Here is a 142,796-nt window from a genome sequence, read left to right on the forward strand (position 1 = left end):
TGAGAAAATGGGAGGTATTGTTTGACTGGCCAGTCCATTATATATTTTTGTGATACTCGATGCTTATCTTTAAATAAATGCAAAACCTCGAGTTCACTATGGTAAGGGTGGCATAACTATAAAATGTTTTGGCATGAGTCCACTGAGTATGTTTAAAATACTCAGCCTTGCATGTGTTTTCCCTATGTGCAGGTTGAGCGGCGATGGGCGGTCGGTGGTGTTGAGACAGTGAATCGAATAAAATGGATGTTTGGAACTATAAGTGTAGTCGTGTCTTCATACATGGCTCCGCTTTCTCTTGATATGCTTCCGCTGAATATTTTTGGAAAACTTATTATTTTTGGTTATGGTGAACTTAATTCTTTGTTTTGGAATGAGGGGAATTATTGCGTTTTGTTGGAATTATGCTAAACCTTTGACTTTTGAGCCTAATCTATTAAGTCTTGATTCTCGTGAGTTAGCCGTTGACTTTTTGCCTTGATACTTCATTAATTGCTAGGGTAAATCTCTTTAATTGAAACCCTAGTCTTTGTTCTTGTTGTTTTTAAGTTCGCCTAAGTAGCAGTCGCCGCATTTATTATACCCTAGAAATCGAGACATCAAAAGGTCCGCAAATATCTGTATGTATAATTTTAAGGAGCTCATTGCTTCTTGTGGCATTTTTAGTATTGTGTTTGGTTTGTTTACATTTAATACAATCCACACAAACGGTAATGCTTGTAAAGTCTAAATTCGAATGAATATTATCCTTTATAAGCCTCTTAATTCTTTCACTAGAAATATGATCCAGTTCCTTTATGCCATAAGAATGATAAATTCGAATGAATATTATCCTTTAGACGCTCCTTCGGTTGCAATGTGAGCATGAGATGCACCCATTCCATACTTCTTCATCTTATGCTCCTCCTAGACCAATACGTTTCCCAATTCTTTAAGAGTCCACTAATCTTTTATAGTGAATCAATTTGGAATGGTCCATATTGAGGAGGTAAGGAAATTAGGGTCAATTGTACAAGGAAATCCTCATTCACCTATAATCCTAATTTCAGCTTAGAAGAGATGTTATTTATGTCCATCACATGCTCGTACATAGTCCGAGAACCATTATATTGCATGCTCATGAGATCCTTCATAAGTTTTCCTGCAATAAACTTTATATGCAGTTGTGAAGCGATCCTCAACATTCTGCAAACATTCTTTTGCAATGTCAGTCGTTGAGAGACTTTATCTGCAACGAACATTCTAATGAACTGTAAACTTAGTCCTGTTAGATTTTTCCCAAGCATTATGGGCAATCAACCAACTACTTTGATCATAAGATAATTGGCTTATCATTCAACAATGTTAGGTCCAAGTCCATTACTTCAAGAGTGAACTTAAGTTTCTCTTTCCATTCAGAGAAGTTAGTTCCATTAAGTTGGGGAACGTTTGAGGTAAACATACTAGTAGCAAAAAATATATGTTTTTACATTATAGGAGCAATTAAGAAATGAATGCTCACATATAAAAGCTTTGAATAATAACACGAACATTAATTTGAAAACCCATATCATGAGGCAATCATGAAAACTCCTTTGGATAGTCTTCATACAATAATAAAAATCATGCTTTTAATATCCATATCTTAGTTTAATAATTGAGTAATAATAAATTGGCGTTACCTTTGGGTAATCGACACCAATTTAAATTATTAACTCCATTAGTGTTTATTATGTCGCAAAGACTATTTCCTTTGGGAATCTAGACCTTTTATGACAAACAAACTCTTTAGATAATGAATAGTCACAACAAACATGATGATTAATTGCATACATAGATTTTCATATTAACTTGATTATAAACTCTTCTCATTTTACCTCACTTTGGTGATCGCAAAATAAACATAATATAATCAAGAATGTATTGATTAATTGCTTAAGCAGATTTTCACTTAATTTGATTATAAACTATTATTTTACCTCACTTTGGTGATTGTAAAATAAACATAATATAATCAAGAACATATAGAGATTAATTGCTTAAACAAATTTTAATATGAGTTTGATTATAGACTCTCCTTATTTTGCCTCACTTTGGTGATTGCAAAATAAACATAATATAATCAAAATACATGTTAAAACAAGAATTGAATTATGTAATCATTCATTCCACCGTCTCGGTAGATTCATAATCATAAAACATTTAATTGAAATCTCAATTCATCAATGCATATATTCAAACTCAATTTACATAAAATATATACACAATCAAAATACTCAAATCAATTCCATATATATAAATAGAATCAATTTGGAAACAACATATTTCAGTATAATTACTTAAAATAAACAAAAATTAAAGCAATTAAACCAATACAATTCACAATCAAATAATGCGGACTAAATTAAACATCCCACTGTATCGATAGTCACGCAGAAACAATTTTCATAAAGATTAGGCAATCCAATACACAGTTACGGGATACACTAATTGAATTCAATAAATTTGAATTCACAAGGCGTTGACCATATTAAACAAACAACAGATTCAATTAATTTATCAATAATATGGTTTCAATTATACGAAAATACATAAGTTCTCAACCATGCTCTGATACAACATGTTGGATATTATTTATCATCATATATTCAAGATTACATAATTGAATATAAATAAAGCAAGATCTTCGAATAACATGTATTTCACGTAAACCATAAACATAATAGGATCGAGACATACCTTGGCGATCCATAGCGGAAGCAATTGGGGAAGACAGAGAGAAGTTCCTCGGACTTTCTTTGGCGTAGTGGCGCAACTCCAACTCCAAGGATTTGTTTCTCTCTCTTTCCCTTGTTTATGTGTTCTCTATAATGTGTGTGATTTGATGGGATCCCACACTTGTATTTATAGGCAGAGAGAGGACAAACCCTAATTATCAAACCTTAAAGCTCTTTCCATCAAAGTGGCTAATAAAATAATTAATATGGACATTTCTTATTGATCAAGTCAATTTTAATCACATCATAAAATATATATATGCACGTTTATTTACTTAGTAATCAATGAATAAAATATCCCTTTTACTATAATGATTACCACAATTTTGCCAATTAATGGCACTCAAATCTGCACATATATATACCAATATATTATCCTTTTCCATATTAAGATAGGAACATGATATTAGTCAAACTTAATGACTAATTATGATTTAGGGAATATATATTATGGCTAATTGGTTAAACATCCATTTTTCATTCTAATTAATACAATAATTAATTAATTAATTAATTAATTAGGGAAAAATGTGTCTTATACCAAATACATGTATTATATGAAAAATTCAATTATATTTAAGATTCTATTGCATGTCACATATATGAGACATAAAACTTACATCCCTTTTCCCCTTCAGTTCTTCTAAATATCATTATTTAAATTCTATTTGTTCTGGTTGGGTTCATGTTGAATTAGTTTCAAACAAAAGGGCCAAAGATAATATATTGGGAGCAATTACAGATTATTCAAGGAATTATTCAACAAGTTTCAAGGATGAACTAAATTCTCGTGAAGGAACTACCGTGAATGATATGCCGTGGAATTAAGGAAAAGAAAATACCTTTGCTGCAAGGAGGGAACTTAAAATTTGTAGGAAAACAACTTGATGAAACTCTCGGCTCTCCCTCACTCCATCTATTTCTTTTCAACTTGTGGAAGGGTAGAAAATTGCAGTAGATTGCTGGCTTCTCTCTCAGATTTTTAGATGTGGTAGAATCGCGAATTCGTGGGATATGTGTAGGCAAAACTGATAGATATTGTTGGCGGATAGATATAACAAACTTTATAAAGATTGTTTTGTTTGTTGGAGAGATTTTAGGGGGTGGAGATGTTGATGAAACCGTGAGGAGAAAAAAAAATGGTTCCAAATAAAATTGGGTTGCAAAGAAATAAAGACTTGGTTCTGGGCCTCAAAATGCGTTCAAACTAATTTAATGAATTGGGCTAGCAAAAGGATTTCTTTTCTAAGTCTATATGTAAATTCCTTTTCCATCGTCGAAAACACATGTCTCGTTCTTTGGTTTTTTCCATTCGCATCTTTCTCATTGGTCGTAAGTCGAGTCCTTCAAACGTTTATAGAATTTGGGTTTTAATAAAAAAATTTGGTTGTACAAAAGACGTCTTTGAGAACAAATAAACAGGTAGAAAAAGTCGGAGTGTTACATGTCTTCTATCTCTGGAAACCAAATGGCTATAGGGGAAAATAGTAGATTCGTAGTATTTAATTTTATTTTTAATGAGAGCTATATATAGTGAGTAAAATGATGGCTATGAATAAGATTATTCTTAATAAAATTAATACTACTGCTCAAGTCATATTTTGTATAAATAGGATTGTTTTAAATAAATTTAAGCAAGACTAAGCACTTTCAGCAAATATATGGAATGGGCCAACCAAAATAAGAACCCAATAATTGCACAACGTTTTGTATTAGCCTTATTTCGGTCCATTTGTCACTTTGTTTTTTTCTTGGTATTGTCTGTATGATAGTTTAGTGTGTTTTTTTTGGCCCATTTCTGATTTTCATCTTCGCATTTTTTTGGAATTGCATATCGTATAATATAAATATAAATATTATGTAAGCAACATTTTCGTTTAGTTCACGTATCATTATTTGTTTAATCTGTAAGCAACTATATTGATTTCCAAGATATTGCAGTTCTTGGAATCTAAGTATTGGATATTAATGGGGGCTATAATTGTTATGGGTTTGTTTTATTAGACTTTTTAAATTTTTATATTATAGCGATAAATTAGTAAATATATAGTACTATATTTATAAAATTATTAATTCTCTTAACTAAAAACTGAAATAAAAGACAAAAAATCCCTAGAGGCCCTACGATGAGGAATAATTTGATTGACTAAATATTTGTTCATCAAATTTTTGCTTCCTCAACTAGCTAAACTTTTTTCCTTTATTGATATCTCAAAGTTGACCCTTCACAACGTTTGAGCAACACCTGATTCAATAGCTGGCATATACAACCTTAATTAATTGACATTAATTAGTTTAATTAATTAGCTGATCCATTTTTATTTATGTCGTAACAACATTGAACAAAAAAACTAAAACGTGTTTCACTGGATGTAGCATAAATATTGTGCCAGAACATTCCTGAAAATTTTAAAAAATGATTTCAAATGTATAGTACTCCCTATATATATAAAGAAGCTGGCTTCATTCACAGGTAACTTGCAAGGAATGGCCAGCTCGTCGACCTTTCCACAATCCAGTTCACCAGTTGACGCTCCTCCTCCGCCTTCCGTCGCCATGGCTTATCAAGGTAACAACGCGCCCAACCTCTGCTATATATTTAAAAAATTTAATTAATCATAGTTGATATTGATGATGAACAGGAACAGAGTGGCACAAGGATATGGCCTTTTACAGAGCTGCATTAACAGGAGAATGGGATGCGGCTAGAAAATTTCTTGATCGAGACAGCGACCGTGGCGTGCATGCGAGGCTCGGCTACTATTCAGAAACACCCCTCCACGTGGCCGTGGCTGCAGGGAATTCGGAAAACTTTGTGTATAACCTGCTGGATTTGATCCCGGATGACTTATCTTTAGCCTTAACAGATTCGTCAGGAAATAATCCGCTGCACGTTGCTGCAGCAGCCGGGAACTACAACGCTGCAGAGATACTTGTCACAAGATGTCCTAACTTGCTCCATCTTTCAAACCATGACAACAAATTCCCTCATCACTTTGCAGCTGAATACGGTCATAGGAAAATTCTTCAGTTGCTGATTTCCAATACGAACGATAAACATCACACCAATCCCTTTGCTGGGGAGGGAGGCGTATGGCTCCTTCTTTCGATGATTGAGTCTGATTTTTTCGGTGAGTAGTTCATCAAGATATATGTATATATAAAAAAATCAGTTGTTGATTATATACTATAATGTTTATATGATCATCAGATATGGCGTTGGATTTGGTTGGCAAGTATCCCGATCTGGAATGGATGAAGCCGAAGTCTGTTGGTAGAGTTTTGAATAAGATAGCGGTCAAGGCCACAACATTCGATGGCGACAATCATCTCAATTTTTGGAAACGTTTCATATACTGGTGTGAGTACTTAATTAACTCTGTATTTTGGCGGTTCTGTTTCTGAGTATTGCATGAAATTGAAGGTGTTTTGAAGATGGATGGGAAGTCGCAGTCGTTCGACGTTGAGAATCAAACTAGTTTAGGTAAGTGAGCCATGTTCACATCCAAAAATAACTTGACACTTCTGTTTCTTACAATATAGTTTTGATGTAGAGCCTTCAAGGTGGCGCGAGCTTGTCCTAATACTGCACTCAACTCTTTGTCAAGTTATCAAATACTTAGGTAATAAATACTAACTATGTACGTAAGCTATAATCTCTATACACGAAATGTTTTTGATCGTTTCTATTTCAGTGCCGGGGATTAACAGATTTCACGAAAAGAAATTGATGCACGAGCAAATAGTAGAGCTTGTGAAATGTTTGTGCAAACATATGGAATCGTTAGACTACAATGATGCAGCAGCTATCTGCTCGGAAACCATGCTTACAGCAGCCGAATCAGGAAGCCGTGATGTTGTCCTAGAAATTGTAGAGACATTTCCGCTTGCAGTTCATTTTCGGAATTCTTTAGATCAGAACTTTCTCCACTTGGCCATCAAGAACCGTTGCGAGAACGTATTCAATCTCTTGTATATGACCAATATGTGTAGATACCAGTACGCAAATGCAATCGACAATGATGGAAACTCCATCCTTCACTCGGCGGCGCATTTGGCACCTTTTCACAAGCTCAATTTAGTCTCAGGTGCAGCTCTCCAAATGCAACGTGAACTACAATGGTTTCAGGTAATATTCATAGTTATAACGCGTATGATATAAACATGGAAACTAACTTCAATCATAAAAATTTTGTTTTATTGTGACTAACAGGAGACTAGTAAGTTTGTTAGTTCCTATACGAGGGGCCTACAAAACTATAGTGGCAAAACGTCTGAAATGATATTTACAGAAGAACATAGAGAACTGAAAATAGATGGAGAGACATGGATGAAAGATACGGCTAACTCATGTAGTATTGCTGCAGCATTGATTGTTACTGTTGTGTTTGCTGCGGCTATCACAGTTCCGGGCGGCAACCAATCGGATTCTGGTTATCCGATGCTCTATGAATCAAGTGCATTCACAATATTTGCAGTTTCTGATGCAGTTTCACTCTTCACATCATCTACTTCCCTCTTGATGTTCTTGTCCATCCTCACTTCGCGCTATGCTGAGCATGACTTTCTGTATGCACTGCCCAAGCGACTATCCATTGGTCTATTCACGTTGTTTCTTTCAATCTTGTTTATGATGATAGCCTTTAGTTCAACGTTGTATCTAGTGTTTGGGAGGAAGAAGGCGTGGGTTCTGTTGCCGGTGGGTGCACTAACTTGTTTGCCTATTTCTTCATTCGTGCTACTACAGTTCCCACTTCTTTGGGATGTCATTTCGTCCACTTATGGTCGTGGTGTCTTCGGGAAGCAGAGTAATCGTACTCGTACATTTCCCTAACCTAGCATACATTTCAAACTTCGTTAACTAGAAACCAATTTAGTATAGAACACAATCAAGTTGCTTGTATAAATGCATGGATCTCTCATTTTGTTTATAACGTTGTAGTATTTAGTGTTTGTCCCCATTTCGCATTGTAGTCTTCTTGACCACTTATGGCCGTGTTATTTTGTGGCAAGCACTTGTTATTATTGTCGCTAGTCATTTAATATGTTACATGATCAGACTTTTTATCCATCTAAAATGTAGATTGCAATTTGCAAGTGTATGATGCAATTACAATACCTAAGTTGAGCAAGAGTACCATATTCGGATATCGATATTAAATAGATTGAGAGACTTATTTTTCTAAACAAATGATTTGGAATTTTAATTAAATATTTAAAACCCTCATAACCCAACCCACCACCCTATTAGCCGCCTTGGCCCATAGCCGTGTGATGTGATCCGCGTCCCTTAATATTTTGGGAGTGGTCACCAGGGCATCCTCTTAACCGACTACTCCCTCTCTCACTCTTTCAGTTCATTCGTTCTATTTCTTATTAAAAATAGTACTTCCTTCGTCTGATAATAAGAGTCATATTTTGTTTTTTCAGTCCGTCCCACAATAAGAGTCACATTTCACTTTTACTATAAATGGTAAGTAGATCCTCATTCTACTAGCTCACTTTCACTCACATTCTATTATAGAATCGATATAAAAAAGTGGACATCATATTCCGCTAACTTTTTCAGCTCACTATTCTTAACATTTATTAAAACACGTGTTCACACCAAATGTGACTCATATTGTGAGACTGATGGCGTACTATTTAATTTTATGAAATGATTTGAAATTGAATTAAAATCTCATAATTTCAAAACGTCACAGTCCAGGCGTCACACCATTAACCCGACCGCCCTGACCCATACTTGTGTGAGCCCTTTTAAGTTTTAACAGACAAATGCCTCGTTCTTTCACTCGGTTCATTTCGCTTTCATCTTAGGAGTAGTACTCCCCCCGTCCCACTTAAGATGACACGTTTTCCTTTTTAGTTTGTCCCAACTAAGATGACACATTTTCTGTTCTGGAAACTTTCTCTCTCCAATTAGTACAGTCAACCACTTTTTCTCACCCCTATTAAAATATTTATCTTTCTTTCTCTCTCGATTTTAATATTTTCACCCATCTTTTCTCTTTAATTAACCATATTAAACATATTAATCAAATGTGTCTTCTTAGCCGGGATGGAGGGAGTAGTATTTTTTATGATTTCATTATGTAGTGTGAATGCCTCAACTATTTCGTTATGTGACGGAGGGAGTGTCCAGTAGTGGATTCAATTTGAATTAATTACAGATGGACGAGGAAAATTTACTTTCAATTTGAAGTGAATGGACGAATATGACCATTCTTATTGTAATTTCATAGAATAATTTAAAATTAAATATAATATAAAAAACACAAAGGACAAATTTGAAAGGATGTTTATGCTCGTCACTTGATGGAATCTGTTTGTTGTTCTTGGATTATATTGAAATTAATTAACTACTGATTTGTTCATGTTGAAGACGATAAATGTTTTAGTTAATTATTTTTTTTAAAATCGAAGAGACGCCTATTGACGTTTTTGGAAATATTATGTATCCGAATAATCTATCTCAATTCAATTCTATGGATTAAAATGAACAAGACAAGACTAAACCAAAATTCTAGATCTCCTAATTCTATTGGCTCGAAAATCGAGACAAAAAGGAGAGAGAGAGAGAGGCCGAGTTACCGGCGGCTAGGGTTACGGTTTTGAGTTGTAAATTGTGTCAATTGTGTGACAGGGTCTCCACATCTCACCACTATTTATAAAAGACTTATTGGATTAGAATGGGGATCCATGGAATGAAATAGATGTTGGACTCACCCATTAGATAAATATCTAATTAAATCAAATGACCCATAAATTAATATATTATCAATGGAATATTATTTTGTTCCACTATAGAATAATATCTAAATCACCAAATTACAAATAACTTGGGTCCATTTTATTTTACAATATTTCCCGCGTTTAAGATTATCTTAATCCATCAATTTAATTCTTTTGCCTGCTACGTCACTTGAATTAAACTAATTCTTCAAAGAGTTTGTCTAGTTTGAAACTTTATTTATTATTCGTGGAATAAAATTCCAACTGCGCAGATTTCTGAATACTCCCTCCGTCCCATAAAATTTGAGACAAAACATTTGGGAATGGAGGTTAAGAATTTATATTAAATAAATAGGAGAGATGAAAAAAGTAGGAGAGATAAGAGAGAGTAAAGTAAATGATAGAATAAAAAAAGAGTGATTAGATGTTTTGTCTTTTGTTAGAAAAGGAAATGACTCAACTTTGTTGGGACGGAAGGAGTAATAAATTTCTTTCTCAAACACCTCTTGGGGATCATCGCTTAGGGATTTAATCATACCACACTGGGCACGCGAATTCTATGAAATAATATTCCAATACCTTCATGTTATTCAATTACTACCACCCAAGATATCATGTTTGAGTTACGTACAAACTCTCTCATATTGATAAGTCAAAGTGACGTCTGATTGAATAAACAATATTGATATTAATATCATAGACTAGAAAATACTAAACTTTCTGAAATATATTCTTACAGTAGATAGCAATAAAGAATACATTTCGTATTATATCCTTTCAATGCTTTACCACACCAGTGTTACTAATCTCTTTTTAGGTAAGAGAAAATTATCAAAAACACCGCAACCATATCAATCGGTAGTCAAAGCTTATTTAGATTGTGAATATGTTTTTCTTCTTGCTAGATTTGGTCAAGTCTCCTACTGGAAAACTCATGAGGAGATTCATCGAATTTCCCTACTTGACCTTCTTGGTAAGAAACCTTAGACTTGTTTATTATATTTCAATAATAAACCATTATATTATAGTATTTATTCTCATAATTATGTAAACAAGTGGATGTGGCGTTTCTTGTATACATGCATGAGCTCACTGTACAAAGGCATGTACGCTCGAAGCATCTTTTAGTATACAAACTCCAACAGTATATACATAACATCAGTAATTTAATTTGCTTAAGAAATTTATTGAATGAACAATTTAATTGATTCGTAACAAATATTTAAGGGAACAAACTTATAAGCGGTATTTCTCAACATTTGAACTAATCTATTATATGTTAACAACATATACTTAAATGTCTTGTTTTCTATTCTAGGATATTCTTATTTTATATATTTATATTTTGTATGTATAAAAATCTAAAGTAATTTTATTATAAAATTTAAATATTTCTATTATAAATATTTAGATATTGTTACTACATCATTCTAGGTAACTCTACAATGCAGAAAAATAAAATGGGGGAACTCTCTTCTCTTCATGTGTTGGACTCCTTTATATAGGGAGGCGTAGGGATCTGATCCCTAGGTTACTACCTCCCCGATATGACAACACTGCCCTTCACACTCTTAGGTGGGGTCTCTCGCTTTCTTTTCAATGCAAAATCCTAGCTGGCTCGGGTAAAATGTTAACTTGAACAGCTTATTGCCGCCTCTTTCTCCTTCTTTCCTTGACTCATGCCTTCGCCTTTTCTGATTTGTGCGATCTCTGGTTTCTGGTGAATTTCACACACACCTTGCTCAAAAAGGGTTGGCTCAAAAAGGGTTGTTAGTTCACAGATTTAGATGCAGTTTTACTATGGAACACATGCATGAAACGAGCCTCATCAACAGTGAACGCAACTAATTTGGCGAACATCGGGTATCCCGATGCTTGGTCGCCTCCTGGGAAAGTAATTGTTGCTGCAAAGACAATTGCGGCCACGAGTTTGATGTATCCTTCATAAATTTTTCGGCATTTTCTTTCAACTTTCTGTGCTCCCTTGAAAAAATCATATTTGTCATTTCTCCATTCTTGTTGTTTTGCGCCTTGAGAGTAAGATTAGTAACCAAACGCCCGGCTTCCTAAACCATGTGAAAAATAAATTGGTTTAAGTTTTCTCTTCGTTTTGTTTATGTAAGTGTACAAATATACATTACTTACCTCAAACCATTGCAGCTCGTGTTGCATTTGCAACGCTACACCGGTGTGTAGGTTCAGTTTGTGTGGTGGCCTTAGCCGTGCAGCCATATGGTATATAGTCTCAAACGAGTTATCACATGCATTAGTGTCGTACTGGAAGTTTCCGGGATTATATGGCGCAGCCTTTGGGAGTCATGTTTATCAGCCTCGATATATATTTAAATTTCCCGGTTCTGGCAGCTATATGTATCATGGTTTCAGCCCGGAACCCCACTTTTGATGTGATAAGACCAGAGAATTGATTCATCAACTGTACAGTTTTATCCCAGTCACCTTTCAAGGCCGTATTGTACATGCCCATCTCTCGTTGTCATTCAGTTCCTACATCCACTCAACAAAGAAATAATCTTATTAAAAGTATTTGTTTAGTACCTTCATAACTCAGTAAGTAAACCACGGCCCCAAATGCTATCACTAAGAATAGAATTGATACAAAAAGTGATAGAAGACACAACCACAACCCTTTAGATAGTGCGAAACAAAGTCAAGTTCAAATTAACGTGAGTTAAGCATAGAGAGGAATACCAGCAGGTGATGCAGTTTGAATGTAGAAATCAGGCTAAAACCTTCGGTGTCAGAATGACTTGAAATTCGCACGGTGCATGCAAATCATCAGCAGAGATCGACATCACAAGTGATAGAATGTCTAAATAGACAAAAATACCGAAAGCAGCTGATTTGGCGAACATCAGGTATCCTGATGCTTGGTCGCCACCTGGATATGTGATTGTTGCTGCAAAGATTATGGAGGAAGTGTTGCTATGATAGAACACGAATTTGAAGCGTCCTTCAAAAACTTCTCAACCTCTTCCTTCATCCTTTTGTGATCCCTTGTAAATATCATATATGGTCTTTCTCCATTCTTGTTCTTTTGTCCCCGGATAGTAGAATTAGTAACAAATTTGTCTCCTTCCTGAACCAAATAAACACAAGATTATAGTATAAGTTATGTATTTGTTTGTTTCCATTATGTACAAATAATACATTACGTACCTCAAACCACTGCACCTCGTGTTGCATTTGCAACTCTACGGCTACGCTATAGATCAAGTTCCTTTTGTGCGGGGCCCAAGCGTGTAGCCATGTATAAGATAGTATCTCCTGAATCATCACTTGCGGCTACATTATATCGGAAGCCATCGGGGTTATGCAGCAAATCAAAAATTTGCTCGTTTCAATGTATAACCCCCAAATGAATAAAACTTTGGCCCCTTTCATTCTTGAAATATACTGTGAGCGGAAAAATTTCCACTATCTTCATTACCAAGATGTAATGGCCTGATTTAGCTGCTTTAAGAAACACCTTTTTGCAATAGTTAATAACTGCATTTTACTAAAAAAAGTAGTTATAATATAGATGATAATGTGATTACTCAGCATAATAGTCGTATTTACTCATTGTAGATAGAAGTAAGCAGTCATTGTCACCTCCAAAGGAATTAGCGAGGACCACCGATTTCCAATTACTCTAACCTAAGTATTTTAGGGTCCGACCCAAACCGGGGGTTTTCAAGGCCCAACCCAAATCGGGGTCTTTCAAGGCCTCAAACTAATTGTAATGGACAACAGTTGTATATTGCTTACCACTTTCTTCATTCTCCGATGTGAGATAAGTTTGCAACTCAACATTACAGACTATAATTAACGTCTTCGTTTGATTTTTAAGAACAAATAGTGAGTATAGACAAAAGATATCTCTCTATTTTTGCAACAATTAGTGTTTATAGACAACATCTCTAACATCAAAATCCAGTCATTATCTTCAAACATTCAAAATCAGAATCTACATACAATGTGTTAATGTCTTATAATGACTATATCAAATAAATGAGCGACTACTATAACGCATGAAAATGCCCCGACCATAGGTGGAGCCGAAGTCGTCTCATATAAGCCGGAAATGGAGTAGGACAAAAGAAGACATCAGCATAAGCTAGTACACATATAGCGAGGAGAACCCATGCCCTATTATCCCCATATTCCAAGTAAACTAAAACCTGAATATTAACAATAATGATAACATTGATAGAAAAGTAATTAAATAACAACTATCTAGATAGTGCGTACATGAAGTCACATTCAGAGTAAAGTGACGTCATTATTGGAAAGGAATACCAATAGCGGCGCCATTGAAGTGAATAGCGACACAACTCCGAAAAATCAGAAATGCACCGAAAGTTGCTTATTTGACAAACATCATGAATCCCAGTTCTTGCTCATCGTCTGGATGAGTAATTGTTGCCGAAAAACAATTCCATTTATCAATGCCGCAAATATGGAGCACAAGTTTGAAGTGTCTTTCATAAACTTTTCGGCCCCTTTTTCAACTCTTGCCTAGGCGTGCAACCAAATGGAAGATGGTTTCTAATGAATCATCACAACATTTGCATTGTAACTGAAGTTGTCGGGTTCATATGGTAAATTAAAATTTTGATCATTGTGATGTATAACTGATACGCTCGGATTTTGAACGGTTTTAAGGCCATTATTTGGTCCGTTTTTAATGTCAAAGTTGCATTACATGTCCATTATTTGCATATTTTATACAGTTTGGTATTTTGACATGTTTTGTGAGAATTGTGCATATTTGAGCCTAAAAAGGGATTTAAAACACGAAGTAGCATATCTGGAGTTTCAGGTAGCGCCCAGCTACCGCCGCAACACTTTCGGCGACCGCCGGTGCTCAGCAGCCACCATTTCTGCAGCGGTCCATTTCGGAAAATCTGTGCATGGAATGAAGACACATCCGGCAACCGTCGGGCAACGCGTGGCGACCGCCACTTAGTAGACACTACAATTAGCTTCCTTTAAAACGACACTGTTAATTGAGAGTGCGGACTTTTCAAGGGTCTTAGGAGCTTTTAAGAGTTACAGGTCTAGGATTGACGCCCCTAGTGTTAGTAATCTACGCTTGTGCCACATGGGCAAAACTTATGTGACTCGTTCTATCGAAGTAAAGACTGTGCTAGGGTGTTGTAGTTGGAATTTGTATAAACATAACTGTGAACGCACATCCCTGGAATTCTCTCATACTTTATCTTTGTTGATTTAATTGCAATTAGTTGTTTACTTGCTTTATTTATTTGTTTTAATTACTTAAACCCAAAACTCTTGTTTCTCTAGATAGTATATGACGCTGCTTAGTACATGATTGTCAGTTGCAATTATATTCACCGTGTTCGATATCCCAGTACTGACCTTTAGCTATACTAGATATACCTTGTATACTTGCAGGAATTTTTAGTGCTAATAAATAATGCATCAATAACCTCACATTGAATTACATTTTGTCATTTTTCATTCGTCAAATACACTAAGAGAGGTTTACTGGCAAAGGAGTTTCCTTTCTTTTTAATTGGAAATTATAATTAAAAAAAATATAGATTATCAAATAAGACTAAAAATATGTACAAAGTATATACATAATATCAGCAATATAGGTTACTTAAGAAATTTACTGAATGACCAATTTAGTTGATTTGTAACAAATATTTAAGAGAACAAATTTATTAACGTTATTTCTCAACACGTGAACTTATTTACCAAATGTTAACAACATATATTTAAAGGTCTTGTTTTCTGTTCTGGAATATTTTAATTTTATTATATCTTGGTACTTTTGTTATGAAATTTAATTATTTCTATTATAAATATTTAGATATTTTTACTACAGTAGGTAACTCTACTATAATATCTAGATAAATTTGATGTTTTCTATTCTGGAAAACAGCCATTGTTCCTCAAATTCCGTCCAATTGTTGAAGGTATACCCGACCCTCCTTCATGGTAACTTTTTTTCGTTTTAATTAAGAATTGTATGCCTGAGTAATGAACACCACTAACTTTGATCAAACGTAGTGCCCGGAGAACTGTTGTAGTAGCGTTTTGTTCTTCGAAGGGGAACCTCGATTTAGCGTTGATGAAGTTTTCGCAAGGTGGAGAGAATCGAATGAAATTGACCAAAAGCTAATTTGAGGGAAACGAAAAATGCTAGGGGTACAACAGTCTTTCCACATCCAATTCTGGGTCGCTGAGAAATAAAAACCATCTCGGCGTCAAGATTTGTTTTTCGCCGATTCATGAATGAACAACACGGGTCTGGGTTAATAGTATACACCACATACATCCCCACACACAACTCAAAATATATTAAAAATAATACATATAAATAAATAAAAGAAATAGATAATTAAAAGTCAATGTCAATTTTTTTATGATTTTCGAATTACAAAAAAAATATTTCAAAATGAATTAAAAATATTATTAATTCAATTTCATAAAATTGCAATAACAATACAGTTCAAATTATATTACACCAAACGCACCCTTGACGAAATTAAATCATGCGTTCTTTTAGTTCATCTAAATAGGCTCTACATTTTAAATCTATGGGCCGAAATAAATAAAACAAATGCATTGGCTTATTTATATATGTAGGAGAAAAAGAGTTTAAATTAAACTGAGATGGAGGCCCAATAGCAAATACTGACATAATTAGAAATTAAAATAGTATTAATAGTATTATAAATCTTCAACTACAGTAAAAGAACGATGAAGAGTTAGAAGTGATCAAATATATAACTTAAATCTTAATGCATAACTAGAGTATAGCTCTCAGTTTTTAGATAAAAAAATTGAAAGGATGAAATTGGATGGATTTTTAAAATACGGAATTCACTATAAGAGTGTTTTATTTCACTCTTTGTTTTATAATCCATGTTATGAACTAAACGTCTTAATAGTGAACTACAATGCTATTATAAGTGAACTGAACTATAAACCTTTTACTATAATGGCATTTTGGTTCACTCCGTGTTCAAAATCCATGTTATGAATTAAAACGCTTTTGTAGTGAACTAAAACGTTCTTTACTCTATAGTAAACTCTTTGCTTTGGTCTCTAGTTATGCTTTAAGTAGTGGTTGCCTACTGTATTAGCTTCCTTGGGTACATTTCTTGATGATGCACTATTTATTAGCACTAAAAATACCTGCAAGCATACAGGGTAGATCTAGTATAGCTAAAGATCAGTACCGAGATATCGAACACAGGGAATAAGATTGCAACTGACTACCATATACTAAGCATCACATACTATCTAGAGACACAGAGTTTTTGGTTTTGGATTTATTAAACTAGACATAAAATAAATAACCAGATAAAAGAAAGCATAAAAACATACTCCCTCCGTCCCAAGATAAGTGACTTGTTTCCTTTTTGGGGTGTCCCACTATAAGTGACCTATTTCCATTTTTAGCAAAAAGTCATCCCTCTTACTTTATTTTCCACCCACTTTTTCTCTCTTCTCTCCTCTACTTTTCCCTCTCTCATACTTTACTCTCTCCACTTTAACTTATTTAAATATCATTCCTTAAATCCCGTGCCCAAAAGAAGTAGGTCACTTATCTTGAGACGGGGGGAGTATGATACAAAACAGGCGTAAGAAAGTAGAATTTTAGGATTCAAAACACAATTGGCTATGTTGAATTACGGTCTCTAGAGTTATTAAGCCGGTCACTTAACTAGATTAAACCCCCTCCCGAGGTGAGAAATCCGTAGATTAGGTGTAATAATTGAAGTCCCCTTCTAATTCTTAGACCTAACTCCTAAAAGATTGTAAGGCCAATGACCTCACATGAAACCTCAACTCTCCCGAGTTCTATTGAATTAAAGTGTGAATTATCCCTCGTCCAAGTCAATTATTTCGTCTCCCGAGTACTCTAATCAACTCTAGCATGTATTCAAAAGGTAGCTAATCAATTGAACATAGAAAGCACAAGGATAAATCAAATAACTGCAAGAGCTAACGAGGAAAATCAATTGAATATCTTCACCAAAAAATCCACAAAAGATGTTCTACTCATAGACAAGTAAATACACCAATTAAAGTACAAGACATGAAAGAAATTGATAAAACCCAAGGTTGAATCTTCAATCTTCAGCCTTCTCTTGCCTGAATCTGCAGAGCTCCGCTCCAATGGAAGATGGATGATTATGTGTGGATTATGGAATGGAAGAATGTGTGGAGGGGAGAAGGATTGGAGGCTCTGAGATCCAGAATGATGAGTTAGGTTAAGAGGTATTTATAGGTGGGAAAAAAAGGCTTAGACATGGTAAAAATTCTCCTCCAAGTAATAGAAAATATAATAATTTCGATTCCCCAATTAATTGGAGATATTTGGGCAATAATTTCTTCATTCCTTGATTTTCCGCCTAATTTCCGCCAGCTTTGACTGCACTGTGCAATGTTCGTAGAATGGTCATAACATTCTCCACAAAACTCGGATTGAGACGTGCGAGATATCCACGCGAAGCTCTTTCGAAGACGAAGACAATGGTATGAATTAAGCACTGATTGGACCTCAAAATCTCTGGAAGAATGGGCTCAAACAGAGGCTGCTGCACCTTGGCCTTTTTGCACCTTTTTTTCTATCTTTTTCTATCATTTATCAACAAACACATCAAAAATACCAAATGTATAATATATGCAATTTAAGAACATAATTTGCATGATTGACATTTAAAACGAGTCAAATCTAGCCCTTAAAAACATGCAAATCCGTGTTTGTCACTTGATTGATAGTTTAAGTTCATATCAAGGAGATTTTTTATTTCTTATTGATAGTGTAGGTTTGTATTATGGAGTTTTTTCAAACAGTTTATACTTGTGTCGTGAAGCTAAATTAGTTTGTTTTGAGTCTTGCTAGGGAAACTACTTCAAGCAATTTTGACGCGTTTCAAAAAGTAAAGTTATATTTTCACGTTTTAAATTGATTTTTGATGATCGATTTGATTCAGACTTAGTTCGTCAAATCGATAATTAAATAGCTACATAAGTTTGAAATTTATAACTACACATTGACAACTCCAATTGAAGTTTGATTTATTAAATTTTGTACTATTACAAATTAATTGCACTGATTTCGACTTCTTAGAATCCTCCCTTTTCTTTCAATTTGTGTAAATTTGATGTTGATTGGTGATTTTAAATCATGTGGCGTACGTAACTTTGGATTATAAGATTAAAAATAAATAAAATTAACTAATCATATTAATTTTTTCCACAACTTTATCGTATGCATGGTAAAATAAATTGAAATGGAAAGATGAAAAAATTACGGTGAAAAATTAAAACACAAATGATACTATATAAGTTCAAACATGGTAGTAAAATATTTCGCATTTGTTTTATTATCTGACTAATTCTTGAGCAGATGCGGCTGCGGTCCGACGCGGGAATTAAATTTCGCATTAATTATTCTAAAGATTTATCTATTTATTTATTAGATTCAAACAATGGAAGGGGGAATATATTATTTAGTGATAAAATCAGCTTATATATTTTTTTGAATTAAAGAGATCCAAAATACGACAATTAGTCTAACTATATCCAAAATCCACTTCTTGTTTCTTTCTCTTTCTCTCTCTACAAAAGAAATATACTACTACAAAAAATAGTTTTCCTTTTCCATTTAAATTTATCCATCAAAATTAGTCTTATTATTATTTTTAAAAAAAATTCTCACTAATTTTTCTATCAACTTTATTAATTATAGAGTATTAAAATTAATGTATTTCATAAATGAAATTAGTACTATAGTTTATATGTAATCACTTTTTAAAAAATTGCACTTAAAAGAAAATGGCACAGTCAATTTATCCCCCAAATATTATCCATATTTAATTCGGTAGAGATTTAAGAATTGTGAAAATAAGTTTTGAAAAAATTACTGAGATTTAAATTTCACTTTTATATATTAATTTTATAATAAAATATGAGCGTAACGACTTAAGAAAAAGTTATAATCCACTTAGAGCATCTCCAAGGGAAAAGGTAAATGGAGATGTAAATGTACATAACTACCATATTTACCTTTTCTATATAAAAATTTATTATCCAAGGGAAAGGGGTATTTGAGGGGGTATTATACAGTATTCCCTCCGTTTCACTTTAAGAGTTCCGGTTTACCATTTTGGGATGTCCCACTTTAGGAGTCCTTGTTGAAATATTCCAGAAATGGTACTAGGCCTCACGTTCCACTAACCTTTTTCCAATCACATTTTATTATAAAACTAATATAAAAAAGTAGGTCCCACATTCCTGATAAACTCATGTTTTAGTCGCTTTAATTGGTCTGTTGAGGTGCCTAATGTTGAGTTTTGATGCTTGAATTCTCTATTTCCAGCCAATTATCCTATCTTTTGGAGTTTCATGTATTTGTTGAGTGTTATAGGACAAATAGATGAAAAAGAGGCAAAAATCCGGCCGTTTGTGCAAAGGAGGCAGCGGACCCTTCAGATAATACACCCGGCCGGGTACAAGGAAAACAGCGTGATGAGTCCAGAAAGTGGTCTAAAATGGCCACCCGACCGGGTAGATTTCCAGCACAAATATTCTACCCGGCCGGGTACGTCAGTTTGACGCGTCTGAAAGCTGAAAACGCGATTTTTGAAGTGAAAAAAGGGGAAGAAAAGGCTAGGGTTGCATTCGGCGAGATTCATTCAACACCTACCGCCTCCAACACTCACATACACCCCCAAGAACACTTTGAGAGAGAGAATTGAAGATTGAAGACTCCAGATCGGAAGATTGAAGACTTCATTCCATAGATTCGTTCCACATGAGTTCTTAGTATCTATCTTTCATGTTTTTGTTCAGATTCTTTGTGCTAAACTTAGTTTTCTCCATGAACATGAGTAGCTAAACACCTTTTTGTGGTGAAGATGCACTAATTTCATATTTTTATCCGATTAATTTTGTTCTTGCCTTAGTCTTGTAGTTATTTGATTATTCTTGGGTTTATTCCTTTCAATTGCTTGATCACCATTTGATTGTGTAGGATTAATTAGATTAATCGGGAGATGAAATAATTAATCTGGAAATAAGAATAATTCACACCTTAATACAATAAAACTCGGGAGAGTTGAGGTTTTGAGTGAGGTCTTTGACCTAATCGAGCTTTTGGGAGTTAGGGGTTTTAGGATTAGAAGGGGACTTCAATCCTAGCACCTAATCTACAGGTTTCTCACCTCGGGAGGGGGTTTAATCTATAATTGTGGTCGACTTAGTAATTCTAGAGACATCAAAAGGTAAGGCAATTTGATTGGATAAGAGCTTGGAATTGTGCATCGGATCCTTGAGTTCTACAATTTTCTCCATATATCTTTTCACTCCGTGTTTACTTGCTTTTATTTATTTACTTGTTCATTATATGCTTTTCGTAGTGTTAGAACAAACCAAACTTTTTCCGATTGTCTAGATAGTAGTTGACATTTGTTCGTGGTAGTTAAGTTGATACAAATTTGTCTCTGTGAGATACGATTCTCTTGCTTGCTAATTGCTACACCAGCCCCGTACACTTGTGGGTATCACTTGTGTTAAAATAAGTCGAGTCATTGTCAAGGGTACATGTTGTACTGCCCGCCCATCTGCCCCCATCCAGACCCCACGGGTAACATGGGAGTCTGAGACCCGCTCGTCGCCGAAGTAGACTGGTTGTTGTTGTCCATCTCTCGATGTTGCTCTTGTACAGAAATTTAGATAGAGAAAAAACTCGTTAAAACAAGTGGTGCAAATGAAAATGACATGAAAATCGCAAATATATAGTGTTTCAAAAATTTTAAAAAAAATAAAATAAAATATTGCACGGCCGATCGCTGGCCGATCATCAGCCTGCAATGGCGGCCAGCGCATCGGCCAGCGCCTTCAAATCTGCGTGCGCTCGCCTAATGCGCTAGCTGCTATTGGAGATGCTCTAAAGAGGGACGAAAGGAGTATTTCATTTTGAGAATATAACTTTACCTCTTCTTGATAGAAAAGGTAAATTATTTTTATTTGTCTTTTCAATTTACCTTATTTCCTTGGAATCCATTACTTTTTAAGAAGATATAACAACTTTTTTGAGAAGGTAAATGAGAAATATACATTCTCAATTTACCTTTTCCCCTTATAAATGCTTTTACTAAAAAAAACAAAAAGTGGAACATATTCAACTATTTTCACGTGTCCATTATGTCAATAAATCCGTCGATAATAAATCGACGTCTAATTGTGCAAGCATTTATTATTACTATGATGTAGTCCCCATATGAATTGATCGCCACTAATTATAAATTATAATGATAAGAAAATTTCTTTAGTTAATTAATCATCTTTTATAGTACTAGTACAATTATTTATTTAAATAATTAAATGATTTTTTCTATACTTTCTAATCAACGTTATAACTTATATTTTACTTTTTTTTCTTGTCTAAAAATTGTATGGATGAACTTTATTTTATTATTCTAATGCCTTGTACACTTAAAATGTTTGAATATACTACAAATATGTACACATTTATTAATTTCAACGTGCTTTAGCCTGTGTAAAGACGCCACTAAGCTTGGAATATTTTTATTTAGAATGGCGTTTTTATGGACTTTCGAAGTACTCCTGTAATTTAATAATTTGGAGAGCGTATACTATGTTGCGTATAATATAAGAATAAAAGATATGATATGATGTCAATCGTGAAATGAAGAATATCACCTGCGTAATTAAGTCCTATGAAATTGATGACTACTAAGTACTAATATTATTTTTAACTCCCTCCGTTCCCTCATAGTTGAGGCAAAACTTTTCGTCACGGAGTTTAAGAAAGGAATGTTGAGTATGTTAAATAAATAGATAAAAAAGTAAGAAAGAGAAAAAGGTAGAGAGAATAAAGTAAAAAGTAAATAAAGTAGAGAGAATAAAGTAACTGAGAGTAAAGTAAGAAAGAGAAAAAATTTACTATATATGAAAATGACAAAACTATGAGAGAACTTTCAAAATGACTCAACTATGAGGGAACGGAGGGAGTATCTACATTTTTCAAAGTAAGGACATAGAATTTGTTGGTCTTGTGACTTTGTCTGATTGTCTCTATTGGTAGTACCATTTTATTCCTCCTTATTGCACAACTCAATTGACCCGTCAAATGAAATAACACATCATTAGGAAATTTAAGTGCTTATTCAAATTTTTGATTAGATTTTTATCTAATCTAAATTCATCCGAAAAGCCGATTTAAAGAAGGTTTTAGTAGGAGTGTTTAAAATATCTAAACTAACTAAATCTGAACCGAAAAGAACTTTCTAAAAAATTCTGAAAAAAATATTAATATCCTAAAATCCAAAATATTTGCTATTATGAGTATTAAATATAATTCATATTATTATTATTTTTAATTAAAAAACAGTGAACCGAATTTAACCGAGAAATCAAATTTTATAAAATGAATAAATATGATTTAATCCAAAGTTAAAAAAATCCAAGTCGAATTGAATATTTTGATTTGATTAAGCTAAATTATGAAATAAAATGTTTAGCGCACAAGTGACAAGAGTTTTGCTTCTTATAATAGTGTCGGCTTGTTGTTGGAACTAATCAGGATACAATTCTAACAATGATAATAATTATAATTATTACTGCCACTCCCTCCGTCCTAGATTAAAAGTCACTTTTTGCCATAAAAGTTCGTCCTAATTTAAGAGTCACATTTAGAATTTTCGATATTTGGTCATACAATTTTACTCCATTGTTCATCAAAATTACATCAAAATGTCATTATCTACATTAGAATAAACCAAAACAAAAATAAAAATCTAAAAAGTCAAAAGTGACTCACCTTCAACCAACTCACTTCATTTATTACACACTCCACCATCTCACTTTATCTATTACACACTTCAACTATTTCTTAAAATCCGAGCCATAACAATAAGTGACTCCTAATCTGGGACGGAGGGAATATATTCTTATTTTTTATTATTTATATTATTATAACTAAAAGGGATTAAAATACGGCTACTTATAAGGCTTTTGTCCTGTCTTTCCTTTCAATTTTGTTGTCCTAATTTTTAACTTTGTCCGGTTTGGAAAATATATTCAATATACTCCCTCTGTCCTACTAGAATTGAAACGTTTTCCTTTTTGGATTGTCCCATTAAAAATGAAACGTTTCTTAAAATATAAATAACTTTATCTCTACTTTTCTCTCTCTTCTTTAACTCACAAAACAACACTACATAAAATCTTGTGCCGAAAAACAAACGTTTCATATTTATTGAGACGGAGGGAGTACATGTTTTGGTTACTTCAAAAGCTAAGAGACTCAAATTAAAATAATACCACTCATATTTAAACTAAAAAGAGTTCAAATACGGCATTATATAAGGGTGTTGCCTAGCTACTTGTCTTGTCTTTCCTTTCAATTATGTAATTTATAATTTTAGATTTTCGCCGTTTTGCAAAATATTAATTATAATATACACTTAAATATATTTCATGAACTGAACTTTTTCCCAACATATGGACCAATTTGCCTCTAGCAAATGTGCGTTACCCCTAAACTCACTTTCATCTAGAAGACTTTTTGCCATTTGCAGTGACCAACATTTGTGATTAATTTTATTCAAATTTCAAAAACAGAAAAGAAAAGGATGTCCACTAGCATGGGTTGCATTCTGATCATCATCCCCTGCCATTCTTTTTGGTAAAGGAAAGCTTCACCACTTTCACTTTAGTCAATTACAATATCAACAAAAAACAACAAAACTAATAGAGAGACTTGACACATGTGTGTGTATATATATAATATATTGTCCTTCCATTTTTATGTTGATCATAATGAAGTTTCTAGTATCCAATTATTAATGTTATTCACTGATCTTGTTCGAGTTACTAAAGTACAAAGGTTTATAATGAGCCAGACATTTCACGATAAGACTTAGAAAATATTTGACTGCTACTTATTTAGTCGGTAAAATTTCTTTTTAAATTGAAATATAAATCAAAACTAATTTATAAAAAAAATAATAAATCTTTTAAGTATATACTTTCACATGTGCAAGAGCATTTATATATATCAACTGGGAAACAATTATATGAATTTAGAATATTGTAACAATATTAAAGTATATGGACTTATATGCACTGATGGTGCCATATATTTCGTGTTAGGCTTTCAAGAAAACGTTTTACTAACTTATGTGGTAAGGTTTATTTTGAATAAAACATAAATGAAATTCAACTTTATAAATTTGACAAATCTGTAAAAAAAGAGTTATACTTTCTTGATAGGATAATTATCTTAAAAGAAATAGGAATTCGAAAAAATAACTTATACGGTCACGAAATAATTTTTAAATTTAACTTATTAATTAAAATTATTGGAGGACTGTGGCCCCCACACACTTGCATGTTGCTTCAAACCTCAAACATTGATATTTCTGTTCAACTTGGCTTTATCATCAATTCAATTCAAGGATCAACATAAAAATTCACAAATAGTCTTCATGGCTTAATTCAACTGTCTCCTTATATTCATAAAGGAGCATATTTTAATGTACTGTAATTTTCACAAGTAATCCATGTTGACAAGAAAAATCATTGACTTGCTAATAGATTTTGGTAAAATGAAAAGGCACAAATAACAGAACTATAATTAATTACCAGTACTCCCTATTATACTGTGCTAAAGTCAAAGCCAATTATGTCACACCACACATTTTGTAAGGCACTTGCCATAGCTTTGAATTTATAGGATCACTATTTTGATTTTACGATAGATTCATTCCTTCGGAATTATTTTTAATTTCTTAATTTCTCATTCCTAGAATAAACTTTTTCACCTGATTTTCTTGCTTTCATTATCATTTTCAATTTTACCACCTCCGATAATAAAAACAACTACTTGGTCACTCCTATATATAAGGCTATAAAGATTCTATATAAAAAATGAATATTTTTATGTGCATAGATATGTACTTTGTTAATTTCACTATTGTTCACCATTTAGGTAATTAATTGAGAGAGAGAGAGAACAATAAACACATTGGGCCTAATTGTAAATTCAAAATAACTGTTAAACTCACATAATTAAGACGCTAATTTTGTATTTTCACATCATTCAACATTCCCAAATTCAAAACGAGTCAAACTCAATCGCATAAATTCTTAAATTAAAAAAATGTGTAAATTGAGCGAATATTCAACTTCGAACCAAGAAACTGGAATAAAGTCAAAGCCCATTACCATACACCACAAATTATCCATAGCTTTGAATTGATATGAATATACGAAAGCTATTTTATTTTTTTATGATAGATTCATAGGGGGGAAAATTTTAATTTCTAACAACATTAATGTTCGTTGTAGGAAGACTTCCAATTCCATTTCTCATTCGTAGAATAAAAACATTTTCACCTAATTTTATTGCTTCCGTTAACATTGTTCTCGTTTCTATAAAGATATTCTCTCTTTCCCACAAGAGTATGCACTTTCTGACAATAATTTAATTACATTTTTTTCTACTTCTGTCTTACTGTATTCACATTAAAACTCTTGCTCAACTAAAAGTGTATACTCTTGTGAGGCGCATGAAGTATAAAATAAATTCAGTTATTTTCTGTGTTTTAATTGTATAAACAACTAGTTTTAAATGCCATTGGTTTGCGAAAACAAATGCAATTAACTAAGACACTAATATCATTTTTGACATCATTTAAAAATCCAAAATTGAAATGAATCAGACTCAAATTTTCAATTCGGCATCTATAATTCTTGTAGTATGCCCTAATTCTATCACAGTATTAATATTCTAACTAAACAAATTTAATAAAAAAGTAGTTATGGGGCTCAAAAACGGCATTCCATGTACCCATCCCAAAAAACAAGACAAAACACGCACCTAGACTAGACTAAGGGTTACGACAACTGAATTTATTTTATAAAATTAAATAAGAGTGTAATAAATTGGTAGAATATGAGATCTGATTTATGTTAAAAGAGAAAGTGAAATTCCTTTTACACTCCCTTAGGTAGATTTCAATAATCATCAAATCTTGTTCAAAATCAAGTGAGTCACATACAGTCTGGAAATATTACTGTTGCAAGATGATTTAATAAAATTCCATAATAGTAATATTATGTCAAGATTATAAAAAGTTTGAAATTGTACTAGTGCTTGTGCCCACAGAGTAATGATGTCAATCATCCATTTGTTGTAGACCACTGTCTATATATAAATAAATAACCTCAATTCAAGCGAATGTCGATTTATTCTATGTTCCTTTGTCTTCAATCAAGTCTTCACCCCCAAACCTCACTCCTTCTAGAAGCTTTGTTCTTCACCTCTCAATCCAATCCTCACAATAATATCTACACACTAAAAAAAGCTCCTGTCAATTCAACCCAAAAAGAGGAATAAAGGGTATTTTTCACTTTGCAAAACTGTATATAAAGAGCCAATCTTGATTTCCTCTTTCACACACACTTATCATTATAGTTTCCCTTTTGATGGATTCGGATCTTATTCCGGGTCTCCCTTCGGATTTGGGTCTTGACTGTTTAATTCGAGTTCCCCACACCGAATTCTCCTCCGTCGCATCGGTTTGCCGGAGATGGAAGCGGGAGATTCAGCTGCCGGAGTTCTGGCGCCGCCGCAAGGCCTCCGGGCTGACCCGGAGAGTCGTGGTAATGTCGCAGGCCCGGGTCGACCCGACCCGGGATCTCTCGGCCCGCAAATTCGCTGCGGTCCCGTCTTACCGCCTGACGCTTTGCGAGCCGGAGACGGGTCTGTGGGCGGAGCTCCCGCCGATCCCGGGTTGCCCCGACGGGCTGCCGATGTACTGCCAGCTCGTCGCGGTCGGGTTGAGCCTCGTGGTGATGGGCGGGTGGGACCCGGACACGTGGCGGGCCTCGCCCGCCGTCCACGTGTACGACTTCGTCCGCGCCGCGTGGCGCCGCGGCGCGGACATGCCCGGCGGCGAGCGCCTGTTCTTCGCGTGCGCGTCGGACGGCGCGGGGACGGTGCTCGTGGCGGGCGGGCACGACGGGGAGAAGTGCGCGCTGCGGTCCGCGCTGGCGTACGACGTGGCGCGGGACGCGTGGCGGGCGGCGCCCGACATGGCGGCCGAGCGGGACGAGGCGAAGGGCGTGTGGCGGGGCGGCGCGTTCCACGTCGTCGGGGGATACCCGACGAACGCGCAGGGGAGGTTCGAGGCCAGCGCGGAGTCGTTCGACGTCGCCAAGTGGCGGTGGGGCCCGGTCCTGGAGGACTTTTTGGAGCCGGGCGCGTGCCCGAGGGACTGCGTGGACGGAGGGGACGGGAGGATGGTGACGTGTCGGGGTGCTGAGCTGGTGGCGTGGGAGGGGTCCGCGTGGCGGGTGGTGGCTGAGCTGCCGTGCCACGTCAGGAGCACGGCCTACGTGGCGGCGTGGCCCGGGAAGGTGGTGGTGGTTGGGTCGGAGAGATTTGGGGAGCCTTACAATGTGTTTGTGTTTGACATGAAGAGATGTAAGTGGGAAAGAGTTGAGGCAGAGGATGGATTCAAAGGGCATGTTCAATCAGGATGTTGCATTGAACTATAGGATTTAGTGTAATCATTTCTCAATTTTGTGTCTCATTTCACAGATTCAACTGAAAATGCTACGAATGGAGTTTTGTTTTTTTATCAGTTGTTCTATTAAGATTGAAATGGGAGATTGTAACAATTATAACTCAGGAATTTGATACAACTCGAATGAAAAAGAAATATGATAGAAGAAAGAAACAATACAAAAATAGAGAGGCCCAAACGTTTGAAATAGAAATTTAGATATCGAGTTTCCGATCATTCGGAGTTCGGACACTCTCATTTTCTAATTCATTTTGGTATTTCGAACTAAATGAAGAAATTCATGACATCAAGATCTAATGAATAACTCAACTTTCCAACTCAATCAGATTCAACAGTTTTCTTAAGGAAAAGAGAACCCAAAATGTAATGACTATACTAATCAAATGTTGCAAAATCACTCTGAATTATTTTTTTGATCATCATCGAATTATCTTGGCTTAAGCGGAAGCATGCTCAAACCGTTTTTACACGCTACCACATGTTTGAGCCACAGTTCCTCAACTGGGTAGGTCATATACATGATGGATTAATCGACTTCAAGCGACGATTCAAATCAATTTAAATAGAAATATAATTTTGATAGAAATGGTGAAATTCGTAGTGAAATGATATTATATTTATCATAAAATATTTGTATATAGTGCTCAAATGCATGAATTGAACAAGTATCAATTTCTCAATGTGCAATTTTAATTAGGATTTTTTTTCTCAATGAGGTCATCACTCGTCGTTTAAGAATGTGGTAACACTTTGTTTGTACACACGGCTTACTATAGTATCCTTTGATTGATACAGACGGTGTAGCATTTGAAAACTCAATTTTGAACTGATTTACTCCGTCCGTTCCACTTTAGGAGTTCCAGTTTACTATTTTTGGATGTCTCACTTTAAGAGTTTCGGTTGGAATATTCCATTAATGATATTAGACTCCATATTTATTATAGAACTAATATAAAAAGTAGAACTCACATTTCACTATCATTTTTCATTAATTTTTCTTTACATTTTTTAAAACTCGTGTCAAACTGAACTGGATTCCTAAAATGGGACGAAAAGAGCATTAAATGCAAATTTTGAACTGAATTATTAAATGCACACATATCGACTACATTACATTCTCTCTTTCGTAAAAGATTATACTCCAATATTTTACTATGTTTAAACACGTGTTACAATTTCTTAAACAAGTGTAGCTAAGAGTCTATTCTTTGCGTACTTTCATGGATTATTTTGTTCGAAATTTTTTATATTTTTTTCTTGTATGAATTATAAAAAATATGAAAAAGTTAAAAAATAAATATACTCCATATCATATTTTTATATACTTCATTTATTTATAAAAATTCATCTTATTTATTTATATTTTAATATATCTAACAAAATTGGATTCATATTGAAAATTATCTCACCCCATTTTTCTAAGAGCATAAATTAAATTCAAATAATATTATTAATTGTGCTATGTTAATGTGACGTAAAATAAAATGAAAATCTAAATTAAGGTTCCTCGCAACCTTAAACCCCAAAACCCTCCACCGCCGCCGCCGTCACTGGTAAATAACCCTCTGTTTCCGCCTCCTTCTCCTTCTTCCTCTTCACACCTCACACCTTAGCTACATCCATAAACCCTCACCAAAATGTCTCATCACAGTAATTCTCCGATTCAAATGGTACAATTGGAAAACAGAGGAAGAGCATTGGTCTCCTCCAAGCCGCTCAAGGCCGGAGAAATCCTCCTCAAAGAATCCCCAATTCTCCTCTACTCCGCCCTCCCCTCAACCGCCGCCGCCAATTACTGCTCCCACTGTTACAGAACAATCGCATCCCAATCCACAACAACCCTCTCTTGCCCTAATTGTTCCGCCGCCTCCCAATTCTGCTCTTCCCAATGCCAATCCGCCGCTCTCTCCACCTCCCACACCCCTTTCGTTTGCTCCGCCTTACGCCGCCTCAGCGCCGCCGACTCTCCGCTCCTCCTCCACCATCACCACGACCGCCTCATCCAAGCTCGGTTCCTCATCGCCGCGTACAATCTGGCAATCGCGTCGCCGCCCAAATTCCAAACCCTAATCTCACTCCAAGGCGACGCCTTGGCCGACGACTCCTCCGTTTTCCTACATTCCGTGATTTCGACGATTTGCCAGCTGCCGAATTCCGGAGAGCTAGGGTTTTCAGTCGAATTGACGGCAGCGCTGCTAGCGAAGGATAAACTCAATGCCTTTGGGCTGATGGAGCCTTTCGATCAGGGGAAACAGAGGTCTGTTAGGGCGTATGGCCTTTACCCAACGGCGTCGTTTTTCAACCACGATTGCCTCCCCAATGCGTGTAGGTTCGATTATGATTCTGCCTCCGAATTCAGCAACACCGATATTACAATCAGGGTGATCCATGATCTCCCTGCAGGCAGGGAGATCTGCCTGAGCTACTTCCCTGTCAATTTTAAGTATGTGGAGAGGCAGCAGAGGTTGAAGGAGGATTACGGTTTCGTGTGTGATTGTGATCGCTGCAAAGTCGAGGCTAATTGGTCTGATGATGAGGAAGAAGGGGAGGGGGAAATGGACCATAATGATGGTGATGATGATATGGATGAGGATGACGAGGAGGGTGACTTGGAGACGACGGACTGTGGCATGGATAAAGAAGGTGAAGATGATAGCTTCCCTCACGCGTATTTCTTTGTGAGATACATGTGCAGTGTAGACAACTGTGGGGGTACATTGGCCCCTCTGCCTCCTGTTGATAATCGCCCGTCTACTGTCATGGAGTGCAATGTTTGCGGTAGCTTCAGCAAATGTGAGGACTGAAGCATCACTTGAAAATAAACAATTTCAGTGAGTTTCTTCCCTTTTCCTTTTGTTTTATTGTTTATTCATAGTTTCTCTGATTTTGTGTTGATAATTTTGCTTTTTGAGTAGAAGTACGACATTCATGGAAGAGGAGAGTCTTTTAGAATTACATTAACTAAAAAAATTATGTGTATATTCAAGTCGTATTCAAGCTGGATTTCTTTCTTGTTAGAGTCTGTATCGTTGAACTACGTGGTATGAGGATAAAAATGGTATCAAGTTATGAAGTGGGGAGCTGGTAATTACAGTGGCTCTTGATGGTTAAAAATGGTTAAGAACAACCCCAGAGCTTCATCTCTGTGAATGTGTCTATTTATGAATGATGTTCTTGTTAGTCACTGATTCTTGGTGGCTAAAAATGGTCAAAGCTTCAGCTTTGCTGATGTTTATATTTATCAATGTTGTTTTTGTTTAAGAGCACTGGTTCTTGATGGTTAAGAACAACCACAAAACTTCACCTTTTGTTGAATGTTTCTATTTATGAATGATGTTCTTGTTTTATTGCTCTGATTCTTGATCTTGATGGTTAAAAATGGTTAAGGACAACCACAAAGCTTCAGCTTTGTTGAATGTTTCGATTTAAGAATGCTGTTCTTGTTTTAGTGCACATCAGCTGTTGTATCTACCTTGAATTGTAATTATTGATGTGGATAAAGTTTCCAGAATAAGATTTCTGCACTGTCCCTGGCCTTGTTTTCTGGTAGGTTTGTATGCCATGAGTAGCAATGCCTAGATTCCTACTACCTTCACAAAAGCAAGTGAAAATTGCAACTTCATGTGAGAATTAAGATGCATGAAAACTAACTAGTGATGAAAATTGCAACTTCACGTGAAAATTAAGGTGCTTCTCAATGACTGTTTCTTTTCTACCATGTTTTCTGCAGTGAACTATAAAGTATTTATCGAGCACGGGATGCCTGCTGCAAAGGCTAGCTCATCGTTGATGGAGAGAGGCACTATCATCTTTCTTCCTCACGCCAAGTCTTAACCACTGCTTGGATTATTGTTGAGAGAGAAAAATCAACTTGTTTACTTGGTTGAACATATATGCTTTGATCGAACGAAATACTCTGTTGTATGCTCCATGATCCACCACTTTATTTGACTAGAACCAAGTACAGTAGGCGAAAGGTATTGTTATGAGACCATATTTGAGACTGTGTATTAGATTTTACTAATCATTATGTGAGATTATGGTAAATCAAAGATTAAATTGGGTGTTTTAGTACTTATGAGGATGTTTCAGTCATATGTTATTCACTGGTGAAATATGTAACAGAATGTTTGACAGTTTCATTTATTTATCAAGTTACTGAAATATGTGTGTTTGTAGGCCTTGTATTTATTTAGGATGCATTTATTTCGAAAACAAAGCAACTCCTTTAATTTGTTTTAGCAGCCAGGAGATAATTTTACTTAGAGTAAAAGTCAATTTTAGTCCTAAACATATGACCGAAATACCAATTTGGTCTAAAACATTTACTTTTTGAAAAACAGGTCCATAACAAATAAAAATGTTGCCAAAGTAGTCCTTTTTTAACGGCTTCATTAAAAAATTAACGGTCAACACTAATTAACCACATTTTGACCTAATTAGAATATTAATCTATAATTAAGTAAAAAAATAAAATTTAAAATTTAAAAAAAATTAAAAAACTATTCACCTTCTTCGTCAAAAAACCTGTCTCGACTGGCAAATCGCCGGCATAACTAGGGTACGCCCCTTTCGGAAACGGATTTCCAGTGCCCGCCGCTGTCTTCGCCGGTATGGTGCTTAAGCCTCTCACTTTTCGACCCCGTCTCTAAAAATGAGAGACAAACTCCAAATTCACGACTCCCATCTCTCTCTCCTTCTCCTTCGTTAAAATTCTCTCTCCCCGCCGGCGAAATTCAGCCCCTCCGCCGCTACCGTTGCGGCGCCGCCGGTTCTCTTTCTCACTCTTATCCTCTCTATCTCCTCAATCCCAATCAATTTATTCTCTAATCAGAGAAAATGATTGTTAACTCAACAATCGAGACTCGTGGGAGTAAGAAAATGGTTTGAAGGGTGGTTTTGCCGGGCGATTTCTTCATAGGGTTTTTAATAGTGAATTGGAAGAGAATTATGGGAGTTGAGGTAGTATGTTCTTGCAGAGAAAATTAGGGTTCCTGAGATGAACGAGAAGGAGAAAGAGAAATGGTTTGTACATTAAAATCCACTAATACAGTCAAAATATCACTAATCAGAAGTTGACCGTCAGTTTTTTACGGAATCATAAGAAAAGGTGACAAGAATTTTATTTTTTATGGACCTGTTTTTCAAAAAGTGAATGTTTTGGACCAAATTGGTATTTTAGCCATATGTTTAGGACCAAAATTGACCTTTACTCTTTTACTTATTTATTCAAAAGGCTTTTGTTCGTCAGTTTATAGATATCGACAAAATAATTTCATGGACTTTCTTATCAATCCAACAACATAAAAGAAACAATATGGAGAAATTTGATTTTTCTAAACTTGGTTTAGCTTATATTCATATGATTTTGGATACATAAATTGTGTACTACACGAATTAGTCCAGAGGTTTTGGATGCCTGGTTACATATGTTGGTCTAGTCTTCATCGCTTCCATACTGTTGGAATAAGGATTGGAGTACGTTGCTGGTAGCAGCAGCGGGTTCAGCATCTTGCTGTCCTTTCTCCGGGCCTATAGTTGAGGATTGTGGTATGGATTTCTTGATTATCGAGAATTTGATGGAAGAAGTCTTCGAAACAGGTTTACCACCATCAGAAGCCCCATCAACACCAGCTTTACCTATCAACAACATACATGCAGCTGTAACTATGTAGTACTACATAACAGTTTGCTGAAACACAAAATCTCAAGCTAAAAACAGTTTAGATTGCAAACCTTGAATGTTGGAACCCTCACTGCCACTCTTCTCTGTCAAAATATCTGTTGGTTTGGAAGGATCTTCATCAGACACCTTCGTCCTCTGCATCAAAACACAAGATATCTAAGTAAAACCACAATAAAAGTGGACCCTTATCTACGGGCACAGAGTCAAATAAGTTTTTATGAAGATAGATCAGCACAAAAGACTTTGACGGCTGATGCTGAATGCTGCATATATACAATATGGTTTCAATTTCTGTCGAATACAGGCTAGATACATGTTGCTGAATAGCAGATCCTTCCTGCTGCAGCATAGTGAGTCTCAAATATCACGGGGAGCAAACACTCACCACTAAACTAACTGAGCACGCTACTTTATTAAGGTGAACCCATAATCTGGTACAAACATAAATGGAAACTAAGCTTGAGAATTGGACGCTGGTGCTTAAATGTTTTTCTATTGTTATCAGTGACTCAGGTCAGCTCTACAGTTTACTACGGTGGCGTTCGGTTGTCATGACTATTAGTCATGAGACTATCCATCTAGGTTTAAGTTGTGGGATTATTTTAGTTGGAGGAGGAGGCTATAACTAATTATCATGAGACTATCCATCTTAGATTAAGTTGAGGGGGTCAATCTTATGAACCAAACATGATACATATTTAATCATGAGATTTAGTCTTGCCAACCGAACACCCCCTACTTATATACTATATAAGTGAACACAGGTCAGTCCTACTGATATAGTATAATTTTTTTATCAATCTACTTACAATAGAAAGTGAAACCCCCATCAACGTGTTACTCAGTGTTAGCTCATTTAATGGCAAGAGAACAACTACAGACCTCAACCTCAATCCAGTTAGTGTTGCTTCTATGGCAAATTCAATAGCACAAGTAGCTAAAAGTTTTGAATTGTTAAAAGCACAAGGATGAATATTATGGACTGCAGCTGATACATCCTCAGCCCTATAGAAAAGCATACTCGGAAGACGGTTTATGAAAATAAGGATACCTTTGATGGACGAGATGAAGATCCCACACCGTCGAAAGAGAAAAACTCCAAATCTTCGTCGCTGTCATCATCTATATCTTCATCATCGATCCTTCGAACAAAAGGAGCCTTTTTCTGACCCTGAATTAGAGAAGGAACATAATGAGAACTTCAGTGGAAAATAAAGCTCAAAACAAGCTGTGTATTTTACCCTTACCTGAAACACTGCTTTTATGTAAGCTTCTTCTTCTTCTAATAGCTTTCTTTCCTAATAAATATAAAGCACGGTTCAGTTATAAGCGTGAAGTAGATATGATTTCACACGCATTTGCCATAACTATCTAAGATGTCAATGCTGAGAAAATTCAGGTTATTCAAAAGAATAGCATTATGATAATACCTTCTGCTCATTTGAGCGCTGCAGAGCTTCCAGCATTGAATCTACGCTCACAGTTGCGTGCCGTGACTGAATACAACAGGAAAGAGGAACATCACATTAGCATCAGTATAATTGATATATAAATTATACTAGTATTCATAGCTGGTAAATGATCTGAATTCAACTATTACCTTCATCGATTTCATTTCATCCAAAGCAGCAAGGATATCCATCTCTCTCTTCGAGTCTAATGTTCGATTCTCCAAAGACTTCATTGCATCTCCCATCTCTTCAGCATTCCTCTTCTTTTTCTCTTCCTCTGTCTCTTCATCCTCTGCACGCCAAGGCTCGAAGTTCCTCGAAGCACCGGATTCAACTATGTAATCCGAGTTCTGAGGATCTGTCTTGAAGGTCATCTCAGCCGAGCATTTAGTGCACTTGAAATAAAACCTAAAAATTTGAATCCCTAGGTAGGTCTGCAGATAAACAATATATGTCAAATTCATAAGAGAATCAATAATTGAAAAGACAAAAAAAGAGGCAAAATTAGAAGGAATTGAAACCCTACCTCTCCGACTACGTCTTCTTTGCGAGAATTGAATTTGGTTCCCTTATAAATGTAATTCCCGCAGGTGCCGCAACGGATGCTCATCGGAAGCATCATTCGTATCTTCATCTGCTGGTTCTTCGGCTGGCGCCGCCGCGGAATCTTCGCCGGATCGAAGTCCGGCGGGTAGTACTTGTTCAAAACCTTCCGTTCCCCCATTCCTGCTTGCTAGTCGATTTGAGAGAGTATCGAGCTTGGGCGTGGGATTTGGAGAGAGAGAAGTGGCCAGGAGAGGTGAGGGGGAGGGCTGCCGTCGACGGCGGTGACTGGTTTGTTTTAATGAGTTGGATAAATGAACTGAAAACCTTTAATGGGCCGTATTTATTCATAACTGCAACTAATTGGACTAGGCCATTTTTACTGGGCTAAAAGATTTTTTGTACTTGTTTCCATTATTAACTATTTTATGGAGTAGTAGTTACTCCCTCCGTTTATTCATAGTTGAGGTGAAATTTTTTGGCACGGAGTTTTAGACACCTTTACCATTTTTGGTAGTGGACCTCATATTCCACTAACTCATTTCTACTCACATTTTATTATAAAACTAATACTTTAAAAGTAGGACCCACATTCCATCAACTTTTTCAATTCATTTTCCATTATATTTCTTAAAACTCGTGTCAGGTCAAAGTGTTCCAAATTATATGAGACGGAGAAAGTATAATTCTTTAATCGTCTATAAATTATTGATTTACTCCATCATTTTAAAAATTAAAAATATTTTATTTTGACCCCTCCCTTAAAATAATGCAATTCTAATTTTAAAAACTTTGAATAACACACCACTACACTATATTTACAATTTATATTACTCCCTCCGTCCAATAAAAGATATCACACTTTTCTTTTTAGTTTGTCCCACAAAATATGTTACATTTCCCTTTTTGGACAAAGTTTTCTCTTACATGAATATAAAAATTATATTTTCTCTATCCATTTAACACACAATAAAACATCATAAAATTTCGTGTCATCCCACAAGTGTGATATTTTTTGTGGGACGGAGGGAGTATTAGAATTAATAATTTAATAATTTATAAACCTTAGTCTCCACCACCACTATTTCATTTATCTTTCCTTATTTTCTTTCTTACTTTACCAATTGAGCATTAAAAGCATCTCCGGTGGCGGACTTCCCACTAGAACTTCCCACAAAAACTTCCTGCCACGTCATCACTAGGACTTCCCCTGTACTAGGACTTCCCACTATGACTTCCCGCAATAAAATTAAATTCACAATTATTCAATTTACTTACAGAATTAAAATTTCGACACGAATACGAACGGGGAAATGCGAATATTTCATTAAAAAAAAAACATACATTATTCGGAAAAAAAAATTACATAGTTAATAAAAAAAAATTAACCACATCAACGTCCATCCCTCCGCGTTCAAACCTCTTTGATGATATCCTCCTGAAGTCGAATATGGGCATCTCTTTGCCGCTTGTCGGCAAATGCGCGCAACCGTTCAACCTCTCCATGAGGTACCCCCATGTTCACATTCGCGCTGGCCACACCTTGGCTTGGACCGACACCCGTATCATCTTCGTTGGTCCACTGAGTCATTTCGTCACCTTCACTTTCGACAATCATGTTGTGCAAAATGATACATGCGTACATGATGTCGCCGATGTTGGGAATATACCACATCCGTGTAGGACCCTTCACCATCGCCCATCGACTCTGGAGCACACCAAATGCCCGCTCAACATCCTTGCGCGCTGCCTCCTGACGGCTCGCAAAGTAGGACTTCTTTTGTCCGATCGGATGCTTGATCGTCTTCACAAAGACGGGCCAGTTTGGGTATATCCCATCCGCCAAATAGTATCCCATATTGTGCTTGGTTGCCGTTGGCGACGAAACTGATGGCGGGACCAATGCCATTGCACTAATCGTTGAACAGGGGCGACGACTGGAGGACGTTGATGTCGTTGTTCAACCCGGCGAATCCAAAATAAGCATGTCATATCCACAGCCGGTAGTCAGCTACAGCTTCAAGGATCATCGTGGGATGCTTGGCTTTGAAGCCGGATGTGTGCATCCCCTTCCAGCGGCGGGGCAGCTTCTTCCACTCCCAATGCATACAATCTATGCTGCCCAACATCCCAGGGAACCCGTCCACCGATCCGTGCATATTTATCAGCTGCTGGCAGTCTTCGGGGCTCGGACTCCGAAGATAGCGATCCCCGAATATCTCTCTAACGCCCGCGCAAAAATTCTGCAGACACTCGACGGCTGACGACTCGCCAATGTAGATGTACACGTCGAACATGTCGGCCGGGCCTCCGTATGCCAATTGCCTGATTGCGGCAAAGTGCACTTCAGTAAGGGCGTGTGTCCGGAGTTTTTCAGTCGCATCCTCTCTCCGATCCTGAAATACTCGTATCTTCTCTTTAAAGCACCCACGATATGCATAAACATCGGATGATGCATCCTAAAACGTCGTCGAAATAAGGCATCCCGAATATGTGCAGCAATGTGGTCCCGGGGTACATGATGTCGCTGATGGATCGGCCGAGGTACCGCCGCCTGCTGCCACCGCTGCTGCCTCTGCCGTAGCAATCGATCAATCACCCCTTCCACAGCGACATCCAATTCATTCTCACTATCACTATCACTAGCGCCCCTCCCACTACCACCCGCACGACTACTAGCCATTTTTACTTGAAAATAGAGTTTAGAGAGAGAAACTTGTCAACACAAGTGGTGCGAATGAAATGAATTTCAACGAGCCGTATTTATAGAGTTTTTTTTTTAAAAAATAAATAAATAAAATTTTAAGTCGGACGTTCGACCGTGACGTCCGACCCACGCCACAATGGCGGACGTCCGCCCGCCCGTCGCGCGGATATCCGAGGATATCCGACGTCCTCACGGGACGTCTGTATCCGAGGCGATGTGTTCCAATGGGACGTCCCGGTCGCCCGTCGCGGAAGTCCGACCGGACGTCCGCCGTTGGAGATGCTCTATACCTATATAATTTTAAACTTGTATGCGCTTATGTGCTACAAAAGGGCGTTGGTCGACATTGTGTATATTTTTAAGAATATAAGAAGAGTGAAAGAAGTTATACTAAAAAAAATACTCTTAACCATGAAGCCCAATTTAATTTGTGAAGTTTTCTCCTACCAATAGGGTCAAAATTTAAAGTCATCATATAGACACAGAACATAACTTAATTGACAAGAACAATGAGATCCTTTTAACATGAGCAAGCATTTCTTAACATGGATCGTTTGAAGCTCTCAATCTCAATAGCAAAAAAGAAATAAAGGATCTAATAAGAATTTTTGTTTCACTCTCATAAAAAAATATGCTTAGTTTGATAAGCTCGATAACAGAAACAACAATCTTCTTCAGTTAAATATCTCATAGCAAAATAAGGCAAGTTTACATCATCATAAAAAGTTCAAAGAATCCAATACCATGATAGCAGAACTCAAGTGTATATATTAACATAGACGAACATCATGTTCATAGGTGAAGAATAAAACTTTCGAGTTCAACTCAAGCCGAAATACCAGAAAATGCAAGACGAACACCGGGTTCATATGTGAAGAATAAAACTTCTAGAGTTCAACTCAAGCTGAAATACCAGAAACTGCAAGACGGCGAACCCTTTGATCAGACAGATAATAACATCGACGTTAAATAACAGGTGAAACTTAGTTCGATAAATCAAGCAGCAGCTGCAAAACAATATTTTGCTATTCAATTTTCTTTTTCTTTTTTTGAAAACTCCATAACAAACTTCTTGCATGGTTCAGGTAATGACTAATGCACAATAACCTGCATCAAATTATTAAAGTCATTTATTTCTCTACATTGCATTAAAAGACCAAGATTTCATCTTCCCATATCTGTGTTCTCACTTACATCATAAAAGAACAAGGAACTGCCACCCGTCAAGCTGCAGTGTTCTTCCTCAAATTAAGGCAGCATGATCAGGCGTTTTCAAGTACCTTGCACAAAAATAGACGAGTTATCAAACTGTCACGGTTAAATTAGATAGTAGATTAAATTAGTCAATACCTAAAATATCAGAAAATGCAGTAGCCCAAAGTACTCCAGATCAACGACTGGAGAACACAATGGGCCTCGGAAGAAGGCCTGCATCAAAAGCACACCCAACAACTCTTCTACACCCAACAGATGGAAGGACTCTAAAGATTTTTGTTTATATGCTTATTCCAAGGCAACCAACCCATCCAGTTACTTCACTGGTCAAATTTCATCTCCGTATATCTGCATTTTAATGCATATCAGGTTAGAAGCGAGAACATTAATTGAAAAACTACTGACAGCATTAACATAATAGACCACACTTGCCTGCGAGGATTCTTTTGCCTCTGCCCAAAATCATCGTTTGCAAGCTCTATACAGGGAACAAATAATTAGGTCAGTGAAGGGAAACGCATGGAAATGTACACAGTGTAAGGAACCAAAACTTTGATGAGACTTACCAGGCCTTTGTGAAGGTTTCCAATCGCTACCTACTTTTGTTGCACTGTTATTCTCTTTGCTGCAACCAAAATACAAAGTTTATATGTAGGCTGTGACATACCATGGATTTTTATTTTTTAATTTCATAAAAGCAGAACTGTTTTTAAAAAGCATGCAAATAAGAGAATGTGTGAGGCTGGTGCTTCCGAGAAGGTAATTCATGTAAAAACAAAGTACTAGGATTTTACAGCAATCTTCTCTACCTTGAAGCAGCTGCTGTAGAAGCTGTCTGTCCAGATGGCCGGGCATTATATGAACCATCAACCGTTATATATGGCGGACAATATGTTGCACCTAAGGCTCCAGCAGCACCCAGTGCTCCAGCAGCACCGGCTAAAACAGGAAGCCTGAATTGTATTATAGCTAAGTTAGGGATGAACACCATACAAGCAAAAAATACAACATCTGGTTTCTTAGCCAAGAGGATGTATCCATATAGTCAAAGATATACAAGATATCCCTCTATGTCAACCAAAAATCCAGTTGAGAGTTAGCAGAGAAAATCTACACAGTATTTAGAGGTATTACCAAGTCATTTCAGAACTCCCTAGACCACCAAGTTGTGGTTGACCAACATATCCAGGAAAGGCCATGCCAACGGCAGGAACCCCAATCCCACCCGGGTGCTGACCTCCAAATTGCATGACTGCAAAATTCCACCAAACAGCAGTTATTAAATGAAATTAAAAATAATGTTAATTGGGAAATAATATAGATGGCAATAGTATGGTTACATAGAACAAATCAATGAAGTTTTAGAGAAGTTGGATCACAAACCCATTCCAAACTTAACAAAGAAAACAGAAACCTTGCACGAAATGAATATATTTCATTTCCTGTCTTTTTAAAGACAGGCGTAATACCTGGTAAGAAAGCTGGGAAATTTTGATCACCTGGGCCACTGCCCATACCGCCAGAGGATCCCATAACCTGAGCTCCACCATATAGGAATGAGCCCTTTGCGCTGCCTGGAGCATTCCCTTTTCCTTTAGCGACCAATGCTGACTTAGGCTGATTTAATTCTGAAGCAGATTCCACTTTCCCTGATTCAGAATTATTTACAGCACCAGAAGCTTTAGGTGGAGATAAAGCTTGTGAATTACTGGGCACACGTTGTGTATACTGCTGGGAAGAACCATGCTGAGAAGACGGAGCACGAATTTGACCAGGATTCCTCTGAACATTTTGTGGCTGGTTTGGTGGATGAACCCTGTTGAGTTGGTTATTAGAGACAACCGGTTGGTAAGCCATCTGCGCGAAGGAAGACGACCCTCTTCCTTGGCCCCTCAACTGAGGTTGACCAGGATTGAAAGATGAAGATCCAGGTGTTGGCATTTGCATAGTATTTGAAGACTTCCCAGCCACTGAAGAAGATGAATCACCCATGGAGAGATTGTCCAGACCGATGGAATCCACTATATTTTTTCCTCGCACTGTAACAGTAGATTGTGACATAGTAAAATTTTCACCCACCACAGATTGCTGGCCGTTTCGATTAATTGTGCCAGCTAGGACATCCGTATTAGGGGGTGCAGTGTTGTCTTTTGTGGAAGAACCAGTGGGATAAAATGGAGGAGAAGCAATGTTCAAATTTGAGGCTACTTGTTTTCTGGGAACTACATCAGGTTTTGCATTAGATGCAGGTTCACTATTTCTTCGAGAACTGACATGGAAATGCTTTTCAACTGATTTCCCAGGGCTATAAATAAAAATAAAGTGACAATGAGAACTATAAACAACATCAAAAGAAAAAAAGGGAAGAGGGAAAAAGAGGATTATACTCACTATTTGTTCTGTGTAGCTGGAGCATCATTGTTGTTCTTAAAGGACGGTTGATACCTTCGAGATCCTCGTCCCCTAACACCCTTGGGAGCACTGCCCTGATTATTATTAATCTGTGTGCTGTTATTGGTGTATTCTTTAGGTCTGTTTACTGGTGCAAATCCAGGGTCTGTGGCTCTATTTCTGTTGCGGCCTCTATAGCGTCCCCTAGAACCCCTTCTACCCTGCAATTTAATTCATATAAGGAATGTGCTGCAAAATTTTCATCAGAGGCACAAATAAAACTAGCATATGTTGACGTATTTACCCCTTCATGATGCCTTTCGTGCATAGTCAGCTCCTCAAACTTATCATGCCCCCATTTCCTATCATCTTTAGACTCCCACAATTTTCTTCCTCCAAGGGTTCTCCTACTAACAACCAAAGCCACATTAATAAATTATTACAGTTACGCTGCTATCACTGGCTCGCTGCAAATGTATACTTCACAAGCTTGAAATAAGGTTCAAAAATATAAACGTATACCAGACAAAGCATAGGCACATGAAGAAACGAACTGTAGTAAGCTTATAAAAACATGATTAGGCTTCAACTTCAAGTAATAAAAAGTAACTAAAGAAATGCCAGAACTCTGTTAAAGATCTAATAGATATGAGTTCTTCGATAAGAAATTTGAACTACAAAATATCTCCACTTTCTTACTAGAAGTTTAGAACCATTGTATAATTAAAGTCTTTCAAATTGCGAGTGAAGAGGTAATATTGCAATTAGCAACAATTGTTTGGGAACTTGATGGCACCAATCCTTTTCTTAAATGAGCTCCTATTGGAGGAGCACGTCTTAATCCTAAATAACCTTATAACACCTGTTCAAGAGCAGGTTCAGAAAAGCTAAAAATGAACATACAGAAACAAAAACGAGTGTGTTTCAGGACAAGATTTATAACCACAAGAGTCCAAGACAGCCAACTAAGCAACCTTTCAAGAACATACTAATCCTACCATTATACTTTCTTCTGTACTTTCTACTCATTATAAGAAACTACTCAGACAGTAGAGCAGGAAAAGAACTGTCAGAAAATATTCTTATAAATCCTCTCATGAAAGTGAAAGCATTATTAAAACAAAGTAACAGTTCACAAGTTAGTTATGGAAACACCCAACTACCACTCTACACCAAAACATTTCCTACGAAAAATTACCAAAATGCAAGCAAAAATATCATAGAAAAAGCTCACATTTTAGCATGTCAACATCCTAACACAGTGATATACAACATCAATGAAAAATTCGGTAAAAAATTGCAATACCTATGTCTCCCTCCAGAACTGTCTCGAAATCTGTCATCGTGCATGTAAAATGCTCCCGCAGTTGGCACAGAGAAAGGCTCAATTACCTTCCTCTCTTCCCCATCAGCAGCATTCTTATCTTCATCATCATTTCCTAAATCGTCAATCCCCCCCTGCTTCTCCTCCTCCGTTACCTTCCCCTCAAAGGTTCCTTCTTTCTCACTCTCCCCCCTCTCCACCGCCACCACATCCACACCAATTCTTCTACCACCGCCATCTTCGTACTGAACAACTACCTCCTCCTCCGCATACTCCTCATCCAAATCATAATCTCCCTCTTCCTCGTCCAATTCCTCCTCATACTCCGCCGCCGCACCTTCAGACTCCCCGTCCGACTCCGACTCAATCCTCCGCGGCGGTTTCCCCCCTTGCTCCGCCTCTTCTTCGTCGTCGCTCGCCTCCCTCCGCCGCATCTTCAACGACAACTTCGCCTCCTCCGGATCGCTCTCGTACTCAATCTCCTCCGCCGCCATCGCCAGTAACAGAGAGTTCAACTTTCTTCGATACAGAAAAATGAAACGGCAGTTACTGCAAAACTTAGGGTTTGAAAGTGTTCGGAATTGTGAAAAACCCTGGATTAAACAATCAATTCGGCTATAATTTATAGGGATTTTGAGTTTGAAACGTTGAGGGAGAGTCAAATTGCATCAATCAATGATTGATTTCGAGAGAGAAAAAGAAGCATTGACGGATGAAGTTGAGTTCCTCACTTCAATTTGCAAGCCACCAAATCGAAAGCCTAACCCACATGGAATTATCTTTGGTTCCAGGGTGTTTTTAGTAATTTGCTATTACGGGATCCAGATCCGAACTCAGATACTATAAAATCAAACCATCTTGATTTACTTATCCATTGGGCCTCAAATTTATCATGCCCATACTAAATTTCGAAATTTATATTTTTAATAATATGTATTGTTTTAATTCATCACATCCATCTCAATATTTTCAGTTTATACCAATTTAACAAATATTTCCAGAAACAAAAATAACAACACAATTTATTTTGTAATATAAATAATAGCTAGGTTATCTTACGACATATCACGTCAAGATTCTATAGTCGGAGTAACATTCTGATAATAAAATAATGCGATAAATTTCAAAATTCGATACAAATTTACCAAAACAACACGACTACATCTTATTAGCTAAAGCTTTATCTCCACAAGTTACACAAACAACAAAGTAACATGATACACATTCAAATCCACAGTTGTTATACACTATTTTGCGACAAATGTCACAACGTTTCTTGAGGGTGATGTAATTGTATGCGAGGGGGTGAGGGTGAACAGAATCCAACTCAAATCGACGCCCGAATTTGACATTCCGGTGAAAACCAGATTCAGCCTTAAGACAACGAATGTGGTAAGACTGATCGCATGGTCGGCAGTGATACATGGGTTTCTTGGGATGCAATTCTTCTTCACAAAACTCGCAATAGAAATCAGAGGGATGGTCTGCTGAGGCATCACTTGTGAAGAGCAATGAGTGGTGATCCCACTCCGGCTTTCTTACAACCAGCGGTAGCTGAGCACATTTCAAGTCCAATGCAAATTCACAACCATCTTTGGTGCAAATATATCCAAGTGTTCTTCCAATGGTATTTGCACAACAATAACACTCTTCATATTCTGGTAATGTAGACATGATGAGGTTAGGGTGAGTACGAGAATGAGATGCATGTTTGATAGTCGTTGGTAGAGACGCGCACTTCACATCTATCATCATCCTACACTCTCCACACCTATACATCATTCCATTTGTAGGATTACCACAAAGGTCGCACCAAGGCACTTCCGGATCCTTATCATTTTCTTCAGAACTTACATACAATGCGAACTTATGATTTGTATCATCTGAATCCGAGCACTCAACATATTGAGAGATGGAAGAAGACGAAGACGATAATGTCTTGGGCAACAAGTAGCAAATCATGTGGATAAAATAATGGCATGCATTGCATTGGTAAAACGGAAGAGAAGATATAGGTGTTATGCACACATTGCATATCTTCAACTCTTCATCTTCATCCTCGTCATCCTCTAATGACTTGCACTTGCCCTCATCATTATCTTCTGAAACCAAACTTAAAGGATGTTTGTGATAATTGAATAAATATGAATAACTTGATGTGGTTTGTGGCATCTTTATGGTTGTTGGCATCTCATTCACATTAAGGATATTAATGCCTCTCTCTCTCATTACTAAAGGTGTGATTAACATTCTGTAAATGTCAGCTAATGGGAATTGGATCACATCACTTTCATCTATACTCCTGAAATCAACAAGTGAAATATAAGCAATCAATGGGTAGTAAATTAATTACTAGGAATTACTCCCCCCGTCCCACAAAGATAGTCCCACTTTGACCCGGCACAGGTTTTAAGAAATGTAATGAAAAGTGAGTTGAAAAAGTTGGTGGGATGTGGGTCCTATTTTTAAAGTATTAGTTTTATAATAAAATGTGAGTAGGAATGAGTTAGTGGAATATGAGGTCCACTACCAAAAATGGTAAAAGTGAAATGGGACAATCTTTGTGGGACGGACGAAAATAAAAAAATGGGACAATCTTTGTGGGAAGGAGAGAGTAGTATAGAGCAAGTTGTCTTACAAAATGTCTTGTTTTGTTGTGGATCCAACACATTTGAGATGGACAAAGTATCTGCAATCACCACAGAAATAGAGCCAACATTTCATGTCAAAATCTTTATCACAATAAACACACTTGTATTGGTATCTGCGATGCTTCATTGGGAAACAAAAGGCTAGAGAAAGCGGGTGGTGGTGTTGGTGGCGATCTTGCAAGAGAAGGATAGGCAACAAAGCACAAGTTGCGTGCACCCAATATTCGCACGTGCTGCAGATATATGCCATATCCACATCATTTGTACCGCAACCATCACACATAAACGGAAGTTCATGATTCCTCATCAGAATCAAGGGATGGATGTGACTCGGGTGTTGCAACTCTACTCTCTCCTTCAACAACCCCGAATTTCTACATTCTACATGGATGTCGAAATCACAACTAGGACACCTGTATCCTAACTTTATACCTATTTCGACACCACAAATATTACATTCATGTCTTATAGGCAAATGCCGATAATCAAATAGGTGAAGAGGATGCTCAGGATGAGAGGGATCCGAAAGTAATCGACGAGGTAACTCTCCACATCTTTTATGGAGGATAACGCGAACACTACTTCTACGACTACTATTACATAGAGATTGCTCGCAAGCATACACCGGCTCAGAATTAGTTACAACTTTACCACACACATCACAATCTAAAGCCTCCCCATCATATTGATTATTGAGGAATAAAGGATGTTCATGACAGAAATAATTAATAGCCTTCTCCATAATAAAATTCCTACATAAAATAGATCACAAAAACTAGAGCAGACATGCATATGTGCAAGCCAAATATTGGTAAATTGTGACTTGTGAATTTGTGTGCATCAATGGACCAAGAAATCACAAAAGTTAATAAAGAAAGACAAAATTAACAATAATGTATAGTGGAGAGCTATAGATACATGTTGGGTGGGATAAGAACCACAATATATAGACATGCATGCTCAAAAAGTATATACTAAAACTACAGTAATGGTAGATTGACATGAAAGAAAAGAACTCTAAACATATATATTCTTCGAATAAGATTTTGTGGGTCCTAAATTAACCTTTATTTAGTTTCCCCTTCTTTTAACTTGAATGCGATACCTTTGAAATATGGAAAATTAAATAAACCTCCAATACTTTTCAGTATTTTTAATACTATAAAACTGGTGATTGTTTAATAATTAATAATGTAATCAAACTACTAAATGATGAATATATAGTAGATCTTAGCTCATATATATATATATATAGTATATATATAAAAGAATAATAATTGCATATAATTATAGCATGATGTTTAAATTGTTTAAAAAATGTTTAAATTGTTGCATCAAATCAACATTTAATAATTTTTGAAATTAGACAGATGGAAGATGCACGTATGTGTGCGTAATTCAAATTAATTTGTAACAATCACAAGTTAAAACCACTACATACACATGCATGCGTCTACATTACAAAAGAATTGTCCTTAGATTTATAACAAAGCAACTAATATTATCTTTTTTAAAGTATAAATTAAGTAGATATTTATTCTCACTAAAGTTAGTAGTGGGCCTTCTATAAGTTAACCTTATGAAACACGACGGAAGCCAAGTGTCTTTGATTGAAAAACACTAGTACTTAATTAACACTAATGCATGAGTTTGTTACAATTATGATATTTAATATGATAGATATCAGCGCTGATTAATTCTTCGTATGACCATTTAATATATTAATTCATGATATCTGAGAATGAACGATGAAATAGCAATATCCATCAAAAAGTAAAAGATTTACTCAAAATTGAGAAAAAGCCTCTTCAATTTATGAAACTACACATGTAATTATTCATGCTTCCTATTTTTTGAGAACCAAAATATGATAATATATATCTCTGATAAAATTATATTTCGAAATCATGATCAAAATGTTGTTATTTTTTCAAAATTAAATATAATCGTACTAGCCTCCAAATAACATTCTAAATCATAATTGGTGGAAGTTGGAAGAATGGAAGAACACTAGTTGACTGGAAGGAAGCAGGCAGCTGTTAGAGTCTATATATTAACCTTTATTTTTTTCACCCTTCTTTTAACTTTAACTAGTATCATCACCCGTGCTATGCATGGGACATAAAATTTTCAAATAATGAAGATAAATTCTAAGGTAAGTAGATTTAAAAAAGAGGATTAAAAAAAGAGGATAAAGAGAATATTAATGATGTTCATAATTAAGGATATGTGTTAATTACAATAAGTATTCATAACACTATAAACAATTAAAATTATTATAAATAATAACAAAAGAGAAATGTATTTCTCTCAACCCACTTTAAATGAAACATTTCATATTTGGCCAACGTTTTTATACAATTTTAATTTCTGGTATGAGTTGAGTAAAATAAAATAAAACAAATGACAAAGAGGAGATGTGCAGTGCGACTATGGATCAAAGAGTATGGATTAGTAAGAATAAGATATAAGATATACAAATAAAAGAAAATGTGCGACTTGTGACTCTTGATACATCAATATACAATTTATGTGAACTGAAGACTGACTTTTTAAAAAATAATCCATTATGAGAGACACATTGACCTTAACTTTTGTTAATCGTCATTGCATACGACATGACCAAAAGGAAATTGTCGTCGTTGGAATTTGAATGACAATCTTGGATCAAATGGTATTAACAATTATAAAATAAAAATAAAATACAAAAGAAAAAAGAAAAAATAAAATAACATTTCGAGCCAATCCAGTGATGATCATAGTTATCCAAATATACATGTAGTGATTTTTATATCACAAAAATTTGTGACACTTGTATGGTAAAAAGAAATTATATATTTGCACACTTGCACACCCAATTACATAAAAAAAATGATTAAATATTTAGTTAAACTTATATGCCAATGCATAAAAAACGATTAAGGCAAGTCTTTCATTAAAAAATGACATTTGAATATGCATTTACAAATTTAATGATATTCAAAACAAAGAGTGAAAAAAAAATTACCGTCGTCTCAATTTAAAGTTGACGAAACGAAATTACTCCCATTGACTCATTCACAATATTATGAATTTTGTTCACCATGAACAACGTCACTTATAAGTTATAAGAATACGACTTTCAACGGATTTATCCACTTCTATTAAAAAAATACTTATATGCATTTTAAATTACATAAACAGAAAGATTATATGATTAAAAATTTAGTTAACAAACTTATATTTCAACGTAGTATAAAAATGTGTTGAAAATAAAAGTCTTTCATGAAAAAGTTGAAAAAGTTCCATTCCTAATGCATTTACATATATACTGGAGTACAAAGGATAACAATTCACACTTTTTAACATATTACTATAACAATAATAAAAAACAAAAGATAATAAAACGTAACATAGCCATGTAGGTTTGTGACAGGGGAGTTTCTTGAGTCTTCAACAATTACAAAAGGCATGATTACTACAAACATCAAAATTCAAGGTACACTTCTAGCTCAAATAAATTCAAATGTGTGATGTGTTGACACACAAAATTAATATGTTGCAAAAAGCAAAATTCTTTCATTCTTGATTGCTTAACACAATCAGTATACACAAAAGCATAGCTGAATTAGTCTAACATTTAAAATAGTGAAAAAACATAAAATTAGCCATATACTACCTTGGTTGCTGAAAAAATTTGTTGAAACTTAACACATTAATGTCTTGTCCATACTCTTTCAATTTGTACTGCTGACTTAAGTTGGACCACTATAGGTGTAAAACACCAAAAAAATGACCATTATGCCAAGTTTTATTTGAAATAGAAATTGCTCTTCATTTAAGTATTCAAATTAGAAAATGACCTAACACATGGTGTAACAATTACCAATTATATAGATAGTGGTGGATCATAAAGGATAATAGTGCATCATTAACTTCTATAGCAGTGTAGAGAACTTCAAATTAGATTATTGCTGCGCCAATACAAAAACATAATAAAGTTGCTCACCACAACAGCTTGATTACTATTAATTGATGTCAAAATCCAAGACAGAAAACAAAAATGGCTTCCAACAAAGATTGAGATGAACAATCAGATAATTTAAAAAAGGGTTGCAAATTAACATATAAAAACACATAAACCACTAATCTGTCACTTCGGTTGAAATAACCAATTTCTTCTTATTTAGAGCATTCACCTCACCGTAGAAATAACAATTTTCTCATGGTTCATATCACAATCACCAATTTCTTCTTCTTGTTAATCTCATCATCACAAACTGAGAACTCATCATTCATTTTTCCTTTTAACTGAGCAACACATATAGCATCAACCTGATTTTGTTAAAGTGGAAAAATTAAGTGTGAACTTGGAGTAACCAATTTGAATTAAAGAAACAAATATTGTGTAAACAATAAAGATGGCGGAAAAGTAAGGAAAATAAATGGTTCAAATCTTCTTCAGGTATAAGAAAATTGAAGTACCTAAACTTCGGTTGCTATGTGATGAGTGGAGAAAAAACTATACCATCTAATTTTTTTCAGAAAATATATTATTCAATGTTGCAGGTTTGAGATGAAAAAAGAACCCATGCAACGGGAAGAGAGAAGACTCGTTGAAGGGGAAAGAAGAAAAGAAGTTTCAAGAGCAAGAATCTATGAGGTTGTATAAAAAGACTGAAGCACCTAAACTTTCCATTCTCTTCTTTCATAAGTTCTGTTGCTAAATTCAATTTCTCCATTCCCCTTTAATGAATTTAGCAACTGAAAGTCTAGTAAACAAATTTACTAATTCAATGTTGCAGGTTTGAGATGAGAAAAGAAGAACACATGCAACGGAGAGGACTCATTGAAGGAGAATAGAGAGAAGAAATTTGGAAATAGAATCGATGAGGTATAAAACTGAACTACCTAAACTTTAAGTTGCTAGAACAGCTGACGAGTGATTTTGGAAGTGAATAATAGGGTATTTATAGGAGAAGAGCCTAAATGGGTATTTATAGGAAAAAAAAAGAGGTAAGCCTGCTCTTTAGTGCATGTTCCCCAAAAAAACACAATAATGCAAAAGACCTTCCGTATAACAAATTAAAGATTTATCAGATAATAATTCCTAAGTGCGTGATCGTTTTATTCCTTTTCCTTAATTCAAGAGAAGTCCTTGAGCACTAAATAAATCTTGCGATTTAGTTTGGTGTGGAGGTCTACCAATTATTCGTTTAACGAAAGAGCGTTACCTCCTATATATTTTGTTCAAGCACTAAAATAGACTCGAGGTCTATTCATCGTTTAGCGCATAAAATTCTGAAACAAAAAGTATTTATTCGTGCACTTAAATTAAGGTCCGGAAATTTAACTTAGCTTCGTGGAAATATTTAGCGGACCAATAATTAATTAATCAACGACATAGGAGAGCCCATGATTTAATTAAATTCTTAGCCTATGCTTTTATTTTAGTTGGTGGCCCAACTCCATAATTAACTTCTAAAAACAAGGCAGCCCATTTCTAACATTTCCTAAGTCCATATTTATTTTTAATAGAGAGGCCCAACAAGTTTAGAAGAGGCAGGCCCAACAAGTTTCTCATATCCATCGGTCTTCTTCTTCTATATTCATTTCTCAAAAACAAAATTCCCCCAAATCAAAATCCTTAACTTCGGAAGAGAAATAGCGGCGCCTCTCCCTCACGCCTCTCTTTTCTCCGGCGAAATCGCCGTTTCTCTGCATCGCCGGAGCATCACCGATCCCGTCCTCTCTCTCCGTTTCACACAACTTTTCCAATTTTCCCTAATTTCACATTCTTAAATCCCTAATTTAGAAAACACAGCAACGGCTTCTTCCCTCTTCTTTTCTCGGCGATTCGCCGGCTTCGTCTCCTCCATCTCAACTCTCGGTCACCGCACTGATATCTTCTCTTTCGTGGTGGAGTCACGGCGGAGCGAATTCACCGGTGGGGCTGAGGCGTCGCCTCGAAGCTCGCGGTCTAGCGGCCTCGTCCCGCTGCGTCGATCGGTCAGCTGGTCCTCAAGGCGGAGCCGCCGTGCAGGGGTGCACGTGGCTGTCACGCCGCTTCGTTCTTTCCGTCGAGTTCTCCGGTGAGCAGCGACTCTGGCCCACTCTCGACGTCCCTTCGACGGCGTCAACGCCATCGCCATTTCACGCTGCTGCTCCGGCAGCGCCTCCTCCGTAGTCGACTTTCCGGAGCTCCGTCGTTGCCGAACAGCCCTTCGGCCTAAGCTAAGTTCTAATTCTTTTATTCCAATCTATTTCTCCTCATTTACTCGTTCGATTCCGAGCTTATTTGGTGATGTTTTGATGGCTGGAAAGGGAAAATCTTATTTGTGTTCGTTGCTGGGGTATTTGCATTTGATAAACATATGTTCTTGTCCTAGATTTCTTTCATCTTTTAGCATATTATTAGTGAAAAGGCTTAGGCAGCAGCTTGTGAGATTTTAAGTTCTTGAAATTGTTTGTCCCGGTGGAGTCCCGCATAATAGCTACTGATTTTGGCCTTATGAGGCAGACTATGGTTTTCCTTACACTACTTGTTATGATTCTGGATTTAGTGTAGTTAACACTTGTGCTACTAAGTTCTTGAACTATGTTGTGATTGTTCTAAACATGATGCAAGATAAGGTGTTGGGGTGTTGAGGTGTTTACCTTGGTTTGGTGATTTCCTTTTTGCTTGTTGGCTGCCCTCCTTGCTGTTGTTGGAAGGAGATTCCTAAACCTTAAGCTCACAATAGCCTTTCTTGCTCCTTCTCACTCTCAACTTACCACTCTAATGCTAGAGAATTTTGAAATATGAGGAAAGAGTAGTGTTGTGGTATGTGGTGTGGCTTATATAGGCAGAGATGTGTACTCGTGTAGCCTTAATTGGGGCTGTTGTAATTCTTTGTTATTTTCCTGCATCAAATCTCCCTTTTCTTTGATTCTTGCAGTAGCTTTAACAGAATTTGGTGGTATACTAAGGAGGTAAGGACTATGCATTTATGTTATTTGTAGTACTAGGTACTTGGCTGATTACTTCATCTTGTTCTCATATGGCCACCTAGTGACCGGTACATAAACATTTCAGGTGTTGCCATATGGTGTGAAGGATTAAAGAATTTGACTTGCCCTCTTTGGTGAATTTTTGGTCTCCTATTATCAAAGTAGGGTTGTTTCTTTTCTCCTAATAGTAGCTCCTTAGTTTCCCTTGTTTCTTTGCAATTAACACTTGTTTTTATCTTGTAGGAGGAAGAAACAATTTTGGCTGCCACTTAGTTGCCTCGGAGAGTGGGCTCGCTGCCCTGGGCCCGGTGGCCGATCAGATACGGGCCGCGACTTTCGGCCCGGAAGAAGAGGCCCGATGCCATTTGTTCCATGCACATTTTATCTTTTTAGTTGTTCATTTTATTGCCTATGTAACGCTATTCGAAAATTCATGATATTCTACAATGTAAATTTCCAATTTCTTAGTTCAATTGATTACTTAGCTTTTACTTGTAACTAAAAGTTTTAAAAAAAATTCACAACAAAAGCTCGAGTTTCATTAATTCTTCATGAACGGGGAACTTCACATCCTTAGTTCGATATTAAAATGGCGAGGGAAAAGAAAAGTAAGGGTGCGGGTATTACAATAATATTAAAAAAATTAAACTATAAAAAATAATTAAGTAAATATTTCAGTAAAAACCTTAATTAGAATAATCGAAATTTTTAAAAAATAGGAGTAGAAATCTATATCTAATTTTATACAAAAATCTATATCAATTTAAAATTTTAAAAAATTGTTGGGTAAATGTTTAAAAAAAAAAAAGTTTCATATATAAACCTAAATTAGAGTAATATAAATTTGTGAACATTAATTTCAATGAAACAGAGTAAATCTGTAAAAGGTGAGAATATGAAATCTGGAAAATGGCGTAGAAAGCCTGGAAATTTGGGAGGTTGGGGTCTATAAAATCATTACAAAAGGATCACGGACTATAACAACACATGGTAGTCTCTGTAAGTCTATACTTAGCATGGAGTAGGAATACACATAGCAAGGAGTAAGAAGTATAGGAAGAAAGAAGAAAAAAAGATATAAATCGTAGTATTATATTAAAAGTATTGTTTTAAAATTGGTTCACTCAAAATTCAAAGAATGTTTTAGACCCGTTCAAGTTAAGTTTAAATTTTAATTATAGTTATTTTAGACATAATGTAGATTAGGTAGGTCTCTGAATCATTTTATTCAAGTCAAATTTAAATTAGAGTTACTACTCTTTCACGTCAAATTTAATTATTTTTCAGATCCCAAATTCAATCTAATTTAAATTAGTGCTACTAATCTTCCCTTTGTAATTTGCAAGGAATGTTATTTCTAATTAATAGGGCATTCAAGTCAGTTTTAATTAGAGTTACTAATCTCTTTTCTTTCACGTAGAACATAATCCTTTGTTAGAGAATCCATTCAATTTTAATGTCATGCTTTGTATAAAGCTAACTTTTTTCAGAAAATTTTTTTATGTTTTAAATTTATGTATAAAAGTTTAGATATAATAGATTTTATTTTCAGGTTTATGTAAGAATTGATTTTTTGTACTAATATAATAGTACTATTTGTTATGATATTTTAAACGTATAATCTACTCCTATTTTTTTTGTCAGGTTAAGATCTTTTGGAGAGAGTAGAGAATGGATCATTGCCAGCTTGTAAAATGGAAGAATTGATTCTTTTTTTGTAGTAATAGAATACTCCGTATTCAATGCTTCCACTTTCAAAAACCGTAGTAATATTTTTCTTAACAAAAATAGCCATGCATCTTAAACATAAAATGTAGGTCTACAGTTTAACATATATAGGCCTGTACACAATTTTCAATAAGTGGTACAGATTTTAATACAACCAAGAGCAGTTATAGTGAATAGTTTCCCGCCAAAAAGGGCAAAATTGGTATTTAAATTTTTTTTTCAAAAACTCTCACTTTATATATTAATAGATTATGTCAATACCTTTGAAATATGGAAAATAAACCTTTAATACGATTTTAGATTTCAATATTATAATACAAAACTTGAGATTGTTTAATAATGGTACAATAAACCAATAATTGATGAATATAGTTCTTTGTTCACATATATCACGATATATCATGATATTTAAATTGTTGCACCCAAGTCAGCTATTAACAATTTTTGAAACCAGCAAATGGAAGATGCATGTGTTTGTAAGTAGTGCAAATTAATTTGTAATTATAATGAGACTTGTGTTTGCTTAGTTGAATAAATATGGTATGTAAGTGTCACAAGTTAATACTCCATTCTAGTATCTTTTTTTAAAGTATAAAGTAGATGTATATGTATACTCACCAAAGTTAATAGTGGGCCTTCTATAAGTTAACCTTATTGATTTAGCGCTAATTAAATATTTGTAAATTGTAATACATTATTTCACATCTTAAAATCAAAGATTGAATAATATCCTTCTTAACAAGTTTTCATCCGTCCCTTATTTGATGTCCCATTTTGACTCAACATGTGAATAATAACTCTTTTTATTTTTTTTTTCTTCAAACGTTTATGTGAATAATAAATAGACAGTTGAACTTAAATTAAGATATCAAAAGCCCAACTGACAAAATGAAATTTTAATTAAGAAAAAAAGTTTTAATTTAAGTGCTCCTTTTGTCATTGAACATTATCAAAATGACTTCAAATAAAATTGTGTACTATTAAAACTATATCGTCATTTGGTTTCTCAACATGCAGGGTACTAAATATATGCAAGTAAAATAAACATATATTAAGCCCATTACGACAACAAAATACATGATCATAATATACACACACAAATGAATGAACTAGCCAAATTGAGAAATTACATCTTTTTCTGTAACATTGAATCTCCACAACGTAGGCAAACAACAAAGTATGTCATAAACTTCTCTGTGACAAATATCACACCGTTTCTTGAGGGTGATGTAATTGTGAAACCAAACTCAAAGGATGTTTGTGATAATTGAATGCAGTTGTGGTTGTTGGCATGTCATTCACATTAAAGTTATCATCACTGCCTTTCTCTCTAATCACAAAAGGTGTGATTAACATACTGCAAATATCATGATCTGCTAATGGGAATTGGATCACATCACTTTGATCATCTATACTCCTGAAATTAACAAGTCATGAAATTCAATGCAATCACGAAACTCACTTGTGGCTAATAAATTATGTATATCAAGATGATCGATAAGAATGTCTTAGAGCATCCACAGTGGGATGACCTAAGCGACACCATATGCACCGTCACGTCAGCATTTTATCCTCCGCCCATTCCACCTGCAGTGGGGCAGACTATAGCCCGCCCTAAGCATTTTATCTATTATTTGAGTATTTAAATACTTCAAAATTTGGAAAAAAAACTTCATTTCATTAAAATTAAAACATTACAATACGAAATAAAAAAACTACAAATTCCCTCGAGGGCCCGGGCCCCGGACCCCCGCCCGTCGACGAAAAAAGGGGACGATTTGGGACTTTGGGATATCGGCCGCCGGGCCCACAAATGGCAGAGATCCGGGCGGTGGTCGCGCGGTTCCGGGGATCATCGTGGGTGGCCCCCACCCCCCCCCAAATTTGGCCTCCCACGCCGGGGGGCGTTCTTCCACCCCGTTGCATACGCCGTCCCACACCCCGGGAAGCCGTCCCCGCCGTGCATCCACATAAAACCGGCAATCGGGAGGCGCCGAAATTTGTCGAAAAAGTCCACAATTTTTAAAAAAGTCAGAATTGCGGTATTTGCCCCACGTGAAGGTTCGAACATATCCGTTGTTTCCCGTAAAGGGGGATCGAAACCACTTCCCCGGCGAAGCCCGCCCCGACCCCGCTTTGAACGGGAATCTCATCCGCCTTTCCCCGTGTGTTTGGGAAAAAGTCCGGCCATTCAAAAACGTCGGGGGAAAACATTCGGGCCCCACCTTGGTTTCCCCGGAAAATAATAGCGGAGTTCGGGGCCTACGTCGTGTCCGGGGGACTCGTCCGCGCGTATCCGAGGGAGGGCCCACCGCCGCCGCTCCCGCGATTTGTTGGGCATTCCGCCCGTTCTTTAAAGGGCATCAAAAAGGCTCGAGCAAGGCCCGCCCCCACCCGATGTACTCAAATGTAGTCGTCGATTATTTTGAGCGATGGAGAGAAAAATTGAAGAAAATTGAAAAAGGGAAAATTTGGGGTGGTGAAATGGTGAAAATTTGTAGTGTTTAAATAAAAAAAAAAATTAAAAAAAAAACAAAACGCGTGAGCATGTGCTGCCCACGTGGGGGACGAGGGGTTTTCCTCCGCGCAGGGGGGACGATGATGGGTGGGCGATTTTAAACCCCAGCCCGGATCTCAGGGCGGATGATGCATCGCCGCCCTGGATGCCCTTACAAAACGTCTTGTTTTGTTGTTGATCCAACACAATTGAGATGTGCAAAGTATCGCTTTGTTCAACTTGCATATAAGATGTGGGGAGCCTTGTTCAAAATCAGGGGGCTGCTTCATGTAGATATCTTCAACAAGATCGCCATGTAAGAATGCATTGTTCACATCCAGGTGGGTAATGGACCAACCACAAGAAACAACAATTGCAAGGATAAGCCTAATCGTGTTCGGCTTGACAACCGGACTGAAAGTCTCGTTGAAGTTGAATCCAGGTTCCTGTGAAAAACCTTGAGCAACCAGCCGTGCTTTGTGCCTTGCAATGGCTCCATCAGCGTCCTTTTTTAACTTGAAAACCCATGTGCAACCCACCAAATTCTTACCGGGCGGAAGAAGCACCAATGTCCAAGTTTTGTTTCTCAATAGAGCAAGAAATTCTTCTAACATGGCCTCTTTCCACACTTTAATCAAGAGAGCAACAATATATGACCTTGGAGTGACGAGGTCAGAGGGTTTTATGGTGATGGAAAAAGTTTTGGGCTTGAATATACCGACACGAGAATGAGTGATCATGGAGTGTTGAGGAGGCTTGGATTTAGTAGCAGAGATTGGATGAGAAGAAGAAATAGGACATGCATGAGATGACTGTGAGCAACTGGAAGACATGGGGGTAGGAGGATCAGGGATTTGAGTGGGAGAACCAGTGTGTGAGGAGGACTCGGATGGAGGAAGAGAGTTCAATTCAGGAGTGGGAGGAAATACTTGAGCTGAAGGGATAGAATCTTGTAGTTGGGGTGATATTGGGAGAGGAAGAAGACTAATATAAGGATCAACTTGAGGTTGTGGAGGTGAGACAGGAGGAGAAGATTTATGTGGAAAAACTCCTTTATCAAAAGAGATATCTCTAGTAATGATAACTTTGCCAGATGAGAGAAGAGCTTTGTACCCTTTGTGTGTGGAGCTGTAGCCTAGGAAGGTAGCGGGGCTGGATCTGTAGTTCAATTTGTGCTTATTATATGACTTAATAAAAGGATAACATAGGCAACCAAACACTTTCAAGAGATTAAAATTAGGCTTGGAGTGGAACAACTTCTCGTATGGATTAGAGAAATTTAGGACTTTGGTAGGCAGTCTATTGATTATAAAAACTGAAGTGGTGAAGGCATCATCCCAAAAAGAAGTAGTTAAACCACTCTGAGTAAGGAGAGAAAGTCCCATTTCAACTATATGCCTATGTTTTCTCTCTATCAAACCATTTTGTTGTGGAGTGTACGGACATGAGAGCCTATGGTGAATGCCCGAGGCTTAAAGAAAAGTTTTGAGGCTTCTATATTCCCCTCCCCAATCACTTTGAAGAGTCTTTATGCGGGTGTTAAACTGATTTTCAACCAAGGATTTAAAGTGTTTGAAGACCGATTTTACCTCCCCTTTACTTTTCAAAAGATACAACCATGTGAACCTTGAAAAATGATCAACAAAAGTAACATAATATCTATACCCATTTCTGGAATTATAGGAGAGGGCCCCCACAAGTCACTATGAACTAACTGCAGAGGAGATGTGTATTGTGTGGATGATGCAATATATGGAAGTCTATGAGATTTGGCAAGACAACATGGTTGACATAAGGAAATAAAATTCATTGATTGAAAAGAAACATTACAACTAGTGAGAGCCTTTTTAACAATATCAGGGGCACAATGACCCAATCGTTTGTGCCAAAGCTCTAAACTAGAAACATGAGTGCTAGAGAAACAAGCAACAGGAGAAGGACGACTCGAGAGAGACACTGCAGAAGCCGCAGGTTGTCTTGGAGTTTTCTTGGAAATGGGAGAATGAGCAGGGGACTTGATGGGAGGGCACTTGTGAAGGTGAAATTTGTATAGCCCATGGCTAAGAGTTCCCTTGAGAAGAATTTTTTTTGGTGACCTGGTCCTTAACAAAACAAGCAGACGGATGAAATTCAAAAAATACAGAATTGTCTTGAGCGAATTGAGACACACTTAGAAGATTCTTGGTTATTTGAGGAACATGTAAAAGATGATTAAGCAGAAGGGATCTAGAGGTAGGAGAGGGAGTAGAATGGAACAAGGACTGACCAATATGGGCAATTTTAATTTCATTATCATTACCAAGTTGAAGCTTCATACCTCCATGATACTCAGAGCTGACATTCAGATTTGCCAGATCATTTGAGATGTGATTCGTGGCTCCGAAATCCGGATACCATACTGAGGAAGCATTGTCAAAGTTGAACTTCGAGTGGGAGTGATGAGACTGACCATTGTTGTGCCGAGCCTGCGCTATGTTAGTAGCAGGATGCTGGCCCAAAAGAGACTGTTGTTGCTGGCCAAAGACGAGCTGTTGTGGTGGTCATTGTGGGGAGGATTGTGGAACAAAGTTTTGTTCGAATCTGTGCCAGCATCTTTCCGCCGTATGACCTGGCTTCTGACACAGTTGGCACACCAGACGGTTGCTAGAAAATCTTCCTCGGCCCCCTCTCCCTCCACAGTAACCAGTTCCTCTACCACCTTCATTTCTTCCATATCCTACAAAAACGCCACGGTGGTTACGCGATGGTCCTTCTCGCTTCTGACCAGTGGCTTGAGCAAGATTAGCCGTCGGCTGGGATCCATCAAGATTGATGGGGGAGACATCTGTTGATTCCAACCTTGACTCAAAAGAAAGAAGCAAGTTAGTTGCATCCTGCACGCTCCACGAATTTGCCTTTGAGGTGATGGTTACGACCACTGGATCGTATTCCTTGCCAAGACCTGCCAGAATATGGAGGATATGGTCTTCATCCATGACCTTGCAACCTGCTGCTCCGAGCAGATCACAACACGTTTTGATCTTGTTGAGATATTCACGCAAAGGGAGTGCATCATTTTTCAGAGTTTGAAGTTGCAGCTTGTAGTGCAACAATTTTGCCTTTGACTAGCTCCCAAAATTTGCTTCAATAGTTTTCCAGATTTCATGGCTGGATGTTAGACCCACGATCCGAATCATGATACTTTCTGTTAAAGAAGATTGGATCCAAGCTGATAACAGCTGGTCCTGGCGATTCCAGAGGAGAAACTCGGGATTGATGACTCTTTTTGTTGAACCCGTGACTGAGATAAGTTGTTAAGGAATTTGTTGATCCCCTTCAAGAAATGATTCAAGGCCATATCCGCGTACAGTGGCCATGATCTGTTGTTTCCAAATGAGGTAGTTTGATTCAGAGAGTTTGAAAGAAATGGGGTGATTGTGAGGATGAATGAGAATAATAGAGTTTTGAGAAGGTGTAGAGCTCTGTGTAGCAGCATCAGATGTCTCGCTTTCTGACATTAGAGTAAGATGCAGGAGGAAGAATGGAAGATAGATAAAAGAAGGTAGAGAAGGAAAATGTTACTTCAAGGCTGTGATACCATGAAGAAAACCAGATTAAAATATACCTGAGAAGACAAGTATGCTTCTAATTATAAAAATGATTGAGAGAATTAATATCTTAGTCAAGGAAGACAAGATATATAGAGTTACAGTACGTCTAATCCAATTCCTAGAATGCATAAAGCTTTTATAACAGTTGGTTTACAATTATGGATAATAATGGTGCAACTATAGATATTGCTTCAGCTCTTCATTCTCTTTCAATTATTGACAGCATACTCTTGATCTTTCATATCCTCATGGTTTTGAATTTCATCAACACTTGTGATCTTTTGATCCATTGATCTTGTAACGCTAACAGAAACAAAAGGCCAGAGAAAGCCGGTGGTGATGCTGGTGGCGATCAAGTGGGAGAAGGATAGGCAACGATGCACAACTCACGTGCACCCAATATTCGCACGTGATGCATATGTACGCAATGTCCACATCGTTGGTGCTGCAACCATCACAGCTGAATGAAAAAACGTGTTTTCTCATCAGTGTCAACGGATGGATGTGGCTCGGGTGTTGCTGCTCTTTTCTCTCCTTCAACAACCCTAAATTGATGCATTCTATATGAGTGTCAAAATCACAAATAGGACACCTATATCCTAACTTGCTACCTATTGTGTCACCACAAAGACTACAGTAGTAACCTGCAGTCATGTGTCTATAATCACAAAGGTGAATAGGATGCTCAGGGTGCAAGGGATGCGAATGTATTTGGCGGGGTAACTCTCCACTCATTTTATGGATCATTATTCGGCTACTACTATTATAATGAGGTTCTTTGCAAGTATATACTAACTCAAAATTAGTTACAACATCACCACATACGTAACAATTTGAAGTCTCCTCATCATGTTGTTTACTTAGAAACAAAGGATGTTCATGGCAAAAATGATAAATAACCTTCTCCATATATAATCTAGTGTATAAATTCAGTATAAGATCAAAAAACTAGAGCAAATATATGTATGTGTGATTTGTGTGCATGCGTCAATGGATCATGAAATCACAAAAGTAGTTAAGAAAGACAACAAAATAACAGTAATAATGAAAGCTATATATGGTGTAGGAATTTTGTAAAACAGTTGTATCAAGCACCACAATATATAGACATGCATGCTCATACATAAATGGTAGATTGACATGAAAGCAAAGAACTCTTATTACACCTATATGTATTCTTCAGATAACATTTTGTGGGTCATCTATTAGCTTTTATTTTCTTTACCCATTCAACTTTATTAAATAAGATAAGATACCTTTAAAATTAAAATATAAAACCTTCGATTGTGTGTGTATGTGTACTGCAAAATTAATTTGAGATTATTATAAAATTCAATCAGACAAATCCAAGATATATGTGACTATGAGTAATACAAATTAATTTGTAATTATGATACATTTGTTAGATTAGTTGAATGAATATGGTATGTATGCAACTTTCACAATTTAGAACTATTGTATACACATGTAATCGTCTATATTACAAAAAAAATGTGCTTGGATTGATAGCAAAGCTAATAATATTATCCTTTTTTAAAGTGTAAAGTAGATATTTATACCCACCAAAGTTAATATATAGTGGGCCATGTGTAAGCTAACCTTATATACACAATGAAAGTAAAGAATCTTTGATTGAGAAATATACAACACTGCTCAGTTTAATACTACTATGTTTGTTATGTTACTAATGCATGTTTTTTTTTAAAGATGATCAATAAAGCTTCACCATTTACCCTTGTGATAATTCAAATTTTCGACTTATTAGTTGAGGGAGAAACGTCTTACCAACTGAATTGTACTTTATTGTCTGTGTAATATATAAGCATTAGTTGTTACAATTATGATCAGTATCAGAGGCAGATGTAAAATAAATAATATTTAATAATTATAGTAATAATAAAAAGAGGAATCTATATGACCTACACGTATCTGCCAGTGATATCAGTGTCGGAGCCATGAATTTTGTAGTGGGGCGTCCAAGAATTTTAGCGCTCACTGTTAATAAATGTGGGTATCTCTCGATGATATTGCCATCGAAATTAGTAGTAGGAAGACCCTTTTATGTTTTGCCTTTTTTTCATCATTTAAAATCAGAAGATCTTAAAAATAATGGAATGTTTTCAGATATTTAGTACACAAAAAATAAATGCATATCAAGAAATTTAATCTAATAAAAAATAATTGATATAAGAACTTTGTGATGACCTTAAAAGAATTTTACCTACTAATAAAATTAAGTTTTTCATAAGTAAAAGCAATTGTTTAAATGGACATATTAAAATTTTTTGGTAAAACTATTAATTATATTACAATACTAATAAAAAAATAGTTTAAAAATGTATGTAACAATATTCACAAGTTATTAACAAATGATATCCTTTCAACCTATACCCTTTAAAAGTCATGAATTAATCACGTCTCTGAAAAATGAATTGCAGTAAAAGTTATTGGATAAATATATATTGTAATTTATTTGACAAGAAATGGCTTACTAAGGTTGGGGTAGTTATTGGATAAATATATATTGTAATTTATTTGACAAGAAATGGCATACTAAAGTTGGGCAAATATTTAAAAAAAGAAGGCATAGCTGAAAATCAAACTCAGCACCTCGCCCACAACAAGAAATGTAACCGGTTTCACCGGCCAACTACACTACTGAATCACATTATTTCCACCTCTGAATATATATATTATACTAAAGTCTCCAATGGCTGGGGGCCCAAGGGCCCCTCATGCCTCATTGTAGCTCCGCTTCTAATAATGACTAATGAGTTAGTGGAAATTAACTCCATTTATCAAAAATGGAAAAAACGCAAAGTGGACAACATTTCCCAAATAGCAAAAGTGGACAACATTTCACGAACAGAGAGAGAGTATTTGCCAGTAAAATAAAGATATTATGCATTTATGCTCATAATCTCATTACAAGAACAAGGTATGATCGTACATACATACGTACAAATGGGATATGAGGGAGAAAATAAGAAATTACTACATTATTTTAGCTATTTCTTACACTAATTTCACAAACAACAAAGTGATATACATTCAAATCCACGGTAGGTATAAACTATATCGTCACAATTGTGATTGATTAATGGAGTAATTAATAAAGTAATCAAACCACTATATATGATGAAAATATATAGATCTTAGTTCAGTTTAGGGAAGTGATCAATTCCGGGCGGAGCCGGGAATTCTATCTAGGAGGGGCAAAATTATAGTACATGGGGAAAATTAGAGTTATTTAGAGGGGCATTTATAAAGAAATATGAATAAAGTTGCAAATTTACCAAAGAAAATATAGTATATATAAAACTTTGAGAGGGCAAATGCCCCACCTGGAGACCATGTGGCTCCGCCCCGGGATCAATTGCTAACTAATTAACAATCCAAAATTAAGACCAATTTTTAACCATTAGATTATGGGATCTAGTGGTTGATATAATATTATATTTTAAATTTAAATAATTATTAAATAAAATTAAAGGGTATTAATGTCAGTCTCCTCTTATTAAAATTATCCTAAAACTTTAAATTTACGTAACTCTCTCAATTTAAATTAATTTTTTTGTAAAAATATATCAAAAAAAATAATTTTATAAGGATTCTAACGAGATCTCAATTGCATATGTTCCGACGATGTTTGGATGATGAAATTTTATGATTTTTATTTCAGTTTCGTATATGTTGATGATTTGACGAAATCTCAATATAATGCATATAAAATCTCATTATTATGCATGTAAAATCTCAATATAATGCATGTGAAATCTCAATAAAACTGGGTTGATATTTTCGTGTACTTGTGTTGAAATACTAATGTCATTGTGTTGATATTTGTAATACACTATGTTAATATAAAAAAAAAGCACGAAAATTATGATAGGATGATGAAATTTGATGATTTTTATTTCAGTTTTCGTGTATGTTGATGATTTGACGAAATCTCAATATAATGCATATAAAATCTCAATATTATGCATGTAAAATCTCAATATAATGCATGTGAAATCTCAATAAAACTGGATTGATATTTTCGTGTACTTGTGTTGAAATACTCATGTCATGTTAATATAAAAAAGAAACACGAAAATTATGATATGATAACAAAATGATGATCTTACCCTTTTGTTGATATTTTGTCTACTATTTATTGAGATTCGTAAGATTTAATCTCATCCACTCATTTTAAAGTTTAAGGGTAGAGATTTGGTTTTGATTTTGGATTATGATGTTATAAGCAATTGAAGATGAACCTTTTAGTTTATATGAAAGAATAATTATTGTAAATAATTATATCACGGTATTTAATAATTTTTGAAATTAGACAGATGGAAGATGGCGTAGTTCAAATTAATTTGTAATTATCAGACCTTTGTAGTTGTGTTAACTTGTGTTAATTATGGCATCACAAGTTAAATTGTTAAAACCACTATATACACATGCAGCATGCATGCGTCTATATTTCAAAAGAAATGTCCTTATATTTATAGCAAAACAAAAAATATTACTTTTTTAAAAGTATAAATTAAGTAGATATTTATTCTTTAGTCGTGGGCCTTCTATAATTTAGTAGTAGATATTTATGAAACACAACGGAAGCTAAGTATCTTTGATTGAAAAACACTACTTAATTTAACACTATTGCATGAGTTTGTTACAATTATGATATTTATAAATATGATAGATATCAGCGCTGATTATGAATTTATTACAATTATGATATTCAAAATCATGATCAAAATTTTGTTATTAGTTTAAAATTAAATATAATTTTACTAGCCTCCAAATGACACTAGTTGATGGAAGAACACTAGTTGACTAATTATTTTTCCCCCTTCTTTTAACTTTAATTATCATGATACCTTTGAAATATGGAATATAAACCTTCAATGCGATTTTAGATTTCAATATTTAAATACAAAACTTGTGATTGTTTAATAATGATACAATAAACCAATAATTGATGAATATAGTTCTTTGTTCACATATATCACGATATTTAAATTATTGCACCTAAATCAGCAATTAACAATTTTTGAAACCAGACAAATGGAAGATGCATGTGTTTGTAAGTGTAGTGCAAATTAATTTGTAAATATGAGACTTGTGTTTGCTTAGTTGAATAAATATGGTATGTAAGTGTCACAAGTTAATAATATACTAGTATCTTTTTTTAAAGTATAAAGTAGATATATATGTATACTCACCAAAGTTAATAGTGGGCCTTCTATAAGTTAACCTTATTGATTTAGCGCTAATTAAATATTTGTAAATTGTAATACATTATTTCACATCTTAAAATCAAAGATTGAATAATATCCTTCTTAACAAGTTTTCATCCGTCCCTTATTTGATGTCCCATTTTGACTCAACATGTGAATAATAACTCTTTTTACTTTTTTTTTTCTTCAAACGTTTATGTGAATAATAAATAGACAGTTGAACTTAAATTAAGATATCAAAAGCCCAACTGACAAAATGAAATTTTAATTAAGAAAAAAAGTTTTAATTTAAGTGCTCCTTTTGTCATTGTACATTATCAAAATGACTTCAAATAAAATTGTGTACTATTAAAACTATATCGTCATTTGGTTTCTCAACATGCAGGGTAAATATATGCAAGTAAAATAAAGATATATTAAGCCCATTACGACAACAAAATACATGATCATAATATACACACACAAATGAACGAACTAACCAAATTGAGAAATTACATCTTTTTCTCTAACACTTGATCTCTACAATGTAGGCAAACAACAAAGTAATATGATACACATTCAAATCCGAGGTGGGCATACGCTATATTGTGACAAATGTCACACCGTTTCTTGAGGGTGATGTAATTGTAAGTGAGAGGGTGGTGAGGGTGTATTGAATCCATCTCAAATTTCCCCCCGAATTTGACATTTCGGTAATCACCAGATCCAGTGGCAAGGCAATCAAAGTGGTAAGACTGATCGCATGGGCGGCAGTGATACATTGGTTTCTTTGGATGCATTTCTACTTCGCAAAACTCGCAAAAGAAATCAGAGGGATGGTCTGAAGTGGCATCAAACGTCAACAACAATGGGTGGTGATCCCACTCCGGCTTTCTTACACTCAGTGGTAGCTGAGCACATGTCAAGTCCAATGCAAATTCACAACCATCTTTGCTGCAAATATATCCAAACGAGCTTCCAAGGAAGTATGCACAACAATAACACTTGATCCACTTGTTTTTCTCTATTTTGGGTTTTAATGTAGACATGATGAGGTTTGTGTGAGAATGAGATGCATGGTTGATAGCAGTTGGAAGAGATGCGCACGTCACATCTATAATCATTCTACACTCTTCACACTTATACACCATTCCATTTGTGGGATGTTTACAAAGGTAGCACCAATGCAAGGACAAATCCCCATCGCTTGCATACAATGTCAACTTATGATTTTTATCATCTGAAACTGGGAAATCATCATATTGAGAGGTGGGAGATAATGTGTTGGGCAACATACAACAAATCAAGTGGATAAAATATTTGCAAGAAGCGCATTGGTAATATGGAGGAGAAGATATAGGTGTTACGCACACATTACATATCTTCCTCTCTTCATCTTCAGCATCGTCTTCTTCGTGATTGCCCTCATCATCATCTTTTGAAACCAAACTCAAAGGATGTTTGTGATAATATGAATAACTTGCGGTTGTGTCTTCCATCTTTATGATTCTTGGCATGTCATTCACATTAGGGATGATGCCTTTCTCTCTCATCACAAAAGGTGTGATTAACATACTTGAAATGGAAATGTCAGCTAATGGGAATTGGATCACATCACTTTGATCATCTATACTCCTGAAATCAACAAGTCATTTAATTCAGTAAATCATGCTTTGGTTAAGGTTATCTATATGGAGGGAGGGAGTATATAACAATAATGAAAGTCGTCTTACAAAACGTCTTGTGTTGTTGTGTCGGTCGTGGATGTAGCACACTTGAGATGTGCAAAGTATCTGCAGTCACCACAGAAATAGAACCAACATGTCGCGTCAAAATCTTTATCACAAACATCACACTTGTATCTGTATCTACGATGTTTCATTGGGAAACAAAAGGCTAGAGAAAGCGGGTGGTGGTGGCATTGGTGGCGATCTTGCGGGAGAAGGCTAGGCAACAAAGCACAAGTCGCGTGCACCCAGTATTCGCAGGTGTTGCACACATACGCCATGTCCTTGTCTTGATCAGTGCCACAACCATCACACATAAATTGAAAAGCTTGCTTCCTCATCAGTGTCAATGGATGGATGTGACTCGGGTGTTGCAGCTCTACTCTCTCCTTCGACAACCCTGATTTTGTGCATTTTACGTGAATGTCAAAATCACAACTATCACACCTATACCCTACCTTTCTAGTCATTGTGTTTATACAAAGATCACACGTGTAATATGCTGGAAGTTGCCGATAATCAAGTAGGGTAAGAGGATGCATAAGGTGAGAGGGATCCGAAAGTATTCGAGGTAACTCTCCACATCTTTTATGGAGGATAACTCGAGCACTATCACTACGATTACATTGATGTTGCTTGCAAGCATATGCTAACTCCCAATTACTTACAACATTACCACACACGTAACATTCTAAACTCTCCCTATCATAATGTTTGGTGAGAAGCAAAGGATGTTGATGAAAAAAAAAATTAAAGACTTCTCCATATTAAAATCCCTATATAAAATAAATCACAAAACTAGAGAAAACATGCTTAGATACAAGCCAAAATATATGTGACGTGTGACTTGTGTGCATCAATGGATCAAGAAATCACAAAAGTAATTTAAGAAAGACGAAATAAGTAGTAACATTAATAGTCGAGAGCTATATATGTGGGGTGAAAATTGTGTAAATGTTTGAATGGATACCTCTGCCATGATCACCACAATATATATATGTGGGGTGAAAATTGTGTAAATTTATTGAATTACGGTACCTTTCAAATATAAGAAAAAGCCTTTGGTACGATTTTAGATTTAGATTAATTTTACACAAAACATGTGATTGCTCAAAAGAAATATGCTTAGATTTATAGTAAAGCAAATAATATTATCTTTTTTAAAGTATAAAATAGATGTGTATCTTTTTTCACTAAAGTTAATAGTGGGCCTTACTTATAAATTAATCTCCCAACGAAAGTTGAGTATCTCGAGATTGATACAGATTTGAAAAGTTTACAAGAGACTTCCAAGTATATATTTTATTCGATACAATCTCATTTGAGAACAATGGTATACACATGCAATCGTCTATATTACAAAAGAAGTATGCTTAGATTTATAGCAAAGCAAATAGGAGTACTATCTTTTTTTTTAAGTATAGAGTAGATGGGGCCGGCCTTCTATATATAAATTAATCCTCCCAGTGAAAGTGTATTGTCATGTTCCTTTTCTTTCAATCAAAAACATCAAAATCAAATATCAAGACATCAAAAGAATGAATGATTCTATCCCAAATGAGGAATTTACAAACATCTTCAAACCATTCCTCAACTTGTCAGGATCTAAACATCCCCTTCTCCTTCGACAAAACCCCTCTTATTCGTTCCTCTTCATCTTCTTTGCATCTTCTTCATCTTAAAGCCAAAAATGCCCGATTAATTTATCCCTCCAAAGAGTTGATTCAGAATCATACAAGCTCGACTTGAGTTCCCAAAACCTCTTCATCCATTTAAAAAGTACTCCCTCCGTCCCCGATTAAGAGTCACACTTTGAATCGGGCACGAATTTTAAGAAATGTAAAGAAAAGTTGGTTGAAAAAATTAGTGGAAGTAGGACCCATTTTTTTATATTAGTTTTATACTCCCTCCGTCCCAGTTTAAGAGTCACATTTTGTCATAAAAGTTCGTCCCAGTTTAGGAGTCACATTTAGAATTTTCCATATTTTGACATAAAATTTTACCCCATTATTCATCAAAATTACACCCAAATGTCATTATCTACATAAAAATAAACTAAAAAAGAAAAATCCAGAAGTCAAACCATCTCACTTTCCACCAACTCACTTCATTTATTACACACACCACCATCTCACTTCATTTATTACACACTCCACCAATTTTTGAAACCTGTGCCATAACTAATTGGCACTCCTAAATTGGGACGGAGGGATTAATGGCACTCTTAAACTGGGACGGAGGGAGTAATAAAATGTGAGTGAATTGAGTTAGTGGAATATGAGACCTACTTACTATTTATGATAAAAATGAAGTGTGACTCTTAACTGGGGACGGACTAAAATGGAGAAATGTGACTCTTAATCGGGGACGGAGGGAGTAATAGTACTACTTTGCTTTGTGAATTGTGCGTAGCTTAAATTTTGGGTATGCATACTATTAAACTAATTACAAGAAAAAGGTACATGATCACATATGTATATAAGTACAAATGGCCAAATGGTCAAAACTAAGAAATATACATCCTTTTCGCTAACACTTTATCTCCACAAGTTACACAAACAACAAAGTAACATGATACACATTGAAATCCAAGACTGGCATAAACTTGTGTGTGACAAATGTCACACCATTTCTTGAGGGTGATGAAGTTATATCTGAGAGGGTGTGGGTGTAGAGAGTCCAACTCAAACCGACGCCCGAATTTGACGTTTCGATACCAACCAGATCCAGTCTCAAGACAACGAAAGTGGTAAGACTGATCGCATTGGCGGCAGTGATACATGGGTTTCTTGGGATACAATCTCCCTTCGCAAAACTCGCAATAGAAATCAGAGGGATGGTCTGTAGCGGCATTAAACGTCAACAGCAACGGGTGGTGATCCCACTTGGGCTTTCTTACACTCAGCGGTAGCTGAGTGCATTTCAAGTGCAATGCAAACTCGCAACCATCTTCGCTGCATCTATATCCAATATAGTCTGTGATGGTGGTATACTTTGAACAATGATAACACTTGTTGAACTGCGGCTTTGTGTATATCCTATTCTGCCCATGAGGAGTTTATGTTGAGGATGAGTTGCATATGTGATAGCACTTGGTAGAGATGCACACTTGACATCCATAATCATGCCACACTCTTCACAAATATACACCATACCATTTGTAGGATGTCTACAAAGGTCGCAGCAAATATAGGAGCAAGTCTCATCCATTTCTTTAGAGCTTGTATACATTGCGAATTTATGATTTTTACCATCTGTTTTTGGGCACTCACCATATTGACAGGTGGATGATGATATTTTCTTGGGCAACAAGTAGCAAATCGAGTGGATAAAATATTCGCAATCACTGCATTGGTAATATGGAGGAGAAGATATAGGTGTTACGCACACATCGCATATCTTTACCTCTTCATCTTCATCCTCGTCTTCCTCTAATGCTTTGCCCTTGCCCTCATCATCATCATCTGAAACCAAACTCAAAGGATGTTTGTGATAATTGAATAAATATGAATAACTTGCTGTTGTTTCTGCCATCTTTATGGTTGTTGGCATGTCATTCACATTAAGGATAGCAATGCCTTTCTCCCTCATCACAAAAGGTGTGATTAACATTCTGCTGAAACTATCATTTGCTAATGGGAATTGGATCACATCACTGTGATATATACTCCTGAAACCAACAAATTAAATATAATCAATCAATGGCTAGTAAATAAACACATTGTGTAACAAATATAATAAGTAGGAGTTAGTTAGTGTAAGGCTTACAAAATGTCTTGTTTTGTGGTGGATCCAACACATTTGAGATGGACAAAGTATCTGCAATCATTACAGAAATAGAGCCAACATGCGATGTTAAAATCTTTATCACAAACATCACACTTGTATTGGTATTCGCGATGTTTCATTGGGAAACAAAAGGCTAGAGAAAGCCGGTGGTGGTGGTGTTGGTGGCGATCTTGTGGGAGAGTGATCGGCAAAGAAGCACAAGTCGCGTGCACCCAGTATTCGCACGTGTTGCACACATACGCGTGGTCCACATCTTGATCAGTGCCACAACCATCACACATAAATTGGAAAGGTTGCTTCCTCATCAGTGTCAACGGATGGCTGTGACTCGGGTGTTGCAGCTCTACTCTCTCCTTAAACAACCCTGGATTTATGCATTCTACATTAATGTTGAAATAACAACTATCACACCTGTACCCTACATTGCTACTCATTCGGAAATTACAAAGATTACAACTTTCGTTTCGCATACCGCGATAATTAGTGAGCTTAAGAGGATGCATAGGGTGGGAGGGATGTGAAAGTGTTACAGGTAACTCTGCACATCGTTTATGAAGGATAACTCGACTATAACTAGGAAGATTTATACACTGATGTTGCTTGCATGCATATGCTAACTCCGAGTTACTTACAATTTTTTTACACACGTAACAGTATATAGTCTCCCTATCATAATGTTGGGTGAGAAATAAAGGATGTTTATGCAAGAAATAATTAATAGACATCTCCATGATTAAATTCCAATGTAAAATAACAAGAGCAAACTGCAAACATGCATATGTACAAGCCAAATAGTCGTGACTTGTGAATTTGTGTGCATCAATTAATATTGGATAAAATAATTTAAAAAAATGACAAAAATAACATCGAGAGCGATATATGTGGTAGTAATTGAATAAACATATGGGTGAATAATATAGGGCATGAGCACTACAATATATACAATGAAAAAGTATATATACGGTAGATTGACATGAAGGCAAAGAATAAATCTTACACTTCAACTACTAACATTTTGTGGGTCCTCTAATGACTTTTATGTATTCCCCCATCCCTCTTTGAACTTTTTTGAACACAATACCTTCAAACCAATAATAATTGAAGAATAGAATTTTTAGTTTATATATAAAAAAGAAGGATAATTACAACGATTTTAAAATTACTGCACCAAAATGCATTTTAACAATTTTTGAAATTATATAAATGAAAGATGTGTGTGTGTGTGTAAATTAATTTAGAATTATGAGACTCGTGTTGGGTTACTTAAAGAATGAATATGGTATGCCAATTTGTCACGAGTTAGAACTAGCTAGTATATATCCATGCTGCATGCGTCTATATTACAAAAAAAATGTGCTTGGATTGATAGCAAAGCAAATAATATTACCTTTTTTTGTTAAAGAAAGTAGAAATATATTCTATCAAGTAACCTTATACACATATCGTGGTAATCTTAACGTTGATTAAGAATAAAACACAGCTCAATTTCAAAACTATTCTTTTTAATAAGTAATGCTTTGGGTTTGTTACACATGAAAACGCAAATGCATGCCCACTTTAATCTTTGTAATTTAATGCATGGGTTTATTTTGTTTACACGTGATAATATAATTTTACAACGGAAATAGGGCAACGATAATAATGACCTAACCCTAATCTTGCGGCTACTATGTACTCCCTCCATCCGCGAATTGGAGTCCCGTTTTTTCATTTTAGTCCGATCGCGAATAGGAGCCACGGTTCACTTTTACCATAAATGGTAACAGGTTCACATCTTCCACTAACACATTTCACTCACATTTCATTTAAAACTAATATATACAAGTGGGACCCCTATTCCACTAACTTTTTTGCACCCACTTTTCCACACAAAGAGTGAGACTCCTAATGACAGACGGACGGAGTATCAAATTCTATTAGGATTGGAAATTGTAGATTGTGAAGTAGCGGGGCTCGATTAGATTATAAGTATATCGCAATCAAGTGTGTATTAATCCCTTTAAATTATACTTCTTCCATCCCACTTTAGGAGTCCTAGTCACTTTTCTGCACTCATTTTGTAAAAATGATAATAAATAGTTAAAATGGAGAAATTGTAAAGTAAGAGATAGTATGAATGTATGATGTAGAGAAGAGTCTTATCTATATTATTCTCTCTTTTACTTTACCATTTCTCTACTTTAACTATTTATCACTCCCTTCGTCCCATAATAAATATCACACTTTCATTTTTAGTTTATCCCATAAAAGATGTCACATTTCCTTTTTAAGAAAAAACTCTCTCTCACATTAATATAAATATTACTATTTTCTCTCTCCACCTAACACACAAAACAACATCTCCTAAAATCTTGTGTCATTTTCCATGTGTACCGCCTATTACGGACGGAGGGAGTATCATTTTTATAAAATGAGTGCAGAAAAGTGACTGAGACTCCTAAAGTGGAACAGAGGAAATACATGTTTTATGCAATTCATTGGTAGATTGTATATGATCTGAATATGTGTTACTATAAGATATGGGTGTTTTACGTATTTGACATGTGGTTTCTTTGCTTTAGTTTCGTTGTTTTTTTACTCTCTCACTCTTATAAAAATAGAGAATTTATGATCAACACGAATTTTAATACTCTTAAAAATTTGGTAAAATATTTAAAATAGAAAAAAAAAAGTGATTGGAGTATTGTTAGAGGAGAATAGTGTTCGCCTTATTATATATAAAGAAAAACCTAACAAAGTTTAATGGAAGTCGGCTAATTAAAATGACAAAAGTGGGCTACAAATGGAGTATAAAACTACTCCCTCCGTCCAACTAAGAGTCCTATTTTTCTATTTCCGTCCGTCTCATACTAAGAGTCTTATTTCACTTTTAGCATAAATGGTAAGTAGACTTCACGTTCTACTAATTTATTTCCCTCACATTTTATTATAAAACTAATATATATAAGTGGGGGGTCCTATTCTAATGCTTATAGCACCCTAATCCAAAATCAAGACTAAATCTCCACCCTTGGATTTTAAAATGAGTGGATGAGATCAAAGCTCACAAATCTCAATAAATAGTAGACAAAATATCAACAAAAGGGTAATATCGTTATTATGTTATCATATGATAATTTTCGTGAGTGTTTGTTTATATCAATATTGTGTATTACAAATATCAACAATATGACATTAGAATATCAACACAATGACAAGAAAATATCAACACATAATATCGTTATTATGTTATCATATGATAATTTTCGTGAGTGTTTGTTTATATCAATATTGTGTATTACAAATATCAACAATATGACATTAGAATATCAACACAATGACAAGAAAATATCAACACATTTTTATTGAGATTGGACATGCATAATATTGAGATTTTGCCTACAATATATTGAGATTTTTTGTTGCATTTGTTGATAAAAGCTGCTTATCAACATGTACGAAAATTGAAATATAATTTATCAAATTTCATCACCCGAACATCGTCGGAATATATGCAATTGAGATCTCGTTGGAATCCTTATTAAATTATCTTTAATTTGATATATTTTTTGCGAAAAAATAATTTAAATTGAGAGAGTTACGTAAATTTAAAGATTTGAGATGATTTTGAGGAGAGAGAAAGTAGTTAGTTATAATTACTACATATAGGATTTGACATTAATACCCTTTTAATTTATTAATAATTATTTAAATTTAAAATATATTACCTTGACATTATATCAACCACAAGATCTTCTAATCTAATAGTTAAAAATTGGTCTCAATTTTGAATTGATAATTAGTTAGCAATTAATCACATCCCTATAAGTGGGATCCACATTTGACTAATTTATTCAACTCACTTTCTTTTACAATTCTTAAAACTCGTATTTAATCAAATAAGACTCTCATTGTGAGACGGGATGATTACATATGACATAAGAATGAGACGGGGTGATTACATATGACATAAGATTGAGGTGTGACAAAATACAAAACATAACAATACCAACAATCCATCCGGCCCTTTAAACGAGGTAAGGATCTTTTCAAATCGTGACTGCAAAATCGGTTGTATAGCGCATCCTTTCAAATTTGTTGAGCACAGTTCATTCTGTCCTCCCAAAATGCCATTGTTTCATAAACCAAAAACTATACAATTAACCTGAAAATTCCAAAGAATCTGCAGCAAGAAAGGAATCGGATCAAGATAAAATCCATACGAAAAACATCACATTCCTTTTCTTCTACACACCACCTCAATCAAAACCTCAAAATCAAATATCAAGACATCAAAAAAAAATGAAGAATTCTGTCCCAGATGAGGAAACAAACATCTTCCCACCATTCCTCAACTTGTCAGGATCTAAACATCCCATTCTCCTTCAACAAAACCCTCTTATTCTTTCTCCTCTTCATCTTCTTCATCGTCCTCATCGTCGGAGTTCCTCTTCTTTGCATCTTCTTCATTTTAAAGCCAAAAATGCCCGATTTCTCCCTTCAGAGAGTCGATGTAGAGTCCTACAAGCTCGACTTGAGTTCCCAAAACCTCGTCGTTTCATCGGTTTTCTCTCTCAACTTGAAAGCCGACAATCCGAACAAGATCGGATTGAGCTTCGAAGCTTCTAAATTCTATGTCCTGAGCCAGGGATTGGTGGTCGGATTGATCAGGATTCCTCAATTTCATCAACCTCCGTTGAGCAAAAACGTGAGCGTTCAAACACGAGTATTGTTTGAAAGCGTAAACGTAAGTGAAATCATGGATAGAAATTCAAGAAAATATCAATCTTCCAATGGAGCTTCTGATGATATTAGAATATTAGGCGATGTTGCAGCGCAAGCTCGGATTTTTAACATCTTATTGCCGAAGATTAAGGTAAAATCGAAGTCCCACATCATCGTCTTTTAGGTCGAGCTAGCCTCAAAATATTATTTTTAGAATATTTTTATGTAGTATTTCATGATTATAATGTCTTCAATTGTGTTCATTTACTAGTGTAATTTTGTTAGATTTCAAGATCATGCACTATATAATGATAATTAGGTAGGAAAAAAATTGGGACTCCTCGTTGTTCAAAATTCTGGCTACTTCACTGCTTGTTGTATAGTATATTAAGATTTTATTTTTGTGCATAATGTCTTCAATTATGTTATTTTTACTAAGTACAGTTTTGTTGGATTTCAAAAGCATGCACTATGATGATAATTAGGTAAGAAAAAGTAAGTTCACCTCGTTGTTCAAAATCCTGGCTACGTCACTGCTGCTTTTGGTAGATGTTAAATTTATCTTTGTGTTATTCTAATTCTAAACACACTTTATGGAAATATTTTTTGTGTTGTTAGGTTGCTTTGGATTGTGGTATAAATGTTAGTCAGTCGAAGTTGTCAATTAGCAATATTGAAGTGTACAGCATGAGATGGATTCCTAATCAATTGGTAGGGTCATTTCTCAATTTTATGTAGTTTATACGTAATTGGTTGTTAATTGGTTCTTGATTACTAATCAATAATCATTGTTGTTTGCAGTTTTCACTTCCTCTCAACTCACAGGCAGTCTCCAAGAAATGCTCCCTAGCTATATTGATGTAGCTGGATAAATATGAATTGATGCTTAATTAATTCTCTAGCATAGGAGTATTATTTTGTATGTATATATATTGGAATTTTAATTGTATAAACTAATTGTATATTTTTTCAAGGGCTTACAAAGTAATAAGAATTCGTAGGCTCGCCATTTTCATCTACTTATTAAAATACTTTTATAATTATTTCACTAATTCTTTTAACTTATTTTTTTATACGTGCATTTCTTAAAACTCATGCGGAATAAATTGAAATATTTAATCCCAAAAACTCATGCGGAATAAATTGAAATATTTAATCCCAAGCCAAAAGAGTTTAAGATTTGAAAACATAAACTTAAAAGTAAAATAAAAGTGGTATGGAAAAAGAGTATCTCACTGCCACTAGTCAACTCCAATAATTGATGATATTCTTGGGTTTGGATTCCCTGCTGTATTCAGAGCCATAACAAGGTTGCTGTTACAAACAAGCTAGTATAATTTTATATAAAATAAATTTAATATTTTAATATTTTTTTAATGAATAAAATATGTGTGTATTAATTAGAGCACAACATCCCCTGCTGTGGCTTTTAGCATAGCAGGGGATCCAGATCTGATATTCTTATACTCCTTCTGTCTCCCATTAAATGTTCCATTTTCTCTTTTAGACTGTCTGCCAATAAATATCTTATTTCACTTTTGCTTTATTTGGTAGGTGGATCCCTTGCACTAATACATTCCACTCATATTTTATTATAAACTTAATATATAAAAGTAGGACTCATATTCCAATAAATTTTTTTATCCACTTTCTTTTACAAAGTCAATCAATTTTTTAAAACCCGAGCCGGTCACATATGGGACACTTATTCATGGATGGAGGGAGTATATCTTAATTTTCCTTTTAACATATAGAATTATGCGGACCGCCGTCTATGAAAGTCGTATGTCTGGACAAGATAATATCCCCTGAGATATGGAGTAATATATGATGATCAACTAAGACGTACTCATACGGCCGATGATGAGATTAAATAAAATCACGATATATAATTTGAAGACATGCTAATCGAAATAAACAAACAACAAATATAAACATGACCTTCAGTCGTGACTAAACATGACAACCGATTGAGCTTTCGATATAAAATCAGACGACAAGATAGACTTGCTATTGGTCACATAAGTCAAAATAAGAGACCATAGTTTTCAGAAAAATGCAATCCACAAAAAGAAGATACACTCATTCACTAATTCAGATAGGCAACAGAGGAAACCGAATCCACCGCCGCCGCCATGAACACGAAACACCTCTTCCTAATCACCAACGGCCTCCTCCTCGCCGTGGGCAACTGCGGCGGCCCCCTCATCATGCGCCTCTACTTCCTCCGCGGCGGCTCCCGCATCTGGTTCTCCAGCTGGCTCGAGACCGCCGGCTTCCCCATCCTCCTCCTCCCCCTCCTCTCCTCCTACCTCCGCCGCCGCCGCCAAAATCTCCTCCACATCAAGCCCCGCCTCTTCGCCGCCGCCGCCGCGATCGGCGTCCTCACCGGGCTGGACGACTACCTCTACGCCTACGGCGTCTCGAAGCTGCCCGTCTCCACCACCACGCTGCTGGTGGCCACGCAGCTGTCGTTCACGGCGGCCTTCGCCTTCCTGATCGTGGGGCAGCGCTTCACGGCGTTCTCCGTGAACGCCGTGGTGCTGCTGACCGCGGGCCCCGTGGTGCTGGGGCTCCACGCCAGCGGGGACCGGCCCGAGGGGGAGTCGGACCGGGAGTACTGGGTCGGGTTCTTCATGACGCTGGCGGCGGCGGCGCTCTACGGTCTGATTCTGCCGCTGGTGGAGCTGGCGTACAAGTCCGCCAAGCAGGAGATTACGTACACCTTGGTCATGGAGATGCAATTTGTCATGTGCTTCTTCGCCACCGTGTTTTGCACTGTCGGAATGATCGTCAACAATGATTTTCAGGTCAGTGTTTTAAATGTCTCGCTTTGATTCGATATGAGTTTTAATAAAATAAAGAGTAAAGGCAAAAGCTGGTTATGAACGAATGTCCATTTTATAATTTTGGTCCTCTACTTTATCTTTTGAACATTTGCATCCTGAATATTTCAACTCGGATCACAATTGGTCCTACACTAACAATTCTATCAATTTTTAAACGTTTTTAACCCGATTTTGACTGATTTTAATGGCTTTAACAGTCACATTCGGGTTTAAATCGTTTAAAAATCGGATTAAAAACGTTTAAAAATTGGCAGAATTGTTAGTGTAATCCCAATTGTGATTCGAGCTGAAATGTTCAGAATGCAAAAATTCAAAAGATAAAGTATAGGACCAAAATTATAAAATGAGCATATGTTCAGGACCAGTCTTGGCCTTTACTCTAAAATAAAATAAAAATTGAATAAAGTGAATTACTAAAATGTGATTGTGCGGGGTCCATTTACTAAAAATACTGAAAATATCCGTGATTATTTTTGCGGTTCTGGGCTTGATTTCTTGTTAATTCTCGATCTTCGTTTAATTGAGCAGGTGATTTCGAGGGAAGCGAGAGAATATGAACTTGGGGAGACGAAGTACTATTTGGTGGTTGTTTGGAGTGCTATAATTTGGCAGTGTTTTTACTTGGGAGCAATTGGTGTGATATTCTACTCATCTTCCCTTCTCTCTGCTATAATAATTCATGTCTTATTCCCTCTTACTCAGACTTTGGCTATTGTTTTCTACCATGAAAGTTTCCATGCTGAAAAGGGTGTTGCTTTTTTCTTAGCAATTTGGGGTTTTACATCTTATTTTTGGGGAGAGATTAGATACAACAACAAGAAGAAGAATATTCCTACCACTGTGGATAATCAAACTCATCATTTGGAAACTTAATTTCCATTTTTCTTGAGATTATTGTATGTAGTAGTGTTGTACTATTAGCTTTATTTATTTTGTTTTGTTTGCCATTGCTGGTGGTAGACATGAATTAGGGACCTACTATAAAGAAATATTGATGTCTTTGCTTACTATAGACTTTTCGATATCAATTATTCATTGATTAGTACTCCATGATAGATATATATCCATCAATCATGCTGTCTGACTAGCTAGGAATATTAAATTTAAAAATATAAGCATGATTTAAAGTCCTTTGTAAAGAGTAGAATATTAAATACAATAAAGCTACGCAACCAAATTTTGTACAACCAAAAATTGGTTTATTTGAGAAAAAATATAATTTATTTATGCATTTAATTAAAAAATATAATTAAAAAATATAGACATACATATAGTATAGGGAACGTTCATAATATTATGGTATTTGTGTATAATTTTTTAAATTTTTTTAATCATAAAATATAATTAATGCATATTTTAATTCTAATTTGAAAAATAATAGAGAAATAATTCAAATATAAAAATAAAAAATTGAAAATGAGGCCAAAAACTAATAAAGTGTTTTTAATTTGTTAACCAACTATATTTAGTATTTTAATATTTAATTAACACATCAAAATTACTAATATCATCTTGTTTTGGTTGTACAAAATTTGGTTGTTTATCATTACTCAAATAAATACTATTAAATAACCACAAAGCTTCTCCTAAATGTACAAAGCGACTTCTTTTGGTAATCTACCTGAATATGGCTATGCCCCTTTCGTCCACAAAAATTGTCTCACTTTCGTTTTAGTATGTCCAAGAAAAATAGTCTTATTTCTATAAATGAAAATTTTCTTTCTCATATTTTATTCACCTTTTTCTTTTATCTCCTATGCTTTACCACCTTTTTCTCATATCTCTCTTATTTTATCTATTTTTTCTTCTTTTATCTTACTTTATCAATTTCTTATTAAAATCTGTATCGTGCACAAATGAGACTTTTTTATAGATGGAAGGAGTATTTTATAGTAATATAAATGAAAGCTTGATATTTTTTTAATTTTTAATTAATTTGTGTATAAATTCAAATATGATTTGAGAGTATATTTATAGGTTTCTCTTCTTGTGCCTTTTTTCGAACCCAAGAATAGGCCCAATTATAGTTCTTGGGCGGAGAAATAATGATACGAAATATATTTATAGGTTTTTCTTCTTGTGATTTTTTTCGAACCCATCACCATTTCATTGTGTAAGCCCAAGACTAGGCCCAATTATAGTTCTTGTGCAATTAATCTAAGTACCTACTGTATCACAGATTCACAGTCATAATTCTTTTATACTCCATCCGTGTCCTAAAATCAAAAACTTTTAAAATGACATGAATTTTAATGAAAAGTTAATAAAATAAAAAAGAGATAAAAAGAAAAGTGTGATATTGAAAAATGAGTCTCATCTCAATATAGAGAAAGAAATTACCTTAAATAGAAATTTTGTACTTTAATTAGGGGACAAATAAAAAAAAAAGTTTTTATTTTTAGGGAATGGAGGGAGTAAAAGTTAATTGTCATCTAATTATATCAATTTGTCTTTTTTTTCAACATTCAATAATTACGATAAAGCGAATTGCACAACCAGTTGACCTAATTCCATTATTCACCTAAAATTATCCACCTGCACAAAAATAGAAAGTTGCAAGTTCATGATCATTTGATGTTACATTTCAACTTGTTTTCATCATTTAGTTTGACATCTTCACCCTAATTTCAGGTTGCCAAATATTAAGGGAAGACCACAACAGCTCTCCATCTATCCCACTTAGAATCATGATCATATACAAATAATTAAAGACAACTGCAAAATTTACAAATTATTATGTTCCAAATATATATTTCAAGGATTTGAATTTGTTCAACCATTCCACATAAAACAATAGCACACCCCACAAGAAGCTAGTGAAACTTCTCCTCCAAACCCTACTACAAATTGGAAGATAATTCTAGTTATAATTAATTTAAGAGGGTTGGTACCTTAATATATCCTTTGATTCCTTATTAGTATAAAATATATATCCCATGTTCAGATAATTATTGTTTTGCCTGATAACCATCATACAACAGATTTCATTATTTATTGCACACAATTATTATTATTGTTGTTCTCAAACAAGAATATGAATAAAATAAGTAAATGATTGCATGCAACATGCGTAATAGGACCGCTAAACTAAATCACGTCCTACTTTCCGGTAAAGGCGTTTAAAGCTAAGTGAGTGACATCATTGTATTCTCAATTCTCATAAAATTCTCATAAAATGTCGAAGACAATGAAAAAACACAATTTAATTAATAAGACGATTCCTTTTAATAAATATAGATTTTGAGTATTATCAATCATGTTTTGAAAAGTAATTAGATTCAATAGCAAATCAAAGGCAAATGCTTTATGATACTCAGCAGGTTTGGCTTAGTTATAGATAAAGTGAACAAATTTGATAGTATTTTTATAAAACACTTTTAATGTAAGTTAAAACCATAATCCAACGTGTATCATACCCTGTTCCGATCATGGAACGGCGCCGCTACATGAAAACTGAATAATGTGTTATAGGGTCCTATTCTAATGCTTTTAGCACCCTAATCCAAAATTAAGACTAAATCTCCATCCTTGGATTTTAAAATGAGTGGATGAGATTAAAGCTCACAAAATCTCAATAAATAGTAGACAAAATATCAACAAAAGGGTAATATCGTCATTATGTTATCATATGATAATTTTCGTGAGTGTTTTTTTATATCAACATTGTGTATTACAAATATCAACAATATGACATTGGAATATCAACACATTTTTATTGAGATTGGACATGCATAATATTGAGATTTTGCCTATAATATATTGAGATTTTTTGTTGCATTTGTTGAAAATAGCTGCTTATCAACATGTTATAATTTATCAAATTTCATCACCCGAACATCGTCGGAACATATGCAATTGAGATCTCGTTGGAATCCTTATTAAATTATCTTTAATTTGATATATTTTTTGAAAAAAATAATTTAAATTGAGAGAGTTACGTAAATTTAAAGATTTGAGATGATTTTGAGGAGAGAGAAAGTAGTTAGTTATAATTACTACATATATTTGACATTAATACCCTTTTAATTTAATTAATAATTATTTAAATTTAAAATATATTACACTTGGCATGATATTAACCACGAGATCTTCTAATCTAATAATTAAAAATTGATCTCAATTTGGGATTGGTAATTAGTTAGCCATTGATTACATCCCATGTGTTATATATGAAATTATTATTTTATTGAATTGAACTATCAAAATAAAGTTGGTATAGTAGTGCTGTGTCCCATTAGAAGGTTCGAGAATGGAATTGGAAGTTAAAGTGACGTGGAGAATGTGATACTTACACAATTAAGATATTTAAAAGCATAGAAATTAGAATAATTTTAAGGGCAATATATATTAATTACTAAAATGACATGTTAGGTTTTGATCAAAAGTAGATGAACCTAGTTTAGATATAAAAAAAAAAGTGCACACATGAAATATGTGGACCCAAATTCATATCACCCAACCAATAAATTGTCGATTGAAAATAGACATATGTTACTATAATTAAAAATGTTTGTTTGAAGGTTTTTAAATATGTATGATTAAAATTTAAAAAGGGCTTGTCAATTAATGACTCTAACAAATAGCGTAGAGATTAGGGCTCGAATAACACAAAGTATGTAATGTCACGAGATTAATTCCCATCAACGAATTAAATCACTTCTTTTCTCTACTTTTTCATTGGTTGGAACTAATAATATGATTCCATGGATTAAGTTTCGTGGGCTTTAAGGTGGAAGTCACATGATTGTCAACAAATTCATTAAATATCACGTGATCAACATCAATATTCATCAATCAGCAGTAGATGATCAATGGTGTTTCCTTTCCACGTTCGAATGTGCTTTCCTTAGATTTATTTGCAGATAATAATTAAGCATTAAAAATATAACAACAACAAAAGAAATATTCTTCGTTATCACTAGAAATCAACTTTAGTGACTGATATATACTACTGTGATTTGACCCCTTCCATCTAGTTTTATTTATTCTATTTCTTTTTTTTGCAACTAGATAAAATATTTTATTTTACTTTAATAATTAATGTTTAGTGATTTAATTTTCACAAAAAAAAAGGATAATTGGAAAAATTAAAATAGTGGCAATATGAAAATGGGACTATAGCTAGTACATATTTTTAAGAGGCGAATGAGTATAAAATATGGAATTAAATATTTTTCTTAAAATCATAAAATAATCATGGTTAAGAACTTAAATAAGTGGACGTGATTCTCTAACTTTACATGTCACGTTGCCTCTAGAGAACAATATTAAATAAAATTAAATTAAATTAAACTTTATAAAAACTGCCTGCCTCTCGATCGGGAATCGGCCTAAAAAATGATTACTATTATTCTTCTAAATAAAATCAGAAAGCTTATCTTATTTACCTAGAGTCGTGTTTAGCCATTAATAAGTTTAAATATAATTTATACTCTTCTTTTCAGTGCTTAATAATTGCTTCCACAAATCCAATTATATGTATGTTTATATATATGTTTCTATAGAGTGCAGATGGAATCGATAAATTAAAGACTAGGTTTTTTAAGCACTTTTTTCGCCTAAAGTCTTTACTCTTTTATATTGAGTCAATTCTATTGTGTAATGGGTAGTTGGCGCCATCAATAAACAAATAATTCTTGATTCCCCTTTTTCATTTTCATTTTCTTTCCCTCTCAATAAGAATACTTTATAATTAGTGGGGCTAAATTGGAATTGAGCTAACCCATTATCATGATGCTTATATGTTGGAATCACATAGTATTTCGTTTTATTGCGTATAGCAATCAGGAATTGAGTACATAATATTATTCATTATTAAATTACTATATGGAATGAGAATATGACAATATCACTAAATTCTGTAGTGAAATTTATAACATGATACAGAATTTGCATAGCAAGTATCAAAATTCATTTTTGTTTAGCGAATAAATGATCACTTATTGCGTGATATAAATATTATATTTAGTAAAATACCAAATTTAGTTCTTGAAACTATCATGCACAAAAATCCACAAAATCAATTTCAAATTTTGTACATATTTATGATAATAAAGTGGTAGTATTAATAAGAATTTCGTTGTTCCTAGATGCTAATTAATATTGAAATAATGGACTAAATCAAAACAATAGCACCGTATATTACATATAATAATACACATATATATGGTAGATATGTCATCGTAGTTTATCGAAACATATTTCATATTTTTATACTTTCTTCTAGTTTATAGTATTTGTTCGATTTTTACATCACTTGTCTTGTGTTAACTCTTCTTATTCAGTTTAGTTCTATAATTAAATAAGAATCCAATTCACACGTCTAACACACGTCTAACATTTCAATATTTTACTACCTCAAACCAATAGTTTTAACTAGGCACTTGAAGAGAATCAACTTAGTTATATCAATACATTGACATAAATACAATAAGCACTTTCATATAAAATACTAGTATAAAAAAGAGACAACTGAAAATTTTAAAAACTTACTATCTTTTTGGCCTTTCAATTGAAGGGAAGTACTTCAAATGAATTGAAAAAGAAAGACTAACTTTAATACATTAAAATAGGATGTCCCTAAAATAACATTTGATACAACTGAATTTGAAGAGTAATTTGTCTTTTCATGGATCCCAAATGGTGTAAGCTTTTTATCCAAAATATGGTATAGCTACAAACTTAATCGTTTCCAATTAAAAGTAAAAAAAATAAGAATAATCTATTCATGCAGTTATTGAATTATTGTTTTGTGTAAAACATTATTATTTGGAAAAATAAAAAGGTTGACAAATGACAACTAGAATAGAGATTTTCCCAGCTGTATTGTGTGAAGCAATGCACTAATTTGTGCCTTCGCCGGCAAGCCACAGGGCTGCGCCGCGTGGCAACTCGTGTTTGGTTACTTAGCATGTATAAATTCCATATTAATTGAATTTTTCCTAAAAAACAAAGTAGATTCCTTTTAGTAGTCATCCGAATAATCAAAGTGGATCATACTGGCGCTAAGCTAAGTCAATATTACTAGTACTTCTTAGCGGGTTACCCGAATTCGATTCAAACTCAATCCAAAATTATAGAGTATGTATTTATCAAGTTAATTTGATAATGACACAAACACAAAAAGACTTGACACTAATCCATTTATTTCTTATGTGTTTTTATTATATTTTTTATCGTATAAAAAATTTTACAGTATCCAAATTGTGAATTCTATCTAATTGTAGTTCCCCTCCCATTATGGAGTAAGATATTATCAAATCTATAATTTCTTAATAGTAAAGGTTATTACCTTTCATGGTATTATTATGTAGTGCTCTTTTGGGATGAGGAAATTATATTTCAATGAATTTAAATGATTCATCCAATAGCATAGTAGAAAAAATAGAATTGTCAGAGGATAGTCACGTTCTCATATGAATTATTCAGCTTGTTTATGTTCTTTCATTTATTTTTATATGTTTATATTTATGGTTGTATGATATACTAATATTTTAGTCTTGTTGTATATATGGAGTAGCATCCGTCTGCAAATATTTAATCAACCAACACTTCTGTTTTTTCTGTTTTGGGTGGGGCCATCCAATACATGTTAGTATAAAAAATTATATCCTGAATTGTTATAAATGAAAGTATTCATAAAAAGACTACATGTAACATACAATATGTATCATATAGTAGTCGAATAATTTGTTGTCAATTACTCTACAAATTAAAAAAACAAGTGAAAAACAAGCAGTCACATGTCAATTTCAACGGAATAGAACGGATTTTCTGCAGATTTGTCTACTGCGTTTGACTCCGCCACTATTCTTCTCTCTTTCATTTGTTGCCATTTTTTTTAATTACTAAAATATTTATTTTAGTTTTCTAGAGTAACATATTTTATATTGTAATGTAATGTAACAATAGCAACAAAATAGATGCACTAACATATTTTGATCATACTATTATTTTCAACTTCAATACTCACCAAACATTATCACTTTGTTAAAGTTAGCTATTATATACTACGAGTATATGATTATTTAGCTATCTTAAGTTACAAAATATCATGTCACACCATCACTTTTTAGATGTTCGTATGAGCACGTCTACTTTGTTACAAATTCGATAGTGATGTTGAGCTCCAATTGAAGAAAATACACCAACAAAATCACATTTTCGTATTTTATAGTAATAAATTCTGATAAACGAATACTTATTATACTATATTTTACAAAATTGTATGTCATGTGAAATTTACTTCAATTCTAATTTGATCGGCATCTTCCAAAAATATTCCAAAATTCATCTATTCAAATAAAAGTTGGAATGGCTATGTTTCAAATCACAATTATTCGTTCCCATCTCATCATTCCTATAATATTTAAAACTACAATTTTATAGTTTTCGCAATCATCTTGCGATGATCCCAATCGAAATTAAGATGACAAAATCAAAATATAATAATGTCGTTTTCTCAAAAAAAAAACAATGTTTTACTGTTATATTTCTCCATTTATCTTTAATTTTCATTATTACGGAACAATTATAAAAAAAAATCATTTAAATGTTGCAATTTGACCGGATCGGAAATCTGAAAACAGTTACAAAGCTCCACACTCAGACGTGGCGGAGCTGATTTAAAGCAACCACGACAGCCTGTTCACAACTTTTTCTCTCTCTAACTCTAATCCTAACTCCATATATATACACTATTTTAGCACCAAAATACTCCATTACCGAATTTTGATCTTCTTCATTGTGTCGATTGGGTTGGGTGTCCTAAATGCATTTCGGTTGCATGAAAAACCTCTTTTTCCGTTTCCCTTTTCACTCCTAATCCAAATTCCTCTTCTTGCCTTCAATCCTCATTATTCCCTTGAGCTTCCTTTGCGAAAAGGAGCTTCTTTTCTTTCCTTCCCACCTCTCCAATCCCCAATTTTCAGTTTTCCGCCTTTTATAAAAATTGCAGTTTCTTCCCACCCTTTTCGATCGAGAGCAAAATGTTTGACGGGCTGTTGAAAAGCAAGTTTTTTTCGAAATGGTTAGATCAGTTTTGATGAATGTGTGTGTGTGTGTGAGTGTGTGTTTTGATCTGAAATTTTGGGCTGATTTTGTGTTTTTTTGCTGTTTTTGGAAATACAGCAAGTCGGATGTTAAGCTGACGCGGACGCGAATCGATATTATTACGAAAAAGAGGAATGCAACGCAGAAATATCTGAGGAATGATGTTGCTGATCTGCTTAGAAATGGAATGGATTCTCACGCCTTTGACAGGGTAAGAAGCTTTTGATTTTGTTCCTTTGATCAGATTTTCATATTTTGTCATTAATTACATTCTGTTTTATGCACGATTTTGTTTCCTAAATTAGCCTTTTTTGGCATTTTGTTTCTAAAATTATGTGATTCTGATTCATGATTGTGTTTGAATTAGAATCTTGAATGAATTCCTCAAACAAAAATGGCACTTCATGCTGTGAAATTTGTTAATTTCATGGTGTGATTCTGATCCAAGAGTAATTTAAGAGTTTGGTGTATCCTAATCCTTTGCTGGTGATATGTCTATGGATATTAATTGCTTTAGATAATGGAAGTAAATGATGCTTTCTGTTTGAGATTTTTGGAAAAAAGATGATGAAAGACAGCAAGAGTTAGATAGACACAACACAGCACAACATCCTTAACCAAGTAATTGGTTTTGAGGTTGTTTTTATCCACTTTTTTAGGTCATCCTTGTAGAAAGGTTATCGTTAACTTGTCCACAATTGTAAGTTATATTTAGGATGAGGACCGTGACGCCTCAAACTTGTCGTTCGGTCATGTTATTCCGTAGTTGTTGTTGGTTGTGAGAGCCTGACGTGACATAATGATGTTTTATCAGCATTTGTTAAACATCCAGATCCGCCATTCTTGTTATTGATAGAGCTGTTTTCGATGTTTGAATAGGCCGAAGGGCTTCTTGCTGAGATGAACAGGTCTCAGTGTTACCAGTTGTTAGACGAGTACTGTGAACATATCTTGAAGAATCTCCCTGCCATGAACAAACAGGGGTATGGAAACCTTTATTCTTCAGTTATAGATGTTGATTAAGCTTTCCCTTCTAGCTATTTTCGTGCGATTATTTTCAGCTTCTGAAACCACACTTTTCGATAAGCACTATGTTTTTTCTGGATATTTTCGTGTTGGTATTAGCAGAAAGTTGCTATCTTTACTCCATGAATTTCAATCATGATATATGGTGTCCTAATATTAAGCACCGAAGCATACCTTGGAACTGAATAGACGTTCATTCTGAACAGGGAATGCCCTGAAGAGTGCAGAGAAGCTGCAGCATCGTTGATGTTTGCTGCAGCGAGATTTGCTGATCTGCCCGAGCTGAGGGAGCTGAGAACCATGTTTTCTGAGAGATACGGGAAGTCCTTGGATTATTACGTCAACAAACAGGTGATCACGAATGACATATTCGTATATGATTCAACGTTTAACAGTCTTCCCCAATTCTGTAAAGTAAAAGTTGGATGTGTTTTGTTTTAGTTGACCGAGAAGCTGAAACCCGATCCTCCATCTAAAGAAACGAAGCTTCTGTTATTGCACGAAATAGCTGCAGAATCTGGCTTAGATTGGGATGCAAAAGCTCTCGAAAATAAGCTTTTCAACGAGTCTCCATATGCTAAGGTAAAACCTAGAGTTAATATTATGCTTAGTTTGGACTGCATCTTAAGTATTTGTAGCCTAACTATCTCGTTGGTGAATCTTCGACTATGTTGTAGAATCGTGTGAATGGATCTGCTCCAAAGGCTGGGGCAGGATATGAATACGGCCGTGCAAGAGAGTTGAAACCTGAGGGGAGAAAGGAAAGTCCAGTTGGTGCAAGAAATGGCCTTAGTCCTCCTGTCAGAACCAACAAAGCAGCAGCACCCGTCGGGAAGGTTCCCAATGAGGAGGATGAAGACGAGCCTCTCAAGCCCAGGCGGACTCCTCCTTACACCAAAACCGTACCAAACAAAGCAGCCAGCAGCTCTTCAGACGAGAGTGATTCCAGTAACGACAAGGTTGAAGCAGCCCCGGAGCCAACAGTCGATGAGGTCCTCAGAGGTAATAAGCCGATTGTTAAATCTGTGAGGACGAAGCACACTAAACCTTTGCCGGACCAGGAGGTGGTTCCTGGAGGCGACGAGAAGGAGAAGGTGGTGAACAAAGAAAACGTAGCCCAAGGTCGAAGAATCTTGAGATTCTTCGATGGTGGTCGCGGCCAAAGAGACGAAGAAGAGAAGATGATGGATCGGCTTCTGAGACACTACAGTAGGAAGAAGGGGTCGAATAAACCAGAAGGGAAGCTGCCTCCGACAGATTCAAGAAAAGAGAAGAACCTAAAGGGGCAAGATGGTCCAACCAGAGCATCGTCTCTTCGTGCCGAGCCAGTGGGTCCCGTGGAGACTGATCCTAGGAAGCATTCTCGGGCTGCCTCGTTCCACCCGGGCAATGCTCATGTGCATCCAAATATGCCTGACTATGACGAATTTATGGCTCGGCTTGAGGCTTTTAGAAAAAAATGAGGCCTATAATATAGTGTGATAAGAAGCATTCATTTCATTCTTTATACAAGACTAAGGTGTTGGTGATATATCTCTTCACCATGTTCATCACTATAATATTGTCTTATCAGTTGGAAGCAGTACTTATCAGTGTAAATTCATGCATCTTTCGTATTCATATTCTTTATGAATATTTGAAGCTATAAATCTAACATCTTTTAGTATTAGTAATGTGAATTTCATTCTTACCTGTTATTAGCTTTAAAATATGAATGTATTGAGTTAACAGAATCTGAAGTTCATTTATTAAAAATAGTGAATTATGAAATAAGATATTAGTGGTCATCCCAAAATGATATGTGACATTCATTAAAAGATGATTTGTAGTAGTAATAATTTTAAATCACCAAGTTTCAATTTTGTAGTTTAAATCACCACGTTTCAATTTTGTAGAATTATCTATCTCAATACGGAATGATGTTTTTGTTGATGCTCAATACGAAAATGTTTCATTAGAATAAGAAAATGATTGAAAATGAAAAAAAATGAAATAGAAGGTTTATGTAGATTACATATGTGGTGTAATTATTTATTTGAGAATGGTTGTTTTAGCCGTCGCCGTCACTCGTCAGCTTTATATATAGAAGGACCATGCAAATTTTCACTTAGATAAGTTTAACATGTTCAATAGTAATACCTATCTTTTCGTAATTCAATATTTTGTCGTTTTGTATGATTTGTGAATAATCAACAACTGAGTTGATTATCACTGGAAGGCCGGTTTGTTTCTGTCATTTTGGCAGAACATTACAGTTATTTATTTAGCACAACTTGATGAATTAATAACCAAGAAATGTTTTCGAACTTAGCATAATACTATAAAAAAAGTTTGCAATTTACAGAAATGTTTTAGGTACAATCTAATGCTAACATGTTTTAAACATATTAAGTTTGAATTTTATAACGAGCCTAAAAAACTTTTACTACTACTATTTATAATGATATCTCAAATGGATTTGGACATAATCCATTACTATGACTTTATTATCATTACTAGGAACATTATTAAATTGTGATAAATAATCAAAAGGTCGGCTTAACTACGTAAGTGGTTGGATTTTTTTATTAGACAACATTCACATTGATAATATTTTCATTGTTAATTTAATAAATACCTAAAGCTCACAACGTTAAAAATCAAATTTGAATTTTATTTATTCATAAACAAATTAATCTATATTTTATATATATATAAAAAAAAGCTTCAGTTAAGTGTGATATACTCCGTCTATTTGGCGCCTCTAAATCTCTTCTCCGCCGCCGTTAACAGGATAATAATACGGCGGAGGCGCCACCGGCCGGAGCTCCGATCACTATGTAATGTTCACCTATTTTTTAGCTAAGTCTATGACAGAAAATTACTGCTCTATTCCACGCAGCAACGAATCCCCCTTTTTTTTACTGCATCCAATATTCTACATTTTCTCCTTTTCCACCGTTTCTGGTAAAAGTGAAGAATCCAACGTCGTCGTTTCCTGCTCCCCTTGCTCTCGTAATCAAACTAGTGTCATCACATGGATTGCTTCAACATCACTCTTTTCCCAATTTTGATTCGTTCAACTGATAAAAAAGGGGGAAAAAGCGCAAACAGAGTTGATATGTATCGATAAAACCCTCAATTTCCTCCCCCAATTTCAGCCGTTTTACACAATCCAGTGCTTCCTCTGCATCACTGTGTGGAATTCCGCGGCGGCAATTCGAATCGCCGGCCAGAGCGATGGGCTGCACGCAGTCGAAGATCGAGAACGAGGAGGCGGTCAATCGATGCAAGGAGCGCAGGCAGCAGATGGAGCGCGCCGTCACAGCGAGGAACAAATTCGCCGCCGCGCACTCCGCCCACGCCATGTCGTTGAAGAACACCGGCGCCGCCCTCAGCGACTTCGCCCAGGGCGAGGTCATCTACCCCTCCACCCCCGGCGCCGCCGCCTCCGCGTCGCCCTCCACCGCGATCGGGAGTGCCGCTCCACCTCCTCCTCCTCTCCCTCGCTTCGAGAATTTCGTCCCGCCGCCTCCTCCACCGGAGTTCCCGAACACGTCGCCGCTCCAGCGCGCCGCTACCATGCCGGAATTCGTGATCCCCGGACCCGTGAACAATCACGCTGATCCGATAATTGAGGAGGAAAACGAAGAGGATGATGAATTGGAGAGTAGCCATAGCTTGAAACGGCGGAGTAGGAGTAGTAAAAGTGCGGGTAGAGGCGGGATCTCACCTCCTGAGCCTGTAGAGGAAGAGGTTTTGCATCAGCAGCGGAAGAATGATCAACGGCCGCCTCCTCCACCGCTGAATTCTTCGACTTGGGATTACTTCTTCGAAACCGACAATATTCCGGGATCGACATTAGCTGATGTGGAGGAGAATAGTGCTGAGAGGGAGGAGATGAAACGGAAGATGCTTGCAGAAAGTGCGAGGAGAAAAGAAATGGAGGCGAAGGCTAAGGCTGCGAAAGCAGAGGCGAAGGAGATGGCAAGTGAGCTTCCTCCGCAGCCACCTCCACCAGAAGCTGCAATTGCAGCTGCTATGGCTGGGAAGAGAGCGAAACCAGCTGCTCTTCCGGCTGAGGGGAAGAAGAAGAGTGTGGCTAATGTGAGCCTTGCGCAGATATTTGTCGATCTTGATGATTGTTTTCTTAAGGCTTCAGAAAGCGCACATGATGTTTCGCGGATGCTAGAGGCTACCCGCTTGCATTATCACTCAAATTTTGCTGATAAAAGAGGTAAATTGAGTGTTTTTGGTACAAGGAAAGTTCATGCTTATTAATGAAGTAAGAGAGTATATCGATGAATGTTTTCTCACTTAGCAATGGTGTTTTGGTTGTGAGAGCCCAAAATTATTCAAGCAAGTGTTAAGTATTTGTTTCTTCATTGGCAGGGAATATTAATCATTCAGAAAGAGTGATGCGCGTCATTACTTGGAATCGGTCCTTTAGAGGTCTGGCTAATGCTGATGATGGGGTGGATGACTTTGATTCGGAGGAGCATGAAACTCATGCAACGGTGTTGGACAAGATGCTGGCATGGGAAAAAAAGCTCTATGATGAAGTGAAGGTATAATCATGCTTCCAACTTGTAACTAATTTTCGTCATTTTGAAAGTATATAGTATAAAAAAAAAACAAGTATCCATTTTTCCATTTTTTCTGATTATCAATGCTGACTTCAACTTGTTTCTCTTGAAGTTGGTCTTTAGGATTCAGTCCTAGGTTTATTATGCCTTTTAAAGGTAGATCAACTTCTATAGTTATCAGCAAGTTGATATAGTTGTTCAAAAATTAAACTGGCTGTATCATGGCTTTTGACAATTTTGTTGGTGTTGCTGCCTTTTATCTTCAAGTGGTCAAATCTTATGGTAGTTCAGCTGATTTCGGAAGTTTTTCGTTTAGACACTAAGATGCAGTAGCAGTTGTGTAGCATTGCCTTGTTTTTTGTCAATGGAATTAAACTTACAGTTGTGACTTCCACATTAAAAATTCTAATGCTAACCGCAGTGATCTGTAAAAGAATTAGGTTGTTGACAGATAGAAATTAGCAGAATATATTTTTCTTTTTTAAGTTTAATCTAATCTTGAATCTTATGTTGTTCTTTTGTTTGGTGATTTACAGGCAGGAGAACAGATGAAACTTGAATATCAAAAGAAGGTGGCCTCATTGAACAAGTTGAAGAAACGCAGCTCAAACACTGATGCGTTGGAGAGAATGAAAGCAGCAGTTAGCCATCTGCATACGAGATATATAGTCGACATGCAGTCCATGGATTCCACTGTTTCTGAAATTAATCGTCTGCGAGATGAACAACTCTATCCAAAACTCGTTTCCCTTGTTGATGCGTGAGTTCTCGAGCTTTTCCAACAATCTCTCTCTGTCCATGCTCATTTGTTGTGTGAGTGTATTCATGAAATTGTTCTTGTATAGTATATGACTTTGATTGGTTATTTGGAAATTCTGTCATCAATATACTGTGTTTTCTGTGTGACCATTCGATGTCCCTTTTCTGACTTGAGTATTGAGATTTGACTATGTGAATTGTTTATCCAGAATGGCTACTATGTGGGAGACAATCAGAATACACAATGAGACCCAATCCAAGATTGTTCAAGCATTGAAGTATCTCGACATCTCCCAAGCTCCAAAAGAAACAACCGAACACCACCATGAGCGCACACGCCAGCTAGGCGGTGTGGTTCAGGAATGGTTTACAAATTTCAGTGAACTCATGGGCCAGCAAAAAGAATATATCAGAGCACTCAACCATTGGTTGAAGCTAAACCTGGTTCCAATCGACACAAACTTGAAGGAGAAGGTCTCATCACCCGGTCGACCTCAAAAACCCCAGATCCAGACACTCCTCCAAGCCTGGCAAGAATATCTAGACAAGCTCCCCGACGAGCCAGCAAGGCAGACTATCAACAACTTTGCAGCCATTATAAAGACCATATGGCAGTATCAAGTGGAGGAGCTCGACTATAAAAACAGGTGTGCAGAAGCCAGAAAGGAACTCATCAGAAAAACCCGAGATTTTGAGAGTTGGTACAACAAGCAAATGCAGAAGAGATCACCTGCTGATGACATGGATCCAGAGAGGCAGATGAATCAGAGCCATATTGCTGATAGGCAGCTCGCAGTTGAAACAGCAAAACAGAAACTGGAGGACGCGGAAGAGTCTTACCAGAAGCAATGTATTCAAGTTAGAGATAAGTCCCTTATGAGTCTGAAGAGCCATTTGCCCGAACTCTTTAGGGCGCTGTCCGATTTTTCTCTCGTCTCCTCGGACATGTACAGTCATTTGAGGGCCATCGCGCATTCGCAAAGCAGGAATGAGGTATCTTAATGAGGACTCGTCTTTTACCTTCTGCACATGTAATTTTCTCATATGTATTATACAAATAATTTACCACTTTGTTTTGTTGTGAAATGGTGACAAGAATTGTTGAATCCTATTTATTTTACAACTGTGTGTATATAGCCAGGAGATGGGATTGTGACATGATTCATTCATATATAGTAATATGGAATGTATGTTGCTGTAAGGGAACTTGTGTCTGTTTTTTTTTATTAATTATTTGTTTTTTTGTTTAACCATAATATGACCAATTTGTTTTTCTCTGTTTCTGTTTAAATATTTTAGTTGACATTATTAAGTTAATTATGTAAAAAAAATCAAAGCTCCATTCATTTTTCGCTTTGAATTTAAATAAATAATTTATGAACACATCGGAAGTCGTGTTGCTTAAGGATTAGCGCCAATGATTGGCTCGACAGTCTAAACGCGACAATACATACACGCATTCAACACTTCACGGAACCGCACCGATCGAACAGAAGAGTACAGAACACCCGTGTGGACCCGACCCATCATCTATTTGGCTATTTCTTCTTCGTCTTACTCTGATATTTTATATACGTATGCGTATGTGTGTGTAAAATCTCCATGTGTGTGTATAGAACACACACACACACACAATCATGACAGCGAAGAAGCACTCTGCTGCGGCGTCGTTTCAGCAGCCTCTCCTCGCCGACGATCTCTTAGCTCCGCAGCCGCAATCGACGCAATACGTCGTCGTTCTCCCCCAATATCCCCCGCCTAACCGCCCCCGCCTCCTCCGCAACGCTTGCCGGCGGTGCATCTTCTGCCTCGCAATCTTCCTCCTCTTCCTCGTCGCCGCCGCCTACCTCCTCTGGCCGTCCGACCCCGGCCTCTCCGTCGTCCGCTTCCGCCTCGATCGCCTGAAATTCCACACCAGCCCCGCGGTCTCGCTCGACGCGACCCTAGACCTGACGGTTAAGATTCAGAATCCGGATTTGTACTCGCTGGATTACGATTCGCTGGTCGTTGCGATCGGGTACAGGGGGAAGCAGCTCGGATACGTGACGTCGGATCGCGGATCCGTGAAGGCGCGTGAGACCACGTACGTGAACGCCACGCTCCGGCTCGATGGCGTGGAGATTCTGACGGATGTGGTTTTGTTGCTTGAGGATTTGGCGAGAGGCGCGGTTGTGTTTGATACGACGTCGGATATCAGCGGTCGCCTCGGAGTTTTCTTCTTTGATCTGCCTCTCGAGGTAAATCATACTAGTAATCAATTAACTTGAAATTGCACATGAATCTCTGCGTTTGTTGACCGATTGAGGTTTGTTTCGATAAGAATTTGATGTACACTGCCGTTCTTATTGGAGTTCCATTCTCGAACTATAGGAAATGCTTAAGCGTCAATCTTCGAATATCAAAGAGTGAGTATTAGGCAAATAACGATTTGTGCATACAATGAATGTCATGTCATAGAATGAGTGTAGTTTGAAGAGAAATGTTTTGGTAATTGTAGCAATTCCTGGATACAGAACTACAGATCAGTGATAAATTCATGTTTGCTAAGAAGATTGAAAAATGTAATACTAGTATAAACAAAGGAACAAAGACATTGGATTTGAAGGTTTAATTGTTTTGATTAATTCATAAAGAGGTGTCTGTGCGTGTCTTACAGTTACAACTTACAAGTAGCTGATTGTAGAATGGTCTTGATTTTCTTAAAAGAGGAATATTGGAGTACATGATTAGTTAGATATGCTTACCATCTTCCTCTGTACCGTTGCAAACAAAAAATTGGAATAGTATAAACAAAGGAACTTAGAATATGTGATTTGAAAGGTTTACTTGTATTGATTGATTCATATGAAGCCTTAGCTTTGATTGTGTATGTGTGTGTGTGTCTTACAGTTGCAGGTATCTGATTGTAGCATGCTCTTGATTTATCACACTAGGAAATAGGAATATTGTTATACTACTACATGATTAGATATGCTTACCGTCTTCGTCTGTATCTGTTGCAGGCAAAAATACAATGTGAAGTTCTTGTAAATACACGGAACCAAACAGTTACTCGTCAAAGTTGCTACCCTGAGGTAAGCTTTTCCTTGAAATTTTGCTTCATTTTTCTATAGCACATTATGTTATAATAGCAGCACTAGGATTATAATAGATGAAAAGTTTTTACCCAACATGCTGGAAACCTTCAATTCACCACTGCATAAAATTAAAGTACAACTTATTGTTTCATAATGCCGATCGATTATTCCCTTGGTTACTATAGCTGTATAGGCGCCAGGAGCTTTCTCCTAAACCAAAGCAGATTTGCACGTTTGGCAATATTTCAGAGTCAGTCTCTAATCATTGCAACTATATTGATGCGTAGTGATAGTAGTAAACTCTATCCGAGAATATGTTAAATGCATCCGAGAAAGCCCTTTGAGTTAGATTCTATCCTCTGTTTCTATAAAAAGGTAGGAGTATTAATCACAGTATAGGCACCAGGGGCCTCTCCTAAACCAAGCAGAATTGCATTGTTGGAAGTATTTTGGAGTCAGGCCCTAATCCCTTGTTGTGGTTGTGTCAATCAATTATTCCCTTAGTTAATAAGCTGTATAGGCACTGGGAGCTCTCTCCTCTCATAAACCAAAGCAGATAATATTTTTGAGTCAAGCTCTAATCCTTCCAACTAATTTGATGTATAATGATAGTAGTAAACTCAATCCCAGAATGTTAATGTATTCAAGAAAGCCCTTTGAGTGAGATTCCATCCTCTTAAACCTATAAAGAAGATATTAATCGCGGTAATCGTTAGTTGGAGACTCAGGGACTAGGGGTAGCAGATATGGTAACATATATTGTTACCCTCAAAGAACTTGGAAAATAATCTGTAGTGTTCAGTGATTTCTAATCCTCAAAAATGTTAAACAGGTCGCGGAAGTGAGATAGGTTTGGACAGTTTACGGAATCTGGGAACAGATAGAATCCACCACAGGTCTTCAGGTCTTTGTGCAGTTATATATATACCCTGATGAAAATATTTGTATACACATTATTCATACTTGTATTGTATCATTCAAATTTTGTATCATTCAGATTTGTATCATGAAATGAACCATAAACAGATGCATCCAATTATCTCCATTCTGCTCATTAGCTTGGAGTGCAAAAATACCATTTCTTTGCTTTAAAGTTTGTGCAGAATTTGAATATCAGTAACAAATGGGAATTCTTGGCTTTTCTTATAGTTTTAAATGAGAAAGAGTTTGATTGTGAAAAAGATGATATATGGGATTTTATGCAGAGGGTATGCAATATTTTCAAGAAAATCAATTCACCAAATTATTGGCATTGGGAGTAATTGACAAACCTTAATGACAGTCAATCGTTGTGTCTGTAGACGATGGAAATTGCAGATAATCAGAGGTGACAAAATCAGCAGCATAATTAAAATTGGTTCAATATTTAAGGAAATAACAGAGAGATATGAAGAAAATAAAGCATATAAGTAAAACTAGTGTTATCCATTTTATTGACGTCAAAATCATGGTAAGGGAGATAAAAGGCCTGCTCAATTAATATGTATGTATTATTATTATTATTATTATTATTATTATTATTTACACATAGGAATAATACTATAACTTATTAATTTGTCATTATCCAACCAGGTCACTTTATGCATACATGCTATTCTTGAAGGAGTATGGATAAATTTTTATATCATGATAAACGAGTCAACTTTGGAAATAAATGATAGACAGCAAATTTTCCAGCACATAAATGAGATGAGTTGTCCACACTCTGAGTCATCAAGAACTCGAGTAAAATCACATCTAGTCAACTAAATATTTCTGTATAATTTTAGTGCAAAGTGCTAATTTAAATTACTCTGTTATTTGCATATAAAAAATGTAGATACATCTGAATTCGCATAGGCAATAAGAATATAAGTACACAGACAAACTATTACTCCTATTCATTACAACAATTCATGACTAAAAGTCAATAATACAATATTTTCTCCCTTTGTTCACCTGAAAATCCCGTTATTTTTTTAGCACTTAGCTATTTGCCTACATTTATAAACAACCTATTTATATAGAAAATTGAAGATATGATACACATAAACTGATAAAAGCAAATATTTTTCTTCTCCTTGTATACATGTTTTAATTATAGAATCAATCAAAGAAAATTGGTCATGATCAAAGCTAATTTTTGAGACATGAGAAGCATTACTTATCTAGCTGTCTAAGTTTGGACATATAAACTAAAAACCACAAGATCTATTGAATACCAAAGATCACTCTATGCAGCTACAATATAACTGGCCATAAAAGATTTTTTTTTTTTTTTCAAAATTCAATAACAAAAATGTAGAGAAAAATTATGAATTTAGATAGATATGATTGGACTTCAAGTGTAGAGAAAAATTATGAATTTAGATGAATTACATGTTTAACTCCATTACTAACAAATGAATCAATTTTTATTTTAATCGAAAGTATAAAAAGCCAATTAATTATAGTTGAATAGCATCACCAATTTTTAATTGACTCGAAAGTATGAAAAGCCAAATTATGGCTAAAAAGCATCACCCTATCCTTTGTATAGACAACAAGAAAAAGGGCACATTCCTATCTTCACACTAGTCTACTATATATATATATATTCCCACTCCCAACTGTAACATATTCTTCTCCCCCACAAACACACACACACACACACACACAGACTATTCAAGAATGGATGAAGAGTGGGCAAGTCAAGAGAATGCCTGCTGGCCCAGTAGCCAGTCAAGCCTGAAATACGACCGGTTTGCATCGTCAGAGCCTCCTGTAAGAAGAAGATCAAAAGCTCCCATTTGGAGACAGATTTGGATGAAGTTCAAGAAAGAGAAGAAGAGAATTTTCCATTGTTCTAACTCAACAAGGTTCACTTATGATCCACATTCTTACTCCAAAAACTTTGATCAAGGCCCTCTTTGGGACGATCTCGACGATCTTTCTAGATCCTTCTCGGCTCGTTTTGCTGTTCCATCTCGAATCTTTGATAACCCTGGATTCATGGTTTAGTTTTTATCTTGTTCTTTATTGAAAAAAAAACTAAAATTGGAACTATATTTTCTTGTATTTTTTTTTTGTTTTTACCATAGTTAGTAGCAGCATGGTTTCATGCTGCTTTTGGATGTAACTATAAAGATGAATGAGAGATCTTGGCAATTTTGATCTTTGTTTACAATGTTTTGTATTTCTTAATTATTAATTGGAAATTATGTATAGTTTTTATGGTTGTGTTGATGTTGATGCAATGTTAAAACTTTTAGATAAAAGAGGTTTGATATGAATCATCAAAAATAATTTTGCTTAATTGGGATGTGGAGAACTTTTAAGCAGTGAATAGTAATTTCAGAGATTGGATTTTGCATTTTTTTTTACTTCAGAAGAAGAATGTGTTATTTTAAATTATTTTAACTAGGATGGCATGCTTTAGAGTTGACTAAATTTTATACACACTCTAAAATAAGATAAAAGAGATGGTTGTCACAGCTATCTGTATTATTTAAAACTCAATTATAAGATAGTTAAATATTGCTCACATTATTAGTTATTTCTTCTTTTTTTTTTAAATATCAATAATGGTCCTCATTTATCCCGAACTATTAGGTAGAGCAAAGGTGTTTTACCAACATATATTAATAGTTATTTTCCATCCTAAGGATTGAGGAAATTATATTAAAAATTATGCAGGAGAATCTTAAACAGAATTATTTTTGTTTAAAATGATATGTCATATATATAATATAGGAAGGCCTAAATTTCATAGGGATCGATCTGCAAAATCTGATGCAACGATTGACTAATCTTTTGCTTGGACCTGATTAATAAAATGGAAAATTTGTTTTATTATTCTCATTGGATACCCTCTTGTTGAATTAATTAATAAATTGGTTATTCCGTATGAGAATTTGAATAAGTTGGTTCGTTGTCTATTGATATTCCAATTCAAGTTTTAAGTTTATTTTGTTGGGAGTTGGTGAAGTTTTTTAATACCACATGGAATCTGGTTAATTCTTTTTAGTAATTGAGAATCATTAAAAATTGAGTTTTGATTTGTAAGCTGTTGCCAGTCTTTAATCTTGAATGCTAGAGTATGTATTTACATTTCTATTTTGTTTTAGTTTTTTTGTTTCAGCCAATAATATAAATATTGTGATTTTGCATACACGCATAATAATAGTATTAAGGAAATTATGGAGTGTAAATGTGTAATGCCATCTCAATCCAGATGTTTTTCTTTCTCGAGCTTAATTAATTTTACTACGAAGCATTTTGAATAATATCGAAGGGAAATCATAAATGTGTATATATCCCTAAATATATTTCTATTTTTGTCTACATCTTAATTAATACTATCCATGTGGGACTCAAGAAAATAAGAAGAATCATAAATCATCACTAAGTATTTTCATTAAATAATATTGAAAATTTGATTTCTTCTTTCCAAAACATTTAATTCCAATAAACATTAGGATAAGAATGAATTCAACGTTATTGTATAACATTTTGGAATATCCTTATAACATTATGTTATTGTTATATTATAATGTCATTGCCCTAAAATATCCTTTTTGGGATATCCTACCCTTACCAAAATACTATTCTTATATTCTGCTTGGAATAAAGTTTGTAGCTTAGTGATAAAACTTGCACAAAAAATTGGTTGTATAATTAATATTAGGTCGGCCAACATTCTAGTTGGCCCCTCCATTTTTAATCTCTATACATAGCCTCTCAATTCTATTCCATCCATTCAAAAATTATCATTACAAATGCACTAAATTGTAATTTGATGAACTAGTTCACAATATTTCTATGAACATTATTATCATGTCACAATTAATACATACTACTATACAAATGGAAGTATAACAACATCCAACCATACCTCACGGTGAATTCATGGCTAAAGATCACGAGTTTGAATTCCACCAATACTTTTTAGATTAATTTCTGATAACGAATCGTGAGTTCACACGTTCCGTACTTTATAACTTTAAATTCTTCACTTACTTTTTGGGTTGTAATTTTCCAATCAAGTAATGAGGGTAGATGAATGCTATGTATATCAATATAAATTTTGTTTCAAATAGCAAGTAAAATTCACCCATATCTGTGGCATTTACATAACAATAAAGCTATGCAACCAAATTTTGTACAACTAAAAATTGGTTTATTTGAGAAAAAATGTAATTTATTTATGCATTTAATTAAAATATATAGGCATATATATAGTATAGGGAACGTTCATAATATTATGGTATTTGTGTATAATTTTTTAAATTTTTTTGAATCATAAAATATAATTAATGCATATTTTAATTTAAATTTGAAAAATAATAGTAAAATAATTCAAATATAAAAATAAAAAATAAAAAATAAGGTCAAAAACTAATAAAGTGTTTTTAATTTATTAACTAACTATATTTATTCTTTTAATATTTAATTAACACATCAAAATTATTAATATAATCTTGTTTTGATTGTTTATCATTACTCTTTAGTAATCACAGATCATATTAAAAATTGATCAAGACTTTGTTTCCTGTCACTCTGTCAGAGTCTTTATCAAGTACCACTGGTGTGTCATTGTCCAAAAACCAAGAGAGGGAATTAGTTGCATATTCTGTAAAATTTAATGCTCAACCGATTTGCAGTTTACATAATTCCTTGATTCTTGCTAGATATTTTCATCCACTCTCAACTAACTGTAATGATGTCAAAAAAATGTCTCAAAACGTGATCAAACACTAATTTGGGCTCAACCTACCAAATTCTCACCACAATTTTAGTTTTTTGTGAACTATCCTGGATTGGGTGAAAATAAGGGTAGGATTTTATGAAAAATAGGGATTTGATCCTCTTAATGAAAGTTTAGACAAATTTTCACCCCTAATTTTCTGTATAATTCGAATAAATTATGAGTTGAATTATTCTAATCCACAGTTGGTGTTCAACCTATTATCTTAGTAAGTTATAAGAGTCTCAATTACTTTATACTCCCTCCATCCACGATTAAGAGTCTCATTTCTATTTGGCGCGGGTTTTAAGAAATGTTAAGAAAAGTGGGTGGAAGAAAATTAGTGGAATAGGGGTCCCACTTATATATATTAGTTTAAATGATATGTGAATGGAATGAGTTAGTGGAATGTGGGGTCTCTTTACCATTTATGGTAATTATGAACCGGGACTCTTATTCGTGGACGGACCAAAATAGAAAAACGGGACTCTTATTCGTAGACGAAGGGAGTACTACTTTTATAAATGAACCTTAGATTCACATTTTATTATTAAAACTATATGTAGAAAGTCGGGTTTAGAATTTATATTCCACTAACTTTTTTCATTAAATTTCAACATTTCTTTATTTTTTGAAAAGAACAGAGGTGAATCAAAATAGGACGATTAATTGCGGATGGAGGGAATATGATCTTAAAAGGATGCACTGATTACCACCTATAGGCTAAAGTAAGGATTGGAACGACAATTTTGTGCATCAAATAGGAGCATTAGGCCCCAAATGGGCCAAATCCAAGAAAATGTGGAGGAAAATTAGTGAGTGAAATTAGTGCGCCACAAACTAGAGGGCCCAAACTGCAACTTTTAGACACGAAAGAATTTATGTCAAATCAAATCGACTAATCTCAAATCAGAGAGAAAGGCAACCTCATAATATGGACATAATAGCAAAGTAAATTGTACTCCCTCGGTCCCATTAAATATGCAACATTTGTTTTTTGGCATAAGATTTCCCTCGGTCCCATTAAATATGCAACATTTGTTTTTTGGCATAAGATTTTATGTAGTATTATTTTGTAAGTTAATGAAGAGAGAAGAAAAAGTAGAGAGAGTATTATTTCCTTTTTTAGAAAGGTTTCATTTTTAATGGGACGGATCAAAAAGGAAAACGTTTCATTTCTAATGGGACAGAGGGAGTATTTAGTATTAACGAACGGTTTTGTAATAAAAATTTTATACTCCCTCCATACCATAAAAATATGTACACTTTTCATTCTTGTTTGTCCCATAAAAATATAAGCATTTTCACTTATGAAAAGTTATCCCCAAATCAAGACCCATATACATTAAATTTATTAAGTACAATTTATACCACCATGACCTACCATTATAACTCATTAAACATTAATAATAATGTGGGTCTCATTATCCATCAACTTATCTTAAAGTACCTTTTTTTTTTTTTTATCAATTGTGCATTAATTCTCGTATCATTTTAAATGCATATATCATCTTGAACTGAAGTTACTCTGGTGGGATATTCACATGAATGAGAAAAGATCGCATTCCATTTGATAAAGATCTAGTTGCATTGCTTGTTTGCCCCAAGTGAGGAACCCCTTAGATATGATATACAAAACGGATCTTATTCTATCTTTGATCAAATATTTCTTTACAAAAAATATGAATCGGCATTGAAGAAGGGGAGAGGGAAGGAGCACTTCACATGTAATAGACATCCTTACTTCTCTCTGTGTACTCGACGACCCCTTTTCTCCTCAAACAAAATGTAGAACTAATACTAATACTCTATCCGTTTCTTCATAGTTGAGTCATTTTTCTATTTCGGGAAGTTTCTTCATAGTTGAGTCATTTCCATATATGGTAACTTTTTTCTCTTTCTTACTTTATTCGCTCTACTTTATTCACTTTATACTTTATTTTCTCTACCTTTTTCTCTCTCTTACTTTTTTTATCTATTTATTTAACACACCCAACATTTCTTTCTAAAACTCCGTGCCTAAAAGTTTCGCCTCAATTATGGCGAAACGGAGGGAGTACTAATCTTATTATAGAAAATATAACATACCAGAAAAGAATGGTCATTTATGTATACTTTTCCCGATTTATTTGCTCTCACGGACTTTACGCAATCAATCGGATTAGATAAACACCGTTGCTCTATTGTGATAATCGTGTAATTTATTGAACATGATATCAAAGTTTTGAATATATATACACAAGGAATGAGTGAACTTACTTGATGAGATGAGAAATCCAAGAATCAATGCATGAGAGAGAGGCCGCATATAACAATAGCCAAATACAAGCTGCAGTCTATGAAGATTGCACGAGCTGTCTGATGCAAGATAATCCCCCATTCCAACACCTTCACAGCTCCATCCCAATTCACATCTTTCTCGAATTCCACTTCTTGCTCGGCCTCCCTCCAGAATGATAGAAGTGCCAATGTGGCGGCCGCAATCAACAGATCACTCAGCAGCACCGCGTACAGAGGCCTAGAGGCAATGAGGCTCTCTGACTTCACTACTATGAATATGGGGTCAATGTGAGACAGGAGCACGAGGAGTGCTATCGCCAAGGAGCAGAACAAGCGCGTCTTCTCCGAGGATATGATGCTTTGGTTTATATCTTTTGGTGTGACCGTGAAGAGATGATACTCGAATGGCTTCCTGGCAAGCTTTGATTTCTGTGAGGCGGCGCGTTTGGGTGTGGCGACCAGCGCTGATGATGATCTGTTTCTTCTGTTGCGAAGGGATGCAGCTGTGTTTTGTTTGGAGAAATCCTCATCGTTGTCGGTGTTTGGCACATCATCATCATCATCTTCACCTTAAAGAACAATTGGAAACACTCAGTTTCAGTTTGTGAGACTCAAATCAATCATTCAATGATACAATTGTGCCATGTAAATCGCACATTTGAGTGATTTAAGAAACAGTATAGGTCTACTACGACATTAAATACTTATGGAAATTGCACTTCATTTATGATTTTTCAAATGCTCGATCGATCTCACATGAATTACAGATCGCCACATAACAAACAAAATCTGGTGATGAAACGCAAAATAGAACGTATTGATAAACATTAATCTACTAGGACATGCATCATTTCCGAATATTGCACTTCATTTATGATTTTCCAAATTCTCAATCGATCTCATGTGAATTTCAGATCACCATATCACAAACACAATTAGGAGAGAAACACAAAACAGAGCCAATTGATTTTTACCATGCAAATTGAGACGACATCAAACGAAATTGAAGCATGAATTGATGCGGAAAACCTAAAATTGAGGATTGATTGAATTGAATTTGGTGATCGCACTCACCGTGTGCGCGATTGAGGATCAAACAGGGCGGTGAAGGTTCCGATGAGGAGCGCGAGTGCTTGGGCAAATCATTTGTGCGAATATCAGAAAATGAAGTTGATTTGGATATGCCTGGGTCGAGATTGGGGATCCGACCCGTTATCAACGCCATGCGATCCATCTCTCGTGATTTTATCTTCTCCCTCCTCGCCTGTCTCTCCGTCTCCATCTCTCTGTTTGAGCTCTGCAAATCGAGCAATCAAATTAAATCGATGGCTTTTATATTGCTTCAGCGTAAGCAATAAAAAAATGTTTTAAATTGTTTACTTTTTTTTGGTGAACTTATTTGTGAAGTTGGATTGTTATTTATAAAATATTTGAACGTAAATGATTTTGAAGTTATAAAGGAAATAAGAAAAGAGAAATCTATCTCTCTTATTTTCAATTTAAACATGAATTATAGGTAAACTGGATTTTTAATTAACCTATCAAATACACCAATTGCAAATCTACCTGAATATAGAGAGTATTAAATAAGCCCATAATATTGAAACAGAGTATTGAAAATGAATTTTCAAATTTGTCATTTTCAATTCGAACCCAAAACACATAAGTAGGCCCAATATAACCAAGCTAAGGGACCTTCCATGAGCCCAACATACGTCAGTATATTGATTGATTTCATTTTATAATCCCTTTTGAAGAAAATGTTATAATTATGTTACATACGAATAATTAGCTAAATCAACTTTATTTCCTCTAATTATAAGAAATTTTAGAAAAAAAAGTTTATCAAAATAATTATTTCCAATGTATCGATATTGGACTAAAATAAATATGTATTATTATTATTATTATTATTATTATTATTATTATTATTATTATTATTATTATTATTATTATTATTATTATTATTATTATTGAATGTCAACAATAAAACAACAGCTATAAACCATTCCCCATTAGTAGTCAACTACCAATTAAATGTTAGCAGTTTGGCACAAAAAATTAAGAGAGTCAAATAATGTCAATGCGATTTAAAGCACCAACGTTTTACAATTTTGCAGTCAAACACTGAAAACTGAATTAGGGTTAAAAATGATGAGAGAAGACTGCAATTAGTAATTGACCAATTAATTAGAATAAGAATAAATAAATCAAATCATAGGTACTTAACTTTTGATTTTTTTAAGACTCCATACTGCATTTTAATAAATAAATCAAATCATAGGTTGTGCAATAACGAGATTCGCATTTAAAATATACGAGTATCTAATAGGCTGGTAGAAATAAATAAACTTATAAATTATAATAGTAGTATATTATTCTTCTTTCAAATAATGGACATTATTTTTGATATCCAGTGAGTAGATGCGGATATTAATAACCATTAAAAACATATAAAAATCAGATTTTATAAAATTTTGATAAGAGAGTATATTTATTAAATGAAAATCGAAACAGGGCAAAAAGATTTAATTAAAAACCATAATTGTAGCTCTTTTATTCACACGTAATTAAAATTCAGCAACCTCAGAGTAACTTGGTAAATTATTGCAAATCCTCAAACAATATAATAGATATTTATAATTGAAAACAGTAAATATTCTCATTTCAATTACTTATCCATCCATATTTATTGTGCAATAACAAAACGGCTATTATTAATTCATAATTAAATGCCGCTGCAAAATTATCATTTCTTTTGCTCAAAAAAATCACACTATAAGTATGAGGCCTCTCTCCTTCTAAACAGTTACATAACCTTTTAAATTGTGATTTTTTAGATTTTAAGAAGAAAAAGATGCCAAAGGCAAATCAAATCCCTAAATCGCTGCAAGAGTGCCTCTCAAAACTCAAAATCTCAAACAAACAGTTTCCGCCGCGCCGGCGGCAAATACTTCCCGGCGGCAAGGAGAAGGAAGACGACAGCGTAACGCTCTCTGACATCGACAAATTCCTATTCGAGAATTTCCGATCGCTCTACCGAGAGGAGTACGAAGAAGGAATCTCGAGGAAAACCGCGTTTCTGCACGAATCACCGCGGCTGCGCGAGCCGCCGCCGCCGGAGAACCTCTGCGGATCGGCGCGGTTCTTCGTCGAGTGCGGATCGGCGAGCTCGCGGATCACGGACGAGCCGTTCTCGTCTGTCTCCTCCTCATCAACGGCGGCGGACGGTGCGTTGGCGCCGGAGGATTTCATCGCGCTGATGACGTATTCGCCGGATCCGTACGACGATTTCCGGCGGTCGATGCAGGAGATGGTGGAGGTGAGGATGGAGCATAATCGGAATGTGGATTGGAAGTTTCTGGAAGAGTTGTTGTTTTGTTATTTGGATTTGAACAATAAGAAGTCTTATCGGTTTATTCTGCGAGCTTTCGTTGATGTGATCGTGCTTTTGCGAGAGAAATCCGGCAAATCGCCGGCGAATATGCCGTTGCTGAGCGGCGGAGGTCGGGGCGGGAAGATGTGAGGAATGCATGAAAAGAGTTAAAATTGTTATTTCTATAATTTTATTCTCCTTTTTTTTTTCATTGTGACTATTAAGAAAATTGTTTTTATATAATATTGTAACGTGGTGTTTTTGAACTGTTTAATTCGTAAATAGAATATTATGTTATTAATTGTGCATAACATAAAATACTTTCTTATGGTAATGTTTTAATCTATTGAAATGACATAGCTCTATGAAGTGTTCGTTTATTGTTTCCTTTTCTGAGACATGTAGAAACTGGATTAATCTAATGCAAGAACTTTCAATCTTTTTTTTATTTTTGTAGATCAAATCTTAAATTTATCTGAAAACTAAGCATAATAAAAAATGAATCGAAAACTGAGAAGCATATTAAGAAGGGAGTAGTCGTGATGTTGTTTAATGGGAGAAATGACTCGTTTCTCAATAGCATTGTCCACCTCGTGCATGTCGCCTAAAATCGTTTCATATGGATGAAAGCAATTGGTCTGCAACTGTGTGGCAACAGTTTTAACCACCCTACATAAATCAAATTTAATTTGAGATTTGTGTCGTCCCCTACTCTTATCACATAGTATTGGATAAAACATAAATGAGCATTCATATATAAAGAGATTATAATTAATAGTAGGTCTACATATTAGTTGCCATTAACATTTTTGAACCTACCGCAACGTCTCTTTCCATTCTTCTTCATTATTTATACCAAAATGTATGCGTTGCTATATTATTTGTATTCATATATGTTTGAATGTGTGTCCGATAAGATTTATTTTATTTGATAAAATTACTAAGCTATACTAATGCCATTTATGATTTATGTGGTTCAGAAGAATGTCAACATATGCGGAGTACATTTTATTAAATAATTTTATTTATTTATTTGGTGTGTATGATATTTATTTCTTGTTTTTTGTGGCAATAGATAAGAGACTCGGGGGAAATTGAAATTAAATCCATCTACTAATTCTGTTTATGGAAGATTCTTTGTTAATTAAATATGTAGTATATATATGCCACTGTGACACTGTCCACGCGAACCTTAATTTGTTAATATAATTTTCAGTTTAAGTAAAATATGACGTGTGTATAATATAAGTTTATTTATTTATTTTGTGTATATAATAACTTGCTTTATTGATTAATCGTTTTTATGCAATTATTTCATATGTAGATAATTTATATCATACAAATTAATGATAATTACCTGTATAGTTCTACATGACAACAATTTCGGTTCAGGTATATAACAAAATCTTAAATAAATAAAATTAGTTAGCTAGTTTTGCACATATTCAAACCAAGTAATGATTCTTTTTTCCATATATACGACTCTTTTTCCAAATATATATAGATTTCTCGACGTCTTAATAAAGTTTTTACTAAATTAATTATTTTAATACATATAATACTCTGTAATTCTCTGATTCCAAACCAAATTCTTATCGGAGTTGGAGTGATTCTCCTTTAAAACGTATAATACTATATACATATAGATACATATTCGTTCATAGCTCTTAACTAAATTTTGAAAAATTGCCAAGAAATACAACAAGATACAAGCGACGATACAAGCATGATGAGCGACGAAATACAACAAAATTTCACATGTAAAATCTGTATAGAACCAGCAACGTTGAGCCAGAAATTAGGCCACGACGCCAATTGTGTTCATAATATTTGTTTCATTGTACGTTGCATTATTAATTTTCTACCTTTTCTCGTTTGCTTTCAATCTATAAATCCCTACACTAAAATTAGATAATTAGGGTTACATTGTTATATTTTACGTTTCTTCAAAATCGATTAGTGCATAGTTGGTGATATTAGCGAACAATTTTAATTTAATGTCAAACTTTGTGAGTGCATACGTAGCCATATCCAATCAAAGATTGATGACAATATATGTACCATCAAGTGCCTAGAACCGGATTGCGGAAAATACCTAATTCCTATAGAATGTCGACCGATGATCCCATCTTCGCTCTTCGTAAAGTGGTCCGATTGTATGTGCCAATCATATGTTTCAACTTATAAAAGTTGTTATTGCCCTTATCTGGACTGCTCTGAGCTGATTCTTAACGAGTGCGATGTGGAAACCACAAAACTAAGAAATGCATAGATAATCAGTAACATCAACAGCCAAATCGACTTCCAAAAGTGAAGTTCGAACAAAATAGAGTGCAAAAGAACTGAAAGCAAATAGATTGTATCTTCGCCCTCACGCAGACGGTGTTACGACGGAATTTCTCTGAAGAATTGACCCCTTGAAACCTAAAACTACCCCAGAACTCTCATTTCCCAAGTGTGTGTTGTGCGTGAGCTTAGAGTAAAAGTGGTCTCTTGTGTGTTGCATGCTTCTCTATTTATAGGAGTTGGAGTGGGGCCCAGCGAGGTATAGATAGACTTTGTTGCCCTCAACTATTGACTCCCTTCTTCTAGCTTTCTTTTCCTTAAGTTCTGCTCACTTCTCCTTCATTCCTCCACTAGACTGTTTCCTCCAGCATCTCCTGGATCTAGCGCTTCTGTCACACACCTGGCTTAGAAATTGTGTTAGACCCAGCAAAATGTAGTGTTTTTCACTATATAACCAATGCATGAAATTAGCCTTATTAGTGGCCATGCTATAGAACGTACTGAGGGTTGCCAATTTGTTACGTGCAGATATTGTTTTTAACGATTTATATATATTTTGTCTAATTTACTATTATTTTTACCACTTTAATTATAGCTTAAATTAAGGGAATAATTATTATTAAAATCATAACTTTTTATTGAATTCTAATCCACCTCATAATTTTTCTATTTTGTCTTTCTTTCCTGTGCCATGCAGATGTCGGACATTATTTTGCTATTTATGTGGTTCACAAAAATGTCAGCATACACGACTTCGGTCTATATAATAATTACTATATCTTGTAGGTTTCTGTTAAAATGACAATTCATCTTACAGTGACATTGTGACACCACTTATACAGTAATATTATAAACGCTACACAACAATATTACAAACACTACACAGTAATCTATAGATTGTTGTATAATGTGTCAGATATTGCTGGATAAGAAAAATTGATGTATAAAGAGCAACAAATTGCTGGTATGATTTTGGATGATAAATGCAATACAAACCCTTGCATGGATATAGGAATTAGCCGTGCTTTCTCAATGGAAATGATTATTATCGACTAAACATGAATACATGAATTCGCTTGCTTTCACAGGATTAAGAAATTAATTACATTATTTTTATCACTTAAAATTTTAAAAATTATTTAATAATAAAAATTTAACTAGATGTAAATAACTATTAATATTCCAATTAGAAGATAATGTTTAGAATTAGGTACAATACACATGCACTTGTTTTTATAACTTAGAATATTAATAAAAAATAATTAGATGTAAATGACTACTAATATTTCATTGGGTGATAACGTCTAGAAATTAAGTATATACACATGCAATCGTTTTTACAAATAAAATTTTAGTAATTAATTAATATTAAAAAAATAATTAGATATGAATTACTACTAATATTGCATTAGATGTTAACATTTGGAAATTAAGTATACTCACGTGCAGTCGTTTCTATAACTTAAAATTTTAAAGGTGAATTAATAATAAAATCATTGGATACGAATAGATATGGTTATTTCATTGAATGACAACACTAAGATATTAGTTATAACTTAGAATTTTAAGAAACTATTTAGTAATAAAAAATAATTGGACATGAATGGCTACTAATATATCATTGGAAGATAACGTTTAGAAATTAAGTACTCCATGTATAAGCAGTCGTTTTTATAACTTAAAATTTTAAAGATGAATTAATAGTATAACACTTGGATGCGAATGGATATGATTATTTTATATTTGGTTCGATGATAACACTAAGAAATTAATTATATATGCATGTAAATGATTTTATAACTTGGAATTATAATAATTATTTAGTAATGAATATGGATATGATGATTTTATATTTGGTTCGATGATAACACTAAGAAATTAATTATATATGCATGTAAATGATTTTATAACTTGGAATTATAATAATTATTTAGTAATGAAAAATTAATTGAATGTGAATGACTTATTATTTCATTGAATTCCATGCAATTATTTTTATAATTTATAATTTTTTAAAATGAAATAATAATTAAATAATTGAATGTAAATGGATATGATTATTTCGTATTTTATTGAATTATAAAACTAAGAAATTAATTATATATGCATGCAGTTGCTTTATAACTTAGAATTTTAATAATTCTTTAGTAATAAAAGTTTAATTGGATGTGAATGACTATTATTATTATTACTATTATTATTATTATTGTTTTTATTTCTTCATAGGATTATAACATTAAAAAAAGTTAATTATATATTCATTTACTCATTTTTTTAACTTAAAATTTTACTACTAATTACTTCATCCGTTCCATAGTAATAAAGTCATTTTGCCATTTTGGTACGTTCTATAGTAGTAGTCATTTCCCTTTTTAGTAAAAGTCAACACATTTTTCAACACCTACTTTATTCCCTCTTACTTTATTTTCTCTTCATCTCTCTACCTTTTTCATTTTCCAATTCACTCTCCTTTTACTTAATTCACCTAACACAATTTTTCTTAATCTCTGTGCTGAAAAGGAACGCCTCCATTACTATGGAACGAAGTATTTAGTAATAATTGGATCTGAATAACTATTATTATTATTATTATTATTATCATTATTATTATTATTATTATTATTATTATTATTATTTCATTAGATGACAACGTTAAGAAATTTACTCCATCCGTTTTTAGAAAATAGTAACTACTATTTCCATTTTGGGTCGTTCCTTAAAAATAGAAACTTTAGAATCTTTCTATTTAGGACGTTGACTCCACAATCTACTAACTCTACTTTCACTACTTTTTCTCTTCCTCTCTCTTATTTTACTCATTTTTATTTTTATCCCTCTTACTTTACCAAATTTTCTCACTTACTTTATCAATTGTGCATTAAAACCCGTGTCGTTTCAAATGTTTCTATTTTTGAATACGAAGGGAGTAGTATATACACGTGCAGTCGGTTTTATAACTTAGAATTTTGAGAATTATTTAGTGTAGTAATAAAAATAATCTGGATGTGAATTACTTTTATTATTCCACAAGATAACATTTAGAAATTAAGTACGTACATATGCCGTCGTTTTTATAACCTAGATTTGTAAGAATTATTAAGTAATAAAAAAATAATTGAATGTGAATTACTACTAGTATTCTATTGTATGATAATATTTAGAAATTCAGTATATACACATGCAATCATTTATATAACTTAAAAATTTGAAGAATTGTTTAGTAATTAAAAATAATAATTGGATGTGAATGACTACTAATATTCCATTAGATGACAACGTTTAGAAATAAAGTATATGCACATGCAATTGTTTTTGTAACTTAGAATTTTAAAAATGAATTAATAATAAAATATTTGGTTGCGAATGGATAAGATTATTTCGTATTTCGTTGGATGATAACACTAAAAACTTAATTATATTTATATATAGTCATTTCATCACTGAAAACTAAATATTGTGATATCAAATGTGCTAATTTTATGAAATAAAAAATCATGGACTTCTAGAAATTATGAAATCATGACTGTTTACCAATTGATAAATTCATTTCAATTAGTATCCGGCAATATATTCATTAATTGTAATTAAATTCTAGTTTTCAGAAAACTGTTAATTTCAATTCTATTGATTTGAAATTTATTTGTCCAATTATTTAGAACAACCAATATACTATAATTAAATAAGAAAAATATACATGTTATCGAAAAAATAAAATAAGAAAATATAAAATCATATTACTCATCTCATCGTTTTGTTTGCAATTGAAATTTTGGATATGGAATGAAGAAATGGGAGAAGAAATTATGCATTAACTATGAAGATGCAAAAATTTTGAAAATGTTGATTATAGAAAGCTTATTTTTTCTTAAAGGATCATAGAAGGGTAATTACGTAATGCAGTAAATTAATTATATATTCTCTCATAAATTTATTGCAAAGGTAAAATACCTAAAATATCCAATTTTGTGTATACAATTTTTGTTAATTTATCACTACCCTAACATTAATTATACTGTTTGCTCTACAAATTGACTGTTTTGTAGTAATATTTCATATGTAGATTAATTTTATTACACAAATGATATGGATAGTAATTGTACATAAGAACAATACATAACAAAATGCTAATATAAGTAATTGATTTTGCAATTAATCTAAAGCAATTATGCATGTCCAAGATAATATTATACTAATATTTATAATAAAATATTTATATTATTAAGAATATTCGATAATTACAATTATATCTAATTTATAAAACTCAAGTTGAAGGAGAAGGAGATGGATACAGGCATATATTGAATTAATTAGACAACATTATATTGACATTGGTAATAGAAATATTTTTAAATTTTATTGTTACTACTCAAATAGAAATTCAAGTAAGAAGACAATTTATACAGATTCAGCCTCGAAACAACCCATTTCTCCAAGTAAACCACCAAATGCAATATAGAGTTAATTAGCTGATCGAGATGAAATAAAAAATTTTGAATTTTTTTAAATATTCGCATACTACTTTACCAAACAATTATTGTTGCCATGAAAAGAGCATATTTAATTATTGAAATTAAAATACAAACAAAACTTAAACTTTAATTTATGGGAAATCTCTGAAGTTAATATTAGTGCACATTTTGGGATGATACGAGTTTTAATTCACAATTAATAAATACTCCCTCTGTCCCACAAAGATTGTCTCATTTTTCCATTTTCGTCCGTCCCACAAAGATTGTCCTATTTTTCCATTTTCGTCCGTCCCACAAAGATTGTCCTATTTCACTTTTTTACCATTTTTTGGTAGTTGACCCCATATTCCACTAACTCATTCATACTTGCATTTTATTATAAAATTAATATATAAAAGTAGGACTCACATTCCACTAACTTTTTCAACTTACTTTTCATTACATTTCTTAAAACTCATGTCCTGTCAAAGTGGGACAATCTTTGTGGGACGGAAGGAGTATGAGAGAAAGAGAGAGAGAAAAAAAAGTAGAGTGGAGAATAAACAAGTCTCATTAGTGAGAAAAAAAAATACCAAAAATAGTACTATGTATTTTTATGGAACGGGCCAAAATGCCAAAATTAATTGTCTATTTTTATGGGACCGAGTGGTTTTTTGTTAATAAAAGAAGTATTGTTTAAGTTTAAAGATTAATAAAATGTGTAAATATAAATTTGATAAATATCTAGATTGTAGTCAATAAATCAAAATCTTTGATTAGGACTCTTTCCAACCAAGGCGACTCATTTTCCAATTCGAAACCTTTTTGGAGTATATATATGATTCTTTTGTCCAAATATGCGACTGATCTTTTATCCAAATATACATCGATTTCTCGACGCCTTAGTAAGGTTTTTGCTAAATTAATTACTATTTTAATGCATAAAATACTTTGTGATGGTCTTATACCAAACCGAATGCTTATTGGAATCGGAGCGTTTCTCTTTTTAAAAGTCTAACATAGGCGTTCATAGCTCTCAAGTCTTAACTAAAGTTTGTAAATTTGCGGCGAAAATACAGAAACATACATAGAAGCGTCATGAGCAACGAAATACAGGCGTCATGAGCGACAAAATACAGCAAGATACAAGCGTCATGAGCGACGAAATATGGCTCGATGCAAGCGACGAAATACAGCAAAATACAAGCGACATGACCAACGAAATACAACAGACTTTCACGTGTGAAATATGTATAGAACCAGCGATGTTGAGCCAGAAATTCGGCCACGATGCCAATTGTGTTCATAATATTTGTTTCATGGTACGTTGTATTATTATTTTTTCTACTTTTTCTTATTTGTTTGCTTTCAATCTATAAAACCCTACACTAAAATAGAAAAATAGGGTTTCATTATATTTTACGGTTTCTTTAAAATCGATTGGTACATCGTTGGTAAAAAAAAAGCGACCAATTTTAATTTAATGTCAAACTTTGTGGTCGAATAGTGCATAGGTAGCCACATCCAATCAAACATTGATGACAACATCCGTACAATCAAGTGCCCGGAATTGGATTGCGGAAAAACCCTAATTCCCATGGAATGTCGGCCGATGATCCCATCTTCGCTCTTCGTAAAGTGGTCTGATTGTTTGTGCCAATCAACCGTTTCAACTTACACAAGCTGCTATTGCCCTTATCGGGACTGCTCTGAGCTGATTCTTAATGAGTGCGATGTGGCAACCACAAAATGTGCTTGCCCTGCTTGCAAGAGGCTCGTTTGCTATGCGTGTAGGCTCCATGGCACGAAGGGTTTAGGTGCAGCGAGGCATCCCAAGTAATGGATGAAAACGACGTTCAATCCGGTGTTTTATTTGAGCAGATGCAGTGGAAAAGATGCCCTAAATGTGGTCACGTGGTAGAACGCAATATGGGTTGTCAAATTGTTACGTGCAGGTATTTTTAACTACTAAGTATATATTAATTGTCTCATTTTTTATTACTATTACCACTTTAATTATAACTTTTCTTCGTAATTTTTCTGTTTTGTGTTTCTTTCTCGTGCCATGCAGATGTAGGACAATGTTTTGCTATGCATGTGGTTCAGAAACTTGTCGACATATGCAAGAGAATACCGTTATTGGACTTATGTTTATGCTATTAATGATTGGTCTATTCATCTTTTCTGTTGTGAAGATAGCCAAAACACATTGAAATTGAAATTCCATCGTTTTTTTTTGTTTTTGGAAGATTCTCTATTATTAATATATACAAATTGATTTGTTTCATATTTTTTCGATTTTAAGTAAATAAATGATACGGATAATAATAATAATAATAATAATAATAATAATAATATATGAATATATTAATTTGCTTTGCAAATTGACTGTTTTGAAGTAAGGTGAGTGATCAATTGCTAACTCATCCCTTAGTTGTTAACTACAACTAATTTAAGACCATAAGATTTTAGAAATCTTGTGGTCTACAATTTGTCATGTGTAATTTCGTTTTTCATTTTTTAATATTAAAAAGATAATAACAACTATCAAATTTAGGGTTTAGAAATACAATGTCAATACAGTGTATGAAATACATCAACACGAAGACATAATAATGTCAACACAATTTCATATTTACATTTTACAAGCATAATATTGACATATTATGTAAGGTGTATTGACATAAATCTGTTCGTCAAAAATACGAAAATTCAAAAAAAAAATTCAAATTTTTTTAAAATTTTGACGTCAGAACGTATGCATGTAGTATATCGTTGGAATCCTTATAAAATTATCTTAATTTGATATATATTATATGAATTTAAAGTTTTGGGATTTCTTTTAAAAGTTAGTTATAACTAACTTGACATTAATACCCCTATTGATTTTTATTGGAATTAATCCTATAGCCTTATTGACGTTTTTTGTTGATCGCATTGACATTTTATGGTTAATGATCTAGGCCTTCAATTTGAATATCTAATGGCTATTATTGAGTTGTAGTTAGCAATTAAGCATTGAGTTAGCAATATAACACTCTCCTTTGAAGTAATATTTCATATGTAGATTAATTTTATTACACAAATGATATCGATCGTAATTGTACATAAGAACAATACATAACAAAATGCTACTATTAATTAATCTAAAGCAATTATGCATGTCCAAGATAATATTATACTAATTTTTATAATAAAATATTTATATTATTAAGAATATTCGATATTTACAATAAGGACGAATTAATAGAACTCAAGTTGAAGGATAAGGAGACGGAGACAGGCATATAGTGAATTAATTAGACAGCATTGACATTGGTAATAAAAATATTTTAAAATTTTATTGTTACTACTCAAATAGAAATTCAAGTAAGAAGATACAGATTCAGCCTCGAAACAACTAATTTCTCCAAGTAAACCACCAAATATAATCTAGAGTTAGCTGATCGAGATGAAATAAAATTTTGAATTTTTTAAAATATTCACATTCTACTTTACCAAACAATTATTGTTGCCATGAAAAGAGCATATTTTATTGAAATAAAAATACAAGCAAAACTTACAACTTTTGGGAAATCTCTAAAGTTAATATTAGGGCACATTTTGGGAAGATGCGAGTTTTAGTTCACAATTGATAAATATGAGAGATAGAGAGACAGACAAAATGTAAAGTGGAGAATGAACTAGTCTCATTAGTGAGAAAAAAAATTATCAAAAATAGAAGTACTACTATTTACAATTTACAAAAATGTTTTGGAGACATAATGTTTAAGACATATTAGGGACTATTATGTCAATTTCTATTATTTCTATATATTATTTTAAATATACATTTTGTACTAGACGTTCTTACCCTTTATCTATTGTGAATATATATTTAGAAAACAAATTCAATCCATTATTACCATACTAATCTCTAGATATTTGAATGCTGCATATTAAACATTTTAATTTCTTTCAAGATTTAATATCTTTATACGTCAAGATTATTAAACTCAATTGTTTTCTATATTGGGTTTGTTTGTTAAGTACAGTATATCTCTTATTATAATTTTATGTTCTTTATTAGTATTTTATATAAATTTTTTATGATTAAGGTTCAACATATTTATTTTATCATTAATTATCTCCTTTTAGTAACAAGTCATTTGACAATTAAATTTATGATTTTTAACATTAACAAAATAATTGAACCTCGATCAAAAATAAAATTAGTTACAAGCCATTTTGATAGTTAAATTTATAATTATAAATTTTATATTTAATATTTTTATGAATTGCATATTTTTTATTTTAACTTTTTACTTTCAAAATAAATTTTAATTATAAATTTTATATTTATTATTTAGTCAAAATATCACTAATTGGGCGTTGATCGTCAGTTTTTTTACGGAACCGTAAAAAAAGGACCAATCCGACGACAATTTCATTTGTTTAGGACATGATTTTCAAAAAGTGGATATTTTTTACTAAATTCATATTTCGGTCATATGTTTATGACCACTTTTTACCTTTACTCTAAAAGCAATATATAGTAGATTTCTTTTTAAGTAACAATTTGGATTGCAAAAAATTATATTTTTATTTAAATCCGTTACTTCCACAATTCAATTTCTTTAAGTTCTTATTCTTTCGAATGTTATAGTTGAACCTTGATAACAAAATCATACTTTATGTTTCTAACTAATCTATTTAATACCTATATTATTTTCTTCTTTTTTTCTTTTATAAAATATTAATGTTTTAAGCTCCATTCAGTATATCATTAAATAAATTAAAAATAAATAATAATAATAATAATAATAATAATAATAATAATAATAATAATAATAATAATTGACTTTAATAGTTTTTATTTTAAGAATTTTGTAATTTTTATTATACTACTTTTTTCCTTTCCAAAATTTTAATTTATTTAAATTTTTTATTTTTAGAACATTACAATCGAACTTCAATCAAATAAATAATTACAAGGTATTTTCTCTTTTGCTTTATAAATAATTGAGTTATTAGCTCAATTCACTATATCATGAAATAAAATTAAGAAAATATGTATAATATATTAATACTAATTGGGTGTAGGTGTTTTTATATCATACTTACTATTCTAAATTATTCAATTTTGAAATTTTAATTTATTCAAATTTTAAACTTTAGTCAAAATAAATATAATACTAATTAAATTTATTGTTTTAATTTTAAGTATTTTATAATATTAGTACTCTAGTTTGATTTTTGAGTATTTATTTTTATGTTATTTCTATGTAAAATATATAATATACTCTATTGAATTAATTTCACCATTTGCTTTATTAGTCTTTATTATAGAAATTAGATCACCCCCTAATGATCATGCATTCATGCTAATTGATTTTATCCAAAAATAGCATTTGGTTATATTTTCCACATATAAAATATAATTATGGCATAGAGACATAAGGATATTATGTCATGGAGACATTATGTCTCTAAATCACTACTCTTATATTTATTGGACGGACCAAAATGACAAAATTAATTTTCGATTTTTATGGGACTTAGTGAGTATTATTTTTTGTTAATAAAAGAATTATTGTTTAAGTTTAAAGATCAGTAAAATGTGTAAATATAAATTTGACAAATATCTAGATTGTAGTCAATAAATCAAAATCTTTGATTAGGACTCTTTCCAACCAAGACGACTCTTTTTCCAATTCAAAATCTTTTAGGAGTATATGATTCTTATTTCCAAATATGTGATCTTTTATCCAAATATACATCGATTTCACGACGCCTTAGCAAAGTTTTATCCAAATATGTGATTGAATAGTGCATAGGTAGCCACATCCAATCAAAGATTGATGACAACATATGTACCATCAAGTGCCTGGAATTGGATTGCGGAAAAATCCTAATTCCTATGGAATGTCGGCCGATGATCCCATCTTCGCTCTTCGTAAAGTGGTCCGATATTGTTTGTGCCAATCAACCGTTTCAACTTACACAAGTTGCTATTGCCCTTATCGGGACTGCTCTTGTAACAGCCCGACATTTCTAGGGCATAATAAATACGGCGACTGTTAACTAGGCGAACTTAAAGCGACAAGAATGTAGACTAGGGTTTCATTTAAAGAGATTTGACCAAGTGTTTAATGAAGATCAAGGCAATAAATCAACGGCTTTAAATACGAAAAAACAAGATTTAATAGAATCATAGGCTAAGCTCAAAAGTCAAAGGTTTATTGTAGCTCCAACAAAACGCAATATTTCCCAATATTCCAATAAGTTCAAACAACCAAAGATAATAAGTTTCAAAATATTCAGCGGAAGCAATCCAAGAGAAAGCGAAGCCATGTATGAAGACACGACTACACTCAAAGTTCCAAACATCCATTTTATTCGATTCACTGTCTCAACACCACCGACCGCCCATCGCCGCTCAACCTGCACATAGGGAAAACACATGCAGGGCTGACTATTTTAAGCATACTCAGTGGACTCATGCCAAAACATTTTATAGTTATGTCACCCTTACCATAGTGAACTCGAGGTTTAGCATTTAATTAAAGAACAGCATCGAGTATCACAAAATATATATCATGGACTGACCAGTCAAATAATACCTCTCATTTTCTCATCAATCAACATTTCATATGGTGCGACGAAGTGTGGCCACACTTTCGCCCACGAGACCGACCGACTAGCAAGGACGGCTCCCGATCTCCCGTGTAGGGCTTGCGGCCCTACTCAGACCCGAATTCGTTTATATAGCCCTATAGCCTAATGGAGCGCACTCGCAAACTAGGCATCAGGCACACACAATATCCAAAAACATTCATAGGCATGGCATAACAGTTTAATCCACCCTTATTTCTCCAAGTATCATAAATTTGCAACATAGAAGAGTTTAAGAATAAAGCCCACCTCGATTTCCTTCGATTTCAAATACGTACTTCTTCTTGTTATCGCACCGGGAACGCGAGCTATCGCCTTTAGTTCATGTATTTCAAATAAGTCTCAATCATGGATCAAAATCATGCATGTTCTCACGTTTCTCTTTTCCCATCGATTATTTTCAATATTCCCATTCAAAATCAAAGTACAATTATCATATCGTTTTTATCCACACAACAACTCTAGATTTAACATCAAATCATGTCACGCATGAGTGTTTTCTACACACACCACACACACACACACACCACACATGTGCACGCCTACCGAGGCGTTCACACACACACACACATGGTCACAACACATACACATGCATCCAAATTCACCGATTAATTTCCCCTTCACTCGTTCTAAATGCATGTGGACTCAAGAACACCGATTGATCGGTAGAAGAAGAGAAGATCAAAAATAAAAATACCTTTTCAAAAGAACAATCGGTAGGAAACAAGTAGGATCTTGATTCTTCAACAAATTCTTGAATTTCAGCTTCAATTCTTCACACAAGATGAAGAAATAATGGAGAAAGTAGAAGAAAATTTTGAGAGAGTGGGAAAGAGAGAGAGATCGAGATTGAGGGAGTGGGGGTGTGATTTAGTGATGCTAGGGTTAGGTTTCTCATTTTTATTTATAGAGTGCAAGATATAATCCAATAATTAAATAAATCAAGATTTGGAGAAGATATGGTGGTTAAGTGGCGTGAATTAGGTTGAGAGAAAAGGGGATTTCGAATTTCTAGGCTATTTAATTAGCCTATGATTTAATTTGAATATTTCACGGAGTAGAATAAAATATTACGGAGCAAGAAAATAATAAATATTCTCCCCAATTAAATATAAAAGTGGCGTGTAGTTTAGCTTCTTCAAAAGGGATTTAATTAAAAATCCTATTTAAATTAGGATATGGTAAGATCTCCTTAGATTTAGCAAGATATGCTAGGATATTTGAATTTATTTATGGAAGAGAATAAACAAGGGATCAAATAATATAATAAAAATAATCCATTCTCCCATAATAAGAGATTTTCGAAAATCTCCAAGAAATAATAGGGGTCGAAAATTCATGGAACAAATTAGGGATATTCGGACTTTGGATTTAATTCGGATAATTATCCCAAGCAATAATTAAATCCAAGAAAAATAGGATTTCTTTCCAATAAATAGGAGGGGTCGAAAATTCCACATAATTAAATAATGCTCTTATTTAATTCTCACTCATCCCTTAGGAAAATAATTCACCACAATTATTATTTCTCCCCACATTAAAATATCCACATATTCGAATTTCACCTCCACTTCACATTTTCCAACGAGTTTGACCATTCCACGGCCACGTCATATTTTCCACAATATTGACTATTCAATAGCCACGTCACATATTCAACAAGTTTGACCATTCAACTCAATCTCAATTCCATATCGCAATTAGGTCACAAAGAATATTGCAATAAATCACTCATCATTTAATTCCACATAATCATAGCATTAAAAACATTTAATGCAAAAATTTCCACGTCACAAAAATTAGGGTTCGAAAAAGTGGGATGTTACAACTCTGAGCTGATTCTTAATGAGTGCGATGTGGCAACCACAAAATGTGCTTGCCCTGCTTGCAAGAGGCTCGTTTGCTATGCGTGTAGGGCTCCATGGCACGAAGGGTTTAGGTGCAGCGAGGCATCCCAAGTAATGGATGAAAACGACGTTCAATTCGGTCGTTTGGTTAAGCAAATGCAGTGGACAAGATGCCCTAAATGTGGCCAAACTGTAGAACGCACTGGGGGTTGTCTACGTGTTACGTACAGGTATTTTTAACTACTTATGTTTGGATTAATATATTCACTACTCTTACCACTTTAATTATAACTTTTCATCGACTTTTGATATGTCTCTAATTTTTCTATGCAGATGTCGGGAAGTGTTTTGCTATGAATGTGGTTCACAAGATTGTCTACATGTGCGACCATTACAATATGGAGTAGCTGTAGGAGTATATTTCTGTGTCTAATATTTGCGATTGGTATACCCATGATCATTTTTCTTGTGACGTGTAGTACCGGAAAACATTGTTTAAATTAAAAATCCACCGATTATTTTTGTTTTTGGAAGATTCTTTGTTGTTACTAATATATTCTACTACCGTATTGATTTGCTTCATATTTTTTCAATTTTAAGTAAATCGTCTCGTATCAAATGTATATGGATAATAAGTTCACTATACAAATAGACATAGTACTCTAGTAATAATACTGATTTATGTGTATATATGATGATAATTGAAGTATAGAATACTTTGCTTTACTAATTGACTGTTATTACTATTTCATATGTAGACTAATTTTATTACACAAATGATAACGACCGTAATTGTACATGAAAGCGATATATAACAAAATTCTAATACAACGCAATGAATCAAAAGCCATTATGTATGTTTACGATGATATTATACTGTACTAATTTTTAAGATAAAATTTATATCATTAAGAATATTCGATATTCACAAATTAACAAATTAATGGAATTCAAATTGAAGGAAAAGGAGTTTAATGAGAAAGAGCTATATTGAATTTGTGAGACAACACTGACATTGGTAAATTAAATATTTTTGCACTTTATTGTTGTTTTAAAAATAATTGAACTAAAACACAAACTCATTTCTCCAAGTAAACCACCAAACACAATCTAGAGTTAGCTGATCAAAAGAGAAATGAAATTTTGAATTTTTTAAAATATTCACATTCGACTTTACAAAAATGATTATTGTTGCCGAGTATATTTTATTGAAAAAAAAAATATAAGCAAAACTTACAACTTCAATTTCTAGGAAATATTTAAATTTAATTTAGATTCAATTAAAAATCAAAATTTGAGGGTACTTGGTATATTTCAACTACTTCCTTCATCCGCCATTCAAAGTTCCATTTTGACTAAGCTAAAACACCTTTTAGTTAACAAGAAATTAGGCTTAATAAAAGGTTAACTTACAAATTAAGCTTAACCTGTAACTGAGATGTCGAAGCTCACACCCCCATAGATTTTCTTTTGCATCTCTAGTTTTGAAACACCACAATTGCCAGCGTCGTTGCCAATGTACAAGTCTCACTTTCTCCTCAAAACGACGTGATGAGTCCCTCACTCATATCTCGTCTCTGAAATAATACTACGGGGGCAGCCAATTTCGCTTGGTATAAGCCATGATGACCTAGTGTCGTGCCTAAGCTGTCTGCAGATGGAGACGCGAGCACCAAAAACACCGTCACATGCACAGCAGTAAGGCGATTCCTGGCTCTGTTATCTTCAAGAACTAGCTTTGTACATCTTTTAATAACTAGTGAGGAAAGAAATAGTTCAGTGCAAAGTAGCATAATCCATTCAGCAGCAGGAAATAGTTACTCACTTTAAAGACCAGCTGCATCGCATGTAGTGGAAATCATGATTTCCTCATATAGAGATCGATATTTCGCGGGAACATAGTCCTTGAAACTGTCAAAGATCCAGAAATTAGATCAACGATAATATTAACTAAAGGGGTGCACTGGATCAATTTTGTAAAATCATACTAGTGATATTGAGAGCGACATTATAATTGTGGAATAGTGATTATGAAGAAATAAACCGACGTTAATTCATACCAGTGAAGAAGAGAGAGCCTGTCAGGAAGACAAAACAATCTAGCAATTGATTCCAGAGCATGGCTAATTTTCATTGTATTAGACTTGAGTGCTTTCATTGAGCCGACAAATTCTTTATATTCTGAATCAGTAAGCTTTTCTCGAACCTGCTTATTACTAATTGTTAGGTGCAATGTTGTAAACATGTAAAATATATATACTAAAATAATGTAGACAAAATTTCAAGATACTTCACCTCAATGAGAAAAGCTGATCCCTTGGTCTCAATGTTGTTTTTATTTACAGTCTCCGACACAGCATCCTTATGTTTAGCGATGTCCGGTTTGACATCGCGAAACAGCATCCTTATGTCCGGTTTGACAGTATTTTCACCAACCAATACTTCTGGTTCTTGAGGATTGAGGTCACGGACATTTTCTGGGAAGTGCAAATGTTCTTTCTTCACCATATTTCTGAAATGGTTAGACTTTTCTTCATGTGTTGACTGAGTAGGCCCGGTTATAAGCAACTTTTGCTTTTTCAGTAAAATAGGTGTAGCCAGGTCAACAGATTTTTCATCATAATCCTGTTTGCTCCTCCCATCAATGGCCAAAGACTCTTTCCCAGAGCTTGAAAGGACACTTGAACTCTTCATCTTTAAATCCCGAAGTAGCTTGCCTGATGCTAGAGTTGAGCGATTGGCAGGAAGTATTTCTCTCATATGGATAGAAAAACCGCCTCTTTTGACTTTTTCAGCAGTGGATGATGAGTCCAATGAGCTAGTTGGATTGAATGCTGTCTTCAGGTTGTTGTAATTCAACGATAAAACCATTACAAATACAATTAGGGGATTCATAATTGTAAATATAGTAACATACTTGTAAGTAATTTAAAACAGCAAATTGAGATTACCTGGAGCTTTTCCAGGTTAATCTTGTCCAAAGACAAGGGGCTGCTCTGTGAAACTCGAGCAGGTTCTGCAGAAAAAAATGTATGGTTACTAAATCCGTACTATGCAGAGAGAAATATGTATTGCTTGAAAAATATGTATGCTTACAGTTTTCACATAAATAAGAACTTGAGATTGTTGTATGGATAGAAGCACAAGAAATAAGTGACACATTCAGAAGCACATAAAATTTTGAAATATCAAATAAAAAATGACCTTGATCGTCATTCTGTGCAAATTCCAGCTTTGGAGGGCGATATGTTTTAATATCTCGAAAAAATCGAGTAAGTGTGTATACTACATCACCAAATTTGGAGTGACACTGCAAATACAAAGTGCAAAGGCTTACAACATAATAGCAGCGTTAACAAGAAATAAAGAAATGGAAGAAAATGAAGTGTGGCTGACAAACCGTACTTTGACATGGGGTCGTATCCATGAAGATATCTGAGACTGTCGATTAGAATGCGAGAACCTATTTATAACAAAGGAAATAAATAATGAAGCATTTCCAGTCTGTCTCTAAACATGTGTTTATGAGACATACAAGAACGTCGAAATGAAACACTATTTTCAGCTAAAAGTCTTAATAATTCTGGATTACACACCAAAGTTTAATGAAATATGTAGCATAAAATTTGAATTACGTAAATAAAGAACAAAAAAAACACCTCTCGTCGCATAATATAATTGCTCCGTAATCATGTCGATGACGAATGACTCGACCAATGGCCTGATTTATAGCCCGCATAGTTTGCTGAGAGTACCATTCTTCTCCTGTGAGACCTTGTCCCTTCACAATGCCATTAGGTCATTTAATAAAACAAAGTTTACAACTACACGAAATTGTTGAATATTAGGATGTGTGCTACCTTGTTTATGGACTTCCGAGAATGAACTTGATTATCCAAGTATTCGCGTTTAAGGCGAACCTGTCTCCAGCAATCGACACAGAAATTACTAAACAGGCTAAGTATAGATAAAACAAATTTGTAAATTTGTAAATATTTAAAAAAAATTTAAGGTATATGACATATTTGATAAATATAATAATATACAAGTATGTTTATGCTTACACTCATTGTGTGAGATAATTAAAAAAACCAAAAATATGTAGCCATGCCATGTAGAAAGAGAATCATTTTACAAATCCATTCAGATTAGATCTCGAAGATGGAAAGCTGAAAATGCTACCATGAGTAATTCAAATAAAAAATGGTTGTAAAAACTCATGACTATAGAGACATTCTCGAATTTTCACCATACAATAAGTGAGGTTTCTCGATCAAACATTCCATTGCACAAAATAAAAGGTTCTTCTTTTTCACAAATAACAAACAAATTTTGAAAATATTAAAAATAATACATAAAATAAACATTGCAACAGACAAGCTCTCCTAAAGTATGAATGTTATCCTATTTGTAGAAATCAATTTTGTATACCTTACACAAATATTCCTCAAGATTTAAAAAAAAAAACTTCGACTCTTTTTAATCCACAGAGATTGGCAGAATTAATATTATAACCCCAGGAAAACTAGCTTTATTTTCTCAAAAAGAAAAAAAAAACAGATAAAAAGTTGCATAAGTTGGTATAAGTTGCCTTTTGCAGAACTACCAGAAAACGTATCGATTTGAAATGTGAAGGGGAAGTATTGTAATCTTACATTCCTATAGCCTACAGGTAGAACTGTACAAATGCACAAGCATTAATCAAAATTAAACATAAGACAAACCTTAGGATCGGTCAGTGTGGCAAATGGCAACCCAGTGATGACCACAGCTCTGCCAGCATGGTCAGCAAAATCTAGTCCTTCACTCACCTATAAATATGAGAGAAAAAAATAGTGTTCCAAGGATGTTAAATGGGAGTTGGGACAGAAGGGCGAGACATTTTCTATATACAATAAAACTGGTATGACACTATTAAGAGTCTATTAGAGAAAAAATAGAATTAGAAGCAAAGATTTCTCCAAGAAAACTAATGAAACATTCCAGGCTGCGTTTAGCAATTATTGCCAGCTTTAGTGGCATGTGATGGTATTTTGTATCCTCTCAGGCAAATTACTGATTAGTGGTTGGAGCTTTAGTATCTTAACCAAGCTAAACTTTGTGGTACATTTCCTTTGTAACAAGTAAATTTTGCACATTAAATTTTTCTTATGAGTTCAATACATAATTGTACATGAAAACACAAGACCAAGGATTTATTGTTGTATAGGATATATACCTTCCCACGGCAGACAGCAAAAAAAACTGCGCCAGAATTGGCTTCCTTTAACTTTGTCATGTAATCCTGACAAGGGACACAAAGAAGGAGCTTAGCATTGAAAGCCTCAAAAACATAATTTTGCATTTATCCAACTTACCTCAATCGCTAAAGGAAAAAGTGAGGATTGCCTAGGTTCCACAACAGGTAACTTATGCTTGCAGATCCTTTCCCATATTGTTGTTGAATTTGATAAATTTTGTTGACCCTGTCAATAAGAAGTTCGTTTAATAAAACAGAAAAAACAACTAATCTTGACATGAGCTGTATTACCGTAGTTTTCCAGCAGCTGATGCATTGCTCCAAAAGGTAGTATGATGGGAAAAATACAAGCAGGCCATCTGGTACAATTCGAGCAAAGTTGACTGTTGCAAAAATTCCAAATTAGACTTGAGGCACATTGTACATATATTTGTATGGAAAATATTGCTAACAACTCGGGCAATTACAGCAAAGGGACTTGGGGCATATTGTAGTATATAAGTAATCATACCAATTGCATTGCCCAACTCCGATTTGTACTCTATTGAACCACGGTTGCGATAAGAAGAATTGAAAGAATAACCAGATGGCCCAACCGGTGCAACCCCAGACCATATTTGATTTCCTGATATAACATGAGGATTCTCCAAACGGACAGGGAATTCTCTACAATACACAAAAGCTAATGAAAACTTCGCTCTTTGGAAGCAAACACCAATATAATTATGAGAAATAGTTCCATTGAAAGCTAGTCACTTACAATTTCAATTCTTCTGCAAATGAATCCATTGGTGATAATGTACCAGATGTCAAAATTATAGATCGAACACCAAGCTTGGTGAACTCTTCCATGGCAATTCCAGGATTGAAGCACCACCAGCTCAGGGTTCTAGAAGTTTTCCCTGATTATGAAGATTGATGGAAATTCATAGGTATCGATCACAATGCATCATATTTGCAAATAAATGATCTGAAGCTACAATTTTAGAAGATAAGGCAGTACAGGATGGACAGCAATACTTCCTCTTTTATTTTCCTTTTCTGATTTACAAAAACTAGAAACCCCAGATAAGAACTTGTGAAATCAATTTTCAGTATAAGAACATGTCAAATTTAGTCAAGACTCAAGAGATGGCAAGAAGATATTCACCATGGATATGCATGCACAATTACTGAAATGTTTCCTTTAAGTGCATGAGCCATGCCATAGGCACTTGCATATGCATGTGTGGGAGGACATCATCTAACATATGCAAATCTTACATAACAACAAACAAAAAATGTGACCTTTTCGTCCCATTTCAATATGTTACAATCCTTTTTATCTATCGCACAAATTCATTCTGTGAACTTTCTACAAGTAATGGACTACAAATTGCTGATAACAAAGCTGCTCAAGAAACTAAATGTGTACAGTTCAATGATCTAAGCATGGTAAATTCTGGTTTTCTTGTCACTTAATACGAGTTTAGCAATGTTAGAAATACATTAGGAATACAAGCTTCTTGAATTATGTACACTTGATTCTCAATCTACAGTTCCATGATCTAGGGGGCATGATATTTAGGCGGATGAAAATAAAAAAATAATAGTCCTCATACATTAGCTTATACAGCATGTAGTATAGTGCCTAGAATGTGATTGGCTTCATGAAGAAACCTCCAGGGGGCATGATGTTTTGGATGAAGGAAATAAAGAAATTTCAACTTGCATACATTAGCTTAAACCACATGCATTATAATGCCCCGATTGTGATTGGCTACATAAAGAAACCACAGGATTAGTGCAGTGGCAGTGAATAAAAAGACAAGAAATGCACTAGAAATTAGGCAAAGTTAATTACCAAAATTTAAGAAAAAGCATGTATTTCAACAAACTAAACTACAGGATCAGATATGTAGGAATTATAAGGCTTAAACATGATCTCCATCTTTTGCACGGAAAAATCTATAGAATACCTTTAAAGGAATCATTAGAGCTAGCTTCAACTTCCTGGACGTGAAACTGTCATTGTCAGAGAAATGAATCAGGAAGACAGCATGGACATGAAGGAATCATTAGTTGGCTTAAATTATATGAAGCAATCAATTGATATAACTTACTCGATAATATTGGGCATGAGCAGTACTATTATCCTTGAAAATCAGTCCAAAGATATCACCTATGCTTTCAAGCCTGAAAGCTGTACCATTGGTTTTATGTGTTCCTCCACCTCCAGTGACATTTTCACCTGAGAGAAAAGTGAGAATATTAGATCTTCAATAAGGGACAGTATATCACCAAGAGAACTTAATTCCACATGTTAAGAGTATACAAAATGGCCTAGTTTAGAAAAAGGAGATAGCAGGAGAAAATATGTTTGCATGAATTTGTTCTATGATGATTGGTTATGTTTGCATGCATTTGAGAGACAAACTTCAATCATGTTCGGTTATGTTTGCATATATTTGATTTTCAAAAAAGATTTTCCAAGAAAACACATCTCAATATTGTCACATAGCTATAAACTTGAACTGTACACATATAGAGTTAAAGACCATGGCAGCGGGTACCTTCTTGGAGCAGTATACACGCCTTCTCAATAATACCCGTGAGCATGTCGGCAGTTTGCTGAGTGATATTTAACTCAGATAGTAGCTGATAAATGTAAGGTCCATCCTTCGTAAAACCTAATTCCTTGGATTCAATTGGCACCTCGGCTATTCTCTTCTCAAGCTTCAAAAGCAGTGCTGCAGGAACACCATAATGCACATATAATGGCCTAAAACTAGGGAATAAAATTTCATTGATCATAACAGCTAGAAAGAAGATTGAGGAAACTAGGGAAGATTTAGTTTACCAAGCTATACTCATAGAGTATAACACTCTACCACACCATGATCAAGGCAGAAAATTAAGTTCAGATAAGAAACAAGTATACAGGGTCAGGATTAGGAGAATGCCTTATTCAATATTCATGAATTAGTCATGAGAGAAACATCAGGTAAAAGCTCTGATATACCTCTAAGAATAGCAAAATCATCTGGACTATAAGTTGTATCATTAGAAGTGTCCCTCCTAGCAACTGAAAGATCAATGCAGTTTTTTGCCTCTGATATGCAAGCTGTCAAAAGACTTGAAGGCAGGTCAAATGAGGCAGCTTCAGCACATAAGCTTTCCTGCATTAGAAAATAAATTGCCAATATGAAGCTTGTTAGACGAACAATGTTCACATAATACCTGACTTATATGTTTCTTTTTTTTGGCTTGCAATCTCCAAAAAATTAAGGCTGCATTCAGTAAGAAGGATTTGGAAAAGGGGAGGATTGATGAAAAACTTTAAACAAATGGATGTCTGTAGGAGTTAGGTGACTCAAAAACTAGATCAATGTGGAATACCATGTATTTCAAATCAATCAAGATTCAAAATAAAAGGTTTACCAAACAAGTTCAATGTATTGCTAAGATGAAATATGAATTAAAAATCTCTGGAATCTGAAGTATTTGCAGATTGATGATAAGATGTAAATTTTGTGAAGATGGTGTGCTCCAAAAGTCAAGGAGTTTATACGTACTAAGTTGTGAGCTTCATCAAAAATAAGGATGCACTTTTTCCAGTCGATCTTCAGAGATTTTCGATTCCCACGATCAATGAGATAGTTGTAAGGTGCGAATAAGATATCAACATCCTTATGGATCTCCCGTGACAGGTAATAAGGACACCTAAGTTTGAGATAATCATTGTTAAGTTCAACTTGATTGGTTTTCTGCAAAGAGAGCAATAGAAGGCAGAAACCATAAACCTACGATCCAGAGCTTTTTCCAATATTGACCAAGTCCTCAATATCAATAGGATCCTCTCCAATACCAGGATTCTTCTTGACGAATTCTGAAGAGACAAAGAAGGAGGAGTTATTTGCATACCATAACACGTATTATCATGACCAACAGCCTTTAGAAAATAATATGGAGGTCATATCTTATCCGTTTTCTTCAGCATGCAATACGATATAGCTCTAATTGGTCCTATGCCTAATAATTACAAACATATATTGGACTACAATATTACTTTAGTAGTTGGAACAGTGTCTTCTAAAAGTTGCCAACCAAGCATACTATTCATGAATACAGCTTATAAATGAGTATACTGATTGTCTATTAAATATAATGCAGGTTATGCATGCAATTGATGGCACCAAACTAAGGCATACCTGCAGCACCAGAAAAATGAGGACAAAACCGTTTTGTTAACTTTTTGCACAGGGCACGGCAAGCATTTGTTTGTGCCTTTCCACGAAGTAGACTTACTTGATCATGAATACACAATTGCTCTCGAGATCCTAATACCACCATTTTGGGCCTGAATATTAGATCATTAAGTTAATGATGTTAATCTACTATAACTATTTTCACATTTAAATGAAATGCATTCAACATTCATAAAGAAAGCATAGTTGTGTAAAAAGAATATAAGTCCGCTGTGTTTGAAGCATTACTGCTGTAAAAAGTATCAACTTTTGTCATAATTAAACAGAAGAAAATGACATTGACCCACCCAGAAAGGAAAAACAAATATTTGTGTGTTGGGTGGAGCTCCCAACTACCATTGAATCAATGCATCATCATTCATCACCATTACTCCAATGACTAAAATAACAACAAGCTGTCATCAGTTTGATGCAAAAGTATTATTTTGTCGTAGACTTTTGATTTTGATAGGATAAACAAGCATCTCCGTACTCATTGGAAGAAAGCATATCAATGATTCAATACTGTACTACCTATTCGGCACTCAAAGACAGCAAAGATAACTTAATCTGTTTAGTGTTACTTGAAATCATATCTAACAAAATTTCTTCGAAACCCATTATCCACATAGCAATTTCTAAGAATCAATCTTACAAGCACTTATAACCGCAAATGACCAAAAACAAAGAACAATGTAGTTGGAGCACAAGCACTGTAGTAGTGAACCTGACCTGTAGTTGGACCTCTTCAGCTCTTTAACCACTTGCTTAATCTGGCTGTGGGTGCGTGATGTGTAAACAATTGTGGGAAATTGAGAAGATTGGGATTGTGGTATATCTTCATCTACAGACTGAGAGAGAATATCTCTGATGCTACTTTTATCACTCCGGCCTCTAGAGAATTCGCCAAAACTTCTCCTCCAAGCTAATGTGGCACATAGAAGGCATAATGTCTTTCCTGTTCCAGTTGGACTCTCTAGTAGAGCATTACTTTTCTGCCGTTTTAAAAAACAACAAAGAAATAAATCAGTGGTGAATGGAATTTTTAGGATAATTTTTGGATGAAACTACTATTGACATTACTGAACAATACAAGTAAATATTCCAAGATCTCATCAAGCAACCATGAACCAACTATGGTCTACGACTCTATGGGACTAGTAAATAGATTACAGAAATAATACAAGTCCTGTTTGAGAAACACCTCGATGAATCAAATAAAAAACAAAGCTATATGAAAGGATACACTCATAAAGAGACATCGCAGTAATGGTATGGTATCCCTGAGAAACATTTTTTCTCATACTTCACTCTATTAAAAAGCAATGGATTTTGTTGTTATATCTGCTAAAACATTATGTAATTGTGAGTAATTATACAGCAGCGCAGTGTAGCAAACAGCAAACTTCAAAATTCAACTGAAAAATGTCAACAAACATTCTCAGCAACTAAAATGCCAAAAAAATCATTGTGAAACTAGGCAAGAAGCAATTTTTCCACACAACTTAAGTAAATGAGCAGTCAAAAATTGAATCTTTATCTTTTTTGTGACAGCACATGTGTGATTTTAACTTCATATGAACAAATGATACTGCATAAAACCTGCCAATTATCGAACGCACGGTGATGTAGGACTAGTAAAATCAACCGCACTCCGGTAAATTAATGTAACACGTTTTTATACAAATTTTACCAACTATTTCGAGTATGAAAACATAGATTATTGAAGTCCTAATCTTCTAATAAAATGTTTACTGAAACCTCTTGAATCACGCATATCGATCAAACAAATAAAAGAAATACGGATGATGGAGTTTTTCATACATTTTGAAGAGATTCGATGACTTTTTCCATGTAAACAAGCTGGCAATCATACGCCTCGTACGGAAAATCCACATTGATACCCCTGATGTTGTATATCGGCATTGCGAATCAGCGGATTCTTCTCCTCGTGGAGGTATAATCGGAGTGATTAATATTGTTGTTGAAACCCTATCTCTACTCTCATTTTTGGTGTAGCATATAATTGTGAGCAAGAAGAGTGCAGTACAAACTACAAAGCAGCGCAACCAAAATCCCCAATGTTCTTCCATTTTCCCGCCGTTTTCTAGATTGGTTTGGGCTGCACTGCTGGGCCTACTTTGTTTGGGCTGATCGCAGCCTTCAGGCCCATTCAACAAGAGGTGCGTACGATTTGTAACGACGATTGATTTTATTTTACTAATAACATCTGGGATGAAAGATTCAGTTACATTTTTATACTTGAATGAATTTTATTTTTTAATTAGATTAGAAACGATAACAGTGTTCTCGATAGAATGATAAAGTATAGATTAAATATATTGATGATCAAATTTTCAGTATATCGCCTTCATCTTGGTGCAGTAGAAGTTTGAATATTATCCCAAAATTTTCTAAACTTTGTATTTTAGGATTTGGATCCCACAGTTCACTATTTTTTTTCTTTCTTTCTCTTATTTTATACATTTTTCTTTTTATTTCTTACTTTAATAATTGTACATTCAAATTCATATAGTTTCAAAAGTTTTTATTTTACAAAGGACGACTGTGGTAAATGTCATTTAGTGCATTTCAATAATGCTGGAAGGGACCATTGGTTACAAAGCAAAAATTCATGACGATCAGAATATCATTGTGACAACTAAAATTACACGTCGATTGTTCAAATTACATGTTGATTATCCAAAACTGCACATCTATTACTAATTCAATGTGTAATTTAGATCATCACGATCGATATTCCAACTGCAATATTTTTTTAGGATGATTTATTCCAACAAAATGAAAGAATGTGTGATAGAGTATAAATGTGTCAAACACTGAAACAAAACTCATAAGTTTTTATTATTTTATATTGATTAAAATAAATAAACACTCATTTTATTTGCAATTTACATTTGAGTCGGAAAGGGTTTTAAGAAATGAGTTAAAAAAGAATGGAATAGAAGTAAAATGAGCTGAAATATAAACCTATTTATTGTAGTAAGAGCGAAAACAAACTTTTAGGATAAACCATATTAAAATGACAGATGTGGATTCATATTGAGGAAATTGATTAGAATATTGTAGATTAAATGAGAAATATGGATTCTTATCGAGGAAATTGATTAGAATATTGTAGTAGTAAAAAATAAGTGGAACACGTGTAGCTCGATCAGCTCCGAAGTCTGCAAGACGGTTTTTTTTGTATTTTTCTCTTAACAAAATAAAGCATCGCTCAGAAGCAGGGGTGTTTATTTTCTACTTTTATTCACTCTCACTATCACAGTTTTGCTGAAGGAGAAAAATCCCACAAAACACGGTCCGCAGCGCGCTCGACTGTTCTCACTTCTCACTTCTCACTTCTCAGGTATTCTTTTTTCAAACTGAATGTGGCGCAACTTACGTTATTTTCGACCTAATCGTTGCACCGATTTTTCATATTGTTTTATTGTCGCATATGTGTGGAGTTTATATGATGCAATTCGGTAGTAGTAGTGTGTATTCATGGATTCACTCGTCAAATTTGACCAAGTTTGTGTTAGTGCATTATCTCTCATTTACCTAGAGTTCGAGGCAAATTATGAGTGCTTACTTAAATTTATTTTTCTGATACGCCAATATGTGCATGAGTTGTTGATCGGGCCAGAGACTGTGAGTGCATCTGCCACAGCGGCTCTGCAAATCTGCAATCGGCCGATGTGAACGCAAATGTGCAGTGCAACTTGCCATCCTTGTTTTTCTTTTTGCGGACTCTATTTTTAATTCGAAATCAAATGTGGAGTAGTAATACTTTATTTTACTTTGAAAAGATTGATATTCAATTTGATTTTTTCACCAAAAAAATTTCCTAATTTTAAACTGGGCTGAATAATCGTATTTATAATCACTCGCATTTCTCATTTTTTTTATTAGCCTATTGGAATTAAAGTTTTAATGAAGCTAAATTCTTAATAATGTCTGCTGTTCGCAGCATTTTTTTTTTACTTGGATTATTGCAATTTATTGATCAATGATTACATATATTATTATTATTATTACTGTTATTATTATGCGCTGGGTATCATGGAATCATGCTAGTTAAATTTGGTACACATCCATTATTGTTTTTTATGGTGGTAGTTTGAAACTTGAAAATTTTAATGATCCAGGTAAATACGTGTCATGTTGCTGAACACTTTGCTGAACCTTCAAGCACTATAGTAAACATGAGCGTGGTAGGTTTTGATGTTGGGAACGAAAGCGGTGTTGTTGCTGTTGCAAGACAAAAACGTATCAATGTTGTGCTGAGCGATGAGGCCAAGCTCAAAACTCCTGCTGTTGTATGTTTTGGCAAAAAGCATCGATTATTTGGAACAGCGAGTATGTTGAATCCAGAATATACAATATCACAGATCAAACGTTTTATTGGATGCAAATTTTCAGATGCCGAGTTGCAGAAGGATATCAAATCCTTGCCATTTTCAGTCACTGAAGGGCCTGATGGATATCCCTTGATTCATGCTCAGTATTTGGGGGAAAATAGGACCTTCACACCTACTCAGCTTTTAGGAATGGTACTTTCTGAATTGAAGATCATTGCAGAAAAGAACTTAAATTCTGCCGTTGTGGACTGCTGTATCGGGATACCTGTTTACTTCACCGAACTGCAGAGAAGATCTGTTATAGATGCTGCAACCCTTGCTGGTTTGAACCCTCTTCATCTCATTCACGAGACAACAGCTACTGCTTTAGCTTATGGTATATACTGTACCAATTTACCTGAAAATGAACCAATGAATGTTGCATTTGTTGACGTTGGTCATGCCAGTATGCAAGTATGTGTTGTTGCCTTCAAGAAAGGTCAGCTGAAGATATTGGCTCATTCTTATGACCAGTGTTTGGGTGGAAGGGATTTTGATGAATTGCTTTTCCAACATTTTGCTGCAAAATTCAAGGATGAGTACATGATTGATGTTTATCAGAATGCAAGGGCTTCCCTAAGATTGCGTGCTGCTTGTGAGAAGTTGAAGAAGGTCCTTAGTGAAAATGCTGAGGCGTCCTTGAACATTGAGTGTTTAATGGACGAGAAGGATGTTATAGGTTTTATGAAGAGAGATGATTTTGAGCAGATTAGTATTCCAATTTTGGAACATGTGAGAATTCCATTGGAGAAGGTTCTTGCTTATGCTCAACTTACTACCCAGGATATACATTCTGTCGAAGTTGTTGGTTCAGGCTCTCGAGTTCCCATGATTACAAAAATATTGACAGAGTTTTTGGAAAGGAGCCTAGACGAACGATGAATGCTAGTCAATGTGTGGCGGAAGGCAGTGCTCTGCAATGTGCTTGTCTCAGCCCGTCATTTAAAGTTCAAGAGTTTCAGGTAAATGTTACTCCTGGAATCTGTTCACCACAATAGAGAGATGGTATTATGACCACACTTATCAGTTTTGAGTGCTTAGTTATATCTGTAGACAATAATATTATTCTAATGCAACATTGATGTATATGCCATTGGGTGATCCACAACTTCCATCTACTTTGGTTATGTTGATTTCTCAAGAATATTTCTTTAGTCCTCTTTCGTGATTTTACTTGTTATCAACAACTTGTTAAAACAAATTTTTAATATGGTTTTGTAGTGTCTACACATTTATCTTATGCATTTCAAACAGCTATTTTCATACTAGTTTTAGAGTGGGTGATCTTTGGAAAATTATCAGTACATGATAATTGGACTGACTGGTGTATTCTTTACTCTTGTGTAGGTTATTGAGAGTTTTCCATTTCCCATTTTTTTGTCATGGAATATGCCTCCCCCTGATGATACACAAACTGGAGCAGCTGATGTGCAGGAGAACGTTCTCGTATTTCACCCCGGCAACCGCATGCCAAGTGTTAAGGCTGTGGCTCTCCCCGTATCTGGCACCTTCACTATAGATGTGCATTATATGGATGGCAGTGAGCCTCCGAATATTAGTACTTACACGGTAGCTTGTTGTGGATTCTTTCCATTCACTTTTTTACATGTCATTCCTTTTAACACAGTATGACATATCCTCTTGCTGGGCTATGTAGATTGGACCTTTCAAGTCCACAAAAGGTGAAAATATAAAGGTCAAGATCAAAATGCGTCTAGATCTCCATGGCATTTTCTCGGTCGAGTCTGCAATGGTAAGATTTCAGTGTGAAGCTCACTAGATCCTTCTATTTTTAATGCACAATTGGTAAATTATGAGAGAGTTAAAAAGAAAAAAGTGATTGAAGTATCGCTAGTGGAAAATGAGTCCCACCTCATTTGACAGAACAAAAGTTTCCTAAACTAGAATGTTACTCCACTTAATAATTTTAAGGGACGGACTAAAAAGGAAACTCTTCATAATTTTAGGGACGGCGGGAATACTTGTTTTAGGTTTTGTGCTGCTAACCATACCATTGTGCTTTCTTCTGCTTGCATTTATATTCTTATATAACAAAGACACCGGGGAATAAAAATCGACTCATTGGCTCATTTCTGAACCATCATTAATTCCTGTCTTCATCAATAAAACTGATGTTCTTTGAACTCAAATAATATGCTACTGTACCTGTTTTCAATTTGGATAGCATTCAATTCCTGAGATTTTAGTAATTGAATCAATGAGCTGGATGTTATGGTTTACAACTAGACTGATAAAAACATACAAATCTCCAATCTGAGAAAGGTATGTTTATTGGCCCAATCAAGATATATATTATATCAGGAACTGGAGCAAATTTAAGTGAGTTTATCATGGGATATGAACAGCTACATTGATCTATTGTGATAATTAATCTTAAGGTTATCCCTGCTTTTTAGATCGTGCAGGGAAGAGAATGTTTCTAACTCGTGAACATTTAATTGGCGTACCTAGGTCAAGCTAATAGAAGGAGGATATATGAAAGTTCCAGTTGTGAAAGAGCCAGCCAAAGAGGTGACCGAGATGGATGTTCATCCCAGTAGCACTGAAATAGATGTAAATACGCAAGATGCTAAGACAGATAACCCCGGAGCTGAAAATGGTGTCCCGGAATCAGGGGATAAGACATCTCAGATGGAAATGTTTAAGGTTAGCTTTAAATGACAATTGCTGATTTTGGTGCAGATTCGGGGAAGTTATCTTTTGTTATAAGCTGTGATTTGTTTAACGAGTCTTGTTATGGTGGAGTCTTAGAAGTAGGTTTATATGATAGAGCTTGAGTAGGAGTTGAGTCATTATGTAATCTTTGGTTATGTTTTTATTGGTTGTTAATCTGTTCTCTATATTCTGACCGTGTGATATTCCTTCTATTTGGTGCGGTGAACGCAGAGCATGGAAGCTAGGCTCGAAGGATTAGCAATGGCGATCGAGGATCAATCCGCTCGCACTTCAGCGATTGAGGCGAAGTTGGACCTAATCATGCAACAAATTGCTGTTTTGGGAAGCCACACAGCAGCTGAGGAATCCACAACTCTGCCACTTCAACAAACGATGGACCTTCCCACGTTTGATGGTAGCAACGCGGTTGCATGGCTAGCTAGTGCGGATCAGTATTTTCTATTCCACAAGACGCCAATGGAGAAACGGGTCGAGCTTGCCTTGACTGCACTCTCCGGCCCCGCAATGTCTTGGATCCAGTTACTCCAACGTCGCAGCCCTGACCTCACGTGGGATCAGCTTTCCCACGAGCTTCTCATTCGTTTTGGGTCCTTAGACGGGTACAAGGCGCTGCCTACCCCGTCCCAAGAAGGGTCTCTCGTCGACTATATTGATGAATTCGAAGGGCACCTCGCTCAATTTCCGGAGCTCACTGAGAAGCAATATCTTGGATTATTTGTAGAGGGACTGAAGCCCCACATTCGTATGCAGATTCGTGATCCCACCATCACCACCTACACAGCTGCACTTCAAATGGCCAAGCATATTGATTTTGTCTTCAAGCGTATGTAGGATTATGGTGGTTTTCGACAACATGGTGCAAATTAGGACTAGTTATCTTTTCTCATTATTTTTAGTTGTGATCTTTTTATTGTTCATTTGTTTCAAGTCTTACTATTAGTTGACAAGGGTCTCGTTTGATGGGATTTATAAAGGAGTTATCTAACCCAAAATGATTTAAAATGTGTGTATTATCATAGTTTACCTTATCTATCTTCACTACTCTTTCTTCTCATAGCACAACACGTGGTGTGATTTAATTTCATGAGCATATGATATGGGTAGTACTTGTGCTTGCTAGTGCTCTCTCCGTCCACCATTTATAGTGTCATTTTAACTCGACATAAGTTTTTAAAAAATTGTTTTGACCCTATGTGAATGAGATGTTGTTCGGGTCAAGAGATTAACTCGTCCCAGTTTGTATGTCATTCTTCTAATGTATATTGTTGGCAGATCCGATTATTGCAATTTTTAGATTAATTCTGGTAGTTAATTCTGCTGCATGCATATTGATGTTGTTGTTATTCACTGTGTTAACTCAAAACATATTGATATTTTTATTTTGAGTTAGTAGTTCATTAACAATAACATGTCATTAGCAGAATGGAAGAGAGTAGAAATTAAATATATTAATAATCAAATTTCAGTATATCCCCGCGTCTCGAAAAATAGCTCTTGTGCTGTTGTGCAGTAGAATTTGTAGTAAAAGATATATAAACCCTTTGTGTGTACTTGAATGAAATTATAGGATAAAGAAAAACGTTTTTACACATTGAGTTGTTTATGTCCTTTGAAAAGTTGATATGGATATTAGTGCATGCGTCACCTAGCACATGTTTTATGCACTAAAAATTATGGGAAAATATGAAGATCAAATAATTTTGAATACAACTTACGTATATATTATGGAGCATAGCTTGTATGGATAATATATATAAATGTAATTTCTACTATCATATCGATATTCCAATTGTCATGTTTTTTATGACAAATTATTCCAACAAAATGCAAGGATGTATAATTCGTGAAATTAGCATTTTCAAACCAAATAAGAGAGTACATGATGATAATGACTCCAACATAGTAGTACTAGTAATATATAAAACATATATATATAAAATTAACATCTAATATCACGTAATTTTCAAAAAATTGAATTTTTCTCACAAACTATAAAATTGACAAATAATATCACGAACTTTACCCTGA

The 142,796-nt window shown here is 34.6% G+C and overlaps 16 protein-coding genes, 1 long non-coding RNA gene and 1 pseudogene across 20 annotated transcripts; 11 read left to right on the forward strand and 7 right to left on the reverse strand.

Moving 5' to 3' along the window:
• Positions 1-5,203: 5,203 nt before the first annotated feature.
• On the forward strand, positions 5,204-7,848 carry LOC125203184 (protein ACCELERATED CELL DEATH 6-like). Its single transcript, XM_048101492.1, has 7 exons — positions 5,204-5,325; positions 5,399-5,887; positions 5,968-6,117; positions 6,181-6,240; positions 6,311-6,379; positions 6,452-6,885; positions 6,970-7,848. Exons 1-7 carry the CDS (start codon positions 5,244-5,246, stop codon positions 7,588-7,590), a joined length of 1,905 nt encoding a protein of 634 aa, XP_047957449.1. The 5' UTR covers positions 5,204-5,243; the 3' UTR covers positions 7,591-7,848.
• Positions 7,849-26,769: 18,921 nt separating this feature from the next.
• LOC125204132 (F-box/kelch-repeat protein At1g80440) lies at positions 26,770-28,153 on the forward strand. The gene has a single exon (XM_048102694.1). The coding sequence runs from the start codon at positions 26,997-26,999 to the stop codon at positions 28,068-28,070; it is 1,074 nt and encodes a 357-aa protein (XP_047958651.1). The 5' UTR covers positions 26,770-26,996; the 3' UTR covers positions 28,071-28,153.
• Positions 28,154-29,591: 1,438 nt separating this feature from the next.
• On the forward strand, positions 29,592-32,241 carry LOC125203079 (histone-lysine N-methyltransferase ASHR2). Its single transcript, XM_048101353.1, has 2 exons — positions 29,592-30,930; positions 31,830-32,241. Exon 1 carries the CDS (start codon positions 29,737-29,739, stop codon positions 30,901-30,903), a length of 1,167 nt encoding a protein of 388 aa, XP_047957310.1. The 5' UTR covers positions 29,592-29,736; the 3' UTR covers positions 30,904-30,930; positions 31,830-32,241.
• Positions 32,242-33,417: 1,176 nt separating this feature from the next.
• On the reverse strand, positions 33,418-36,090 carry LOC125203604 (splicing factor YJU2-like). The gene is made up of 7 exons (XM_048101992.1): positions 35,763-36,090; positions 35,386-35,670; positions 35,216-35,281; positions 35,033-35,083; positions 34,837-34,956; positions 33,836-33,920; positions 33,418-33,739 (listed from the first exon to the last, which is right to left on the reverse strand). The coding sequence occupies exons 1-7, from the start codon at positions 35,958-35,960 to the stop codon at positions 33,537-33,539; spliced, it is 1,008 nt and encodes a 335-aa protein (XP_047957949.1). The 5' UTR covers positions 35,961-36,090; the 3' UTR covers positions 33,418-33,536.
• Positions 36,091-39,144: 3,054 nt separating this feature from the next.
• On the reverse strand, positions 39,145-44,158 carry LOC125205648 (protein MLN51 homolog). 3 transcript variants are annotated; one of them, XM_048104710.1, is made up of 11 exons: positions 43,399-44,158; positions 42,397-42,499; positions 42,093-42,313; positions 41,171-42,006; positions 40,836-40,953; positions 40,511-40,654; positions 40,268-40,326; positions 40,134-40,179; positions 39,837-40,049; positions 39,681-39,766; positions 39,145-39,405 (listed from the first exon to the last, which is right to left on the reverse strand). In XM_048104710.1, exons 1-9 carry the CDS (start codon positions 43,908-43,910, stop codon positions 40,022-40,024), a joined length of 2,067 nt encoding a protein of 688 aa, XP_047960667.1. In that variant the 5' UTR covers positions 43,911-44,158; the 3' UTR covers positions 39,145-39,405; positions 39,681-39,766; positions 39,837-40,021. The 3 variants fall into 3 exon arrangements, with proteins under 3 accessions (XP_047960667.1, XP_047960665.1, XP_047960666.1); XM_048104708.1 differs by having other exon boundaries at positions 42,397-42,502; positions 43,399-44,157; XM_048104709.1 differs by having other exon boundaries at positions 39,145-39,593; positions 42,397-42,502; positions 43,399-44,157.
• Positions 44,159-44,506: 348 nt separating this feature from the next.
• Positions 44,507-46,962, reverse strand: LOC125204955. The gene is made up of 2 exons (XM_048103728.1): positions 46,055-46,962; positions 44,507-45,718 (listed from the first exon to the last, which is right to left on the reverse strand). Exons 1-2 carry the CDS (start codon positions 46,807-46,809, stop codon positions 44,575-44,577), a joined length of 1,899 nt encoding a protein of 632 aa, XP_047959685.1. The 5' UTR covers positions 46,810-46,962; the 3' UTR covers positions 44,507-44,574.
• Positions 46,963-51,701: 4,739 nt separating this feature from the next.
• Positions 51,702-53,509, forward strand: LOC125204246. The gene is made up of 3 exons (XR_007173524.1): positions 51,702-53,018; positions 53,122-53,197; positions 53,280-53,509. It is a non-coding gene; the product is annotated as an uncharacterized LOC125204246 (long non-coding RNA).
• A 5,978-nt stretch (positions 53,510-59,487) lies between these two features.
• LOC125206475 lies at positions 59,488-68,540 on the reverse strand. The gene is made up of 6 exons (XM_048105726.1): positions 67,795-68,540; positions 66,686-67,696; positions 61,242-61,311; positions 59,895-60,365; positions 59,579-59,789; positions 59,488-59,522 (listed from the first exon to the last, which is right to left on the reverse strand). The coding sequence occupies exons 1-6, from the start codon at positions 68,328-68,330 to the stop codon at positions 59,488-59,490; spliced, it is 2,334 nt and encodes a 777-aa protein (XP_047961683.1). The 5' UTR covers positions 68,331-68,540.
• Positions 68,541-70,543: 2,003 nt separating this feature from the next.
• LOC125204942 lies at positions 70,544-72,446 on the reverse strand. Its single transcript, XM_048103715.1, has 2 exons — positions 71,557-72,446; positions 70,544-71,458 (listed from the first exon to the last, which is right to left on the reverse strand). The coding sequence occupies exons 1-2, from the start codon at positions 72,306-72,308 to the stop codon at positions 70,711-70,713; spliced, it is 1,500 nt and encodes a 499-aa protein (XP_047959672.1). The 5' UTR covers positions 72,309-72,446; the 3' UTR covers positions 70,544-70,710.
• A 3,355-nt stretch (positions 72,447-75,801) lies between these two features.
• Positions 75,802-77,285, forward strand: LOC125203217 (NDR1/HIN1-like protein 6). Its single transcript, XM_048101527.1, has 3 exons — positions 75,802-76,432; positions 76,900-76,992; positions 77,083-77,285. The coding sequence occupies exons 1-3, from the start codon at positions 75,878-75,880 to the stop codon at positions 77,143-77,145; spliced, it is 711 nt and encodes a 236-aa protein (XP_047957484.1). The 5' UTR covers positions 75,802-75,877; the 3' UTR covers positions 77,146-77,285.
• A 1,016-nt stretch (positions 77,286-78,301) lies between these two features.
• LOC125204734 (purine permease 3-like) lies at positions 78,302-80,142 on the forward strand. The gene is made up of 2 exons (XM_048103445.1): positions 78,302-79,091; positions 79,659-80,142. Exons 1-2 carry the CDS (start codon positions 78,417-78,419, stop codon positions 80,001-80,003), a joined length of 1,020 nt encoding a protein of 339 aa, XP_047959402.1. The 5' UTR covers positions 78,302-78,416; the 3' UTR covers positions 80,004-80,142.
• A 7,658-nt stretch (positions 80,143-87,800) lies between these two features.
• Positions 87,801-90,876, forward strand: LOC125203598. The gene is made up of 6 exons (XM_048101986.1): positions 87,801-88,158; positions 88,260-88,392; positions 89,061-89,164; positions 89,414-89,558; positions 89,649-89,789; positions 89,885-90,876. Exons 1-6 carry the CDS (start codon positions 88,118-88,120, stop codon positions 90,668-90,670), a joined length of 1,350 nt encoding a protein of 449 aa, XP_047957943.1. The 5' UTR covers positions 87,801-88,117; the 3' UTR covers positions 90,671-90,876.
• A 1,092-nt stretch (positions 90,877-91,968) lies between these two features.
• On the forward strand, positions 91,969-98,701 carry LOC125208285 (protein ROLLING AND ERECT LEAF 2-like). Its single transcript, XM_048107864.1, has 6 exons — positions 91,969-93,423; positions 93,579-93,754; positions 94,309-94,532; positions 94,741-95,524; positions 97,534-97,605; positions 98,441-98,701. The coding sequence occupies exons 1-6, from the start codon at positions 92,427-92,429 to the stop codon at positions 98,456-98,458; spliced, it is 2,271 nt and encodes a 756-aa protein (XP_047963821.1). The 5' UTR covers positions 91,969-92,426; the 3' UTR covers positions 98,459-98,701.
• On the forward strand, positions 96,018-96,798 carry LOC125204995. Its single transcript, XM_048103773.1, has one exon. It carries the CDS (start codon positions 96,169-96,171, stop codon positions 96,796-96,798), a length of 630 nt encoding a protein of 209 aa, XP_047959730.1. The 5' UTR covers positions 96,018-96,168.
• A 6,648-nt stretch (positions 98,702-105,349) lies between the features above and the next one.
• LOC125208395 lies at positions 105,350-106,882 on the reverse strand. 2 transcript variants are annotated; one of them, XM_048108002.1, is made up of 2 exons: positions 106,667-106,882; positions 105,350-106,155 (listed from the first exon to the last, which is right to left on the reverse strand). In XM_048108002.1, the coding sequence occupies exons 1-2, from the start codon at positions 106,872-106,874 to the stop codon at positions 105,596-105,598; spliced, it is 768 nt and encodes a 255-aa protein (XP_047963959.1). In that variant the 5' UTR covers positions 106,875-106,882; the 3' UTR covers positions 105,350-105,595. The 2 variants fall into 2 exon arrangements, with proteins under 2 accessions (XP_047963959.1, XP_047963958.1); XM_048108001.1 differs by having other exon boundaries at positions 105,350-106,161.
• A 35-nt stretch (positions 106,883-106,917) lies between these two features.
• LOC125206476 (transcription repressor OFP14-like) lies at positions 106,918-109,265 on the forward strand. Its single transcript, XM_048105727.1, has 2 exons — positions 106,918-106,939; positions 108,433-109,265. Exons 1-2 carry the CDS (start codon positions 106,918-106,920, stop codon positions 109,116-109,118), a joined length of 708 nt encoding a protein of 235 aa, XP_047961684.1. The 3' UTR covers positions 109,119-109,265.
• Positions 109,266-125,450: 16,185 nt separating this feature from the next.
• LOC125204568 (regulator of telomere elongation helicase 1 homolog) lies at positions 125,451-135,707 on the reverse strand. Its single transcript, XM_048103255.1, has 24 exons — positions 135,493-135,707; positions 134,401-134,663; positions 133,633-133,781; positions 133,229-133,310; positions 132,997-133,144; positions 132,444-132,600; positions 131,995-132,171; positions 131,545-131,672; positions 131,401-131,446; positions 130,203-130,344; positions 129,954-130,108; positions 129,734-129,825; positions 129,561-129,668; positions 129,422-129,487; positions 128,928-129,014; positions 128,064-128,123; positions 127,863-127,984; positions 127,609-127,666; positions 127,408-127,513; positions 127,155-127,219; positions 126,499-127,041; positions 126,264-126,409; positions 126,029-126,114; positions 125,451-125,959 (listed from the first exon to the last, which is right to left on the reverse strand). Exons 1-23 carry the CDS (start codon positions 135,592-135,594, stop codon positions 126,030-126,032), a joined length of 3,087 nt encoding a protein of 1,028 aa, XP_047959212.1. The 5' UTR covers positions 135,595-135,707; the 3' UTR covers positions 125,451-125,959; position 126,029.
• A 1,624-nt stretch (positions 135,708-137,331) lies between these two features.
• LOC125204686 lies at positions 137,332-141,772 on the forward strand (annotated as a pseudogene).
• The last annotated feature ends 1,024 nt before the right edge of the window (positions 141,773-142,796 follow it).

The sequence above is a fragment of the Salvia hispanica genome, chromosome 2 (assembly GCF_023119035.1).
Source record: "Salvia hispanica cultivar TCC Black 2014 chromosome 2, UniMelb_Shisp_WGS_1.0, whole genome shotgun sequence".
NCBI classification, from domain to species: domain Eukaryota; kingdom Viridiplantae; phylum Streptophyta; class Magnoliopsida; order Lamiales; family Lamiaceae; genus Salvia; species Salvia hispanica.

Bases quoted from the DNA above. Each gene is read 5' to 3' on its own strand.
- LOC125203184 (XM_048101492.1), top strand. From the start codon at position 5,244: ATGGCCAGCTCGTCGACCTTTCCACAATCCAGTTCACCAGTTGACGCT. The intron at 5,326-5,398 runs GTAACAACGCGC...GATGATGAACAG, and splicing joins CGTCGCCATGGCTTATCAAG to GAACAGAGTGGCACAAGGAT. The intron at 6,380-6,451 runs GTAATAAATACT...TTTCTATTTCAG, and splicing joins TCAAGTTATCAAATACTTAG to TGCCGGGGATTAACAGATTT.
- LOC125204132 (XM_048102694.1), top strand. From the start codon at position 26,997: ATGGATTCGGATCTTATTCCGGGTCTCCCTTCGGATTTGGGTCTTGAC.
- LOC125203079 (XM_048101353.1), top strand. From the start codon at position 29,737: ATGTCTCATCACAGTAATTCTCCGATTCAAATGGTACAATTGGAAAAC.
- LOC125203604 (XM_048101992.1), bottom strand. From the start codon at position 35,960: ATGGGGGAACGGAAGGTTTTGAACAAGTACTACCCGCCGGACTTCGAT. The intron at 35,282-35,385 runs GTAATAGTTGAA...TGTTGTATTCAG, and splicing joins ATGAAATGAAATCGATGAAG to TCACGGCACGCAACTGTGAG. The intron at 34,957-35,032 runs GTAAGGGTAAAA...TCTCTAATTCAG, and splicing joins ACATAAAAGCAGTGTTTCAG to GGTCAGAAAAAGGCTCCTTT.
- LOC125205648 (XM_048104708.1), bottom strand. From the start codon at position 43,910: ATGGCGGCGGAGGAGATTGAGTACGAGAGCGATCCGGAGGAGGCGAAG. The intron at 42,314-42,396 runs GTAAATACGTCA...ATTAAATTGCAG, and splicing joins ACGAAAGGCATCATGAAGGG to GGTAGAAGGGGTTCTAGGGG. The intron at 40,180-40,267 runs GTAAGTCTCATC...TTCCCTGTATAG, and splicing joins GAAACCTTCACAAAGGCCTG to AGCTTGCAAACGATGATTTT.
- LOC125204955 (XM_048103728.1), bottom strand. From the start codon at position 46,809: ATGGAGAAGGCTATTAATTATTTCTGTCATGAACATCCTTTATTCCTC. The intron at 45,719-46,054 runs GTAAGACAACTT...TGTTGATTTCAG, and splicing joins ACAACAAAACAAGACATTTT to GAGTATAGATGAAAGTGATG.
- LOC125206475 (XM_048105726.1), bottom strand. From the start codon at position 68,330: ATGCATCCTCTTACCCTACTTGATTATCGGCAACTTCCAGCATATTAC. The intron at 67,697-67,794 runs GTAAGACGACTT...TGTTGATTTCAG, and splicing joins ACAACAACACAAGACGTTTT to GAGTATAGATGATCAAAGTG. The intron at 59,790-59,894 runs GTGTGCCAACTG...CCACCACAACAG, and splicing joins GATTTTCTAGCAACCGTCTG to CTCGTCTTTGGCCAGCAACA.
- LOC125204942 (XM_048103715.1), bottom strand. From the start codon at position 72,308: ATGGAGATGTCTATTAATTATTTCTTGCATAAACATCCTTTATTTCTC. The intron at 71,459-71,556 runs GTAAGCCTTACA...TGTTGGTTTCAG, and splicing joins ACCACAAAACAAGACATTTT to GAGTATATATCACAGTGATG.
- LOC125203217 (XM_048101527.1), top strand. From the start codon at position 75,878: ATGAGGAAACAAACATCTTCCCACCATTCCTCAACTTGTCAGGATCTA. The intron at 76,433-76,899 runs GTAAAATCGAAG...TTGTGTTGTTAG, and splicing joins TCTTATTGCCGAAGATTAAG to GTTGCTTTGGATTGTGGTAT. The intron at 76,993-77,082 runs GTAGGGTCATTT...TGTTGTTTGCAG, and splicing joins GATGGATTCCTAATCAATTG to TTTTCACTTCCTCTCAACTC.
- LOC125204734 (XM_048103445.1), top strand. From the start codon at position 78,417: ATGAACACGAAACACCTCTTCCTAATCACCAACGGCCTCCTCCTCGCC. The intron at 79,092-79,658 runs GTCAGTGTTTTA...TTAATTGAGCAG, and splicing joins TCGTCAACAATGATTTTCAG to GTGATTTCGAGGGAAGCGAG.
- LOC125203598 (XM_048101986.1), top strand. From the start codon at position 88,118: ATGTTTGACGGGCTGTTGAAAAGCAAGTTTTTTTCGAAATG. The intron at 88,159-88,259 runs GTTAGATCAGTT...TTGGAAATACAG, and splicing joins AGCAAGTTTTTTTCGAAATG to CAAGTCGGATGTTAAGCTGA. The intron at 89,559-89,648 runs GTGATCACGAAT...GTTTTGTTTTAG, and splicing joins ATTATTACGTCAACAAACAG to TTGACCGAGAAGCTGAAACC.
- LOC125208285 (XM_048107864.1), top strand. From the start codon at position 92,427: ATGGGCTGCACGCAGTCGAAGATCGAGAACGAGGAGGCGGTCAATCGA. The intron at 93,424-93,578 runs GTAAATTGAGTG...CTTCATTGGCAG, and splicing joins AAATTTTGCTGATAAAAGAG to GGAATATTAATCATTCAGAA. The intron at 95,525-97,533 runs GTATCTTAATGA...TATCTGTTGCAG, and splicing joins ATTCGCAAAGCAGGAATGAG to GCAAAAATACAATGTGAAGT.
- LOC125204995 (XM_048103773.1), top strand. From the start codon at position 96,169: ATGACAGCGAAGAAGCACTCTGCTGCGGCGTCGTTTCAGCAGCCTCTC.
- LOC125208395 (XM_048108001.1), bottom strand. From the start codon at position 106,874: ATGGAGACGGAGAGACAGGCGAGGAGGGAGAAGATAAAATCACGAGAG. The intron at 106,162-106,666 runs GTGAGTGCGATC...TTGTTCTTTAAG, and splicing joins GATCCTCAATCGCGCACACG to GTGAAGATGATGATGATGAT.
- LOC125206476 (XM_048105727.1), top strand. From the start codon at position 106,918: ATGGCTTTTATATTGCTTCAGC. The intron at 106,940-108,432 runs GTAAGCAATAAA...GTGATTTTTTAG, and splicing joins GGCTTTTATATTGCTTCAGC to ATTTTAAGAAGAAAAAGATG.
- LOC125204568 (XM_048103255.1), bottom strand. From the start codon at position 135,594: ATGCCGATATACAACATCAGGGGTATCAATGTGGATTTTCCGTACGAG. The intron at 131,673-131,994 runs GTACCCGCTGCC...CTTTTCTCTCAG, and splicing joins GTGTATACTGCTCCAAGAAG to GTGAAAATGTCACTGGAGGT. The intron at 126,410-126,498 runs GTGAAGTATCTT...AGTAATAAGCAG, and splicing joins GATCAGCTTTTCTCATTGAG to GTTCGAGAAAAGCTTACTGA.